This window comes from Erigeron canadensis, chromosome 9 (genome assembly GCF_010389155.1).
Source record: "Erigeron canadensis isolate Cc75 chromosome 9, C_canadensis_v1, whole genome shotgun sequence".
NCBI lineage: Eukaryota > Viridiplantae > Streptophyta > Magnoliopsida > Asterales > Asteraceae > Erigeron > Erigeron canadensis.
In genome coordinates, this window is record NC_057769.1 from 31339230 (window position 1) to 31483408 (window position 144179).

Sequence of the window (144179 nt, forward strand, 5' to 3'; positions counted from 1 at the left end):
GGAGAGGAAGGAATAAGAAGAGCAGGCGGCGGCATATTTGAGCAGGAGAGAGATGGTGGTTCTGGTGAGGTGTGGCGGTAGTGGGTGATATGAACAGGGGGTGGTTGTGGTTATGGTATGTGTTCAGGCAGTGGTTGTGGTCGTGGTATGTCAGGCGGAGGTGGTGGGTGAGCAGGAGAGAGATTGAGAGGAACGAAAAAGAGCCAAGAAGATGGAGGGTGATATGAACTAATATGCGGTGAGGGATGGTTGTGGTATATATATAATTTTATTTATTTTTTGATATATTTAATGATTTAAAAAAATAAATTAAAGGGCAACCCCAAAGAGGAACCTTATTCCAAAAAAAAAGAGGGACATATCTTTGAGAAAGCCCCCGCCACATGACGGAAGTCGCCCCCATGTGAAAAGTCCCAAAGCCCCCCACTCCTTATAGTCTTAGAGCATCCACAAACATCAAGTCTTTCAATGACTTTTTTTATTTTTCACCTCATATTTTCACTTCTTTTTTTCTTTAATTTAATAAAAATAGTCTTTAAGATGTATTTTTTTAATTAAAAAAAGTGATAAAAAACTATCATTTTAGGCTCATTAGATTCGTATTGACGAGATGTTTTCAATTATAAATTTTGTTTTTTAAAAATATTAATTTTAAGTGTAATTATCTACAAATTTGATTAAATATGTCATTTTAATTATGGTAGAAAATAAAAAATTAAAAAAACAAGGGGTATAAATGAAAGTTGCAAGGGGGTAAAATGAAACTTCGGTCCTTTAATTTGCTATCAAACAGCTCGAATATTTTCAGGTTTTCTCCAAAAAAGTCTTTTCTTCCAACTAGAGTGAAGGCCCATGCGTTGCATGACCGGGCTTCACGGGTTGTTTTGTACGTTTGTAAGATTGTCGTATTTTGAGGTTTTTTATTGTTCAGTTTGAAGTTTATGTTGGTGTGCATTTTGATGAGCTGAGGTTGTTAGATGAGTATGAAGGTAATGGAATGTACATATCGAAAGACATGAGTGATGATGATTTGTGAGATATGATGGTTTGAAATTGGGTAATTAGATGTATTCTTGTTTCTTGCTTTTAGTTAATGTTTGTGAATGATCCAACAATTAATGTGTCATTTACACATGAATGATTTTTAGTTCTAATAGAGTGAAGGTCCGTGCGATGCACGCCTTGAATTGTTTCTTTGTCAAACCTATAGGTACGAACGTGGACAACACTATTATATTTTAACTTACAAACACAAATATTAAACATAAATTAACAACACTATTAAATCAAAACTCAAAAGAAACTTTTGACCCATTGAATCCACAAATTCTAATTAAAGATATCCCAAATTAAAGGAAAAATCCTAAACAAATAATAAACATATGCTTAGAATCACAGGTCACATGTTTAAAACAATTGGTTAACATTACACAATATATTTTCCAATTATGGGTTGCTGCTAACATTCTTGATGTAATAATCATCCACGTGTTTTGTGTGAATTAGTGCTTCAATAGCAGGAGGTAAAACGGGTGCATCAGGCGAAGTATTCTGTGTACAACAAAGAAATACATTACAATAAACCAATAAACATGTCAGCCATGTAACCTATGTGAAATTGTAACTATACCTCAAGCTGCTCATCTACAGAGACTTGGAGTACTTAAGCAGTTTTTCAGCAAACAAAATGGTGTGCACTACAAAACAAAAGGGCATAATGCTCATTACTTCTCCTCCACAATAACTCCTCTCAATACACCGTACTCACAACTGATTGGGGTATCCGACCGAGCCTGCCAAAGATCGTCACAACAAAGGGAAACACTTGTGTTTGCAGCATCCAATAGCTAAGCTGAAAACATAAAAAATAGAAAACGATTGTTACATAACATTCTATGATATAGAATGTAGTGCTACGTACTATATTTATTACACCAACACCATCATTGTCTCCTTCTCCTAGGATGCGTAAGGCTATATGATTCATCGCATATCCTCTTTTCGCCATAAATATATAAAATCTCGTCTTCATTCTGCGTATTAAGGGATAACCATTTCAAATATCAACTGCTGCTTTCTAAACATTGATGTCCTAACTCACCCATTTCCATTGATGTCCCAACTCACCCATTTCCATCTCTAAGTAGCAAACTAACTAGATTGATGGCTCGAATCCAAAAATCAATCAGTGTTATCGGATCCATAACACACGGTATCCGGGCTTACTTGATTATCCTTTGAGTAGCCAACTGCACAGCTACTTGGCACAACAACACGATTGTATTCTATAAAACCCAATGGTGCAGGTTGCTGAGATAAAGAGAGAAACAAAGACGAAGAACAATGAGTGCCAGTTTTTATTAGTAACGACAGTTCGCCCTAAAACTTAAAAATGGGTCAGTAATGGTTATGTATAATCAATAACATACCAAACTGATCAAAATAATTAGAAAGTTGTCTAAAAATGAAACATGTCAAATGGATCCAACATGTTCTGCGTAGAGTGCAAATGCAAATGTTTTCTTAAAACTGAAATTATATAGTTTTTGTCGGACATACTATTATTTATCATGTCAACCATGGACATGTATTGACCTATACCAAAAAACCCACTTTGACTCATTATCCAATCCACCTAACCCGTCAATTTGCCACCTGTAGTCATTATGAAAAACACCCGAGGTGCATGTTAACACACAAACTTCAACTACAAATAAACTTTCTTAGCAGCTACACCGGATTAATAGAAAGCATACTAACGTAAATACTCCATGTGTTACCTTAGAGAAAAATGATCCACCCAATTCAGTAGCCCTGTATGGTTGTACCATCTCCATGCAACATAATGCTGTAAACAAATCCATGAAAAATCATTGAGCTCGGTTTTGAATCAAAAAGTGCTTCGTATTTAGCTATTAACTCTCCATGTAGTTCCTTTTGGTCTTGAAATACCATATATGTTCCTTTAGTAATGTATTCTGCTCCCTAAAAAGAAACTTAAGAGCCCATCGTACTATAATAACATACATACCAAATGCTCATTTCTTCGACCACTTATCGAAGAGCTGCATCCAGAACTGCATCAGGGTTGCTACTGATCTTAGCAATAGCTCGTACTCATCCTTGAATTGGGTGCTTGCAGCAGGGCTTGCATTAGAGGTGTACCTATAAATGGGCATGTAGTACTTGATCACATCGTACTTTGTTGCTTTTATACAGGCCCTTTAAGAAAGAATTTTTTGGATTTATAACAACATATCATTTGTTTGATATAATTATCTTAAACACCATCATAGTTAGACGCTTGTTACACATAAACTTTTTGGTTTTGAGATATGTACTCTTACTTGGCTGACTAATTAACTGGGCTACTAAGGCCAGCTGGTATGATAGCCAACCTGTCTATTCTCATTACCCAACCCACCCGTTATGTCAACACAAACTATCCAAAAAGCCTCACTGTTCGTAAGTATACATACCACAAAATGAGATGATAAAATAAGTTAAAAAAGACAAATTACCTTAGAAAGTTGCATAGTTGTGACCTTCATCAAAGCAACAAAAAGAAAACGAACCTATAAATAAATAAAATTCAAACATTAACTCCGAATTTAAGCTCATTCTACAACACTCATCCTTTTAAAAACCTCCGCAAGATCATATAAACAAATAAAACTCAGAACCGTTTAGATGATAAATTCCGAGTTAACCAAAATAAAAACACAAAAATCCGGTTCATCTAACAATGTATAACAAAATCAACAAAATTCGAAATAATTATGAAAAAGATCAAAAGAAACTAATCGCGGATGATATAGCCGAAGTCACTCTTTTATTAGGTATATAGCATTATAGCCGCAACAATCATAAGAAATGGTTCTTAAGTTTTAGTTTTCATCCCAGTATAAAAAGCTACACAACCATTGTTTTGGAAATTAAAATAGGTAGAGTGAAAAATCCCAGTAAAAAATGCAAGTAACCTCTTAGATATATATTGAACAGGCACATAGTAAATAAGCTAATAGCCAAAGAATCAACAGAAACTATACAATCAATAATAATTAATTTCAAACCTAATGCTTACTTTCTTTTACTTAATAAAAAAAAGCCAACGAGACACTGATTATATGAGGACGCCATCTTAGTGATGAATAATCGGATAAAACACCTTTTTTTAATGGTTTACTGCAAATTGTTTCACCAAAATTAGAAAATCACAACAATTTCGGTGAATAACAGACTTGGATTTTGCATAATATGGTTCCAGATCTATAATCAATTAGACGTAATATTAAAATCTAAGCCCACGAAAAAGATCTCTATTGAATTATGAATCAAATCCATTTAAACTTTACCCACACCAAACTACAAAAAGCTACAAAAAAATCTCATCTTTAAGTAAAACCAACAAATTGATTACAATCTTAATTAAGATTGATTACCTTTACCTGAAGATTTGCGATTCTTGTAGACTAATTCACCCGATACAAATGTTGTTCCCACCAAGTATCTTTATAAACTAAAGAAGATAAAGAATGTGAGGTAAATTCTAAAATAACAGCTTGATTCTTTGTTAATCATGTATACCCTACTATTGAGAGAGAAAAAAATATTCAAGGATATAAATAGATTCTGCAATAATCAAGGTAAAATATAAATTCATCAAGAACTGGAATGAACCTATGAATGAAGCTACGAATAATGAGTGAATCGTCCAAAAGAAAGAAGGGAGGGGAAGATTTTCGGTTGGGTTGGTGCAATAAAATTAATAGGAAAAAGTTGATAAAAGCTCTAACCTTTGCTATTCCCAAGAGACTCTTTATGGGCGCAAATGAAGAGTTAATTAATTCCCAAGCTTAGGAAAAGATATGGTTAGTACTAAATAAACCATGCATTAGTGCTAAATCAACATATTCATATTAATGCATTAACATATACATATCATTTTCGATATAGATTAACACAAATGAGAGAATGCATTAAACATATCGAATACACATTAATTATCCTAAAGAAAACTAATTAAACCTAGTAAGTATACATCGATAAAGCGTTAAAAATGCGTTAATTTTTTCACCACCATTATAGAACTCTTATATATATATATATATACTAGACATCAAGCTATTTTAATGTCTTTTTTTTTTCAAAAAAAGTCTTTCATCAAACCCATTGGAGATGCTCTTACAATAAGATACTTCGTCAACCTTTCATTTTCAGGTTCTACTAATTGTCCAATAAACCATGAATTGATCAATTACAAACAACATATATATGATGTTAGTTTTTAAGATTGGTTTTACCGCAATAAAATGTTAAAGTTATAAACATTGGTACCAATGTCAAAGTTATAAAGATTGGTTTTACCAACCTCGTGATTGATCCTTCGAGTGTAGGATCAACACTCACAAGACACAACAATTAACATTAACCATTATTCAAAAAAAATATATATATATGTTAGTTACTTTTTTTCTTTCTTGACAAATAATTTGTTAATTTAAACTGAACAGAGTGAAAGGTGAAAATGGGCGAACCCATCCATTTTTCGCCCCAATACCACCCCACGGGCAAACCCTTTACCCGACGAACCTACAAATTCACTCAAATTGGTTTGACCAGCCCAAAATTCAAAACAAAAAACCACTCTCCCAATTAAAACAAAGAACCCACCACTCCCCCATGCCACATGACGCAAGTCGCCTCACTCACTAAAATCCACCCATGTTTATTTTTTTTGAATGACAACTCTTTCTACCTCACATACCACATTGTGCAAGTCATTCTACTCTCCCCGTCACCACTCTTCTTAGCCTTAGTATATGAGCGAATTCTACTTTGTTTAAACTTTTTGTTTTTTAGAATGTTGTTTCAAGTTACTTGTGGGTAAAGTTTTGGGATTTTTTTTAACTTTATCATATTATTCTCTAATCATACTATATTTTGATTTATTTCACCGTTGTTAAGCAACAATCTTGATAGTACATATGAGAATAAATTAATAAAGTTAAAAAAGTATATGATATATTCAAAAAAAAAAAAGGAAAAAGAAAAAGATTGTTATCAAATCATTTCGCTTTTCTTTTTTTTTTTTTTACCATAAACGAGGCATAGACCAGTTATACAAACAACATAAATGATATCTCAGATTTCTAAAGGTTGGTTTTGACTCCTTAATCTGTATGGCACGGAAAGCATCGGGGGTGTTTGGTAGAAAGGAATCATAGAGAATGGAAATGTAATAGAGAATGGAAATAGTGAGAAAGAGAATGGGTATTTAGAAATAAAATGAATTTCGTTGTTTAGTACCCACAGAGAATGAATATATATAAAGAAAAAATAAAATTTTAAATAATAATACATTTATTACATATAACATCTTTATAAATTTTTTTTTTTTTCATTCTCACCCATTTGTAGAGAATGAAGATAATGGAATCGATTCTCCTTTCTCTTTTCTCATTCCCTTTTTCCATTGCAAACAAACAAAAGAAGTACTCTTTCCCATTTCCTTTCTCCCTTTCCATTCTATCATACCAAACAACCTCTTAGTTCCTTTCAATTTCTCGATCAATATAATACAAACTTTATTGTCTTAAATCTAAGCATATGATTATAACATAAAATGTACAGTAAATTGCCATAACAAATATTCTATTATTATGTGATTATAACGTATTCATCACATGGAATAGCTAAACATGGTTTAGGCAATTTTCTTTCAACATATGATTTTTTTTTTTTCCAAAACATTTCAATTACTTAAGCTAATACATTTTTTAAACATAATAATTTTATTTATTATTATTTTTTTTCGAAAGGTAGTTATTTTTGATCAAAAAAAGAAAATTTTGGGAACAAGCAAACAGAACAGTAGTAGCAGAATTAATCGTACAAGCAAGGGAACACACGAATTTTTTCTGATAAAATGCATGCTAAAGGCAAAGCCATTACACTGTCATTGTTAAGGTACTATTTTCTGTCTGAATATGGGCTAGCTAGCCAGGCCTTACGTGGTTCACTTTTGCAAAAATACAAAAACCAACTCCATTTTCTGAAGTACAATTCACAACTTACATATATTTGGATGGAGAATCAAGATACCAAAATTGTTTTTTTTGTTGTAAGGCCTTTGCAACCATGAACCTCTTCCTTCCTCTTTCTCATTGTCACATCAGCTTTTCTCTTTTCTAAAACACCTCTTCCTCATTCACTACCAACCTCACCTCTTCCTCAAAACAAATACAATACAAAACAAAATAAAAAAATAAAAACCTGGCCCACCTCCTTCCTTTTCCCTCCGTTGTGCTAGTTCCACCCATCGAAGGAATGCCATCGACGAAGCCAAGGAAGAGATGCTGCCAATGGAGGAAATGAGGAAGAGTCCAACGAAGAGCCACGAACAACCCCGTTGGCACCGGCCTAAATGCATAGACTGAAATGGAAGCACATGAAAAGATGTTTATTTTGCATTAAAAGAATACATTGACCAAAAATCTATAATGAACCACCACCAAGTCACCAACTTAGACATCTTATCGATTCAAACCCTCCTAAATAATGTATACATTTTGAGGGTGTCAAAAAAGGATTCGTAAAAAATCACAATATTATAACGGTTAGGCCATTGGGAACGAAACGTTTTGTCTATGAGGCAAGCCCAAAAAGCGTCATGAACGCCCCCCCCCCCCCCCCCCCCCAGGGCTATCTAGACCAAAAAGAGGGGTTCCAAAAACCCCTCACTCCCCATGACCTTATATCACGTATCTTTTTCAATTAACCTGAATAGGACAAAATCTTGTCATATGTTTGGTTACAAATGAGGAATTGATTAAAGTAATTGTGATGGCCATAAAACTACTATAAATTTGACAAATGCATAAATAAAACGTAATGATCTTGTTACATTTTACTATTGTATATCAAACTTTCAAAACCTCAATTATATGTTTCATACTCTCAATTTGTACCTATTGTATGTCTTGCTGCTTATCTTTTCATTCAATAACAAGTTTGTTCGATGACATAACAATCGTATAAGTTATCATGTCAGTATAACTAATGTCATATAAATGATTTACAAGGTATATCAACTTACACATACAATAGCAAAAACTGAAACTTTGATAATGGAACATAGATTTTAAAAATTGGATGCATACGATATATAAGAAATTAGTGAATGGATATTGGATATGATCAAGTTTGTTATACATTTTCAGAAAATAGCAACACACCAATAAAAGGTAAAGTTCGAAATTTGTAAAGAATCATCATTTTTGAATTACGGATAAACGACTCATTAACCGTCCTACCAATTGGTCTCACGATAAACATGAAGAAAAGTAAATTTCGTAGAATTATGATTAAAAAGATTTGAACTCATGACTATCGTTTTTATGTTGCGTGTCACAAAACATGAGTTAACACCTCTTGGTTTCTAATACTTGTTGAAATCGGTGACAAGAAAACCAAACATTTAACATTGATCTAACACTTATTTTTTTTTTATTATCATATTTGACACTGCCCTTTAGTTGCTCTGATGATGTGAGATTGTGAGAACAATAGTAACTTTGGTGTCAACATGTGTATAACGAACGGTCAAACGGACAAATGATAAAAAGAGGATATATAAATCGACTTACAAACTAATAGCCTAATTGGTTGTTTCTCCGATTTTAAATTTAGAAGTTATAAAACCGTTTTCTAAAACTGGTTATTGAATAAGGTCTCATTGTTGTTCACTTGTTCCTCCAAAGAGTCAAGCTAGCTTGTGCAATTGCCAAGTATCGGATGTGATTAGAGCATGAACATTTTGTAATATTGGAACCGAGTTGGATATCTATTTAGAATTGGTTCGATGCCAAATGACCACACAAATTAACCAAATTATACAAAGTATATATAGTGTCTGCGTGAATAATGTTGTTCTAATTTATGACCTAAGAAACTAAGCTATATATAAATGGCTAGCTGGTCCGTTATTCAACGACTTGATCCGATAACAAACCTCTAAGCTAGGCCTCGCTTTCTTAAATCTTTTCCTCACCTCTTCTTCGCTGTCACGTCAGCTTTTCTCAATCCAAGAACTATCCCGAGGATTAACACATCTTCCTCATCTCTTTCCAAACTTTTTTTTTTGGACGTCCAAAACGCCCCCAGGTTACACATATATAAGTCACCATATAGGGATGTAAGCGACGCGAGAGCGACACAATTTGTGAGTTATTCAAGATCGATTCCCAAGAAATCAATTCGATTTAGGAATATTATACTTGGGTATACATGTATGTGAGTCGAGCTTGAGTAACAATCTACCCGGCTCGTAAAATTCCCTCCTTAGCTTTGTATCAACTCCCCTTGTCCCATTATTATTGTGTTTTTACTATTTTTGGTTTACAACAAAATAAGTGTCTACAACTTTAAAAATATATATATAAATAAAGGGCTAACGAGTAACAATCATGACTGGAAAAGCCACCGGTAATAATTATGACAATGATTGACGATTTGTGAGTAGCAACAAAAAGTAAACTGATTTTGTCATTAGTTTTTTTGGTTCTCATGGATTTTAGATGTAGTTGAGGTTATTTTAAATCGATTCAAATGTCCGAGTTTTCATATTAAAAAATAGAGTTTTCTAGCAAAAGTACAAGCAGGGAAACAGGGACGCAGGGTTTAAGCTTCTTATTAAATAATTAAGAAGTAAAAACGTTTATAATTACTAGCCTTGTAATTATATATATTTACATATATTTGGAGTCAGGGAAAGGGAGGAGAAACAAATTGGGCGTAAGGTTTTTTTAAAGGTATTTTCTATATTTCAGGATTAAAGTGTTTGATGGTAGTGTAAATTAAAAGAGTAAAATAGGGAATTTAAAAGTAGAGTGTTTAATTTGGAGAGGGGTAGTTTGTTTATATATAGAGTATAGATATAGATTAATTTCATGGACCTCAAACAATTATATCCAACAACATTTATTTATTAGTTTTAATACTCGTACGATGTACGGTAGTTATATAAACTGTATCATAAAGAAATTCGAATATGTTACATGTACATGATTCATGATTATGAAAAAAATTGTGGCTAAAGTAAACCAATGATCGAAACTAAATTCTAATATACAGTGATGATAAATATAATATATGTTTAGTTAGAGTTTAGATATACCTTAAATTTTTACAATCACATCAAATTCGGACATGTAAAACATAGTGGATGACGGAAAATAACTTGTGATTTCAGATCGTAAACTCAAAATTTTGAAATGTTCACGTTAATAATTTATTATAATAATACAAATAATAGGAGTTAAAGAGTTGAAAAAGTAAAAAGACAATTTTATTAATGAGAAAAAGATTAATCAAATAAGATTTTAATGTGTTTTGTATTTATAAGCCAAGAGTGAGAGTTTAATTTTAAATCTAATTAGGAAATTGAATTTATATACAATTAAAAAACTAACTTAATTAAATAAATAAATTAAGAGGATACGTGTCGATCAAAAATTACACCACATGTCATTTAAAGAACATCTTAATCTTGTTTTAGTTTATTGATAGATATTCGTAAAATCCTGAAATGTTCGCTCCCCACATGGTCAATTTAGATGACTTGACTTTCTTTTCTAGTCAACATCTTACTTTTCTCATTTACCAAAGTCTACGAAAAATATGAAAAACATCATCTGTATAATGGTGTTTCTGTCTTAAATATTTTTGCCATTTTCATTCTCTGAAAGTTATTATCGTCATGTTAGTCCATGATTGGTCACTTTCATCAAAATCTTGTCTTTTATATTTGGAATGATCAGCAATAGTATAAAAATGTCATCTTAATACCTTTACATGTCATGATTATTAGTTTACATAACTAAAACTGTTTTCATTCACGTACACAACAATCTTATTACTATATATATTTTTTTTAAATGATAATTTTATCATTGTATTCTATTAATCTATTACAAAGTATACATTTTTCACCATAACAATACAATTTGGTGTTGCTTATGTGTGATAGGTTTATAACTCGTGGTGGTACAATTGTCATTTCTCTTTTTAAAAACTCAATATTGATTGGTTTAAAAAAAATTAAAATTTAAAAGGTTAAAAGAGAAATTTATATGAAAAAACGATAAAAAGGTTAAAAGTGGCGGCTTCCAACATCTGTAATAGTTGTACGAAAGAGACATTTATAAGGTTAGTATGCTACAAATTTAAGTTTTCATTTGAAACATTTTTTTCCCATCTAATATTTATTGTTATGCTTTTTTTTTTTTTTTTAACATTAAAATTTAAAACTTTTATTGATATGTAATCTAGCAAGATGCTAGAAGGTACATACAATGTTCATGGAGAATCACAAACTAACAAAGATGGGATTACAAAGCTTAAAATTGAAAGTAATTCCATTGCGGCCATGTGATATCAATCGCGGTTTTGGATTTATTAACAAGCCATTGGAAGCTGATCCCTTCATCTCTTTGATAGCGAAGTAGATTTGTCCAGGAAAACAGTCATTTCGGATCTTCCAAATCACCCAGCAGTATGCAAGTACAATGAGCTGAATTAACTTTCTCTTATCAGGATTGATAGTGCAGCTGGTATGAAACTCCATTAATTCTCTCAAGGTTTGGGGCTTCTAAACGGGTAGTCTACACCATTGTTGAAAAAGATTTCACCGGGAGTCGACAAAAGGACATTGCAAGAAGAGATGCATTGCGGTTTCTTCTCTTAAAAAAATATTTAATGTTATGCTAGAAAAGGACGTCTTTATCACAACATCAAGGTGTCCAGTTGTTTTTATCAGTCTGCTTAATATAGATTTATATTTTCGGGTTTGGTTTTATCGTTTAATTAAATACTTCCCGGTTTAGTCCGACCGGTTGGAGCATAAACCCTTATAAATACGAGTAGTTTGATGTACAATCCGGTTTCAAAAACATTTATTCAAGTCAAACCATTTGTTTAATCTAATGGATAAAAAAAATACATTATCCACGAATCCATTAAATAAGCCCATTAATCTTTCCATTCAAAGAAAACAATCCTTGTATCAGCCCATTATTATATATCCGGAATTCCGAATCAATCTGTTTAATACTTTCCCAATCTAATTCTTTAATTTATAAATTTGAAATCAAATTAGTAAATTTTCTATATAAATACTCTTCTGTTTGAATTGCGCCTCTTCCTCTTACAGGTATTATAAATAGCTCGATTTCTTATTTTATTTTTCTTTCATATTATATGATGCACACCAAGTGTTTGTGAAAATGCCAATTGAATTTTTCTTTGTTAAATTTCACAATATATGTATGTGTGTGTATATTTTGTTTCCTGTTTTGCTTGGTTAAATTGTAGTTATTATATTGGTGTTCTAGACTTTAGAACTATAGCATTAACATGGCAGGAGGGATTGCCTGTTTTGAGGTCTATAAACATAATTGCAGTGAAAATATTTGTATTTGTATTAGGAAAGTTTATAAAAAAGGGTATATGGAGAGCGGCATGGGGAAAGTGGAGCATTTCACTTTGATTTTTGTAGCTAAACTGCTATGTGAAAGTATATGATCGTGTTATTAAGTAGAGCACGGGAGGGTTCTTTAACCACCTCGCCGTTTTTATGCCATAGTAGAATAGCGCCACATCATTTCCGTTCCCCGTTTTTCTCTCCTTGGGAATTGATCATCTTTACACTGAATATTATATAGATTTATAAAAGATGGCAGCTTTAGATATCATTAGAGAAGAACATATGCTTTCCTTTAAACATGACTAGCTTATATTTTCATCTTTTCAGCAATTGGAAATGGATGAAGAACGTAGGATGTCGACTAGAGCTCGTAAAGTTGCACCAAAAATGGCAGCTGCACTTGCCAGCAGTGATAATCGAACGCAGGTTCCTTTTGATTTTTTCTTTAATGGTCTTAATTGGTGTTTTTACTGAAGTGAAATGATTATCGATTGTTTTTGCATTTTGCTCATAAAACGTTGCGGGGTTACAAAATTAGGCAATTCTTGCTCGTCTAGAAGCGCTGGAGAATGATAATCCTGGAGCCGAAGTTGTAGCACCTAATGATGATGATGACGATGAAGCCTCTCTTGATGAGGACGATGATGATCAAGGTGACTTATCGACTATACTCTCCTTCACATTTACTTTGATTTCTCGGTTCTATTATGAATTGTCACCATCATTTTTTAAGTTATACTAAAAGAACTAGCTTATTGACCCGGGTGTTATCCGGGTAGCCTAATTAAATTCTTGTTAATTGAGATTATAAACAACAGTACCCAATCTGTCATAAGCGGGGTCTGGGGGATACCCCTATTCCCATCCCTAGTCTCCTACTTAAATATCTTTATTCTATCTACACTTTCTATAGGGAACTTTGGATTTGCATGTGAATCTTTCCTTAACGATTCTTGGTGGTCTCATCAGATTTCTGAGTGTTCATAGATGGCTTTTTTTTTTGGTTTCTTTAACTTCTTTTCTTTTCTATTCTCGTTTTTGCAGTGTTCCATAAAAAGCAAGCCAAAGGTACTAAACGTAAAACACGTCAGGCCAAAGCACTGGAGACTGCAAAGAGAGCCCCACGGACATTTCTTGAGCTCTTGCATGATGTGAGACGATTCACTTTTTTTTTTTCTGATTATATATGTTTGTTTTAGAAATACCAGGAGTTTGTAACTAGTAATGTTTCACTGATCTCATAGCACTACATATGAAACAGGCAAATATGGAATCCCTGCCTCCTCATGTTCCATCCTATCTAAGAGCAGCAGTTGGTCCGCCGAGCTCCACCTGTCGCCGCCATTTTTGCACCGTCTGTGGTTTCTCTGCTAAATATACCTGCGTAAGATGTGGGATGCGTTTCTGTGCAGTCCGTTGCCAGAATATTCATAACGATACACGCTGTCAGAAATTTGTTGCCTAGATAATATCAAGCGATAGCAAAGTAGACATGTAATGATATTTATACCTCTCTAAGTTAACTGCGACTTAGATTTTCGATGTATTTCTGAAACCAAACTTTGCAATGTAATCATTCAATCTTGACATTGTAAGGAACACTATCAAGACCAGCTTGAGGATAGGCCAATGGCCATGTGTGTTTTTTGTCAACATTGATGACCGGTGTTTCTTGAACTGTATTTGTCGGTAAATAAGAATACATGAACAAAGTCACGGAAGATGAGTATATGAATTTTCATTTGCAAAGAGAAAAGCAGTGTGATAAGGTCATTTTTTAATGGATCTATTAGATTACAAACTTGATGTTAAGCCAATAAGACTTCATAAGTAGTTTTCTTACCATTCAAGCCTTACTGCATAGTTGCACTGTACATAATCTTTGTTGTATATGTCACATATAAAAATAGATATAGATATACAGTATATTATAGCATTCTCAGACATATTTGATGCATTATGTCCATCTGCTTAGCTTATCATTGATCTTTTCCCTTCTTTAATCATGTCCTTAAATGTCACTAGAGGTCAACTTGGTGGGTAGATAGGTCGGGTTGGATAACGGGTCACATTAGTTCACAGGTCCTGTAGGTTTCATCCAAAAGTTCGATTCATTATTACATCTCATGTGCCCATTTTATTTGTATTTTCAAACAAGTACAACAAACTAATCGCACATCTTGTGAAACTCAACTGTAGAAATAAGGCATTGCTCATCTCATTGTACTATACTACTATTTTGTGTGTTCAAACTACATACATATACGCAGCATTCTTTCAGAAAATATACTCCATGGTTCATTCATCAAGGAGACATTAATTAAAAAATATAGCTCTTGCGTTGACCTTTTTGATCGATAACTTTACCTACAAGTTCTTATTTTACATTAACATCAACTTTACTCTACCAAAAACCCTAAAATCGAAGATTGGAATTCAAAAGGAAGTCGATCATATAAAATTGAGAACACCCCAAAGAACCCCCATTAAATATATAAAAAGCCAGAAAAAGCACAGATAAAATTTAAATGTGATCTAAATCTTCTTGATGCTCGAGAACAATGCTTGCAAGGGCAAGTCTATAGGCCGCTGATCTTAAATTTCTTGTTAGAACGTATATCTCCTTTTTCCTCCGCTTCAAAGGTACGGAACTCCACTGTTCGTGTCTAAGATGAGCAAGCAACACTGCATCACATACAGCCCCAGCAGCTGGTTTCTTGCTGCAAGTCACCAAAACTCAACTTCAGTAGAGTAATATTAAAAGCCATTGAAATCATTGAAGACAAAAACCATACTCTGATTGCAAGTTATTTTTGTTAGCATATACATAGAGAATGTTTGAGCTAAAAGCATATTTGTATTTGGTACAAAAGTCATGGCACAATATACTAACCTTCCACGGACAAATCCATTTGTGACAAAACCAATTGGCCACCTATTCGACTCCACGGCTGCAGGATCTTCTGGCACTAGAAACTCCCATTTACCAGAATCTTGCTTCACAAAGTATGTTGACATCGATGACTGGGGTACCTGAAGTGCAGCCTTGTTGATTGACCTGCATTTGCTCCTGAAAAACCCATCTAGTTAGGGGAAAAAGGAAGATTATAATTATGGATGGAATGTTGTGTGAATATGGCGCCTAATACATTTTCTGCTACCTAACCCACTTATCTGAAAATGATATTTAATAAGGATATTTCATCTTTCGTAATTTACTCATTTTCCGTTTGGCTTATAAATATGTTACGATAGTTCATCTTTCTACTATAGGTTCATATAAGAAAACTAGGAAGGACCACACATATGTGTCCTCTTTTTGGTTGTCGATGACCAATCTTGACCATAACAGGTGGCAATTTGGACCTATTCATAGTAGATAGGTCAACTTGGTTTAATGTTTCCCTAACTGGTCAAATGGGAAAACTTAGCTATAAAGGAAAAGCAAGCTGTACTTAAAATGTATAATACGCCATTGATCATTTTATCTAAAATAAATTATTATTCTAATGATATTCAACACATTAGTCAAAGACGGAACTTCAATGGGGCGAAGGGGGGATTTAGCCCCCTCAAAATTTGTATCATAATACAGATGGTACATAATAACACTAGTAAATATTGATGATAATTAATAGAGACAACTATGTATGTTTAGATGTAATCATGTAGAGACAAAACTCTATTCTACCATATACCGAATCTCAAAACGGAAAGACCATTTACTCTGAATAGAAAAACATATAGATAATTATATACGTATTTAAAAATGTATATTTTTGCAACATTGGAATTTAGCCCCCTGAAAAAATAAAAAAATTCAAGTTCCGTCACTGACATTAGTTATATATGAAACCTTTTTGATCTAATACCCAACCCATCCAATTTCAAGCAATTCTCATGATACCCAAGGACCCTTCAACATTTAATGACACACAACATTCCATACTAAGGGTAGACATGGCAACTAAGGAGGCAGGTGACTAACAGTTTGGAGAATTACCCTGAAGTCCAAAGGTTTATATCAGCCAAGCGAGGTGCACAAACAACAGCTCCGTCCTCGATGACACCTTCCTTAACAGTATGAAGGATAACTCTAACAAAACACAACTTTCTATGTCGATTCTCCAGAAAACTAGCCATATTTGGGCCTTGATCAAGTATATTCTCATCCCTTATGATCTTAGAAATGCTACTGTTTTTATCAAGAAACTCTGAGAAAAGAGGCAAACGATCACCATATATATTACTCAAGAAACCAGCCAATATTCCTGATGACCTAGCAACAACCATATGATTGTCTACCAATGCCAGTTCAGCAGCCGAATCTAATTCACTAGAACAAACTTGCTTGCTTTCTCGTTCACTAGCATTCATTCCAAAGGCAAGACGAACACAATTCCATGGAGGTGGAATGGGAATACTAGAAGATCTCACAGAAATAGGACGGAGAGCAGCTTCTTTATCGACATCAACAGCTTCTGCTTGCATTAAAGAAGCGTAAGAACTACATTCAGGAAATTCAGATGGAAAACTCGGTATACCGGCCTGCAAAGGTTATTAGAGTAGACTTTAGTATGGTATCATGTCCAGTCGTGTATATCTGTATAAGCAAATGCATGTACTTACTTCACAAGCAACCCAAGACCTCTCCCTCAAACCAATAGCCTGTGCACCCATTGACACTAGAGGGACCCAAAATGCTTTGATCCAGCTTAAAGGAAGTATAATAGACCACCTAGAAAGTCATCACACAATTATTTGAAAGCAACACATTAACAAAGAAATATCATGAATGCAGATTGTGAACCTTGTAATTGAATCCTTCAGGTTGTTCCTTCTCAAAAGAATAACCGGGCAAATTCGGGAAGAATGTATCTTGATTGCAAGATTAGTGCTATCTGAACTTTTATCAGCAAGACAAAATGACGAGAGGCGCTCATGATGTTTTTCCATACAAAGAACACTTTCTTCAACTGGACAGCACAACCCTTTTCCAACATCCCACAAATCAGTGTAGCTTGAGTCAAACTCGGTGCTTTCCTTGGTCAAAGCACGAGGATCACTAACTACAAGTGAAAGTATTCCAGAACAAGGTGTATGCTCTTCATTCTCTAAGATAGATGTATTTGTTGGTGGAGTGATACCATCAGCTTTCATTAGTGAACCTTTTTCCAAAACCGGAGATTTCTCAGACATACTGCATGTTCACCAACAATATTAATAGCATATTAAAAAATGGTTTAAGCAATAAATTAACAATTTGATGAGTAACCTGCTAACTGGGTGTAGTATCTTTTGAATAAGGTGAAATGCTTTTGAACCCATCACTTCCAATGTTCCGAATTGTCCCTCAAGTAAAGTACATCTAACTGAGGGAACACCTTCAACCATCTGAAATATAAGAACACATACATGACTATGCAATCAATTTTTAAACATAAAAAATTCATACAATCACAAACATTAGAATAACTTAAAAATCATGAAAACATAAAATCTTAGGACACCTTCTGACACAGTTTGACAGTGCTGTGTATGAGAATAATATTTTTATGTTTCTAATTTTCTGTGATGAAAAAGGAAAAAAAAAACATATTCGAATAACTTGAGGGTGTAAGAGTTAGCAAGTTGAATCTATTTAGTTATGAATAAGATGTTTTATTTCGACCAGGTCAAATGTTTAGAATTTAAAAACTTAACAAAAAAGAAAATGAGTCAAATGTGTTGAAGAAGTTGGCCAGTGTTTATTAATGTATACAATATACTAAATTGCTTAAGTGAACACATTATATTAGTACTATAACAATATAGCTTTTTGTAATATTTTCTATTAAAAGTGAAGAAAATAATATTAACTGACTCAACTGACATATCATATATATAAAAAAATGAACAAAATTGCCTAAGGCCATAAAAACTACTTGTACTCACCAGTTATAAAACCTGACCATCTTATCATCTCCAGTGTAAACATTTGACAAAAGCACTATTGCTAAGTTGTGAATGGGTATAAATTATGTAAGACATATATGGAGCAAATTCTACCTTACCCTGACTTTCACAGGCAGTCATCAGAGCATTGTAGCCTTCTGTTAAAGATGCAGCATGGATCCATATCCATAACTGCCTAAACCCATTGGTTTGACCACTTTCTTCATCAGCATCAGCTGACTGATGATGAGGTCGCCACATATAAGTAACTGGTGCAATTGTATTTGAATTGGGTGCTCCACTATGATGAAGCTGCAAAAGAGAACATAGATTAACAAATACTGAAATACTGGAGGTGGCAACTTTGAGTTTTTGACCAACTTGCTTATGAGTGGGTTTATTAGAGATGTGCGTTTTAGAAAGAGTAAAATAAAACAGAAATGTTAGGCTAAACGGGGAAAGCGTCAAACAGGTTTAAAGTCACACAAAGTCAACATCTTATTCTTTCATCTACACATACTTTATTTGTTCCATTCAAGGTTATTATTGTGAACATTTCTTTTCGTAATTATACCTAATGCATTTGATATTAATAATAAATGGACATATAACTGTATAAGTGTTTATACTTTACAGGCTAACTCAATTCAGCTTGATCTGACATGCACTAGACTTTAACCGCCCATCTTGCCACATCTACCAAAATCTCAACATGGATTATTTTATATTTTCATACAGGCAGCCACTCACCATTGAACTAGCATAAGTACAGCCAGAAAGTACATCTTCTGCCTCTGGTGAACGGAAAGGTACCATTATGTTGCTTAGAACCGACAATACTGAATCCTGCAAACAGACAATAAAAACCATCAACACTGTTGAGATGGAAAATAAACATATATACAAATGAACTTTCACACCCAAGAAAGAGGGATAAGCAAGAATTTATGACCTGCGAACCTTCCAGCTGAATAGCACTATGATAGCTTGCATCGTGAACAATGGTTCCGTTTTTCAACCACTTCAAGAGTGCTCTTGACCCTCTTCCGCTGTATAAAACAAACCACAGAAATATGAAATGATTATAACCACAAGACTTTATATAATATCCAAAACACAGAAGCAACCCCAGTGTTATTTTTTTTTTTTAACAGAAATTAAGCAACCCCAGTGTTTAGTAAATTCGTCCTATAATTTTCTGAAATTTGGATAAAAAAGCTATTGTTCTTCCCCAAAACTACTAGTGAGAAACTTGTTTCAACCTGCACCCAGATTACTTTTCATATTTAGTTATATCTTAATCACCTTTTACCTGCATTCTAACAACAAACTTAAGACCGAAACATTTGGATGGATTTGCATTTAATATGCACTAATATGATATTGGCCAAATGGATATGTCACTTTGTTTGCACAAAAATTGAACCGCATAGAGCAAATAAAGGTTGCAGCTAATGGCAAACTACTTGATTTTAATAGTATGATTCCTGGGTACTACTAGTACTAAATAAAGAATGCGATGTATAAAGACAGGTTATACTCCGCATACCTACACATACAGTCACAGCTATCAAAAATCTCTTCCAAGTCCACCTCTTAAAACAACATACAACAGTTCATATTATGTTTATCTTTATACTAAATATTGTATATCAAACATTTTATTTAAAATGGAAACGGGTCAAAATTTACTCATAGTGCATTTGAAATGCATAAGAGTATAAGACCAGTAGGTGTTTTATTAAGAAAATATGGATTTAGATTATTATATTACTGATGTGGTTTTATGATATATATTCGTTATTCATAATTCAAATATAACTAAATAAGGAAATTCAAAAAGTGCAGGCAATTTGGCCCAACACAGCTCAACCCTTACAAAAACTGCACTTTGTCCAGTTAGCCCAATCAAATTGATCCATCCTTTTTGCCACCTCTATTATTTTACCATGCTTCACTGTAACTAAAAAGATTATACAAGAGATCACTTACGGATATTTGCAAAATAGATAAGCCATTACCTGCCATGCAAACCAAGAGGAAGGTGGAAACCCCAACGCTTAGTCATTGTAAAACGCTTTGCATGCCACACATGGGTTCTCAACCTCTTAGTACCATCGCCTGAAGTGCAAAACCCACTTTCAGGATTCATGGTTAACTCCTTCCTACGACGAACGTGACGAGGAGGCTTTTTTATATTTTTCTCTGGGTTTCCATTATTATTCTGGCTAAAAACTCCCACTTTTTGCTTCTTTCTAGACCTACTCCTGGAAGCTTGGTTGTCAAAACTAGTAGTTCTTCTCCTCTTATTTCTCTGTGACTTAAAATCGCTGTTCAAACGACTGGCAATAGTCGAGTAGAGAGACTCGAGTTCAGGAGCTCGAGATTCTGTAAATTTCCGCACAGAAAGCTCACTTGGAGGTATCACAGGGCCCTTGTGTTGCTTGCTTCCATCAGTACCCATTTTCAGCAGAGAATCACCTGTTTACATTGCAATAATGAATATCCTTACGACAAATAATGTATGTTGAGGCCACCCGAGTATTCAAGTATGTATCTTTAGTCCATATCAGTTTCTACCAGAAACATATACAACAAAAAATGAACATGATTCATTGTTAAACGCGAGTGTATCTTTAATGAGGTGGAGACACGTTAAAACTGTATGTTTTTTTCATCATTTGGCATATTTTGCGTCGAACACCGTTGTAAAAATCTTGTTTCAAGGCTGAAAACACGTTACAAGGTCAATGAGCAAGGGGAGTCATATAATACCCGAGTAATCATAGATGGTTCACCATTTGATAAAAAATCTGTATGTTTTTTTCATCATTTGGCATATTTTGCGTCGAACACCGTTGTAAAAATCTTGTTTCAAGGCTGAAAACACGTTACAAGGTCAATGAGCGAGGGGAGTCATATAATACCCGAGTAATCATAGATGGTTCACCGTTTGATAAAAAATCAACCAAATAGGTCAAAACTTGATGACTTGTTAACTCAGTCAAAAAAACGTCAAAAATCAGTTTGAAGTATTTAAAGTAAACAATTGTGCTAATGTTTATAAACATACTTCTATCGTATTATGAACATGTCATACATATAATTTCACAATAGATATAGGAAAATTCCAATCCAAGTAATCTCCCCCTAGGCCGACTACTCGCTCCAATCTCCCCCTAGCGAGTTTTACAACCTTTCCGTTGAAACTGGTGTAAACCTAATGAGTTACATAGTAAACTTAAATCGTAAACCGCCCTCTATTCATATAACTTTCGAAACCAAATTAAAGGGACTTTTCTGTTGGACTACTAAAAGGCAATCAATCTGACCCATTATTGATTTCAATTGTAATCTGCATATCTTTATTTAAAGTTTTCACCTTTATTATAGTATTGTAAAAAAACCAACTGGGTTGGATCAGTGGTTGGAGCTCATGCCTCTGGAAATAGAGGTCATGGGTTCGATCCTCATGCCCAGCAAGGCTGGAGGTCCTTTTCTACCTATGGTAGAACCTGGAAGCAGCCTCTCTACCTTTGGTAGGGGTAAGGCTGTCTACATATCAACCTCCCTCATACACCGTCGAAGACGGTATTGGGACCCAAAACCTTTGGTAGGGGTAAGGCTGTCTACATATCAACCTCCCTCATACACCGTCGAAGACGGTATTGGGACCCAAAACCCGTGGAAGACGGCATTGGGAGTTACTTTACTTTACTTTTTACCTTTATTATAGTATTGTATTAAACATTTCATGATAATAACAAACTTCAGGATTCTGGGTATATAATATTAAGCACCAAGACCAAATCTTTTTAACTATTAACAAGAAAAGAAGGGCTTAAATTATATAGCAAGTACTGTATTTACAAGTGATGAAAGTGGTGAAATAAAATAAAGCAGTCATTGTTGGAGAAAAAAAAAACTTACTGGAGGTTAGGAAGCTGCAAAGAGATGATGATCATATAATAATGAGATGGAAGTTGTGTGAAACAGTGAGAGATGTTTAAAGGTGTCGTAAAATCCTAACTTTAGGGTTTATGTTCCATGTTCGGGAATTTTATTTTAATTTACCAGTAGTATAATAATAAGAAAGAAGGTAAAATCAGATAATTTACGGTATTTATTTTATTAATTAACTTCACTACATCAATATGTTATGTATCTATATGGTAATTTTATAGATTGTATCATACAATATATATTTAGTTAGATTTTTTGATTTACTTTAAATTTCTAAAATTATGGCAAAATCGAAACTTATAAGCAGAATGCATGACGGTAAATAACCTTGTGATTTCGGATCGTAAACTCAAATTTTAAAGTATTCATGTCAAAAACTTATTATAAGTAATAGGAGTTGAAAATTTGAGGAAAAAAAAAAAAGACAGTTTACTATTGGCAACAATCAAGCAAATAAGATTATAATGTGTTTGTATTAATAAACCAAAAGTTAATAAGGAAATTGAATTTATATACAATTACAAAAATTAATTTAATAAAATTTAATTAAAAGGACACGTGTCGATCAAAAATTACGTCACGTGTCGTTTAAAAAACATTTCAATTCTGTTTTACTTTTTGGTAATAATTATTATTATTTAATTAGTAGACATATATATGAAATATTTATTTAATATATAACAATTATCTACAAATTTACCAACACCCTCGGATTCATGGAAGATATCAACAATTAGACGTAATTGAGTTGGAGTAAAACTTTTAAAAAAGAATTTACATACATCGAAAATTTATATATAAGGTAGTTTATTCAATATAATTTATTAGGGTTATCAAATTAAAGATAACTAAAGATGACACATGTCGCTTAAACAATATACCATATGACGTTTTTAGAATACCTCAATCCTGTTTTATTATATTGGTAGATGGTAGATCGATCGAAAAAAGTGGTACTAGTACTATTTTTTCTTTTCAAAAGTTGATTTTCACAATGAAAATTGTATTCTTTCAGGCCAAAAATGTATTGCCAAAAATTGTCAAAATTACAAGTCTGTCAACCAATAGGAACATGTCGTGTGGCTATCAGAAATTTTATCAAAAATCCCCAATTTTTGCCAAATTTAAAGGGCATAGTTGTTGATCGGTTTTATGGTTTTATGGGTTCTTTAATAATAATAAAAGGGTTGGGGCTTAGATGCTTCCTACCAATTTCTTGTAAATCCTCCAAATTTTTAATGAAAGTAATTTTTATAATTAAATAATAATAATATTTTTTCTCTTTTATTTATAAAGAAGCCTTCTAGAAGGATATTTTAAAAATTTTCCGACGTGGCGAGGCTTCACTATTCTCTGCACAAACTTTGTAGATACAATGACGTTTATTTCCTAATTGTCGTTCAAAATTTTTCAAAAACAAAAAACCTGTTTTTAAGCTTGCGTATCTTCTCCCTAATTATTCATTAAAATTTGTTTATCCCCAACTCATTTTCTTCAACCCTGTTTATCAAGCATAGGAATCCCATCTCTTAATATGAATTCCAATCAAAATTTTGTGCCCTAAATCTTCACAATCGATCAACGAACAGCAATAATAACAGAATTGAATTCGACTTCTGTTCCACCATCATTTGACTCCGGTAAATTTTCGCTTCTTTTCAATTACCGTATGTTTACCAACCCATGTATTGGAATTACGTCGGGACTATGGAAATAATCACCGTAATATTTTCACAATGTAATTTGGAATAATGTCTTTATTTGGCTAATAATATAAGTGTTATTATTTGGGGATCCACTATACTTCAATTTTCATCTTTAATATGTATATATGTTCTTCTTTTTAGGTGGATTGTGATTCAAAATTGGTTCATCACAATTGGCATACAAGGTGTTCGATGAAACGCCATAAATGGGATCATGACTGCTAGAGTGTCAGGTAATTTTATTTGAAACTTTTGAAACTAATCCTAATACCCCTAAAATAGGAAACAAATAGGAAATAAATCAACTCATAATTATCCTAATAAATAAGAAGATAACTTATAAAAATAAAAGATTATTTAATAAACCATAAAAATAGAAGATCACGTTATTGCATCACAGTGGTTTTGGATTAATGGTAAATACTCTAAGGGGGTGTTTGATAGGAGGGAATCATAGAGAATGAAAATGTAATAGAGAATGAAAATAGTGATAAAGAGAATAAGTATTTGAAAAGAGAATGAATTCCGCTGTTTGGTACCCACAGAGAATGAATATATAAAAAAAATAAAATTCTAAATAATACTCCGTAATAAATTTAATACATATAACATCTTGAAAACAAAACAAAATTTTTTTTTTCCATTCTCACCCATTATAAAGAATGGAATTGATTCTCCTTTCTCTATTCTCATCCCCTTTCTTCATTATAAACAAACAAAGGAAGTCTTTCTCATTCCCTTTCTCCCGTTCTATTCTATCGTACCAAAGGTCAGAGAGTTTGATTCTCATCTCATGCAAAGGCCGGAGGTCCTTTTCCACCAATTTACGTAGATACTAGAAACAATCTCTCTACCTAGGTAGTGGAAAAGTTTGTCTACATCTTAACCTCCCCCATACAATGTCGAGGTATTGGGGCCCAAAATCCATGGAAGACGGCAATGGGCAGTTCCTTTCCTTTCCTTTCTAATTCATATATCTAAAAATCTAGCTAGCCATAAGATGATGGTTTTGGAATCGAATGACAAGATTAGAAATAGGCTTAGTAGAATCCACATATCAAATTATTAAAACTTTACTAGAGGGGCAACCGCGCAACGCGACGACTAGTGGTGACGGTGGTGCTGGCCGTAGGAGTGTGGTTACTAGTGTAAACGTAATTAGTGTAATAAAGGGTTTGTAGTTATTTTAACGGTTGAGAATGCATGTTGTAAATAATTTCATTGATGATATTATAAATGGAGAATTATCTTAGTAGGCAAATTTAAGGCTCCATGTTTAATTATGGACATACACACAATTATATACATACATACATACATTAATTATAATTTATCTCACACAAATACACTTATATATACCCCACACATATATAAAAAAATAAGATAAAAGGACCCACCTGGAGCGTCCGGCCGTGAGTGTTTCACAGGAAGACGAAAGGGAAGGACGCAGACAAAGGGACGATCACGGTCAATAAGGCGTCCGCGTCCGCATCTTGGGCCATTTGGACGCTCATGGGGACAACCTATAAGCACCAGCCTTATAAGCGTAGACCTAAGATCTTAAAAAGCTAATAAACATAAGCTTATTTGGGTTAGCTTATTGTTTTTTATCATCTACGAAACTAAATAAGGTAGTAGGTTATCCTTATAGCAAACATATATGCATGTTACGTATATATGCATATATATATATACTCAAACTCATGCATGTTACGTTTTACACACATGAAACGTGCAACTCGTGTGAATATACACATGAAACTCATGGAGATATTGATATTGATTAATTAAAACATTGTTATATAACAATTCGAAGTTACACAACATACCAAATCAACTTAACCAATTAACATGGCGGAATTCTGCCATGTTGCTTTCTTGCCTAGCTATTCCGGTCACATGATTCCAATGGTAGACATGGCGGTACTCCTAGCCTCTCGTGGCGTGATAACCACCATCATCACCGATCAATGATCCGCATCATTTCTGATGTGTTTTTTGCATGGACTACTAAAGTGGCGGCAAAATTCAACATCCCTCCTAGAATCATTTTCCACCCGGCTGCTGGGTTCTTTCCGAAATGTGTAGCTGAGATGATATCACTCTATGAGCCCGAGAAAAGCGTTTCATCTGATTCAGAACCGTTTATTGTCCCATCACGCTTACTGAAAAGGAGTTGCCTCCTAAATTTGATCAAGTTTCTGGATTGGCCCGGAAGTTGCAGAGTACGTGAAGCAGAGGAAGCCGAGTATGTTCGCCATTAACGTGAAGTAGTAAAGAGAAAAAGCATGGCATATTGGGATGGTTTCATTATGTTGCAAAAACACCCAAAGGGGAGGGAAGTCAGACTTCGATGAAGACGAAATTACTAAATGGTTGGATTCGAAATCACCTAATTCCGTTGTTTACATAAGTTTTGGAACATTGGTAAAAGTTGCGAGTCCCCAAACTTATGAGATTGCAACCGGCCTCGAAGCAAGCGAGCACGACTTCATTTGGGCAATCAAAGAAATTATATCACTTCCCCAAGGGTTCAAGAAAAGGATGAAAGAAAATCGAAAAGGGTTGATAATAAAGGGTTGGGTGCCACAACTGTTGATTCATGACCATGTTTCGGTTGGGGGATTCATAACTGATCATATCGGTTGTAATTCCATGTTTGAAGGTATTTGGAGTTAACTGCATGCGCGCTTTCATTGAAGAAATGAAAGCAATCAAATTAATCCGATGCTTTATTTCCTAAATGTATTCAGGAGTGTCACATTTTTCCTATTTAAGCTTAGTTCTCTAGTTGTAATAATTCTGTTCTATCAGAAAACTTTTCCAAGTAATAAAAAAGTGCATTGCTTCATTCAATTTATTTCTTACTTTGAATAATGCGAAATTAGTGTCAGTTTTTTTTAATTGGGGTTGGAGCGTATAGGAGAGATCCAATTGTTGAAGATGTGAAAAGCGACACGATCAAGAAAGCATTGGGAAGAATATTGAGTGCGGAAGAAAAGGGGAGAAATGAGAAAGCAAGCTCGGATACTGAAGTAAAATGCAAATGCAGCGGTTGAAGAGGGTGGGTCATCCTAGTTGGAGTCAACTACTTTCATACAAGATACGTAAAAAAGCAATCAGAAAATAAGGCAGGCTTTTAAATGATCCAACGGCATATATGCAGGGCACACGTACGTGAAGAATAATTCAGCTCTTGTTAGAATTATTTGTTAGATATCTATGTCAGGAAAACGGACCTATTACCAATATACTAAAACAAGATTGGGACATTCTTTATTCGACACATGGTACAATATTTAAGCGACATGTGTCCTTTTAGTCTATTATAATTATAAAAAAAATGTTACTTTTTAAAATTCATATATAATTAGAATTAGTATAAAATTAATTAATTAATCTTATCGTACTAGAATTAGAATAAGAATAAGAGTCATGAATCAACTATATTTTATTTTCAGTGTATTAATATTAATTCAGGTAATGCGGTACATATATCTTAATTTTACTATTACTATTATTATATTATATTATATTATATATTATATTATATTATAATATTATTATAATATTAATTTATTTCATAATCATGAATCGTATAAGAACGTATATTCGAATTTCTTTATGATACGATTTATATAGCTACCGTACATCGTACGGGTACTAGGACTAGTATATACATATAAACATATACATATATTCATGCATCATTACTATGTTATAAAGTGATCCTATTCAGGCTTGGTTCTAGTTGCAGAGTTCTGATCAATTTCTTTCTTACTGTTTGTGTACGAGTGGCTGGATACCAACAAATTTGGGTGGTAAATTTTCTTAATTTCTGAAGAAAGTACTTGTTTGACTTGGGGATTTGAAAGGAAAAACGACATAATATCAACACCTTTTTCAAAATATACTCAATTTTTACAGAGGCACTAAAAGTTGTGAAGTGGGGCCATGCGGCTCAACCACTACGTGGACCTCTCGAAATTTATCAAATTGCCTGCTTGTTCTTAGTTTATATTAGAGCATCAGTTTCGAAATTTAAAGTAACTGAGGCTCACCAAAGCCACATCAGACATCACATATGAAGGGAAATATATATCAAGGGCAACTATTCAAAGCCCCGAAAAGGATGAATTATAACTTGAAGAAAATATGGCTTTGACAGAATAAGGCTTGATGATCCCATTACTATTTACTAGTGTTAAGAAGTTCCAGGCACAATAACTGGTCTAAAAGTCTGATTGGACAATAAATAAACCAGAGGATAGTTTCACTAACATAAGCTCCAGCGCTATAATAAGCAACTAGCAAACAACAACAAAAAAAAAAACAACTTAGATGAAATATTCCCAAACAACATTTCACCTAGATGGCTAGATGTATATTCCAAATATTACCAAAAGTAAACCTGACAATGCTCTTCCAGCAACGATCGATAAGAACGAATTACATGATGGCCATCAGTACCCATGACCTCATAAGCGATGTTAAATGCCATCCTGTTGGGAGGTGGAGTTATATCACTAAGTGCAACTACCTAAATGAAAAAGAAAATAGGCTTTAGTCACAGAATTCACATTTCCCACCAACACTTGAATTAGAGCTGCTTAAATATTTTACAAAAGTAGGCTAACAAAAAACAACGCAAGTAGGTGTATCATCTGGCAAAATTTTATTATTTATTTTAATAATTTTAGTATAGATTGAAATATACATATGATTGCATATCAACTGGCAAAAAGATTAGAAGACTGAGACAATAGTGGAAGTACAAATTCAGTCCAAAACTCATCCACCTACGCTCGAAACTTCACAGCCGATCTAAAACTCCACTGGCAATCTCATAGAATGAACAAAGATCTGATTTTTATGTTAAAATATTTACATCGTTAGCACTTAGCTACCGTAAATGCCTGGCCAATTTTCACTTCTGGATTTAGAAACTGAAAAGCGGCCACAATAAGTCAAACATAAATAGCCAATTTCTGAGGCTTTCCTTCCCATAATAGGTTCCAGTGAATTCAAATCCCCTAACTTAAAACTTGCAACGAACATAGTAAATCATATTTCTAAAGAGTAAATTGTGCATATATTTGTTGTTATATTTACTTTTGGTTTTAAAAGGGGATAGGAGCACAAAAGTGATAGGGTCAATTTCGGAAGCACAAAGCGCAAAAGCAACAAGCTTTTCGTACACGAGGCGCACACTTATGAGAAAAATTATTAAATAACTTATATAGTATTTATAACACATAAAAATACCAAAACACCATCAGTAAAATACTCGTTTAAGTCTGCCTTTGATCAAATTTGGTGTTTGAAAAGAAACTCCCAAATGATTGTTGGTCTCATTGAAAAAAAAGAAAGAAGAGATCAATCTTGTTGAGAAAGACGAAGTAAGAAAAAAAAATTACTTATTTATAAAAAAAATCTCTTGTGTACAAAAAGCTCACGTTTTTTAGCGCCAGGGCTTACAAAAAAAACCCAAAAAGCAAGCGCTTTTTGTACACCCTGCGCCTTCAGTACCAAAAAACTCCAAGGCTTGCGCCTAACCAAGTATTTGCTAACGCCACATTGTTTGACAACATCTTACCAAACTAGCCGGGCAAAAGTGGCCATTCAAGGATAAAACAATGGCTATGAATATTCAATTGGAGGCTGATAGAAGAGTTTGTAAGCCTCTATAACTTCCAGATACCACATCGCCTCTCGATGGTGATAAGCAGAGAGATCAACAATTTTGTGAATCTGAAAATTTGAAACATAACTGTCATCAGTAAAACAAGTATTTTTCATGATAATAGCACAAGTAGATATTTAAAAACAGCCACATCAAAGCCAGCTAGCATGAGAAACTTTAGGTGGTTGATGCATATGAATATTAAGAAAATCATTACATAACTATAAGTATTAAATAAGGAAAACAAAATTTAACCATTTACTAAAGAATGGGCAAATTTGGTTGCATTTTATCTCAATTCTTAAGTGGGTCAAATCAAATTATCAGCTAAACGACAAACAGGTTAAGGTAGCTTACAGTCAATCTTTAATGCAAACAAGCTCTTACATGCGTTTATTCAAATACGTTGATTAATGGACAAAAAGTATCAGAGAGTCAACTAGACCTGACTGGTTTCACCTGTACATAAAAAACTACAATGTTTCACCAAAAAATGTTATTGAACCATTGCCAAACCGGCCCAACCCACCCTCTATGCGACCACTAGACTCTTCACTCAGCATTGTATAATACATAACTACGGAGAAATGATTGGCGGGAGTCAGGACTAACAGGTATACCTGAAAATCAACCAAACTCCATGATGATGAGGTATGGCAAAACAAAAATAAAAAAGCAATCCGCTTGGCTTATGACAGGATCCTAATTCGGTTATACAAAAGTGGACTTTACACCCAAAATTTCACTAGATTAGTACAAATCACATAAACTGATTCTAGATTATGACAGCCTCCTAATTTTGTTATGTGAAAGATGACTTCATATCAGTTTTTTTTTTATTTTATTTCAGTTGAATAATATAAAACAAATATTTGCATATGACAGTCTCCTAATTCCGTTAGGTGGAAGATAACTTCACATCCACATTTTCTGTAAATTATAAAGCATCACATACATGTATAGCATAAAGCATAAGATACTACAAGCCAATTTACAACATGTTGAAGTTCATGAATTGGTGGTTACAGAATTTCAAGACTGCTATATAATTACTTTGAAACATATGACTCTTTAGTCTCACCACAACAAATACATGTATATTTAAATTCTTGATATTAAAAGAATTTCCTATCACGATATGATACAGATTTTGTTGCTAATTTACCAACACACACTTAAGTTAATTATTAGATTTTAGCACGTCACAAATCATAATCATAAGTAAGTTTAATTAGACTATATATACATCACAATGTTTTCCATAGAATACGAGTTACTTTACTTTTTACCACAGTTATGAAATACACTTACAATTTCCTACGATTGTGTGTATAATAGTGGCACCAACATGTAACATACTTTCACTGTTTTAATCATTTGAGGCAACATGTTACATATAATTGCAAAAACATGTTAGTATGGTAGATACTTAGATACAATGGAAAAACTGAAACTATTTTGGTGCAATTAATGCCACAATTAAAATCAATCAAGCAGAATTTTGTGGTTGATCACTAGTATGACTATTGATTTTTGCAATTAGAATCTGGTATTAAAAATAAAAAAACCAAGGAACATATAGTTTTTTCACCAAAGGTGTAATTTTTTTCGGATAACACAGCCTCCGACAATCATTACATATGGTTATGACAGGCTTCAACATAAACAGTTAATCACTTATGAAAGGCTCCTAAGTCTGTTATGTTAAGGATGGCTTCATATCCATATTTTCTTTGGACTATCATGAACCACATAAACATGTGACAGAAAGTTTATGATACCACAAACCAAAAATACAAGCTATCGATATCTGACTGAGACAGGAACTACAATAACCAATTAACTATAATCCAAAAATGAAAACTCACCTAAGAACCAAAAATTCCTGATCTAGTTGTCCACAAAGTTCTCATCTATGTGGAAACATACAGGACTCTCATATCTTATACCTAGTTCATATAATCCAAATCATATTCTTTGCAACTGAACTAATTAGTACTTAACTTCATTCTCAACAGAAGACTCGCTACCACATTAATCTTTAGAACATATATATTTGAGTTGTGATATCAGAACCATGTCCAAGATTAATAAATATAAAAATTTTAGTTTCCGAACGAACACCTCAACATTAATACTTTTTCGTAACCATCAAAAAATAAAAAGCATACAATCCATGGCAAGTTTAACTTCCAGAAACCACATACAATATGTTACACCAAAAAGTTACACACTTGCACGGTTTTACTTCCAATAATATACAGCTTACTTCACTTTTCATGACTATGCAAAACACACTTTCAAAATTTATTTATTTTTTATCATTTATCATGACTAACCATCCACCAGCAATTGCACGAAAATATTCAAAACGTTACATATTCACACACAATAGAAAAGCAGAAAGCATCTTATATATCGATGCAGCAAAAATACCATAGTATAATGTAAGTGCTAATTGCATCGAGATATATCCAACTTAATAACTTATCATGTATCATACTTTCAAAACCTTCTCTCATATAATACAAAACTTTAAATAACCATTATAATATGTACCCAATTCATCAACGTACCCACACTTTCCAATTTTCACGATACATTTTTCGATAATCTGGCAGCCGCACTAGCTGCCAAATCATTCCTCAAATCAACAGTCACATGTTATAAGAGGTCAGATACATACAACAACTACAGCAAAAATCTCAAATTTCTGTATATGCGAAAGATGGTTTGAAAATATGATACACACAACTAACAATACGTTAGATACATCTCCGGGCACTAAAATGTAATTTATGTTGTTTTTACCTGAATTAAGGGAATATTATCTGTACGGATGGTGCAACGTCCAACAGCCATTACATATGCACCTATATCAATCAACATTTTCAAATAATATATATATAGTGAAGGGATCAAGTAAGAACCAACATATATGGTGAGAACCGTGAGAAAAAACCATCTCTAAGGGCTTAGCCTTTAGAGTTAAGGGCTACGCCCATACCGTATCCAACCGCCAACATCTCTTAGATCGCGACCCATCAAATCCATACCATTCCCATATGTGTCCGGTGACAACCCCTTAAGAACGGATGAGGGCAACGGCCATACTGTGTCCATACGTTTTCAACACGTAAACCATATGATTTTTTCAAATTTTTTTTTTTTTTTTATCTTTTTCGGAATGGGTTTTTATTAAAAAATATATATCTATAATAAAAAAAAATCAAAAACTAAAAATTAAAAATTTAAAAACCACACCAAAAAGGGCATAAAGGGAGGGAAACTAGGGGTTCTCACGGTTTGGTTCTCACATTAACCCTAACCTATATATATATATAGGATAGAGATCAAATGAGAAGGTACTAGTTTTCTATTTTTTTTAACTTGTTTTTTTAAACTTTTTTTTCTTTTTTCACTTTTTTCATTCTCTCTTTAATTAACCAATTTCATATAAAAATTTTAAGAATTTTTAAAAAAAAAAATTTTTCAAAGGGTGTAGCCCGTAAGCTATAGGCGAAGCCTCTCAGACTATGTCGAAGCCATGATAGCTAAGGGCGAAGCCCGTTAGGTAGATTACCCCATCACCAATCACCCCTATGACCTATCACTCCCACCAGCTACCCCTTATTTATATCCTTAAGGGCGAAGCCCGTACCGTACCCTTACATGTATAACTCACGAACTCGTGTTAGAATTTTTTTTTTATTTTTTTTTATGGATTGAATTAGTTAAAACAAGAATGAAAAAATGAAAAATATCAAAAAAAAACAAGCTAAAAAAAATAAAAAACGGACCTTCTCTCCCTTCTCTCTGGATCTCTACCCTATATATATATATATATATGATAAAATAATAATAATATACACAGAATTATAGCTGCTAGGGTTTAATAAAATTACCTAATTTCCAATCCTGAGCTACGAAATTTGCAAGCGGAAGTAACTCAATGACACCGGTTCCGTCGTCAATAAGAAAACGGCCATCACCGGCGGCGGAGGAAGACGGTAGCGAGATTATTACGCCCTGGATGTAAATAAAATGATTAAATGATAGAGAGATATTAGAAGGAAAGGGGAATTGGGTGAAGAATGATGGCGCGTGAGGGCATACCTGTATCCACGCGCGTTGGAAGAGGATAGAACCGAGAGAAATTGATGATGGGGAGGAGTCTTGAGAGGCACGCGCCGCCTTTAATTGGATACATAGTAGCTTTAGAGCGGCTAGGCTGTAGTCCATTTTCCCCAGTGTAACCTGTTTGAAAAAAATAAAAGTCGGAAGTGTAAAATTTGGAGTTTTTAACCGACTGATGAAGCGGGTAAAAAAAAAAAAACTCAAATACAAAGTCAAAAGTCGTAAAAGTCCTCAAGTTTGAATCCAATAAGAGAAAGACATAGTTCCATGACACGATGACCCCGGGGGCTATTCCTGTCACACTAATTTTAACCGGTCATTAAGGCTATCCGAAGTGAGGCGGAATTGCTAGACGCTCCACCGGTTTTCGCCGGCGATTAGCCGGGCACACCACCCCGCCACGGTGATACACGAAGTGAGCAACCTCTACGGGTTGCAAGGAAAGAGTTTGACCAGGTGTGTATTTCAAAATTTGGAGTCGTTACAGACGGCTATGTTGACTAAAATAAAAAAGAAAAATTCTATTTTATTCTATATATATACATATATCACTCTATCTTATTTTCACAATACACGCACACACATACACTTTCATATATATCTTTATCACTTTTCACAACACTACAAATAATGTTACATTTGTTCACACTTTTAGTTAGCGTGAACAAACTAAAAATTTTGTCACGCTTTTATGTGTGTAAAAATATATAGAAATAAAATTGTATAGAAATTCCTCTACACTAAAAAGTGTGTAGAACTAAAAGTTCACACTTTTTAGTGTGGGCTTTCACAATTATTTTATAAGTTACCATAGACAAATATGTAGTTCCGATCATAGTTCGAAGGTTCTACGGATCTAGAAGGCAATCGATAGTGCGGTTGCTTTGACCATTAGTACTATGATACAAGTCGCACAAGAGGAGGGAGAGGAGGATGACGATGAAAGAGAGGCGATTATTTTTATGAAGAGAGCGGTCCTACATCGTAGGCGACTACTATGGAAGATTATTTTAGTGATGACGATTATAGTTTATTTGTTTTTTTAATGTTTTTCTTTTTAATGTGTGCTTCATTTTAATATTTTTTATTTGTATGTTTAATGTTTTTTATATTTTTAATGTTTTTTATATTTTTAATTTTTTTTCGTAATTTTAAAATTTTGTTATGTAATGTATTTTATTTTTAAGTTTTACATAAATAAAAAAGTCTTTTAATTAAAAAGAAAGTCAAACACAAAAAAATAAAAAATAAAAAAAAAATCAATCATTTGCCTACCTCACCTTCCAGACACTTCCACTCCTTTTTTTTTCTCAGATAACCCCCAATAACCCAGAATGCTACATAGCATAACGTGGTTAAAATAACCTAATTCTCAACAATAGCACTTCGAATAGCCTAAACAGTTTAGATACATATAGTAGCAAAAAGAAAAAATTAAAAATGACATATCATGGAGACTTTTTAACCACACGTTATTTTCACGTGATAAAATCACACTTCCTAGTTTACTCAGTTTTCTTCATTACTTAAATGATGTTTCATTTTGGGCTTGTTTGTTTCCCTCTATAAAACACGACTTTTTACTATTTGATCTGACCTTGCTAGGTGTAATGTGTTGTAATAAGTGATTTGCATACAAAAGACTAATCTTTCATTTAAGGCCATTCAAAACCTCATCCCAGTGTGCACGTCGACCAACGCATCAGCTACGAATGTGTTTGTATTTGAGGCTTGGCGTATCTACCAGTGTGTTGAGTTAATTTGTTACCGAGCACATCGGTTGTGCGGTGTGGTGAGAACCAAAAAAATATTTTGTATGATGTGTATATATATAATTAATGTTTTATTATTTTAATGTAGACGATGATGCGGTATAAATAAATTGAGTTCTAGTGCTAATGTATTATTATTTTAATGTAGACGATGATGCGGTATGAATAAATTGAATTTTAGTGCGTTAGGTTGTAAGCAAAATAAGTTTAATAAATAATATGCTTGAACAATTTGTTGACGTATTCTGAGATGACCGATGTGCTTGAGTAAATTAAAAATGCCATTAGAGATCGATGGTCTATAGATGTCCAAACTACAAAATAATTGGACACTCATGGATTATACACTTTAAGATCTAAAAACATTAATCGATGGACCGTATTCTAAGAAACCACGGGGCATCTTCAACTAATGGGATCGTCGAGTCGGTGTGCATGTGGGCTACTCAACATGCCCACCAACGTGTTGGGTCTATTTGTTGTTGAGCACATTGGTTGCGCGGTGTGGGTGTGTTCTAAAATTTTTGTGTATATATGTTGTGTGTATATATATCTAAAATGTATGTTTAATTTCATGTGGATGATAACATGGCATGAACAAATCGAGTTTCAGAGAGCTGATTGGAAGTAAAATGCGTTTAATGTGTTGGTTCGTTTGTGTTGAAACAATATGCTAACGTGTTTGTTGAGATGGCCAATACGTTTAAGCAAATTAACAGTGCCATTAATTAGAGATTGTCTCGTGGTCATTCTCAGAGCAACCACACTTGTGCAAATTTATAGCAAACACATATGAAATGCAACATGGTTTGGAGACTCTCGCCTCTGGAGACAGAGGTCATGGGTTTGATCCTCATCCCATGCAAAGGTTGGAGGGTCTTTTCTACCATTTAGATAATGGAAGCATAGGAAAAAACCGAATATTTCACATAGTGCTTTTAATCAATCTGATTTATTTCGTACCCTTCGCGACACTAATCAGTTTCTTCCTTTTTTTTTTCTTTAACATATGTAAATAAGCAAACTTAAACTTTGAATTCCCACAATCGACAGACAAAATAATGAGAAACATCATTTGTTTCTATGTGCAGCAATGAAATACGAGTAACAAGAAATCAGCTCCTTGAACCAACCTAAGAATGTATGTAAGACCTCATTGTAGTTGCATTTCCCGAGCAAATCACACAACAAACACATTTCGTTTAACTTGTAAATCAGCTATACACATCTTAACTACAACTCATACTTATTGTTCAGTATATTAATTATTATGGCACATCATCATCATATGGCCTTGTTTCTTTGTTACTTAATGAACTTAATAGTTAAAAATTTAATTATTTAATCAAATTTTATGTTTCTTTTTTGACTTAATAAACAAAAATAACCGTCAATTACATTTACTTTACTTAATATATACAGACATTCTTTATACATTCAACCACTTAATACACTCAGCACTTAACGACTAAAACAAGAAACAAGCCATAGTCTTGATGCTTTTCTTATACACCCAAACCACTTTTTTTGGTAGCAGGTTGAATACCCAAAAGTTTTTTGTTTACATTATGCTACTTATAAATAAAATGTTAAAATGATTACACCTTGCTTATGATTACAATAATAGTTGTAGTTGTTTATACTGGAATAAATTAAAGAGATTCAAACAATCTCTTATTAATGATAATAAAAAAAAATAAAAAATAGTTGTATTTGCTTATTATTTAGATACAAGAGAAAGTATCCGCGCGTTGCGGCAGTGAGATGGTGGGGGTGATAAGTCATAGAATATGATAGCCAAATGTTTTAGTCGTACGGGCTCCGTCCTCGTATTTAAAAATTTGTCGAAAGTATATCGAATGACATTTTCTAATGAAAGAACATGAAATTTTAAGATCACCCTTAAAATTTTTATAATTTATCGATAACGGTTTTTGAGATAAAATATTTTGAATGAATTAAATGAATAAAATGATTTATAGAGAAAAGAGAAAAAAAATGAGTGGTTGGGATTTGAAGAGAAAGAAGAAAATGGGTGGTTGAGATTTAAGGGTATTGTAGGTATATTAGATAGAGATGTTTAAATTAGTGAATAAAGAAGAAGGGTATATTAGGTACTTCAAATCATCTTTTGAAAATTTAAAAAAAGGTGCTCCTCCCTTATAATGTACTCCGTATTATAGATTATAGATATAGATTATAGGTTCTGTTATGAAATTGTTTAAAAGCACAAAAGTAGTTTATGAAAATTAATTAAATTGAGATTGTAAATATATATTAAAAAAGATTCGTTTAAGTTTGAATCACTCCAACCCAATAATACTAAAATCAGGTTAGATGATACTTATATTCATATTGATTCACGCGTTCATAGTTGTCAACCAATTTAGAAAAGAAAAAAAAACACTAATTACAAATTCATTATGTTCATGATTGTAAAATTGTGTATTTGTTGTGGGGAAGTGTATCAAGAAAAGTTTATTATAATTAGCCAAAGATTGATTTACTTGTTAACCTTGTGTCAAATGTGCGTTTGTTTGTCAATTTCATGATATGAATAAATAATTTGAATGAAAATGATGCATGGATAGGTGAATAGGTTACATGATATTTATATTCATGATTGATTTATGCTTTCATGGTTGTAGACCAATTTAGAAAGAAAGAAAAAAACTAACTACAAATTCATTATGTTCATGATTGTAAATTGTGATAATTTTTTATTTATGCTTCATGTTTGTAGACCGATTTAGAAAAGAAAAAAAAAAACTAACTACAAATTCATTATGTTCATGATTGTAAATTGTGATAGTATTTTATTTTTTTATTTTTTTTCATGCAATTTCTTGGTTTTACACACCAAATTTGTTGTGGGGAAGTATATCAAGAAGGGAAATGATATTTGTACAATATATTTTAGCCATTTACAATAATACTTGCATCATGCAGTTGTATTCCGTGCATAAAAATCTATACATTCGTTATAGATGATAAAATTATGTTGTAAAAAAATCATTTCCCTATCAAAGAAAAGTTTATTATAATTAACCCAAGATGGCTTTACTCGTTAACCTTATGTTAAATGTGTTTTTGTCGTCAATTTCATGTTGTGAATAAATAATGAAAATGATACATGGATAGGTGGATGGCTCACTTCATTATTTGAAGACAATTATCTATATTATGATATAAAATTTATCCACCCATATTAAAATGTTTCAATTGAAGTTGACCATTTTGCTATTAACAAATTAAATTTACCACACTAAACCGTTGTCTTATTAGTTTATAACTTAAACATCTATCTTTTAAAATATTTTCATCACCACCTTCACATAAATTACATGTACATCAACCTAAATTATCTAACCCCGCCACCATCACCAATTGTTACTGACATCACCACTCTTCGCCGCCACTAACAGACTGCCGTTACCGCCACTGTCACATTGCGCATGTACAGTGGTATTAAATGTAATTAATGTTTTGTAACATTCGAAATGGTAGTTGTAGTGGCGGAACTTGAATTTTTTGTTGGAGGGGCGAAAATAATTTGATTTTTGTGTGTTACGCATAGCATATTTTAAACATTTGATATATTTAATTTATGGATATGTTTATTATTGCTTTTAGCTTTATATTTATATACACGAGCATAATATCCGCGCGTTGCGGCGGAATTTTGTTTTAAGAATGAGATAGATTCGGGAGTAGTTTAGTCCAATTGTAGAGGTGGGTATAGAAAGATGTATTAAGGTGAGGGACATGTTAGACTTATTAGGTTCTTAATGACTTAAAACTAGTTTGCTTTATAAGGGAATATAGATAATAAAATTATATAACTAGTCAGTATACTTTTTATCTCTATATATATACTCAGTTCTGTGATCCATCATCATATGTATAGTGGTTAGTATAATTTTTATTTTTATTTTTAATGAACGAGTTAAAAAGGTAAAACAACAGTATTAGGAAAACTATTACTAGTACTTATTATTACTATTACTTAAATATATATAAAAAAAAAATAAAAGAGGAGGTAAAGATGTATGCACATGATTTGAACCTCCGCCAAATTGAGTGAGAATACACTATCACATGCCTTTGACCAACCGAACAACCAGCATACTTGTTTGCAATGTTTCTACATGTTGTATATAAATCGCTAGTTTCTGGACATTTTGGGAGGGCAAGCGCCCCTCCCTGCCCCAACTAAGTTCCGCCCTTGGGTGGTTGTTGTGAAGTCCAATTATTTCTCCAAACGCTAGTTATAAGAAATCCATAATTAGTTAAACTAAAGTATATATTTATTGGAAAATATATATATTTAAAAAGATAATAGGTAATCATAGGGATCCTGCATATATCAAAACTGATAGGTCACTCACAGAATGCAGCTAGACGATCAAAACTTACAGTACATGGTTAGGCAACAACAAGATGTGGATAATATTTATGTTATATATTCATATAAAGATAAAGAAGGGTAGTGTGAATATTCTATAAGACGTATGATAAATTGTGTAATATATAAGAAGGGTATTTTAGACTTTTCAAAGATTTATCTTTAAAATATATCAAAGATAGAAAACTCCAAGAAAACCGACGACTCTGACTCTTTTAGTTTTTTATTTTAAAAAGTTAGGGTTTAAATTTTTATAGATGTAAAACTTTTGTAGAAATCCTATTAATTGGTTGAATATGCGACTATTTGTTCTTTTTAATTGTATAATTTTATAATTATAAATAAAGTTGTGTGTATATTGAGTTTAGTCAACTCCATTATTCTTAATGATATACGTATATTACACAAAGAAAGAGTAATTTATTAATAACCATAAGTCCATCTTCAATATACATATTGAAATAATTTGCATTATCTCTCTCTTATTGTTTTACTTCGTTATATTTAGATTCATTATTTACGATTATATTTGTCCTTTTCATTCCATGTTTAGTCGACATAAATCTTTAGCAAATCTTTAGTTTAATACGCATCTTTGAAACTCATTATTTACAAATCCTCACGAACGAAAGTTTGGTTACATTATTGATCGAATTCTTCAAGGTTGATTATCTTGGATAACTTTTGACCAAAACAGATGTGGCGGCTTTATTGAAAAAATCTAAAAGTTCTCAATAACTCAAGACATTAAGATGCATGATTCTACTTATATTTTCCATATGATCAAATTTTTTATATATAGAAATGGAGCTTCAGACAGTATCACGCCCCTTAATTTCTATAAAATTTTAAAAAAAGTAATATTTATCATAATAATAACAATATAATACTTACACGTAGATCTTTATAAAGATAAAAAGGAGGGAATATAAGGCTGTCGGGTATCTAATCTTATGTGTGGAATACTCACATATTGTTTTTTTAATCCATAAAAATCATGGGGACCCATGCATTTATTCATTAAACAAGAAATAATAAAATATTAGTATGTGAGAGGTTCCACACCTAAGCTTAGGTGTCAGACAATCTTATATTCCTTTTTCCCTTATGTTATATGTATAATTTTATTTATTTCCTCTAATAATCAAGCACCCACCTACTATCTGATATTAAATAGTGATTGCCCTTTGATTTTATCCTCATGTCTTACAATGGTAGATGTCTTTTTCTATCTTTTGATAGAACCTGATAGCAACATCTCTATACCGTCTTAGATTAGAGTCTCACTTCTTATATAAAAATTAATGAGTTAATTGCAAAATTGGTCCCTGTGGTTTAGACACTTTAGCAATGGGGGTCCCTTTTTAAGTATCGTTGCAATGGGGGTCCTTATTTTGAGAATTTTTTGCAAGATTAGTCCCTTTATAACAGGACCGTTAGTAGGCATCGTCAAGTCTTAACAGAATGGAAAACAGGACCGTTTGCAAGAATTTTGGACCATCATTGCTAGTAAACTCAAGAAGGACCCCCATTACTAAAATGGAAAAACCATAGGGACCAATCTTGCAATTAACAACTTGATATCTTTTTTGATTTAATTCAAGAGATTGCAACTTACAACTGTCAGTGCGTCAGATCTAGGGATGTACACGGGTCAAAACCTGGCCTGACCCGCAACCCGCGAAAGCATGAAAAATGGAACCGTGACCCGGCCCGTGAAGGTCCGTGTTGGGTCGGGTTTGGGCGGGTCATGGGCTGGTCACGGGTTTCCTTTACAATTTTTCAGTTTTAGGCTTCGATCGACCCGACCCGTCCAACCCCGTGACCCGCGAATGTACTAAAAACGTGACCCACGACCCGACCCGTTAGTGTTTCGGACGGGTCGGTTCGAGCCGGTTCCATATCGGGTCACGGGTTTCGGTCCAAATGCTCATCCGTATTCAGATCCCTAAGTATAGAGAAAATGTCACAGATGGTCCATGTGGTTGTTCATAATAGCATTTTGCCCCCTGTGTTTTTTTTCATTGCAAATCGTCCCTTGGTTTTCCGTTTTTCGTTGCTAATAGTCCCTGACACTAACTTCTGTTAGTTTTAACCGTTAAATCCTCTCACATGCGTATCACGTGAGGACATTATGGTCCATTTCGTGATTACAAGGACTATTTATGATAAAATCATTTTTTTAGTTAATGATAAAATCATTTTTTTAGTTAATGATAAATTAAATTAAATGAAATATATTATATATTATCCACATAACCTATCTATATCTATATATGTATTATCTATGTATATACTTTCAGATCCAGAATCATAACCATAAATTTATATAATCATCACTAATTCACTATCACTACTTTCTACCTCTAATACAAAGACACGGACAATCACTCCCACACATCCCCCTTCATATGTATCCATCTCTTTTTCCAGATTTTAATTTTTCATCAACAACAACAATGGCAACAACAATGCCTGAACAAGAAACAAATTTTAGTACTCCAGTAGATTTATATATTATATCATTACTCTTCATTTCCAAATAAATTTATATCTTATATCATAATTATGATGGTGGTATTCGTGACATTCAAATCAAAACAAACAAAATTAGGAGTAATGATATTAATGGTCCTTGATTTACTTCCTGAAATCTCATCTCTTAGACCATTATCATCACCGAGACTTTGGTATTCATTTTCTCACTTTCTCGATATCTCCAACCAACAAAACCTTCATATGCCCGAACACGATCCGATAACTATTTACTCACTGTTCCGTGGCCGCTGCTGCTACTACTTCAGACCACGTAATTTATGTTGCAATCTTTTAGTTTTGGGGTTATTAAAAAAGATTTGATCTTTAGACTAAATTTTGGTTTCTTGTTTGTGGGTTCTTATTTGAATGATTTGAGATGGAATTTATTGAAAGAAAGTTATAATCTTGATGATGAATCTTTGTTTTTGAGTGTTTCTTGATGGTTAATTCGCTGTGATTTGATAGTCAAATATTTTTAGCATCTTTAATGTTTCTTGATTGTTTATGAAGATGATGATGATCGTTATTGTATAGATACAGATACACATAATTTGATTGATGCTTGTTATTGGATCGTTTTTGATTGATGTAATAAAAAGGCTACGGGGGTTTTTTACTAGGAAAGCAAATGGAGATTTGATTTGTTTTTTATGTTTAATTAGTATTTTTAGTAATTGATATGATACGAAGATATTTAGGTTGTTTAGTATTATGATAATGATGATGAGGATGAGGAGGATGAGTTTAGATCTGGAAAAGAAGAAGGTAAAGAAAGGATGTGTGTTTTGGAGATGAAAGGATCAAAATGTCCTCGTGTGCAATGCACATGTTGGATTTAACAGTTAAAATTAACAGAAGTTAGTGTCAGGGGCTTCTGGTAAGGAAAACGAAAAAGTCAAGGACTATTAGCAACGAAAAAAAAGTACATGGGGCAAAACGCTAAAATGACAAACCATATGGACCATTTGTGACATTTTCTCCTAAGTATACTTTTTAACTTTTCTATAAAAAGAATGAAAATTAATAAATACTTAATTTAAATATAACTATTAACATACTTTAGCTTTTCATGATTATTGATAACTAAAACTATTAAAAACATATGTTTCGATTGTGATGATAATCAAATCCACATAATAATTTATATTCACGTCATAAAATAACAAACTGTATTACTCAATATGAAAAACATATTTAAAAATTTGTTATGATCTATATTAAAATAAACTATATATTTATTAATTAATACGAGTATCTATTTATCCACCAACTACATAAATGTTTAACATGTAACACATGGAACTAAAATACTATATAAAGTAATTATATTTTTTGAACAAGTTTACTTTTGGTAATATTAAATTTCAAACATACAACCTCTAATTTCGTAACTATAAATAATAACAAAAGTTTATATATCAATTATTTTTCGAAGTAAAAAAGATTATACAAGGTATATCTCCATTATTATAATTTTTGAGTATACATAAGTTTTGCAATCTCTTGAGTTAAATCAAAAAAAGATATCAAGTTGTTAATTGCAAGATTGGTCCCTATGGTTTTTCCATTTAAGTAATGGGGTCCTTTCTGAGTTTACTAGCAATGATGGTCCCTTCTGTTAAGATTTGACGACATTCGCTAACGGTTTTGTTAGAAAGGGACCAATCTTACAAAAAGTTCTCAAAACAGGAACCCCATTGCAACGATACTTAAAAAGGGACCCTCATTGCTAAACTGTATAAATCACAGGGTCCAATTTTGCAATTAACTCAAAATTAATTGAACTGATGGTTTATTGGTAAGATTTTTGACTTTAAAATCCATTTAGATTTCTATATTTTTATATTTATGAGAATTAGAGCTGACAATTTCTGACACGGACCTGTTAGCACGACACGACACGACCTGGTTTTTTCGTGTTTCGTGTTTGGCCTTAACGTGTTTAGTGTCTTAACAGGTCCGGACCTGTTAAGACACGATAAGACAAGTAGTATATATGGACATGTTAAAGATACATTAAAGACACGTTAAGAACCTGTTAAAGACACGTTAAAGACACACTAAGACACGATAAGACACGATAACATACGTTATTAGGTCCCTTAACAGGCCCCTTATCGTGTAACTTTTAACAAGTCTCTTAACAGGTCCCTTCTCGTGTAACCTGTTGAAAATCGTGTCGTGTTCGTGTTTGGAAAAACTGACACAGTTAGCTATCGTGTTGTGTTTGTATTTAACCCTATCATGTTCGTGTCTTATCGTGTTTGTGTCTTATCGTGTCGTGTCAGACACGATATGCCAACTCTAATGAGAATGGATTAATAAATGGGTTTTCCATCAAATTTTCTAATAAACGAGATATGTCATCCGTGCGTTGCCTCGGGAGACATTACATTTGTTAACGATTTAATAAAAAAAATATTATTTAAGAGATAATATGCCATAAACTTTTTGAAAAAAACATGTATTATTCAAAGTATTAAAAAACTGACATTTGTCAGTTAAAAAATGAACTTTAAAAGTTTTGTGTGTGAAAGTGAAAGTCGTTTGCATAAAAGGTTAGTGCTAAAAGTGTAAGATACTTAAATGTTGTGGTGAAAATAAAAGAAAATCAAAAAGTATAAAAATGTAGTGTTAAAAGTATATGGGGTTAAAATGTTGTGGTGAAAATAAAATGAATAGAAAGTTTATTATTCTTTACAAGTTTTCCCGTACATTTCTTTTTAATATATGTGTTAAAAAGTTTGTTGCTAAAGTGTAAGAGGTTAAAATGTTGTAGTTAAAATAAAAGATTATCAAATAGTAAAAAAATTTAGTGTTAAAAGTGTAAGGAGTTAAGATATTGTGGTGAAAATAAAAAAATTAAAAAGTTTACTAAGAATTATAAAAGTTTTGTTTTAAAAGTGTAAAAAGTGAAACCATTGTGGTGAATATTAAAAAATAAAATAAAAAGTATATTATTCTATACACGCTTTCTCGTACCTTAAAATAAAAGAAAATTAAAAACTATAAAAGTTTAGTGCTAAAAGTGTAAAGAGTTAAAATATTGTGGTGAAAAATAAAAAAAATACAAAGTTTACTAAAAAATATTATAGTTTAGTGCTAAAAGTGTAAAGATCGAAAGTTGTGTTTAAAATAAAAAGAATAAAAAGTTTACTAAAAAGTATTATAGTTTAGTGCTAAAAGTGTAAAGATTGAAACTTCTGTGCTGAAAGTAAAAAGAATAAAAAGTATATTATTACTAAAAAATATTATAGTTTAGTGTTAAAAGTGTAAAGATGGAAAGTTTTATGGTGAAAATAAATAAAACAAAAAGTTTACTAAAAAGTATTATAGTTTAATGCTAAAAATGTAAAGATTGAAACTTATGTGGTGAAAATAAAAAATTAAAAATATACTATTCTTTACATGCTAAAAAGTTTACTAAAAAGTATTATAATTTAGTGCTAAAAGTGTAAAGATTGAAACTTTCATACTGAAAGTAAAAAGAATAAAAAGTATACTATTACTAAAAAATATTATAATTTAGTGCTAAAAGTGTAAAGATTAAAAGTTTTGTGGTGAAAATAAATAGAACAAAAAGTTTTCTAAAAAGTATTATAGTTTAGTGTTAAAAATGTAAAGATTGAAACTTATATGATGAAAATAAAAAAAATAAAAAATATATTATTTTTTACACGCTTTTTGATAATTTGTTTTTAGTATATATATTATAATATGATGGTAGTAAAAATAGTAAAATACAATATGCTCCCCGCATTACCACCAAAATACACTATGTAAATGCGCAACTTGATAATATAGGAAATGCGGCACATCCCCACATCAACCCAAACATGTGCATCGAATAATAGGACCTTCAGAGTTCAAACTCCACATGAACCCACTTGTATTGTTTATTCTTGTACTAGCGGAACTCAAACCTTTTAAAATTTGCATATTTCATTGTGTAAGTTATTCAAGCTTTCAAGTTAGTAAATTATTCAGTTTAGGGATGGTAAAACTTTTCTTATTTATTTGACTTTTCTTTTTCCTTTCCAAGCACATTATAAGGGGAAGAGATGTAGTTGGCAAAAAACATCGGCTAGTTTCGACAGTTTGGCAAGGTTATAGCACATGCAATGGCTAGTTTTGGCAAGTTTAATCGGCAAATTTTGACAAGCTACATCGGTTAGTTTTGGCCAATGCTAGTGAACGTTGTGAACATATTTCATGACTTTTGTCTTTTTGTTTTTTTTGTGCAAATTGGCAAAGAAAGAAAGACGCTGGGGGTGGGGTATTGGGGTTGGATTGCTATATTTATATTTTGTCAAAGTGTCAATTAGTAACACCTATACCCTCAGATTTGGCTTGTTTTGGCAAATTTTTGACAAATTTTTCCCTAGGCACATGTCATCCTTCTATTGTTTTTTTTTTTTGCCAAAATTTGTCAAATTGACAAAGGTTTGACACTAAACTCTTGTCCCTAATAAACAACGAATAAACTAAATTTTTTACTTGTTATAACGTATTAAATAACCCAATATTTTTTAAAAGATAACATGTTTATATTGGTTGTAATTTTACCATAAAATTTAGAGATGAACTTTTAATATGAAAGAATACAATATCTTTAAGGTTGTAATTAATATTTTAGTTAATTACAGTTTATATTTTTTCATCAATGATTTTTCAATTTGTCTTGTTTAGGTGATCTAAATTTAAATGAAAAATTGTGGCACCTAATCAGTTAACGTGTGTGAGGAAGTGTGAAACTCAGAAAGCTCATTTGTGTCTTGCTCGACTATTTCCAGAACACTACCCCGGCCTTTTCTACATCATGCAATTTAATTACTCGAAGTTTTTAAGTTCATCTATATCCACAACAACTAATTAATAATCTTGTTAAAATAAAAGAAAAATAAATAAATCGATAAAGATTCTATCATTCTATACGTGAGTGTTTGGTTCGCGAAATTCCAAGGAATTCGATTGAATTGGAATCTGAATTCCATTCCATATCCTGTTTGGTTGGCAGAATGAAATTCAGATTCCATTCCATTAGTTGTTTGGTTCGTATTGAATTGGAATTGGATTCTTTCGAATTCCATCCTATGATGAAATTCAAGATTCCTTCACATTTTTGATGGAAAGTTTAAAATTCCATTGGAATTCATGTATTGATAAAGCTAAAATTTTTATAGTTATTCTTTAATTATTAAATGTATTATAGTATATTTCAAAACTATGTTTATTAACATTATTTTTAGTTTTTTACTGTTAAAATTGTTATATTTGTAAAACTATAATTATTATTACTATTACATTATTATTGTTAATAAATACTTCGTATTAGTTAAAAGTTGTTTAAAATTTTATAAAAAATATATTAATACTTATAAAGTTTATTACTACTTACTAAAGTCATTTTTTATATAAACACCTAATTTTAGCTTGTAAAGTTAATATTATTCAATAAAAAAAATACTATTTTATAAAAAAATAATAATATATATAAATATTTAAAAATATTCTTTTACTAAAATATAAATAATATTTTTATAAGTATTTATAAATTATAATATTGTTGTATAAAAATATTTATCATTTTATAAAATTTGTTAATATAAAAAAATTTCTTATTAAAAAACTATTTAGTTTATAAAATTTAATATTATTCTACAAAAATTATTATTTTATAAAAAATTAATAATATTTTATATAAATTTTTATATTTTGTAAATATTATTAATATTACAAATTAAAAACATATATATTTCCAATTTTTATTTATATAATTAATATTATGAATTACATTCAATTACACTGAACCAATTACAAAAGATTATAATTTAATCAAATTCCAATCCTTTGAATTTCAATCCATCAAATTCTAATTCCATCAAATTTTAATTTCTTTAATAGATTTTAGTTCCTTAAAAAAAAATTTCTGCCAACTAAACGTCCCACCGGGTTCATCATAAAACTATAGCGCACATGTCACAATTACCTAATCCGAATGAGTAAATGCAGTGTGATTGTATGGACATATTGTGAAATAAAATATTTTATGAGGTTAAATTTGACTTTTTATACATAATATTGAGAAGTCAAATGTGGCAACACGTAAGTAAAAGTAAAGTGCAAAAATCGTCCATATTTTTGCAGTTTTCATTGAACCATTAATGATCCCTAAAAACAACAAACTACAGGAACGAGTTTTGCACTTCACCATAAAAATAATACATGCGGTAAAAAATTAATTTTCATATCATGAATTGAATGCGTAAATAAGAACAACATTTTAAGTAAATACAACTACTGAATTTTGATAATGTTATCTAATTCTGTTTGTTGAATTTTTTCAATTTTTCAACCAAGTTTTGTATATTAAAGAATCCAATTCAAAAGCTTAGTTTTAATCCGACAATAACTAAATCTCATACGAAAAATGCTATACTTTTAATCATACAATAACAAAATCAACACAAAAATTAACAAAAAAAAAACTCTTTAAAAGACAAATAGTGATTCAACGTACCAAACTAACACATGCGACATGATCGACATGATCCGTTGTGTCCATTCTTTTCGTACTTCCTCACGCTTACACAAACGTTCCGACACAATTAGATTGCACATAACAGTCATATTGAAATGCGCCACAATGATGGGGACGAGTCTCAACTACAACGTTCACTAGCCGTTATCACAACAGAGTCACTAGTAGGGGCGGGTGGCAAATGGGTCAGCCGGGTTCCGGGATGGCAGTGAACCGAACCAATTATTCAACAAGTAGCAGTCATATTTGCAGCCCATTTCAAAGCAACAGACCATGTTGGCACCCAGTTTAAAGCCCATTGGCAACGTATTGTTTTAGTATTTTTAATTTTATTTTCATGCAATTTCATGTAAACTTTGTTATGCATTTTCTTTTATTGTACCTGGTCAAAAGTCTTTCCTAAAGATTAGGATGATGACTTAGTGGGGTAGTGGCGGTTAGTTTCTTTCTCTGTATAAAACAAACTCAATATCGATGAATAAATCAGAGAAGTTATGTTTTTAATTTATTTTTAGTTTTCTCCACTGGAAGGCTAATACTACCATTGCTATCTCAAGATTAGCACCTTGAGAAGTGATCTTTGGATCCCTACATTCAACAGGTGGTGAAACTGTATCCTGTTTCGAGTAGGGTTTGCTCTTCGGGTTTTTATTCCGGTGGTGTGACTGTATCCCGGGTTATCCGTTGTAATTTTCTGTTTTAAATTTGAATAATAATAATAGCAATAAACAGCCGTTAGAGTTCGGGTTCCATCATCTGCTATCAGAGACAAGGCTCATGTTTCAATTGAAATTCAGCAAGTATGGCACCCGAAATCATGATATGGAACAACAAATGAGAGAACTTCAAGAACAAGTGAGATAGTTGACTCTTTCAATGCAACAACGTTACAGGCCTGAAGATTAAGATGTGTATTCTTATGCCGGGGAGCACAATCCATATGGAAGACGGAACGCGGGTCACAATTTCAGTAACGATATTAAAGTGGATATCCCCGAGTATAATGGCCAGTTAGACCCAGATGAATTTGTGGAATGGCTCCGCACAGTTGAACGGGTTTTCGATTATAAACAAACACCAGATGAGAAGAAGGTCAAGATTGTAGCCTTGAAACTCCGCAAGTATGCCTCCACGTGGTAGGCCAATGTCTGTTCAAAATGTGAAAGTCTGGGAAATGACAGAGTCAGATAATAGAGCAAGATGAAAAAACTTCTCAAGGCCAATTTTTTACCTGTTTATTACCTTCAAGAAAGTTTTTCCAGGTTACACTCCCTTAAACAATCTGGTAAAACTGTAAAAGAATATTCCTAAGAGTTTAAATATTTATTGATGAAATGTGGTCTTAATGAGGATGATCCTCAAACCCTAGTTCGATACCTTGGAGGACTAGAGCCTCGCATAGTTAATATAATTGAATTACAACCCTATTCTACCTTAGCTCATTTGGTTCTAATGGGTCACAAAGTAGAAGCCCAACAAAAAGAAAAAGGAAAGCTTGAGACCAATAAACCCATAACAAAATCAAACACTTTCTATAAGTCTAACAATCCATCTATACTGAATAAACCTTTTACCCCAGCTACTGATAGAGCAGCTTCTTCTAGTCCCAATCCAAAAGCTCCTCGTCGATGCTTCAAATGTCAAGGATTAGGACATTTCGCTTCAGAATGCCCTAATAGCAAAATTGTCACACTTGCCGAGTATGAAATTGCTGGAGAACCTTGTTTTGAGACCATCGATTCGTACTATCTCCTGCCCGATTTGATGAAGAAGGGGAAGTTTTGGGTCCTGATGTTGGCGAGCTCTTAGTAGTTCGTCGACTTCTGAATGGTAGTGTACATGAAGACCAACTCCAGCAAGAATCTATTTTTCACACCCGTTGTACAATCAGTAACAAAGTTTGTGATGTAATTATTGATGGAGGGAGTTGTACCAATGTCGCCTCTCATGTTCTTATCTCTAAACTTGGTTTGAATACTGTATCACACCCTTCTTTTTATGTAATCCAGTGGCTAAACCATGGAAAGGGGATTCGAGTTTCACATCGTGTCCTACTTAACTTGAGTATTGGTAAGGCATATTATGACAAGATCTGGTGTGACATAATCCCTATGGATGCATGTCATGTACTTCTTGGCAGACCATGGCTGTTTGATCGTTGGGTTATTCATGACGGGTACAAAAACACATATTCTTTCTTGTTTAATAATCGACGGATCACACTCACCCCCATGGTTCCTATACCATCGAGTGCCACACCAAATCAGCCGCTAACTACTCTGTTGAAATCTGAGTTACATGAATTCTTCACATATAAAGACTTTATTTTAATGGGGCCTGAAGAATACAATGACTCCATAGCTAGTGAGGTACATACTTTAGCCAAACCTTTATTGAATGCAATTCAACATGTTTTTCCAGCACATATTCCTCCTTGATTACCTCCATTACGTGACATTCAGCACAAGATTGACCTTGTCCCAGGGTCAGTCCTCCCCAACAAACCAACATACGATACCAATCCTGTTGAAACGGCTGAGATTCACAAACAAGTAGATGAATTGTTAGCCAAGGGTCTCGTTAGGGAATCATTAAGTCCTTGTGCAGTACCAACTTTATTAGTACCAAAGAAAAATGGAGAATGGAGAATGTGCATTGACAGTCGGGCTATTAACAAGATCACAATCAAGTATCGGTTCTCGATTCCCCGACTTAATGATCTTCTTGATGAATTATATGGTGCAACAATTTTCTCAAAGATTGATTTGCGAAGTGGGTATCACCAAATCAGAAATTTTGAAGGGGATGAATGGAAAACGACATTTAAGACTAAGGAAGGACTATACGAGTGACTCGTTATGCCTTTCGGGTTCTCCAATGCCCCGAGTACTTTTATGAGACTCATGAACCAAACATTGAAACCCTTTCTTGGTAGGTTTGTTGTCGTTTATTTTGACGACATTCTCATTTATAGCCGCTCCACAAAAGATCACAAAATCCATTTACAGCAGGTATTTGAAGTCTTAGCCCGTGAGAAATTGTATGAAAATCAAAAGAAATGTCATTTTTTTACTCCACAGGTTGTTTTCTTGGGTTATGTGGTTTTAGCCTAAGGAATTGAAGTTGATGATCGCAAGGTACAAGCTATACGAGACTGGTCCGAACCCAATTCTATTCAACAGGTCAGAAGTTTCCATGGCCTTGCTTCGTTTTATAGACGATTTGTGAAGGATTTTAGCACTGTTGTTGCACCCTTGACTGAACTGATAAAGCTGAGACAATTTGAGTGGACTCCTCAGGCTCAACTAGCTTTTGATGAGCTAAAACGATGTCTCACATCCACCCCGATTTTAGCCCTACTTTGTTTTGATGAAATGTTTGAAGTTGAATGTGATGCATCAGGGGTTGGTATTGGGGCTGTGTTGTCTCAGTTGGGCAGGCCCATTGCCTACTTTAGTGAAAGTTCAACGAGGCCCAAAGGTGTTACTCAACTTATGATAAAGAATTTTACGCCCTGGTTCGTGCTTTGGATCATTGGAAACACTATTTATTACCTAAAGAGTTTGTTCTTCATTCTGATCACGAGGCCCTAAAATACATCCAAGGTCAACATAAACTGCAGCCTCGTCATGCTAAATGGGTAGAGTTTCTCCAATACTTCACATTTACTATTCGTTATAAATCAGGTCAGTTAAACAAGGGGGCCGGCCCCCTTTCCCGTAAAAATTTATTCACTACCACTTTGGAATCAAAAATTGTGGCCTTGTGGGACTAGAGCTAATCAAACAAGAGTATGCTACTGATCCCAACTTCAGTGAGGTATTTTTAAAATGTACTCAGCATCCCACTAAGGATTTTCACCTTGTTGATGGTTTTCTTTTTTAAAGGAAATCGCCTTTGCATTCCCCAAAGTAGTTTTCGGCTTTCTTTATTTCAGGAGCTGCATGAAGGGAGTCTATCAGGGCATTTTGGGACTGATAAAACTTGTCTTCTACTCAAATAGTACTTCTACTGGCCTCGGATATGTCGTGACGTTGAGCACTACATACAAAGATATCTTGTTTGTCACCTTGCAAAAGGTAAAACACAAAATCAGGGCCTGTACATGCCATTACCAGTTCCCTTGGCCCAGTGAGAAGATCTCAACATTGATTTTATCACCAGGCTCCCAAAAACATAAAGGCAAAAAGATTCCGTCATGGTGGTTGTTGACCGGTTTTCAAAAATGGCCCATTTTATTCCATGTCACACAACTTTTGATGTTGTTCAAGTTGCTGATTTGTATTTTAAAGAAGTCGTGCGCTTACATGGTATTCCTAAGTCCATTGTAAGTGATCGAGATCCAAAATTCCTTAGCCACTTTTGGCTGACCTTATGGCGAAAATTGGGAACTAAGCTCAAGTTCAACACTTCATGCCACCCACAAACTGACGGTCAAACAGAAGTCACCAACCGCACTTTGGGTACTCTTTTATGAGTCCTTGCTAGAAAGAAGTTGTCTTGCTGGGATCTAGCTTTACCACATGCTGAATTTGCTTATAACAGGGTCCCTCACAAAGCTACTGGCCACAGCCCCTTCGAGACTGTCTATGGTATAAACCCTCTTACTCCTGTTGACTTAACCGGGTTTGATACATCAGCCCAATACAAGCCTGATGCCGAAGCTCGAGTTCGTGACATTCATACCATTCATGCCTAGGTTCGTGATCGTGTAACTAAGTTAAATCAACAGGAAAATGTACGTCGGGACCGTCACCGAAAGCTTTTTGCTTTTCAACCAGGTGACCTTGTTTGGATTCATCTTCGCAAAGACCATTTTCCCACAAAACGTCGTTCCAAGCTCAACCCTCGTTCTGATGGCCCTTTTAAGATTGTTTCTAAAGTTAACGACAATGCATACAAGGTTGAGCTTCCTGGTGAATATGGTGTATCCGCTACCTTTAATGTATCTGACCTGCAACCTTATGCCGACCCCGATGAACCCTTACCAAGTTTGAGGGAAAACTTTTACGAAGCTGAGGGGAATGATGGGGACGAGTCTCAACTACAACGTTCACTAGCCGTTATCACAACAGAGTCACCAACAGGGGCGGGTGTCAAATGGGTCAGTCGGGTTCCGGGTTGGCAGTGAATCAAACCCATTATTCAACAAGTAGCAGTCATATTTGCAGCCCAGTTCAAAGCAACATACCATGTTGGCAGCCCAGTTCAAAGCCCATTGGCAACGTATTGTTTCAGTATTTTTAATTTTATTTTCATGCAATTTCAAGTAAACTTTGTTATGCATTTTCTTTTATTGTACCTGGTCAAAAGTCTTTCCTAGAGATTAGGATGATGACTTAGTGGGGTAATGGCAGTTAGTTTCTTTCTCTGTATTAAACAAACTCAATATCAATGAATGAACCAGAGAAATTATGTTTTTAATTTATTTTTAGTTTTCCCCACTGGAAGGCTAATACTACCATTGCTATCTCAAGATTAGCACCTTGAGAGGTGATCTTTGGATCCCTACATTCAACAGGTGGTGAGACTGTATCCTGTTTCGGGTAAGGTTTGCTCTTCGGGTTTTTATTCGGGTGGTGTGACTTTATCCTGGGTTATCCGTTGTAATTTTCTGTTTTAAATTTGAATAATAATAGCAGTAAACAACCTTTAGAGTTCGGGTTCCATCACCACAATTATTAATTCTTATTTTATTAATTTGCCAATGAGATACATATCAACTTACAGTTGCTTGAAGACTGTGAGAAGACATCCTGGTTTTTACCTATAGGTCTTAAGTTTTTCCTTAAATTTTCTGCCATCACATCTTGTCTTAAATTGTTCGAGGTATAATATACATTGAAGACTGTGAGAAGACATCTTGGTTTTTACCTATAGGTCTTAAGTTTTTCCTTAAATTTTCTGCGATCACATCTTGTCTTAAATTGTTCGAGGTATAATATACAGTAAAAAAAAAAGTAAAATGCTAAAAGCAGCCCTAAGGCTGCATTTAACGTGCATAAAAAATCTCTACTTTTCGTATCAAAAACCCACCCTCTAAATTTTATGGTAAGTATACAACTATTTAATGCACCTTAACTGCAGTCTTAAGAACTGCGTTTAGCAAAACTTAGAAAATAATTTAATTCATTTATTTCCTTAAATAAATTAAGAAGAATGATATTGCTACAACAATATTTAGCTATTTACAATAATCTTAATATATACTATAAGAAAGTTGAACTAATGACTTATTAACCAATCACATCATTCGATTTCTTCAAATTGACTTTTGATGATGTCATCATTTAGATAAACTACAAATTAAAAATCTTAATAATCATTATCTAAATATATTATTATATTAATATTTATAATAATTTGTAAAAAAAGTCTCATTAATTTATACTTTTTTGTTTTTCATTAATAATTTACACTATTTAACCCTGATTACTTAATTTATATTTATTTTTAGCCATCAACTTGAGAGAATTTTTAAAATTTACAATAATTTAATTAAATAAAAATTTTTTTAACATATGAACTATTTTATAGAAAAATTTATTTAAAAACCTAATGACTTATTAACAAATATTAGATTGGATTTTTATAATTATAAATAATAATATTTAGTTTAATATTAGATATAAATATAATGTGAACTCTAGATACATATCCAAAACATAATAACAGATAATGATATACAACATCATTATCCTAAACACAATAGGAATCACATGAGATGAAACGATCATAAAACGAAACATAATTTACAACAGAAGGTTACTTGAATCTTAAATCCAAATCAATATAAACTTCATTCAAGATTCATTTTATCTCTCAATAAAAAAGGTACATAATTTTCTCCTTTTTTTATATATTAGTTTTGCATTTTAAATGTTTAAAGTTACAGTTGTCATTCAAATCAAGAGTCCTAATTTATATCAAAGAAAATATAAAAACAATCCTAATTGTTATCATATTATCATAGAACAAATGATTGAAAATAAACATATGCGTGTTATGGATGCGCATCATGATTAAATACATATATTTGAATATCAAGTACAGGATCAAAAATATGTTTATATTTTAATTCTTAATTATCTTTCATAATAATATCACATTATGAGTACACCTGGTTTCAAAATATTATATAATGAGAAATTATTATATATAGCTTGTGCCTTGTGGAATGACTACGACAAACAATTCCATTGATATGTCTAGGCTAATAATGACAATGATGAACCTATTATTATTGTACTACAACTTGCAAAATATAACACTTAAAACCGTATTTTTTAAAATTATAAGCCTTTATGACTTAAATGTATGAAGATCTAATATTGATGATATCATAAATCCCGTGTCCAGTGTTGGACATGGGTCTAAAATCTAGTACCTACATTATACAACAAACAATAAAATTTATACACATGTTGTAGATTATTAATTAATTAATATTGTAACAATATTACTCTCAATCAATTACGAGTAAAACATTAAAAAATGGTAAAATTAGAATATTAAATATCAACGGGCCCACGCTCACCCTTAACCATTTCTCCCTCTTTATTCTCAATCTCACTCACACTTCACTCCTATAAATATAACCTTCTCAAATCCTTCATCAGAAGTAAATCTACACATACACACATACAACCGAAGATATAGATATATAACAGATAGATACAGATGACGTCATCATCGTCAGCGAGAGTAGATCTGGACGGAAACGCAATAAAGCCGTTAACGATATGCATGATCGGTGCCGGTGGATTCATCGGTTCACATTTATGTGAGAAATTGATGAATGAAACACAACACACAGTGTTAGCTGTTGATGTATATAATGATAAGATCAAGCATTTACTTGAACCGGATTCTCTTCCTTGGACCGGCCGGATTCAGTTTCACCGGCTCAACATCAAAAACGATTCGCGCCTTGAAGGTCTTATCAAATGCTCCGATCTGGTATATAACATTATTTCTCCGATCCGCAATTTTATATTAAAGCTTAATTTAGTTTATTTTAAGTTCATTCACATTGTTTTTACTTGATTTGATTAATTAATTTTCAACTTTTGAATTTTATTACATTTTGTGTATGTATCTGTTAAGTGACCAGTTAGTTAATTTATATTATAGATTTTAATTTAACTAAATGATATACATTTTGTATATGTATATTTTATTAAAATATTGTTATTGTGGATCCACATTTTTTAAATTTAATGTATCTTTAGTGAGAATTTGATATATATTTAGTAGATTTCTGTTAACTGAATGTTAGTTAGTTTTGCATTATTTTGCTAGATTTAACGTAAATATAATATAATTTAGTTATATACAGTTTGTACATGTATATTGTGTTTTAAGTTGTTGTGAATCTGAAATTTATTTGTTCTATAACTTAAAATATTACACTCTGGAGTGAGAATTTGATATATATCAAGTGTTACGTTCTTGGAGCGTAAAATTCTGAAGTAATATGTCAATTTAAGTTATTTAGTCAAATTTTTTATATGAGTTGTATTGGATCTGTATTTTCATTGTTAGTAGCTTGTAAATGCTATAAGAATAGGTTAGAATCTGTTACTGAAAGTTAGTTAAATTGGAAGCTCTTAAATCCGCTGTCGTGAAAACTGATATTTTTGTGCCATTTTGTTGTTTAGACGGTGAACTTAGCTGCGATCTGTACTCCTGCGGATTACAATACGCGTCCTCTTGACACAATTTACAGCAATTTCATCGATGCGCTCCCTGTGGTATGGCTTATGTTTTTTATAGCGTTGGTTAGATGTTTTTGTATATATTAGAAACCATTCTGCTGCTTTGGTTTAATTATTGCAAAAAGTTCTATGAAATTCAATCGCTGATGTGATCTTTATTTATCAGGTTAAGTACTGTTCAGAGAATAACAAGCGTCTCATTCACTTCTCTACTTGCGAAGTATATGGAAAAACTATTGGCAGCTATCTTCCCCAAGATAGTCCCCTGCGACAGGTAAGAATTCTCATTTGTAGTTAGTAAATGCATTAGTTACTGCAACTCTTGAATAATGCTTTTTTTTTTCTTGTTGGTGTAATTGGTGTTCTTCTTGCTATATTGGGTTTATCTTCTTTGCGTTCTTCATGCAATTTTGGCCTATTTCTGTCTGCTACCTGCTCTTTTACGTAATTCGTGAGATTTTTAGTTAATCAAATCTGATAGGATTTTCTTGCTGACGGGATTGTATCTTGTTTAAATTTAATTTTTCTTTAGTCAAGTTTAAGATAACTTTTCTCAGTTTCCTGCTCTTCAATGGATAACCTTGATCAAGATATAATTGTTACAAAGTGGTCTTTGGAAGTCATGTTGCAATGTCGTCGATCTCTGTACTATTTTCATTTGTTTATGAGGTTCTAAAGTGTGGTTTCTCATTGTGCGATTCTTAAGTTTGCATTCATGGTGGCTGAATTGCATCTATTTTAGGATATGCCATCGTATTTTGTGACAATTAAGTTGTGATTTTAAGTATGCACGTGTTATTGTTGGCTACTGAGATAATCCAATGTACCTTGCCGATTTGGGGGTGTTATCCTTATTTTCAACCATGGTTACTGTTGGTGCATTTCCGGGTGACAACATCATTATAGAAGTTTGTCTTGAGTCTATTGAATATGTACTTGTAATAAACGTTAAATTATTACGTATAATAAAGTCAACCTTGTCAAGCTCGACCGTTGACCAAGTCAAGCTCGACCTTTGACCAGGTCGAGCTCGTGTGATGTCCAAGATGGGCTTCGGTCCATGAAATTCTAGGTCCGTTTAAGTCCATTAGTTTTAGTATAAATAGAATATTAATCCTTATGTTTAAGGAGAATCTTCCAGTCGTTTTGTTTTTCATATTTTCGTATTCTGAACCTGGTATTTTACTTGTAATTGCATTTACTGAAGTAATATACGGTTCAAGTTTATTTTCACATTCGTGTTCTTGTTGTTGATTGCTAGTGTATAAGATTTTCCGCACTTATACATTAGATACTTAATCTCGTTAGATCCGGTGGCAAAGGGACTTACAGTTACTCATTTACTCATTAACTGTTGCTTGTGTTTCAACCATTTACAGGACCCTGCTTACTATATTCTCAAGGAAGATACTTCCCCTTGCATTTTTGGCTCAATTGAGAAGCAGAGATGGTCTTATGCATGTGCAAAACAGTTGATTGAGAGGTTGATCTATGGTGAGCATACTTGCTTATGGTCAAAAAAGTAATATAAGACAATCTATGGAATTCTCTCCTCACCTTTGTTATTTTTCAGCCGAGGGTGCGGAGAATGGTCTTGAGTTCACCATTGTAAGGCCTTTTAACTGGATTGGCCCTAGGATGGATTTCATTCCCGGGATTGATGGTCCCAGCGAGGGAGTTCCAAGGGTTCTTGCATGCTTTAGTAATGTATATTCACTTCTTTGAGTTTTAGAACTTCATGAATTTGAGCTATTCAATCCTATCTGTTCCTGATAATGTCATTCTTTTCTTGCTCAGAATCTTCTCAGGCGTGAGCCTCTTAAGCTTGTGGATGGTGGTGAATCACAGAGAACCTTTGTTTATATCAAAGACGCTATTGAAGCTGTTCATTTGATGATTGTATGTTACACGCCTACACCTTTTATTTCTTTTTAATTTGTTTAGATAAGATAATTCTGTTTTCTAACAGTTACATGTGTTAATTCTCAGGAAAATCCTGCTAGAGCTAATGGTCATATCTTCAATGTTGGTAACCCTAACAATGAAGTTACAGTAAGACAACTTGCTGAAATGATGACCAAGGTAACAATTGTATTTTAGTTGACCAAGTCCCATTGGTTGAAATGGTGTGCAGCGAATGGAGATCTGTCAAGAAAGTGGTTTTCTACTTTCTAGTATGCTTTATATCTTATGGCCCAATGAACCGTCTCATATGGCAGGTATATGCAAAAGTAAGTGGAGAAGATTCAATAGAGACTCCGACCGTTGATGTCAGTTCCAAAGAGTTTTATGGTGAAGGTTATGATGACAGCGACAAAAGAATTCCAGATATGACCATTATAAACAAACAATTAGGTGTGATGCTCTTCTTAATGCCCTTCTTATCCAAGTATCTTATTGCCTTTCCAGAAAATTGGTACTCCATATTATATGTACTCTGATGATTTTACTAGAGATGACACGGTTAGGGGGTTGGGATAATAGAATGACGTTAGATCGGGTTGAAGTATGGTGGTTTTTACTATGCGTTGAAACATGCCATTTTATGGTATGGATTGAAACAGCAGGGTGGCGGTTAAGTTGACCAAACACTTTTGTCCATTTTTGGATTTCCTAACTAATTGACATGTTTGTTATGATTACAAAACAATACTATTAGAATTATGTGGAGGTTTTACGAATTGCAAATAGACTATTGGATGACTTTTTACACGTTTGACCCTTTCCTTACTGTCCAGTTAAGTTTTTTGTTTGACCCATTTAAGATAAGGGCAGAAGCAAATTTACCCATTCATAAGTTAAGTATTGAAACTGCCACTGTCAATTTCTTAATTGCAACTTTGCAAGCAAGCAATTTGAACAATGCCGACATCATTATCTTTATACAAAATCAACATGCCATGCGATACAAAATTTAACACTGGACATCTCTTTATCTTTATACATTTCGTTGTTTCTATATTGACATATATATTTTTGGATGGCAGGTTGGGACCCAAAGACATCGCTATGGGACTTGCTTGAATCAACACTTACCTACCAACACAGGACATATGCCGCAGCAGTTAGGCAATCAATTGCAAAACCAGTAGCCAATTAAAAATTGTGTTTGGAAAAAAAGTGTCCTGGTTCACATCCATGTTTGCTGTAATACTTTTGAAGAAACCTCGAGTATCATTGGTTCATTTCTTTGTCCAACGTTTTGTTATATCATGTCCAAGATAGTTAAAAAGTTGTTAGGAGACTCTCGCGCCTGTAATTTGTAGTAAGGGAACTCTGCCTGTATAATTCTCCTCTGCTGTGTACACAACCAAATAATTGGGCTTTTCTTTCATACCTAGTCGTCCTCCTGGCAGTTTGTGCTATGGAGACCGTCGTTTCGGTTTTACATTTGTTATATTTCTTTTGCTCATGAGCCGATGAGCGCTAAGTGTCGTGTTCTTTAATTAGGTCTTGTTCGGACCCCTCTTCATAAATTAAATAAATTATTGTTATGTGTTTTTGTGGAAGCCTCAGTTCATATATATTTTTCAGATTTTTTATTATATGACAAACTAAAAGTTACTATATATTTATGGCGACAAAATTAGCTTGTTGCTTAAACATTGTTAAACGGTCAATATATACCCCAAGATCGACCCATATTGTCATTTGTAGTATTAATTAATTTAAAAATAAAAATATTTTTCTAACACATGTTATTCATCCTTCATCATCATCATCCACCCACAATGTGGCTTTGCCACGTATTCTACACCCGTGGTGGTGCAACAGTTTTTCTTGGCGGTGTACGTAAGGTACATCCATCACTTGTCTGCTTTCCTTTCCTTTTCATTACGAGTATTATTGTTATTTTCTAAAAAATACCTATAACACAGAGGCCAAAGGGATTTGCATATAATACTTGTACTCACACATTGCAGTAACAAGAAAGCCACAGAAAATCGCTGGTGCGTATCTTATGATTTTATTGCATTTTTAGTTTTAATTATAAATCTCTGCAGTAGTCATGCCTAATATACCTTCTGATTGTTAGCTATATCTATGTATCATTGACACAAATAGTATGTAATATCCCATGCTTTAGTAGACAACATATTATAAAGCAAATAACTTATTTTTTTTTTAAATTTTAAGTTTCTAACATTTCATCAAAACCTCGTTACATCAATAACCTACCCTACTTGCTGTCGCCGTCGCCGCCGCCACCACCACCACCAATCCACGCCGCCTAACACTGCCACAGCTACCGCAGCACGCCGTCACCAATCGTCACCCCCACCACCACCGCCATTACACCGCTACATCGCACGGGTACCTTTCGAGTACATTCCTAATTGCTGGAGCTTTTCTTCCTTTATTTTCATGTCATCAATTAGCTAGTTTATAGTTCTGTCTGAAACGTGTATTAAGATAGTATTAGTTTCCATATTAGTTAGTTTACAAATTATTAGTTTCCATGCATTAGGTTAATAGACTCTATAAATACAACCTCTTGTAATCCTCATTAATCACAAATCAAATACGATAACCTATAAGGATTTTCATGGTATCAGAGCCAGGTTCGATCCTGGGACCTGTGGGTTATGGGCCCACACCAGATATTGAAAAAGATTGAGAACCGGCAACCCAATTCGGATCACAATTGGCTGCTTGTCCATAATGGGTGCATCCCCGACTAACCCAATGGTTTTAACTTCATCACTTTTTATTGTTCAGCTTGAGAGTTGAGTTGTTATTAGACTGGTTAATAAACTGTAAATTTGTTACTAGTATTAACAAAAATATGATACTCAAGTAGTTGCATGTAAATATAGACTGTTAATAAACTACAATAAATATTCATAAATTGCTAAGTTCATGATGAAATGATAAACGTTTAAGTTATGCGTACATAGATAGATACTTGTAAGACATGTTAATAAACTGTTGATTACATAATGTATTATAAAGAGACATATTATTAAACAGCTACATTCATGATGCATTATGAAACTCTGAAGTGAATCTGAGTTTCTACCTTCTAGCATAACTATTAACCATTTAAAAATTGTTGATATGGTTCTCATAAATTCTTCTTCATGGTTAGAGTTTAAAATTTTATTAACAGTTTTCCTAAATTAGATATAATGTTGTTGGCAATTGATAAAAAGATGATCTACTTATGACTTTATGAAATCTTTCCCTTTCAACTTTGCCTTTAAATATTTTTGTTTGTGTTATATAATACTTGACGAAAAAAATATGAATTGATTAGGGTTTAAATGTATTTTCATTGGTATAATCTTCATCAAGTATTATATAACACAAAAAATACGAGTATATTATTAAAGTAAAAGTCGAAATAGAATGACTTTAAAAAGTCAAAAGTGGACATCTTTATGGCATGAAGGAAGTATATGAAATGTATCGATTTGTATTTTGTAACAGTTGATTTCTATGTGTCGTTCATATATTCGTGATTTGATGCCACATAAGACATGTCATCTTATTTATATAAATACTACATAGATATAGATTACACGACCCCATCTTGCCTTCTCTTTTGGCTGTCATACTTTCATTTACACAAGTTAATTTAATTTACAGGCTTCTGCTCACTTTGGATGTCTTTGTTCTGCGCAACTTCATAAATATTAGTACTTGTGAAGGTAGTTTTGGTGGTTTCATAGTACTATTTAAAAAAATGCAACGCAAAAGAAAGGAACATGAGTCATGGGGAAACATTGTTGAGCTTGGTTATACAACTGCCAGACAAAATATGAAAAGGAGACAGTTATATAATGCTAATGTGAACGCTGTTACAACTTACCAGTCGTCGATTGTTGCTCATGTAGAAGACGACCGATCTCCCATAAAGACCAACTCTTTATGTTCTCTCAGTCATTTGGAACAACCATGGCAACCTACTACACCTGATAAGAAGGAATGTTGTAGTATGGTTCAGCTAAAATATCAGTTCAAAGCAATAAATAGAGGTGTGTTCTTCCCTTTAGCTTTGTTTTGTAGGAGTGAGTTTTGGTCCGGTCCGAGCCCTTTCGGTCTAGTCCCCAGGTGTCAAATTTTAGATTTTTACAATCCATTTTTACCCATTCTCACCCCCATGGTGAAAGTCTATCAACAAGACACCTAATTTCTCGACAGAAAAATAAAAAAGACAAAGTGAATTTATATCTATATTGTTGTACTTAACAGGTTAGAAGAAAATTCAGTTATTGTTACTGAGGATCATGTTTCATTATTAGCTTTGCAGGTTCTTCTTGTATACCAAACAAAATAGTTGAACATGTGTCAATAATCTCTGCATACTTTTTCTGGCTTAGTACATTGAATGTAGATGAACTATACACAAATTGTCATTGTAAGTAATGAACTTCAATCTTACTGTTTATAATAGTAAACTCTCAGTTCTTTATAGTCTGCATAAATTAGTTTAGTATGGTTTCTAACTAAAATAATTCATTTGTTTGTAAATGATTCTAAACATCAACTAAGAAGGCAAATAAGAAATAATAATCATGTTGATGCTAGATCTACTACTGCATTACTGTAGCCCTAGAGATCATAGTATATGGTAAAAGTAACTATTCGATTATACCACATTTAATTTCAAGTTAATGTTGCATTAAACTGTATTGATTGAAAGTTTCTTGCATGAAATGGTAAATTTTAATCCCTATATATCCGTCGTATCAAAGTGTTTGTTTCCCACATCTTTTGTTTGTTTACTGCACTTTTTTGACTTTGTTGTTTAATCAACTGTTGTGTACGTATAGATGTATCGCCCCTTTATATTGATCTTGGAGATTGCAATCAAATATGCGAACATTGTAAAGCAACTTTCTGGTATGAGGAACGCCGAATGTGTTCCAATGATCAACAGGTTCAATACTATCGTTGCTGTCGAGGAGGAAGAGTTGTATTACCAATGGAACCAGAACCTCCTGATTACATCAAAGATTTGTTTAGAAATAAGCACTTCTTAGACAATATACGGGCTTATAACCAGATGTTTAGCATGACTTCTTTTGGTGCCCGTGTTGATGAATCAGTAAACGCTGCTGGAACAGGTCCTTATGTGTTTATGATTTCTGGTCAGATTTTTCATTGGATTGGAACATTATGTCCAACAGAAGGAGAACCACCCCGGTTCTTACAATTGTATATATATGATACGGAAAATGAGGTAAGTAATAGAATGTATCATTTTGGTGGACAAGATAATTCTGGTAATTTGAGGTCTGAAGTTGTTGAAGGACTGATTAGTTTTTTGAATGAACATAATGGTTTAGTTAGGCTGTTTAGAATGGCCAGAGATAAGTGTAATGAAAATTATGTGCCGGAATTTAGGATTAGATTATATAGCGACTGACAAGATGAGCTACTGACTTCTCAGAGAGTTGGAGCTATAGTGTTTGAAAGTGGCCCAAAAACTCAAACAGATTATGACGTGATTATCGAGATGAAGGATGGAAGGCCCAAAAGAATTAACAAGCTACATCCATCGTATATGTCACTTCAATTTCCTCTAATTTTTATTTACGGTCAGTCTGGTTATCAATATTCGATGAAACTAATCAACTCTCATGGTAGTGAATCTGAAAAGATTAGGAGTTTAACAATGAACATGTATTATGCTCATCAGTTGCATGACCGGTTCAACCTTTATGGATTGTTGGCACGGGGAGGCAGGTTATTCCAACAATATGTGGTTGGTGCTTATTGTAGCATAGAACTAAGTAGAATGGACTATATTAGATGCAAGCAAGGGGATATCAGAAATGAATACTTATCCGGATTACATGATGCAATTACCAGGGGTGATCATGATGGGTCTGATGTGGGGACAAGAATAATTCTGCCTGCCTCTTTCACTGGGGGTCCTCGATATATGTACAGCCATTACTTGGATGCTCTAGCTATCTGTCGTGTTCATGGAAATCCTAAATTTTTTATTACGTTCACGTGCAATGTCAAATGGCCAGAGATCAAGAGGTATATGAGTAAATTTCCAGAATTATCGCCAGCAGATAGGGCTGATATAGTGGACCGGATTTTTCAGATGAAAGTTCGAGCTTTTATCAGCCTCCTCAAAAATGACAAACCATTTGGGCACGTAACAGCAGGTACACGCACTTCATGATTAAGTTTATATTCAAAACTATTAGGTAGGTAGGTACATTTGATAGGCAACTACATGAAGTTTTAAAATATCATGAGCCAACATTAAGGAAAATAGCTTATACGGTAGCATATTTTATATGTCATTTATTAGCATACATTTCATTAGAGGTGGAAACCGCTCGTTTTATCATAACAAAATGCCATTATGTAGCATTAATTATTAAAGCTTTATAGACAGAAGTGTACTTGGTGGTTGGATTTCGTTTTTAAAAATATTTTTGCTTGAATGTTTATCATATACCAATCGTTGATAGATGGATTGGTACATGGGGCAACCTGACATTTAGAGGTCTTGGATTCAAATCCTGGTGTGAGCGAAATGCTCCCAGAAATGGTGACAGGGTTTTTTTTCAAAATGGATTTCCCCTGGAATTGGAGTTGGGTGTGGCATGTCGCTAAGCCCAAATTTTCCATTCAAAAAAAGAATGTTAATAATATGATCAGTTATATAACTAATATTTCTCATGTATGTTTATATTTTTTTGGACAGTTTTATACACAATTGAATTCCAAAATCGAGGGTTTCCACATTGCCATACACTACTGTGGGTTACACCAAACACAAAAATACAAGCTGGTGAAGATGTTGATCAATATATTACAGCGGAGTTACCAGACCCGAAACTTGATCCACATGGATACAAAGTTGTTTCAGAAATGATGATGCATGGCCCTTGTGGGCCAACTAATTCAGGCGCAGCCTGCATGCAAGAGGGATTTTGCAGCAAGAGTTTTCCAAAGAAGTATAATGAAAAAACATTTTTTGACAAAGATGGATACGTGCATTATCAAAGAAGAAACACAGGCATCTATTGTATAAGACGAGAGGTAAAGTCAGATAACAGCTACGTTGTTCCATATAATCGGTTCTTGTGTCTTTCCTTTGGTGCTCATATTAATGTTGAGTATTGCGGTTGGAACATGCTGATCAAGTATCTGTTTTAGTTCATTTCAAAGGGTACAGATCGGGTTGTTTCGTGTATTACCAGGCCAGTTGGTGATCCCTCCCCGTCAACCGGTCAAAGAAAGATAGAAGCTGTTGACGAAATCCAAAAGTTTGTCAATGCACGTTACATTGGCCCCTATGAAGCCTGTTGGAGAATCTTCAATTTTCGTATACACCATAGAGAACCAGCTGTGGTGATAATGGCAGTTCATATAGAAAACATGCAGCAGATTAATTTTAGATCGGGACAGAGACTCGAAGCAATTGTTGGCGACTGTGAAAGAAAAAAAACTACATTAACTGAGTGGTTAAACTTCAATACTAGCTCCGAGGAAGGTCGCCACTTGACATATCTGAATTTTCCTTCAGAATTTGTTTGGTGTCTAGCACAAAAGAGCTGGAAAAAGAGAGCTAACAAGAATAAACCGTCGATTGGTAGGTTAACATACGTACATCCTAGTTCTGGGGAGTTATTCTATCTTAGAATGCTACTATGTCATCAAAAAGGTTGCAAGTCCTTTCAAGACATACAAAAAGTGGATGATAAAGTTTACCCAACATACCGGGCTGCATGTAAAACTTTAGGTTTACTCGGTGATGATAAAGAGTGGAGTGCTGCATTAGAAGAAGCTGCTGCTCATTCAGGTACATCAGCAGAATTACGCTCACTATTTGCTCATATCCTTATTTTTTCTGAAGTGACGGACCCAATTACTTTGTGGAAAAAGCATTGGACTCAAATGGCTGAAGATATTCCGAGAAGGATCTCTACATCACCTTATATCGACATATCTCATGTGGAGTTAGAAGGTTATGTGCTATATCAAATGGAAGCGCTTTTAAGTTCTTGTGCTAAATCTTTGAAAGATTTTGGTTTACCATCGCCTCCACGACATCTGCTAGATAAATTAGCAAATGAGTTATTGGTGGAGGAGAGAAACTATGACCGAGATATTCTAACTGGAGAACGATATGCACTCGTGTCAAAGTTAAATAAGGAGCAAAAGGAAATCTATGATTTGATTATAAATGCTTCAACAAACAATCTACAAGAGCTGATATTTGTAAATGGGCATGGAGGCACGGGAAAAACTTTCCTTTGGAAATCAATTATCAGCTCTTTGCGTTCTCAAGGAAAGATTGTATTAGCTGTGGCATCTTCCGGTATTGCTTCTTTACTTCTTCCATCAGGCCAGACAGCACACTCTCGATTCAAGATACCTCTTAATTTGACAGATGAATCAATGTGTGGAATTAAAAAAGGAAGTCATAATGCAGAGTTATTGGCTCAGACTGATGTTATAATCTGGGATGAAGCCCCCATGAATGACCGTAGATGCTTTGATACGTTAGACAGAAGTCTCAGAGATATTCTTGATGCTCCAAATATTTTCTTTGGCGGGAAGTCAGTTATGTTGGGTGGAGATTTTAGGCAGACGTTACCTGTAAAGAAAGGAGCATCTAAAATGCGGATAATAGACGCATCTATTGCTCGGTCGGAGTTTTGGTCACATTTCAGAATTTGCACACTGAAGAAAAACATGAGACTCTTGCAAACAGAGTTAAAGGAAGAGGACGAGAAAAGCGATACATTCTCTTCTTGGCTTCTGGATGTCGGAAACGGGAAGATTGGTGAGCCGGACCAATTAGATCCACATAATACATCATGGATCAAAATCCCGGATGAATATTGCATTGGAGATGACGATGATAATGGAATATCAGAACTCATCAAATTCATATATGACGAGAAAACGCTACAACAACCAACTGCTCAACAGCTACAACAGAAAGTAATACTCTGCCCAAAAAATGCGACCGCCGACCTCATAAATCTGAAGGTTTTATCAATGGTGAAGGGTTCGTCCATAACTTATGTAAGCTCAGATGAAGCAACTCCCTTTGGAAATGATGGAGGTGAAACAGAAATGTTATATCCCGTTGAATATCTAAACACACTCAACTTTCCAGGTTTGCCACCTCATCAACTTGAGCTCAAAATCGGAGCACCGATCATGCTTTTGAGAAATCTCAACTTGGTTAGTTGATTGTGCAATGGCACGAGGATGATAATCACACAATTATTGTCGAAAGTCATTGAGGCACAAATTATTACAGGAATGAGAGTGGGAGAAAAGGTATTCATCCCAAGAATCAATGTGATCAACAATGATAGGAACCTGCCATTCGTCTTCAAGAGGAAGCAATTTCCAGTCAAAGTTTGTTATGCTATGACTATAAACAAGAGCCAAGGACAATCTCTGAATAAAGTAGGGATATACTTGGGCACGGGCAGTTATATGTGGCGTTATCTAGAGCAACCTCACCTTCTGGCTTAAAAGTACTGATCAAACAACAAGAAGGCCAGCTACAAAATGTAACCAAAAATATAGTCTACAAAGATTTCTTAATGAATATAGACACATCCAGGTTTGACTCGTTTTTCATTTTTCATAGGGGCATACCATACCTTTTTCATATTTCATATTATCTGATAATTGTGTTACCAGGATGGCAATAGTGAGCGTTGTTATCTGAAGGACACTCTGCTGCCTACTATTTTGGACTGAACGGTAGGAATTTCTATTTTCTAAAAGGATGTTTGAACCAAACGACTTATCGTTTTTGTTAGCTTACATTCACATTTTGATGATAACTGGTCAACTGCGCACATCCCTTTTTTGCTAACACAGACACAGTTCATGTAGGCTGATATGGGTTCTAGCGACATACATCACTTTGACCAACACATGGAGTCTGGTGTATCTGAAATTCTGACCTTGGACAAAACAAGACTCAATAACAAACGCTACCTTATCTGACAAGTCTTAAAGCATATGGTCGAAGCTTTTAAGGGGCCACCCCCTCCTTTTTTTCGTTCAATAATGTAGTTTTATCCGTAATTTGTTCGCTTTTTTTTCTTAGTGTTATTTCCGAGTCCTGTAATTTTGGGTTCCCCCCTTGATTATTTTTCATAGTGCTATTCCTACCCCCACTCTTCATCTCAATTTCCGGCCACTACCATATTCAGGTGATTACAATGCACAAACATGTAGTAGGAAGTCAAACAAATGTACTTTGGAGGAGCTAAGGGGACTCTGATTAAGAAATCCAAAGGGGGGTGCACAAACAAGAGCTTCAGTTGCAACAAGACGATGATCAACTGTGAGAAAGATGACCCCAAACAAACATATTTCCATATGGAATGTCATTGTTGTGTTGCATTATGTGACTCCTCTAATTCTTCAAACAGCCTATATATATATATATACATACATATGACCATGTCAAGAGCTACCATAAGCTTTACTACTTCATTAGCCTAAGATATCCCCTCTTTCTTCCATAAAAGAATGAAGAGTCATCGATCTTCATCCTTAACGATAACGCACATCCAAGAACCTTGAAGAGCTTTCAGTGTATAGGACCTTTATAAAAAAATGTTGTTGTCTACAAAGTTACCAAGAGATCGAAGCAGCAGCATGCATTTATCCGTTAAGGCTACACCGGAGCTCTACACGAAGTTGGAAGAACATCCGGACCCTTGATTATCTAACCATCCCATTTCATCTGGAGGTCAACTGTGTTGTGGCAGCTTATATCAACTTTGACACGACTTTGTCAAGTTTGGTCAAACCTGGTTTTGACCAGATTCGTTTTTCGACTTTTCGGATATTTTCGATCCAGTTAGCACGAATACCTGCATAGTCCTAAACCGTCGATCATTATCTGAAAATTGAACGAATTTTGATTACTTTGTACTTTTGTAGTCTCGGTTTTATGTTGTTTCTACTCTTTGTAACCATTTTGTTACGTATATAATTTTTTTAATTTTTTTGCTTCCTTTAAATCTTCATAAGTGGTCTACTTAAAATTTGTCATGTGATAGTAATTTTATTTTATGTTTATCTGTGCTTTGTTATTTTTATTTTTAATTTTTTTTTGACTTTTTGAAAAGGTTTTGAATTCAATTTGATATCCAATAAATTAGAACTTCTTTCTTAAAAAATGAAACAAACTTATTATTGTAACAATGATACTCGTTTATTTCTAAATTAGATTAAACCAGCACGTTGTGCAAGGTTAACTGAGAACATAAATAAAAAATTCAATAACTGATAGTTACATTATCGTTCATAATTTATGATAATATAAAAAACTGTCATATTACGACTGATTCAGACAATAAAATTATAGTATATGAATTAATGAAATACGTCAAATATGTAAAAGCATGAACAATAAGTAGAAAAGTGAATATGGGGTTGCTTAGAATTCATCACATTCAAATATTTTAATATTTGTTTGTATTATAAATAAAACCATGGCCCCTCATGAATTTTATCATTAAAAAAACAAAATGTGAGGTGTTCCCCATCTAAGCTTAGATGGGGACAACCCCATATTCACTTCCCCTGAACAATAAACATTAATATCTATAAATCATAAAAATCTTTTTATAATATATATTCATTAAATATAATATATAAAATATTTTCAAAAAAATAAACGTAATATAATAAATAATCTCATTTAAAAAAAAATATTTATCGTTGAATTAATAAAAAAAAACATGTAGATAAACATCTTTGTGCTCATATAAAAGATAGAAAAATAAATATTAATATTAGGAATATGATCAAAATGGGTGATAAAGATCATACATGAAAACATAAATATACCAATTTAAATAAAAAAACGACAACTAATTAAAAATTGTATGTGATACGAAAACTAAAAATGACACCTAGAAAAAAACATATTCTATCTTATATATATATAGAGAAGAGATTTATATGGTTTAAGAAAAATTAACTAAAACATTAATAAAAAGAAAATTTTGACATGTATACATATCCATAAATCTAAAATTATATATTATATTATAGATATAATATAATGATAGGATAGTTTGATTCAAGTCTTCAAATGCACCCGACTTCTTTGATATGAATATTTTCCTACTTTTTATTTTTTATATTATTTTTATAATTATTTAATAATGATTAGGATTAATGAATAGGAATAACTTAAATGACATAAGGATACTTAAAATTAGGAAATTAATGCAAAAATGATACATCATTAAAAATCCTATATGGTATGCACTCATAATTGTCAACTAAGCAAAAACTTATCCTTTCTTAGTTATATAGAGAGACACAACTTTTTGACTTGCTATATATGGTTGTTTTTCTATTCATATTTTTCTTTCTTGTGTATCTTATTACATTTTTTTTTTACGGCAAAAATATGATTTTATTAAACAAAAAAGCATGCTACCAAGGTGCTAGTTGCCAAAGATACAAATACAATTACAGTATAATGTAGAATTAAAACCAAACAACCATCTCTAAACTCGTCTCGAGATATTAACTGAGAGGATTCCAAAAAAAGTGAAAAAAACTCTTATCAATTAAGACCTGAGAAAAACTCTCAACCAACAAGGACCGAGTTACCGGTTTTCACCTTGTAGTGTTTAAGGAAATATAGATATTAACATGCCACCTATATTTACATCATTGTAAGGTTACCATTTAATGGTTTTTGTTATTTGATATCACCAACCTTAAAATGGAAGCAAACACCGTACCATAACTTTAGCTTTTTCGACATTTCTTTCTCCATATGCTTTGTTTGTTCCACTACAAGAGATAAATGCCACTTATTAATGGAAGCAACTTTAAAGCACACGTTGAAGTGGGTCCTAACATGAAATCGACTTGTTCATAGCTTCAGTTAATATTTTAAGTTACTGATACATCTACAATAACTTTTTGTCATTCACAACAATTCATGTTTTATATAATTATACATTGTACAGTATAACGTGTACATTTGTTGTGGATGATAAAAAAATGTTGTAGATATATCATTCCTCAATATTTTAACCTGTTTTAAATTATTAATTTATAAACATAAATGAAAGAAATCTGTTTTTTCGTATTTAGGGTATTCGAGAAATACAACTCTTTAAATCAAAATTATGTCGTTTAGTTGAGATGTTCTTTTAACTCTTAATGTACATAACTTATGAGATTCGAGTTCGAAATTTGCTGCATGGACATCAAGACGCTTACAACTAAAGCATTATATTAAAGATACTTATACAATATACTAATATGGATTAAGAAATGTGACAAAATCAAATATATATGTCGTTTAAATCACTGGCTTAAACCTCAGAGGGTATCTTCTAAATCCATTATGTAAGCCCCATGGGTGAGTTAACCAAGCTCTCAGGTTCGAGTCTTGAGTTTTCATCTCAAAGAAATTTTCCATGAGGGGGTGGAGGTCCAGAAAATTTCTGGTTAAAATTGTCTCCAATACGTCTGAATCGAAACTCACTTTAAAAAAAAAAAAAAAATTGAGAAAGAAGAAATATGTTACTGTGTGATAAACCTTATATGAATGGTGATGTGTTGTAAGTTTTTTTCTTTTTTTCTTTACTTGACAGAATATCAAATAGTAGCTTCAAGTTTATTATATTCAACAATAATAATTCTACAATATTCATTGCATTATTTTTACCCAATAAGACTTTTGTAAAAGATTATTTCAACTTCAAAATCCGTCCGTAGTCTAATATAAAGTAGTTTATTAGCATGTACTTTTCTGTTCCTTGGATCTAATGGCTTTTGGTAACTACAATGCACATGTAATATCTTTCCCCTATATATATATACTAGCTAATAATTCCGGATTTAACCCGGGTATTAACTAAAATTTTAAAATAAAAAAGGTTAAAATAATATATGTAGTTTTTGTAATTGATATATCATAACTTGGTTTGGAGATATTATTAAGTTAGCATGTATGAATATTTATTAAATTAACAAAACATAAAAAAGAAATTTACAATCAAAAAGTAAGAATTTAATATAAACATTTAATAAGATAGCTATTTATTTTTAAAAATATTACAATATTAAATATGACATATGACATCATAAATAAATCAAACCTTTTTGAAAAAAAATATAGACTTGCCACATAATACTTTTTCTAAAAATAGTTTTAGAAGACAATTCTCCTTTATTATATATAAGATATATATATATATATATATATATTTATATAAAAGAAATAATATATTTTCTTAAAAAACTAGCCTAATTATCCTCTTAATACACTTGTATAAATTATTGAATAAAATAAAACGAGACTGCGAGAGAATAAGTAGATTTGTTTTAATGTTATTAGGAAGATTATTAAGATATTTTTAAAAGGGAAATGATATATTTTTTTTTAAAAAAACTAGTCTAATTATCTATACTATCTATATAAACAAACTACCCCCTCCAAAATTTAACACTCTACCTTTAAAATCTCCAATTTACCCTTTTAATCTATACTCCTATCAAACACTTTATCCCTAAAATATCAAAAATACCCTTAAAAGAAAAACCTTGGGCATATCCCTTCCTTTCCTTGAAACAACAACGGCGGTTTACACTTTCAGCCGGACTAAAAAACACTTGAGTTGAATCATACATTCATATAATAACACGGTACCGCTACTTAACCAACGTTTTTTTCCTATGTCCCGCCGCATCGCACGGATACAAAGCTAGTCCTTTTAATAATACATATAATCATGACCCTTAAATAAATTAATGGATAAAATTAAAAAGAATAAATTGATTCTACATATCATATTTTAAAATTATTAAAAGGGTTATTAGGCTATTTATTAAGAAGATATATCGTTTTTATTCTTATAAAAAAGATACGAGTATATCATTTCTATATATAAAACAAATAAAAACACTACGCGCTAATCTCCATTTTTCACTATTCTCTCTCTTATCATTAGTTCATTACCAAGTGTCACTCCTCATGTCTACAAATACATTCCAAAGACAGCACAAATACACACATACAAACACTAAAAACCATACACATAAAGTACAAGAATATATGTTTAACTTGTAGTGGTGGTTGTGTTTTATACTCAATGCAGTTGTTGACTCAAATGTATATCTTGGAATCTTGAAATTATTCTCATAGTTTCTTATTTATATTAGGCAGATAATATTTGTATTCACATAAAAATATAATTTCCATCCAGGGTAACACTCCGGTGAGAACACTTTTAAAATAAGAACGGTGAGAACACTTAAAAACATCATTTTGATGCATTAAATGTCTATAAAATTAACATAGTGCATAACTAATTATCATTATTTAAGTGTTTAACAACACATTAATCCTTCAAAATCGAAAAAATTACGTTTTTTGTTTTGTGCATCCATCTTGGATGCATATTATCAAAATGATGCATCAAAAAAAAAACGAGATTTTTTTCGATTTTGACGGATTTATGTGTTGTTAAACACTTAAATAATAATAATTAGTTATGTACTATGTCAGTTTTATGGACTTTTAATGCATCAAAATGTAGTTTTTAAGTAGTCTCATTTGTTCTCATTTTAAGTTGGTTCTCATTTGATTGTCACCCTATACAAAATATATATATATATATATGTTATCTACTTGTACACATATGTACCTTTTGCGGATATAGAATAATTTTTGTTTATATACCACATCGCTTTACTTTATTTTAAATGAAATATTTTTAAGTAGACATATATATAACTTTTTTGAATTAGAAATATTAATGGGACCATATATTGGTTGCTGGGGTGGTTGTGATTAAATGATGTTGGGTTTGTCCCATGGCACTATTCCACCTTTTTTTTCTTTTTATATATATATATTTTCTTCAAGGAAAATAAACCACACAAATAGAAAATACGAAAAGAAGAAAAGCTTAATTCCTAGCTGTATTAATTGTATACAACAAGCAAGACATCATTATTAATTAGTATTGCTTTTTTGTCATCTAAAAAAGGAAAGAAACATGACCCGACCCATTTCAGTCTTTTGATACTTTTAATGTATTGTTTGTTACTTACATGTTTTTATAAGTCTTGTATTTGAAGTTTATTACTCGTATAAGTTTGTTTTAATTTGATGTTTTTTTATTGGGAAAGTGAAGATCATCATCAACCATGGCTCCTGCTGGGAAAGCTTTGGTGTTTTATCATGAAGCCAATGACTGGTAAATTCCTACTTTCTTACTATATCTATATATATATGCATGTATATGTATATCAGTATATGTATATGTATGTGTATATGCATATGTATATCAGTATATGTATAGTTGGTGATCACTAAATTTAAAGGTGAAAAAGTGAAAAACTAATGGTATGATTATATATGTACTTGATGAATGGATTATCTTGATCCTAAAGCCATGTGTTCAATGTGACAATTGTGAGTTCAAAAACCAAAATAGGATAATGGGGGTTGCTTATTAAGTAGTTTCAAATAACAAAACTGCATTTGATAATATGGTGTATCATGTATGTATTCAAAATGGTTAATGTAACTTTTAGAATCAGGGTAAGGTAATATGAGAGTGTTTACTAAGACTAATGATTCATGTTGACCATAAATAATGACACTCATACTTGGTTTGCTTAAACACTCTAATCGCAATAACTTTTTTGTTTGTTTATGGCCAGGTTCTGTAATGCAAGTTTGCCAAGTGATATAAATGTTGTCATAGACAAAATAAACTTCCATCTACACAAGGTAATGTTTCTTTGCAATATGTTATTGCTTTAATTTTGGTTATATATGCAAAGAATATATCTTGCTAACTGAATCATTAAAGGCCATATGTGTATTATGTTTCATATGGTGTCTTATGTGAGAATTTAGATCTACTGCTTTATCATCATCTGATTATCCAAACAAAATTTCTCATTCCAGTTTTAAATTTCAAGATTTTTTTGACCATATTTGTAGTCCTTCCTAGAGGTAATAGTTTTGGCATTCGGGATATGAAAGGGTTAACTAACACAGGTGAAATAGGCCGAACATGTATATAGTCAACCAAAGATGCATTAAACCTACTTAATTGTGTTATCCGAAGTCATTTTACTACTGAAAAGGTATATATTTTCTAATCAGATCATAAGTTATTTAACAAAATTTATGTGTTTTGACCCATTACCCAACCTGCCAGACTCCTCCATGTCCCCCATTTTGCCACCTTTAACCGTGCCATGCAGGGACGGCTCCACAATGGGGGCAGTGTGGGCAACTGTCCCCATTCCAATTTTGGTACAATGTAATTTTTTAGAAGTATATTTATAGTTTTATTCCTAAATAATACTCGTAACAATAAACAGAAAATACATTATACATACAAATGTCACCATCGTTGTCATAAGCCTCTTCTTTGGAAGTATGTTACTTATGTTGGGCGCATTAGTTTTGAGATAAAATCTTCTATTGGTAAAGTAAAAATCTTCGGTTATTTTGATTTTTAACGAAGTTGAAAAAAGTGTTTTATTTGTTTGGGTAATTGTATCAAAATTTATCACATGCTCTAATATTGCAAAGAACAATGTTCAAGTTAAAGATAGATTTTCTTATAACTGGCACCTAGACGAAATTATTTTAAGGCTCCATTTTTTCTAAATTCTCCGTTGAGAGTTAATTTTTGTTTAAAAAGTTTTTTCCCCTCAAAGATGACTCTAATAAATATAATAAGAGACTTTTAAATTTACCCCTTCACAAAAAAAGTTCTGGCTCCGTCCCTGGTGCCATGGCCCATATGTATCAATGTATCATATTCTGCTTTTATATGTGTATTATGTTTCATATGGTGTCTTAAGTGAAGATTTTAGATCATAAAAATTACTGCTTTTATCATCATTAGATAATCCAAACAAAATCTCTCATTCCATTTTTAAATTTCAAAATTTGTTTGACCCTTTTATAGTCCTTCCTAGAGGTTATAGTTTTGGCATTCAGGCTATGAAAGGGTTAGCTAACACAGATGAAATAGGTTGAACATGTATAAAGTCAACCAAAGATGCATAAAACCTACTAAGTCGTGTTACTCGAAGTCAATTTACTACTGAAATAGTATACATTCTCTAATCAGATCATAAGTTATCAAACAAAGCTGCGTGTTTTGACCCATTACCCAACCTACCAGACCCCTTTATGTCCCCTATTTGCCACCTTTAACTGTGCCATAGCCCAAATGAATTATACTTAGCTTCCTTTGCATTTAGTTTTTCACCCCTATAACAGTTACGGATACCAAATTTATTTCGGGTTTTTCCAGTTTCCCCTATCATCAAGGTGCAGAAAAATAGACAGATTAATCGAAGAAACTCAAAAGACTGATGGAGGAGATTCTTGCACCGTCACCCTAGATGATATCCCTGGTGGTACCGATGCGTTTTTGGTTGCTGCTAAATTCTGTTATGGTGTCCGGATGGAGCTTACACCGAGAAATATAGTTATTGTATATTGCATGGCAGATTATCTTGAAATGTTTGATGAGTATGGAGATGACAACTTATTAGCCAGGGCAGAGAATTACTTCCACAAAAATGTACTAAAAAACTGGAAAGATTGCATGGTTGCTCTTCAAAGTTGTGAGAATGTGATGACAAAAGCAGATAACTTGCAGATTATTAGTAAATGTTTAAATGCTATATCAATGATGGCGTGTACAGATCCTAGTTTGTTTGGGTGGCCGATGATGATGTATGGTCGATTACAGAGCCCAGGTGGCAGCATTTTGTGGAATGGAATCAATACAGGTGCAAGAATCCGAAGTTCAGAATCTGATTGGTGGTTTGAAGATGTTTCTTATCTTAGTGTGAATTTGTTTGAGAGGCTTATTAAGACTATGAAAGCTAGGGGACTTCGGCCCGAAAACTTAACAGGTGACATAAGCCTTTTTTTTACATTGTTTCCTATAGGTTGCAATACAGGTGCATAGGGTGGGTTGGTAGCATGTTTTAGGACTGGGTTCAGGGATGTAATTGGTAGTTTTACGTGTTGATCAAAGTTGAAGAGGTTGGGAATAAACCGTCAACTTTCCTACCCATTTCAACCTATACCCGTTTTTAAACTTTACCAAACCCATCCATTTTGCTTCAATTAGTGTAAGTTGCACATCAAAGATGGTCATAGCTCTCTGAAAATATGTATTGTTCTTATATTTGGTAGGAGCTATAATGCACTATTGTAGGAAGTATCTCCATGGGCTAGGCAGATGGCAAAGTGGGCAGAACTCTAAGGTTAAATCCATTGCTAGTTTTAGCATGAAACCCGCCATTGTTAATCAACGAGTTCTACTGGAAAGTATTGTGGAACTGCTTCCGGAAAGAAAAGGAAAATCGTTTTGTCGTTTCTTATTAGGACTTTTACGGGTTGCTTTGATTTTGGGTGTAAACGGTAAGTGTCAAGACTCTCTTGAAAAAAAGATAGGAATGCAATTGGAGCTTGCAACACTTGATGGGCTATTGATTCCAACATATTCAGATTCTGATACTTTGTATAACAGTGACTGTGTTGAAAGGATAATCAATCATTTTTTAACTTCAGAAGAAACAGTTGATACTTTTTCTCCATCGTCAATTATCTCAGAAGTGTCGCCATCCTCTTTACCCTTAAGGAAAGTTTCAAAGCTTGTCGACAATTATATGGCAGAAGTTGCATCTGATGTGAACTTGAAACCTCAACAGATACGATCACTCGCAGCAGCTCTTCCAGAATCGGCAAGATCTTTGAATGATGGTCTATATAGAGCTTTGGATATATATTTCAAGGTCTCTGTCTTTTAATTCAGCTCGTTTTATATAACAATCTACAGATGTGACCAAATTGGCTGGTTGGGTAGTGATCAAAGTAGGCAAGTTTGAGTGTGGGTCGAAATGGGTTGGGTTATTTGAAACACTTTTTTCCCACTTATTACAATATTAATCTTATTTTTGTCACCAAGGATTTCAGGAGATTGTATGCATTAGAATTACACTTTGGTCAAATTTTGGACCTGTTCGACCCAATTCTTTCCTAACTGGATTTCTGATTCAACCAAATTAAACCATTTCATAAGTAAACAGTCAACTTTGCCACCTCTGACATTTCAAGATGATGTTTTGAAAACCAATATCTTCATTGAATTCTGATCTGTTTATTCATGTAGGCCCACCCTTGGCTACCGGAGGAAGAAAAAGAACAACTTTGCAACATAATTGAATATCAGAAGCTTTCTATTGATGCTTGTGCTCACGCTTCTCAAAATGAGCGCCTTCCACTTAGAGTTGTTCTTCAAGTATTGTTTTTTGAGCAAATGCAGCTGAGAACATCGCTAAGTAATGTATTGCATGACGAAAACGTTCCTACAGGTCCACTGAGTATTGTACCAAGTGGTGGCCAAATTGTACAGAGAGACGGGTGGGTGACAATCGTGCGTGAGAATAATGTTATGAAAGTGAACATGGAAAGATTGAGGTCTAGAGTTGGCGAACTTGAACAAGAGTTTAACAGAATGAAGGAAGAGATGAAAAGGGTTACTAGAACGCATAGTTCTCTTGATTCTCATTGGTTTCTTTCAAGAACATTTGGAAAATGCAACCTTCTTCCAGAGTCGTCAAGTGTGAAGGAGGATGTTGTGCAAAGCACGACACCCTCTACCCCACGAGGGTCAACTGACCTGCCTCGACCCTCCCATCATTCCAAGCATCGTTAATGTTTATACATTGTAAAGTGGACAGAAATTTCAACAACCCGAGAAGGGGGGAAAAATTTTAAGTTGATTGGGAATTTACAAGCTTTGTAAGTAGTTTCAACGGTTCATGACACCAGAAAATCCATCCCAGATGTTTTCGATATCATGGATGGGGACATCTGTTATGGATTTTCTCTGCTTTTGTAAATCCTTGGGGAGTTAAAAAGCTTGTGGATCAAAAGCCCGTCTGGCACATTCTTTTTCAGTTCAAGTATATAATACAGGTATGCGATGAAAGTATGATACCATAGTTGCTAGTTTAATATTTTTATTTCTTACAATAGAAATTAATGTCATACTTTGATTATTAAAAATAAATTTAACTTTCGATTGCTATAGTAAGTAAAGATAACACATAATGCCGTTTTCCATGAGATCCGAGGTCTCTTAAAAATAAATTTAACTTTTGATTGCTATAGTAAGTAAAGATAACACATAATGCCGTTTTCCATGAGATCTGAGGTCTCGATATCATCTTGAGAGTGTGTTGAGATGTACACAACCTTAACCTACCTAACATAAAAAGATTGCTTACAGGTTCAACTAAATGATAGAAAAGGCCCTCCAAACTTGTTGGACATGAGGATCGAAAGTGATCCAAACCATGAATAAATGGTCCTGAAACATGACTATATATACCAATTCAAATAGAGACCAAGTTCTGTAAATAGATGGCAGACAATCGTGACCCACGAACACAAGAAAAAATCATACACAATTTTTGTCACGCCCTTGAATCGAATCATCATAAAACTGGAGTTGACCTAGTTGATGCCATCATTTCTTGCGAGATAGGGAAGACACAAACCAACCAGCGTATAATGCGAAACAAAAGCCAATGATAAATGCGTCACCTACTTACCAGACAACAAACAATTTCCCCAAAAAGTACAAGTCAGATAGAGAAGTACGTGGATGATCAGACTTAATTATGAAGAATTAGTTACAGCAGTAGTTGACATACCTTTAGTTAGTTCCTTAAAAAATGCTCTCGGCGTCCATTTGGAATCAAGATTTTTCTTCAGATCTATAGCACGCTCACATTCAGGGGCAATCTGTTTAATTGACGTTATATATATGTACTAAAATACTTTTCAAATTTTTCTTATAATAAATGTACAAAATAAAGAAACTAGCATATAGATGCATCTAATATACAAGAAACTGAGGTACCACACAAATTAAATAATACTAAGTACAGAATATATGGTCATACCGAGTGAAATAAACTCAAAAAGACTAATCTAGAAAAGGTTATATCAATGAAGAGTAATATAAATTGAACTATATACTATACCACACTAAACCTTTACAAATTCAACATACACTGTAACAAAATGAAAAAGTAACAATTTGAATGACATTTTGTCTCGTTTCCTGCTCATAATAAGAGAACATTTTCCTTCTATGAATGTACTATTGAAGGTCACATTAGGATAATAAATCCTAGCAACTATATCGATGTAGTTGAAGTTGCTCACTCATGTAAATCCACAAATTTCAATTTCTACAACTACCATAACAAAGTGTCAAAAGCGCTGCACTCGTTTTAAATAAAAAAGGCCACAAAGAGTTTCCTTATGTACTGCAAATACAAATGGCTAATGTAACTCAGATCTGTGTCCTCCAGGTCATAAATGATTACTAATAGTTCAAATGAGCTAAACAAATAAGAGTACTATGAGGTCTTTTAAGGATAAAAAAAACCATACCTCCAAGCAACAATCAAGAATGAGTCTACTCCTCGAGTAGTTCCCATTATTAGAATACCGAATAGCATGTATACACATCTCTTGTTCTGCGGATGTCTTCAAACGATAATAAAATAGTGCAGCGCCCATATCTGCTTACATAATCATCATAAAAAAGTTAAATTAGTCAGTTAAGCACCACACCAGTTGAAGAAAGAAGATTGCTATCTTGAACCATTTTACCATCTCTGATTTTGATTTTACATTTAGCAATACAAATTACTGACACTGACATCCCATTAACTCTTTTTGTCAAAGTAACAATACTTTACATTACCTTTCTTAAAACGGTCTTCGACTGCAATCTTGAATGTCATTGCCTGTAAAGTCCATAGTTTACAAAGATAATAACACTTGAAACAAAATATGATCAAACCAACTGAAACAAACTAATGAAATTTATCTAAAAATGATGACCTCAACGGCTCGTGTAGGATACAATGTGTTGGTAGTAAATTTAGGTAAGCCAGCGGCAACACCAACCATCTTGGCAGCAGAGATGAGCATATCTTTACTCCCTCTGCAATATCATATAACAGAACACTTTCAAACCCTCAGACTTCATTTTTAAAAGAGTTAAATGTAAAAGTAAATCTCTTTTTCTTTAAAGTGAATATGAGTTTGTCTGTAACCCCTCACAAATTTTTGTATAAAAGAGATGACATGTGTCTTATTTTTGAATATTTTACAAAAAATTTATATATGAAACTTACTAATCTAACTATTTTTTTTTACAACTTATTTATATTACATCACCAATCACCAATCACCAATCACCAATGATCATGGTCTTATATCGGCGACTTATTAATCTAACAACTTATTTATACAACAAATAATAAATAAACTATTATTTTAACATAAACAATAACTCTTTATATTACAATCACCAATGATCATGGTCTTATGCCGCCATCCTTAACCGATAATTTTTTTTTATAAATATATTGATCTTTAAAACTAAAATATTTGACTTAATTGAACTTAAATATTCTAAAAACTAGTTTTTAAGCCCGTCCGTTAGACGGGTAGTTTCAAAATATAAAAAAAAAATAGTTGTAATTTCCCTAGTTGGTTTGTAACTGATATATTCATAACATAGACTAATTGACAGGATATAATAAGTTTCTAGACATAAACCAAACTTTATAGAACACAAAAACTATATAGTGAAATGATGATAAAATAGATTGCATAAAATCCAAACATAAAAAGACCTAAAATAGAAAACAAATAATATTTCTAACAAATAAAGTTGTCAAAGACCCTGAAGAACTTCTTTGTAGACAACGTTTGTGGTATGGTTCATAGGATGACCTTCTTCATCACATATAAGCACCTTCAAACCTTGTCTACTCTTGACCCTAGACAGTGCGACGTAAAGCTTCCCATGCGTGAAAACCGGTTTGGGCAAATAGAGGCCAACCATCCCCAACGATTGTTCTTGACTTTTGTTAATAGTCATTGCAAAACAAACTCAAAGAGGAAACTATCGTCGTTGAAATTGAAAAGGCATTTTCTTATCAGAACTTGTCAATTTCATACGGGGAATATAGGTGATAAGGCCAACATGACTTCCAGAAATAACAGTCGCCTCAATAACATGTTCACAGAGCCGTTTAACCTGCAATCGAGTACCATTACCAAGACCTTGTTGTTGATCCACATTTCTAAGTAGCATGACAGGTGCGCCCTCTCTCAAAGTTAATTTATGATTTGGAAGACCAGAAATTTTTATTCGGTTTAAAAAGTCTGGAGAGTATAAGTCTGGGCTCATATTGGGATTTAAATCAGATTGACAAATAGTATCAGAACTTAGGTAAACCCTTTCGGCACCAGGAAGAGTATTCAACATCCTATCATTAATGAGGTTGACGGTATCATGTGTCGGCGCAAGTATTGCTCTGTCTTCAAAGTAGTTCTTCTCATATAATCGAGCAATGTAATCTGGATACACGCACTTGATAATGTCACTTACCGGGTCTTGCTCAGATTTAATAAAAAGGTTCTCTGGTATGGGTATATCAACCTCACCGTCATTCGGTTCGCAAAGACGACCATTACCAACTTTAATTATCCAATCGGCAAACTCTTTGATCTCTTCTTGCTGTGTTCGGTTTGACCCCTGCTGTAGTCTCATGATAACAGTAAGCTTGAGTACTATAGAATACTGCCATATATATGAAGATATGAGTGACGCATTTACAATCTCACTCCTCGAACCACCAGGCACAACGGGAAGAATCTGACGAAAATCACCACCGAAAACAATCACCTTTCCACCAAATGGCATGTTGTTTTTAAGTATGTCTCTAAAGGTTCTATCAAGAGACTCGAAAGAATGCCTATGGATCATAGGAGCTTCGTCCCAAATAATTAGGCTTGTTTGCGTTACCAAATCAGCCAACCAACTACCGGGCAAAATGTGACAAACCGAATCTTCATTGATATTAATTGGAATTGCAAACCTTGAATGAGGAGTCCTACCACCATTGAGCAAGAGAGAAGCGATACCACTGGAAGCAACATTGAGGACAATTTTTCCTTTAGACCGTAATGCGGCTGATAAAGTTTTCCAAAGAAAGGTCTTCCCGGTTCCTCCATATCCATAAAGAAAAAATACACCACCCTTTTTTGCATGGACAGCATTCAGGATGGTATCATACACTTCTTTCTGTTCGGCTGTTAAAGATTTACAAAGCCGGTCATGCTCTGCCGTCATTACAGATCTACTATACATCAATTCATCTTGGATAAGTCTGTTTGTAGAACCGTCAAACAACTCAGCGTCAATGGGGAAAGGCATGTGTTCGTAGTTCTTAGTGTCGTCCCATTGCTTTGCAATATATTTTCAATCTCCTTGAGAGCTAAGTTAAGCAGCTGATCAGCATCAAGCACCAAGTCTACATATATTTAAAGTAAAAAGTATCAATAAATAAGTAAATTTTGAGAAGTCAATTAAACAAAACGTCATACATACTTGCTTAAGTTAAAGGTAAGAAGTAAAAAATTCTTCGTATTTAATATGAGGTACTATATAAAAGAAAAGTAACTAACAACATCGAGTTATTTAGTAAACGTATAAGAAACAAATAGAAATTGAGGTTAACAATTAAGTATAAGATGATACCAGGCCAATTATGGATTAAATGTGCCTTGTGAAGAATTCCTTCTGTAAGCGGTTCTTTAGTTTCATTCCAAACATTATGAGGCTCGGCGAGACTATCAGTGATAAGTGATAATCATTGTGGCAAACAAAGTTCTAAAATAACCCCCTGAAGCATACTCCTTTGCTTCTTTGATTGCTTCAATGTACTCTCTGTCGTCATTTAGTAAACCAAGAGCAAAGCAAGCATCTTTGTAGGTTTCGTGCACCCTGCCATTGACCCTTTTAATATCCTCATAAGATTTTGGTCCCTTTACCTTGTTCAAAAGAATGCGAAGATAATAAAGAGGACCTGCAGCTGGAGAACAATGATGAAGTCGGCCAACACTTGGAGGCCCTTTCCCCGGTGTCCATTTATTTAACTCACCATTCCACACAAAGGATTCTGGCATCTCAACATAGGACTTTTCACGTGCCTCCGAGTAATTTTTATTGCATTCAAACCAACCGAGGAAGATAGATGCATTAACAGATGGTTTGTTTGGCACATCTTCAAGGCAAACATCTTCATCCCATGTAACACTCTGTTCTCCCTCACAATGATAGGGAAGTCTCATTACAGCCGGCTTTCGATAATGAATATCAAAGGCAAAAATCCTCCATACAGCCTCACATGATGAAATGTAGCGACAATCATAGAAAAGGCTTATTTCATCAACATCACCTTTACTAATACCAAGTGTAGCTCTATCATTACCCTTATTGATGTACTTAAATAGATACTTTATAGAACCTACATGGTTACACCACTCGACGTTGATATGGGCCTCATATCTTTTCAAGAGGAAAGAATTGTAACCCACAACAAATCTATTGTCCAAGGGAATCTTACCTTTGTAATATACTCTTCCATCCTTGCGCCTTTTATATATGGGATAACCATCATCATCGATTCTGGTTTGATCATTGTAATCCTTTGGGAAGTGTTTCGTACAAATGCCTTTTACAGTGCATGGGGCATCTATGTTCGCTTTACCACATGGACCATGCATCATGAACTCCGTCACAAGCTTGTACAACTTAGGATCAGCCTTCTCGTCCGGAAGCTCTGCAGATATAACCCTATCAATATGTTCTAGAGTTGACAATTTGTATTGTTGGTCCAAGAAAACACAAATATGACTATGTGGAAGACCTCTCTTTTGAAATTCATCAGTGTAAACAACTGCACATTAAGAAAATTTTTCATTTGGCATTATATATATATATAGCAACAGATAAACCTAATAAGAAATCCAAAAGATAGTACATCAAAATAATTGTAGTATCTTACTTGCTACAGTTTCCCCAAAAATCTTTTCTTTTGTGATGTCTTTAATGAACTGTTCAAGTTTAATTTTGAACATCCTTGATATAGTTGTTGGCTTGTCTTCAGGTTTTAAACTAACAGACCTTTTGAGCTGCCTACGGATTCCAGGCCATTTTGGGCTACACGTGAATGTTAAGAAAAGATCTGGATATCCAAATGCCTTGACCAATGCCATTGCATCAAGGTAATTTTGAACCATGTATCTCTGCCCCCCTTACAAATTATACGTAAAAGAAATAAAAAACAATGGAGACATATTAGTTAATAATTAAGCAGAATAAATAATAAAGGTCAGTTATCTGATATAGGATATAAAACCTGTAAAAGACGAAGGTAAGACCGTGCGTTTTCCAACAGAGGAGCTATCTGTAGTTCCAGCATTAACCACCTGTTTTACAGCAGACAAAGGAGCACTTCTAAATTTCTTTTGATGACTTCGAAAGTATGACATTCTCTCTGCCTCAATCATTGTATAAGTATCGACTAAATACTGCTGATACAGTTTTCCTGAATTGAGTAACAGTGAAAATCCTTCGTCTCTTTCCTGAATCTTGTATGCAACAAATTGACGCATAGTCACTCGTGATCTGGTAGTGATGGATGTACCATCCTCCTGAACCTCTCTGTGTGGTATATCTATTCTGTAACCGTCTTCAGCATATGGTAGCAATAACGGGTACTGCAGAGCAAGATAAGAAGGATGTAACTCGCTAATTCTTCTGAGCTGGCCGCATTGTTTTTGAATAATGATATCCCTTTTATCAAATGTTGTGCCGATGTCACCTACAATTAAAGCAGCAACCTCGTCGGCTGTAGGTAGATCATACTGTCGGCCATCTTTATTCCTGCGACCAATTAAGCGTAAAGTGAAGTTCTCTTGATTGTCTTGTTGAAACCTGTCACGGGCCATTCTATACTGCTTCACCAATGGATTATGTTCATCAAGCATAACTTGAATTTGTTTTGCAAGTGAGTCATCCAACTTAGAGTTCTTTGTTGTTAGTGTGGAAGAACCATGTTTGGAACTTGAAAGAAGAAAAAGATACATTAATAACATATTTTATAAGAAATAATGTATCTGATCAGATTATACAAAGCTTGAGAAAGTTAAAGATTTGTGTAAATAATGATACCTCAAAGCTGTTTTGCGATGGGCTAACTCGTTAGCTGTATCAAAAATATACAACTGACCAAATTTGGGGATACAACCTTCTTCAGGAACTAACCCTCCTATTCTGTGGGAATTCTGACCACTGATTCGAAAACAATACGGACCACTTCCTCTATTAACACTGTGGTCGACTTTACCACCCATTGATGTAAAAGAAAACATCATGTTATAAGCACGTATATTTTCTATGAAGTTTTTGCTCAAAGGGTGGTTATGACTAAGGAGGTCAACTAACCGTTGAGGAGGTTGTTTCGACATGGTTGGAAGCTGCACTTTACCATGACGACAACATAAGGAATAGCCTTGTCGTTTTTTATGAGTGCCACCTATAAGTGTCATTGTACCACATATAAGCTCCACACATCGAGCACTTATAAATAGGATCACCATGGTCGAGATATTCTACAGATATAACAATAGAAGATGGATAACTTATTAGTAGTTGGTATATATTAAAAAAAATGTTTCAAAATAGAAGAGGTACGCTCGTTATAAAGGAAAAGTATCAACGTCAAGTATAATAATACCTTCTGATCGAAATTCCTTCTATAACGTCATCATCATCATTATCAGTATCTTCATAATCGAGTCGAACAGGATCAGTGCTTCTTGAGGTGATATTACCCCCTTTAAGCTTGTATGCACCAGCGGATAGGCGAGTTGAAGATCTGAACGTACTACCATTGCTTGGCGGGGATTGTATATATGGATTGTATATGACTGGTACGGGGGTAGCTGACACTATACGATATGTAAAATAACTCTTTATTAATTTTAGTTAATATACATATATATATATATATCATGGTCGTTATATAAAGAAAGATAAATATACCTTCCTGATCGCAATCATCATTTCTTGAACTGGTTGATGAAGATCCTTTATAAAATTTAGTTTTCATTCTACTTATTCTAGTAGATGGAGTAGTAATGGCTAATAAAATCAAAGATGAGAAATGAATGGATTTCAGTACTACAGATGATAAAGATACTAATGCATGATATCGTATTTTCAAATCGTACAGTGAGGTCGACGGAGTGTACCATTATGTAGAGGCTGATTAGTGTGGTTTTCGTTGGACAGGTCTTCATTGTTTGGAAGGGATTGATTAATGGCAGCTGCTAATGAAAAGTAAAATAGTAGTTAATCGTTAATCTAAATTATAATGAAAAGGATGATATGAATCAGGCAACATACCATTAGATAGAATCCTTGCACGAACATTACGCAAAGGAGGATCCGTAAGGATATGAGGGAGTTGTGGAGTCATCACTGACCTCTTTGTCTTTTGAGACAATATGTTTTTTCTTATCTTCCTCGCATTAGCAGCTCTAAGTCTATCAGCAGAATATGCTGGCAACATCATATATGAAAGTATTCAAGAGCACATAAATGGTAAATAATTATGAAAGAGGTATAAATAAAAATAAACATTACTGTTTGTAACATCAGACAAAGGGATTCTTGTAGTTGCGGTTTGGAAGTTTGTGTTAACTCGAACATGGCTGTTGAAAGTGGTGACGTTTTCAGCATCATTGGACGATTTGGTTGCTCGTGTAGCAGCCTGCTTTTTCTTCCTTGGCATTGCGAAAGCTGTGAAGGCTGATTCAATATTAATGAGTATGAACAAAATTTAGAGTTGAATGTGTAAAGTAAACCGAGATATACATATGTGTGTGTATATATATATCAACTACAATATATATGCATTGAGTTTTGTAAACCGAGATATACATATGTGTGGGAAATTTAGAATATTTTATTAAAAAAAGTGTTTAAAATGATAATCAAAACTGGATGAATGATATATGTGCTATATTTTAGCTATTAGAAACAAACATTAGCTAAATATATGGGATTTTGTTACGTAACTAATAGGTGTGCTTTTGACTTGCCTTCCTGAACCTTTAAAAATGAATTTTTTTAAATGTAAAACAGAGATTGTAGGCAGGAATATAAATTGGGCGAAATAAATCATGTGTCATAATAGGTATTATAGTGAAGGAAATTCAATGTCTAAGCGGCCATTTTCATGGAGTTCTCATTTAGGGAAAACTTGTCCATTGAAAAGTCAACACATTCCAGCCAGTCACACCAACACACTGTTATATACATGGTAATGATACAATTAAACTCATTCAAATAATACATACTTCATAACAATATACCCAGCTCGAATACATACATCATTTAGTTGAAGTAAACCAATAAACCCAGCTCGAATAACCCACAATCTGGTTTTACAGAGACACTTCATACATGATGATGATACAGATACACTCATTCAAATAATACATAGTTAATAACAACAATCAGATTCAAAGCACTTATTTGATTACTGAAATAAATAATGAAAGTAACAATAGATGTTCAACCAAAATAAAAGTAAACATGGATTATACCGAACACGTAATAACGTGCAGGGATGAGTAACCGCCCACATGAAAATAGAGTAATCAAAAAGAAAAAAAAAAGTCCAAATTGAAATTTTATGGAAAACATGGCGATCATTATTGGTCAAACTGAATTGGTCCTCATCACAGCTTTTAATCCTTCGCTGGAAGCTTTCGCTTAACACGGGTAGAGGACCCATCAACAGAGTCATCATCTTCAAGATCAACACACAAACGCTTCACGGGCGGACTGTCTGCAATACTTTTTAGATTCATGTTGCTGCCACCGTCACCGGTAACTGATCCAGCATCCTATAAAGGTAAACAAATAAATATACGGTCTCAAAACATTTACATACAATGGTATGGTATAAAAACAGACATGTATAAGGATTAAAAAGATGCAACATTTATACGTATGCACTACAACGGATACCTTGGTTGCTGGCCCAATTGAATTATCACCAATAACCGTGTAACTTGCGGGTGTGACCGGCTGTTGTTCAATATCCTTTTCCTATTAAAGTTGTCGAAAAAAGGTAGGCGTAGATAGTTAATCATCATGTAGAGTTTGCAGAGCCTGTTTCATCGACCACACGTACATATATCTTGTACCTAAGTGGAATGTAACATATATACTTCAGATTAACATGTTTATTCATAATAAAACATCAAAAAGTATACTAATGGACTATTAGCTGTCATGGTTGTTTGTTTATACCTTGGATATACTTTTTTCACAGCAGTTTTGCACTTGCGACAATCCCATAGGTTGTTTAGGTTGGTCCCATCACCTCTTGAGGACCCAGAGCCTTCCTTTGGTTTAACTCCATAGTGGCATGTAGAACACGCAATGAAATACCATGGTCTATCTTTGAAGACACAGTGTATGGTAGCAATGGTTGCACATCTCGTTTCCTTTATAGTAAGAGTTAATATAATATGGATCCGTGTACGCAGGGCATATTAATTTCAAGTTAAAAAAGGATATATATATTTAGACCATTTAAAGTTCAGTAGCAAAGATGGATCAATAAAGTACCTTGGTAATTCGAGGAAGCTCGTCCAAAGTTACCCTAACACAAGGATCAAAGAAAGATGCTGGAGAACTGACAACAGTTTGAGTGGAGACAGAAGCCATCTTCAGTTTTGCTTCGTCATTACCAACCTTTTCTTTTAAACTAATGTCGTGTACATAAGTGTTAACAGTTTACCGATCAGTGTGGAAAACTACATTTTATTATGTTACCATTTTTCTAAATGCTCTGATTACCTTTCCTTGAATTCATGAACAGCTGGAATGGCCTCATTGATATACACCTTTGTTGCGTACAGAGCTGTACCAAATGATATCGTGTTTGAGTGGAACCCTTTGATTTTCCCAAATTTGATGATGATAATAACAGGGGTATCATTGGCCATTCTTTCAAGGAAGAGATCAAACGCATCAACATAAGCATCCCATAATGTGCAATCAATTTGCAAACCACTGTACAAATTTAAAGAAAGTCAATTGTACCATCGAAAATGTTAGGATTTGTAACAGGTGATTACAATTTGATAAAAAAAAAATATTAAATATGTACTCAGCATCTTCGAGACGAAGGATTCGTCTTTTGTTAGCCTTATTCATTGCAAATCCTGGAATGACAGTCCCTACATGTATAACCAAACCGATGATATCTGCAAATAACGACAAATTAGAGTTGCACAAAGCTTATACTGACAATGCAAATGTGACAAAAAGTTTGATTGGCTTACCAACAATCTGATTGGGCTTAAGCTTGTTCTCGATAATATCACTGAAAGGGCTAAAATTAAAATGATGTTCCGGTCCAACAAAATTATCAATGACTTTGATTTTGGTGTCAGGTTGGAGGCTAATTTTGAAAGTATGTGGAGAGTAGTGAAAAGTTTCGTTGTTTTTTCCAACTTGAAAGTTTGACAACATAATCGGTACGTTTCGAAATTGCTCTATCCATTCTTTCTTCACATACCCTTCTATGGTGTCTCCCTATAGGTATATATATATATATATTTATATATATATATATATATAAGATATAGAACCAAAAGTAAATATAATAAAAAAAAAAGCCAAGACATGTATGAACGATATGTACAGAAACTATGTTATGAAGCACAAAAATATATCGTATCATGGATTATTGAATACACTACACAAACATACCAGTTCATCAACAAACACCATTTCAAATGATTTATATTGTGAGGGGTTGTAAAATGAGAGAGCAAGCCATGAACGAACAACACGAAGCCGCATATGATGGTTACAATGAGTGGGGTTCAAATCAGCAACATGCACCAATGTTGTTTGTTTTGCTGCAGTCACGAAAGAATCCAAAAAACATTATATGACAAAGTTAAACATTTAATAATTTGTTAAGTCAAAACATTAGAAATAAACCATATAAACCTTCAACAGAAGTGGAATCCATAGAGAACCTGCAAAACGTGAAGAAAAGCATAAGTGTAGACTTTACATGGGAAATCAAAAAAGAAAAATGGTTAACTAATCATCATTAAAATTAGAATTTGATATGGAGAAAGACATACCTATAAAAAATGACTTCTTTTTTTTTGTGTGCGCAGACTGTTGTGGTGAATGAATTAGATTAGTAGGAATGAAATATATATAGATTGAGATGAGATGAGTTATTATCTTATTTTAAATAAACAAAAATTTGAAATGTCGCCAAGAATTGGGGATATATGTTAGCTTTGGATAAGAAAGTTGTAGAATTTAAAAGTTTTACTGGCTGAATTTTAGGAGTTTTTAAACTTAAAAAGGTTCTGTTATATAGTTTAGGAATTTTACATTTTTTAAAATCTTATAACATATGGGTTTTTCAGATGGGAGAGTTTTTTTTTAGTTGGAATTTGAAAAAGGTATTTTGGAATAATTATGAAAAAGATAAGGAAATTATCATTATTAGGATTAGAAAAGGAAAAAAGAAAAAAAGAAAATATAGAATGGAACAATGGGCGGGAATTGGTACTCTCAAGGTGGGCTCTGGTAGCTCCAAAACCTTTTTCAATATCCTGTTTTTAGTTAGTATTGAGATTGAGATTATCTACCCGTCCAGGTCAATTTCTAGTATACATAGATCTGTGTGAGTAAACTTAAAAATCAAGTACCCTTTAATTTACCTAATAATTTAGAAAAAAAATTGAAATAATTCAAAGGTAGAAGTTACAACTTCTACGTTCACTTACCTTCTTTAAAACGATTTTCAATTACTAATGTGAGAGCAAATGCCTTCCAACATTGAGGAGAAATCTGTAAATCCACATGCCCCAAAATGAGTAAAATATGTAGCAAATAGATAACCCAAAGACAACTTAGTAATTGAAGGTTATATCATCTATATTTATAAGTCACATTCTAACATCATAGGAGACTAGATTCAAGGTTATATCATCTATATTTATAAGTCCCAAAAGTCTCATTTTCTATTTATTCTCATAATTACAAAGACTAAAAGACTCAATATTGTAACTTAATAATGAGATTATGAAGTTAATTAGCTACTTGAAATCATTTGCATAGTCATCTTAATCCATTTCATGAGCTTTCTCTATCTTCAATTGTACCCAAAATCATCATCTCTAAAACGCATCTTTTAATTTCTTACTCACCCTTTTGATTTGAGATAAAAAAGAGGATCTGTTGTGGTTTAACATGGATTATTATCACTTTAATGGAAGAATCACTGAATTGTTATTTGCATAAAACTTGAGCTTTTCTTCCTTTTGTCTCCTTCATAGTCGTGCGCACTCACACACTTCCTTTTCCAGAACTGTTTAGAAGATGGGTTTTGGTGGGGGAAACGGTTTTGGGTAGATGGCAAAGTGGACAAAACACTAAGGTTAAATCTATTGCAAGTTTTAGCATGAAACCGGCCTTTGTTGATCAACAAGTTCTACTGGAAAATATTGTGAAAATGCTTCCGGAAAGAAAAGGAAAATCGTTTTGTCGTTTCTTATTAGGACTTTTACGGGTTGCTTTGATTTTGGGTGTAAACTGTACGTGCCAAGACTCTCTTGAAAAAAAGATAGTAATGCAATTGGAGCTTGCAACACTTGATGGGCTATTGATTCCTAAATATTCAGATTCTGATACTTTGATTTTTGGACCTATTCGGCCCGTTTCTTCCCTAACTGGTACATAAATAAACAGTCAGACTTTGCCAACTATGGTAATTTCAAGTAGATGTTTTGGAAAACGAAATTCTTCATCAACTGCACTTCTGTTTACTCATATAAGCTCACCCTTGGCTACCGGAGGAAGAAAAAGAACAACTTTGCAACATAATCGAATATCAGAAGCTTTCTATTATTGTTTGTGATCATGCCTCTCAAAATGAGTGCCTCCCACTTAGAGTTGTTCTTCAAGTATTGTTTTTTGAGCAAATGCAGCTGAGAACATCGCTAAGTAATGTATTGCATGACGGAAACGTTCCTACAGGTCCACTGAGTATTGTACCAAGTGGTGGCCAAATTGTACAGAGAGACAGGTGGGTGACAATCGTGCGTGAGAATAATGTTATGAAAGTGAACATGGAAAGATTGAGGTCAAGAGTAGGCGAACTTGAACAAGAGTTTAACAGAATCAAGGAAGAGATGAAAAGGGTTACTAGAACGCATAGTCTCTTGATTCTCATTGGTTTCTTTCTAGAACGTTTGGAAAATGCAACCTTCTTCCAGAGTCATCAAATGTGAAAGAAGATGTTGTGGAAAGCACGACACCCTCTACCCCACGAGGGTCAACTGACCTGCCTCGACCCTCCCATCATTCCAAGCATCGTTAATGTTGATACATTGTAAAGTGGACAGATATTTCAACAACCCGAGAAGGGGAGAAAATATGTAAATTGAATGGGAATTTACAAGCTTTGTAAGTAGTTTCAACGGTTCATGACACCAGAAAATCCATCCCAGATGTTTTTGATATCCTGGATGGGGACATCTGTTATGGACTTTCTCTGCTTTTGTAAATCCTTGGGGAGTAAAAAAAATGTCCTGTACAAAAGCCTGTCTGGCGCATAAATTGTCAGTTCAAGTATATAACACAGGTATGCGATGAAAGTATAATACCATAGTTTATTGCTTTATACATGTTCAGTTTCCACAAAACATGTAAGTTTGGAGTAACGCATAGAAATTACCTTTTGTAAGTTGAACAATTGCTTTGAGCCATTATGATGTTATCTTTTCTATTTGCTCTGCAGCGGAAGACTACGCTAACATCACAAATATACTAACTCATTATTTGCTGACCCTTGTGCAACTAGCCATTTCATCTCAAAGATATGCATGAGAAACATACGGTTGACTTTTATCAACATGCAACTTGTTTATTGTTAATGGGTAGCTTATCAACCTATTTGATTAGTGACTTGGATTTCTGACAAGCATTACGGTGAACGTAACTGTTTGTCGTTAGTGGATTCTAAAACTAGCATAGACACGGGGACTATATTGACTGATAAAGCTGAATCATCTGATGAAATTAGAGCAGGATTCATCTTCTATCTCTGAAGACTAAAGCCTCTAGTTTAATATCATCAAGTAGTATGCCATATACGTAACTGTTACTTTACAAATATTTTTTAACTATATTTCCATAGAAGAAACGTTACATGTTTTGACAAGTTACCCACCGACGGTGCAGATTTAGTTTCATATGAAAGTTGGGCTATGTATATCTCGGAGTTAATTTCACAAATCGTCTTTGTGGTTTTATCAAAAAATCATGTTTCATCCTTTAAACTTCAAAATGACACTGGTAGTCCTTTATACGCGGATAATGATCACGTTTCGTCCTTTAATCTAACGAATGATGGTCACATTTCGTCCTTTAATCTAACGGATGGTGGTCACGTTTCGTCCTTTATACGATCGACTAAAGGACGAAACGTGATCATTATCCGCGTATAAAGGACTACCAGTGTCATTTTGAAGTTTAAAGGATGAAACGCGATTTTTTGGTAAAACCACAAGGACGATTTTTGAAATTAACTCTATATCTCGTATATGTATATGGATGAAAACGGATTTTATTTTGATAACAAGAGATGAGGGTTTCATCATACATGTGTAAGTTAACTTACACATGATTTTCTGGTGGGCCCGTCGCCGGAAAATCTTAGTGTTTTTGCAAAAAAGTCTTGTATATCATAGTAGATGATGATGGTGTACAAAAATCAATGGTCCTAGTTGGTCCTAAAATAAGAGGTAGGTCTCAAAATATCTCACCCCTATATATATATATATATATATATATTATAAATACAACAGTAATGAAACAAACATCAAGTTAAACACAGTTTGTTCGAAACACATTCTTTCAAAGAATAGATATAGTTATTTTAGAACACCAGAATTGGAATTAATAAAAGAAAATTAGCAAGATGCTAGACGCTAGTAGCTAAGAGTACAGAAAAAATAGATACGCAACTTAACTTTCTTAAAAGGCCAACAGTATTGCAGGTCGTCACGGTTTGTATAGAAAGATGTCTCAGAACACTAGTTTGCAACATAAATTTACTGATTCCGGTTACTGATAAAAGAGAACCTTTAAGTTACAGAGCGAACCAACCAACAAATCAATACATATAAGCAATAAAAAAAAATGCCGCTTATCTATCATGCCTCAGCTACACCATCACATAGCTATGAAAATGGTATAAATTTCCCCACAAAACCACAGGGAATACTAGTATATAAAAATAAAAGTTTTGCAACTCCAAGTAATGCCAGATCTAAATAACCATACACATTTGGGAACTTCAAGATGACAAGATCAAGAATGATACACCAGATTCCCAGAACCCCGGAACTTTACCACCACATACACTCAAAACCACCACCTTTTTCCGTGACCAGCTATGTACAAAAAGGTGATATTGTCCTGATGGATATGAAAAACTACTAGTTCCACTCTCGACAGTTGCCACATTTCCAACCAGTCTCGGGCTCCCAAGATGAGTCCTCGTCCCATGGTGAGCAAACCTGGTGGATCCATAGACCACAGTTCTGGCAGAACAAGTCTGGGCATGGGTCCGCCATTGAACAGATCTTACAAGGTACCATATCAAGTCCAGATTCTACAGAAAACATAGGTTCTTGTTGACCATAGGTTATGCCCATTTGGTACTGCTCAACATTGAAATCCTCTGTTGATGGAGCAGATAGGTGAACAAGATTCTCCGGCATAGCTCCATGCTGGTCCCCTTTATCTACTGGGACACCTTCATCAGTACTGGCAAGCAGCTCATTAAAAGAGAAATAAGTCTGTGGTTCAAATTCCATATCTTCATAATTAAGATCCCCATAGTCAAACATCATATCATCTTCGACCACGTTTGTAGAAACGTCCCATTCCACAATAGGAGTTGAAGAGTCCCCTTCCAGTTTCAGATTGTTTCCCAGATAAGTCTGTGGAATTTCAAAAGCAGGATTAATGGCTGAAAGTTCCTCTGATCCCTTTTCAGATTTTATATGCCTCCTGACAGGTAACTTCTTAGACACGAGGCCAGGTCCAGAAACTGGACCTGCATCAGTACTAGGTTCAAATTTCACATCAGCTTTGTAATCGTTAACTTGGTCAACTGTTGGAAAAGAATAATAGGGATATTCTTCTTGAACATTTGCGGCCTCCTCCGAGTCAAAGAGTGGAGTAGTAACATCAAGATCCCAATCGTTCAATTGTTCATCATTAAATTCAGAGTCAGAATAGGAATCTGATTCCAAATTCTTCTGCTTTGGAAACTTTGCCAGGGCCGCCTTCCTTGCCTCCAATTTCACTCGTTCTTCTGGATCTGTATAAGGACAGATAGGTATCCGTATCCTGCGACACCGACAACATTTAAAACCGTACAATTCCCCGATCTTTGACTCCTGCAGCTCAACGGATTCAGCATGAAACCAGTCTGCGAGGTACATAAGCTCAATCCATTAAATTAACACTTATCAGATGATTAAATCTATTAAAAAATTAGGCAACTGTAATAATTGATATAATTAGAATACTTACTATTGCATTTCTCACACCGAATATACAGCAAATCAGAGTTATACGGTCTTGCGCAAAGGTGACACTTAGGTGCTACTAAATACCCATCCGGACTGTTCTTCAAAATCAAGTTGTTTTTTCTGAAGTCCTCTCCTGTTTCCTCTACGGTCCTCCTCTTCCAAATCAAGCCCAAACATAACTTGTTGCTAAGGCTCCTACTCTTACTGCTCTTCTTTTTTGAACTCGTACTAAAATTCTTAGTTGATTGCTTCCTCACAGATGATTGGTCAAAAGATTCTAACGGACGCCTATAACCATTTTGCTTTCCACTTTTACTGATTTTGGATTGATTGGATTTAAGATTCTTCTTAAGCGATTGATTTGAATATTCTAGCGGCTTCTCAAAACCAATTTGTGTCCCTGCATTAATTACTGTTGTCGTATGTTGACTTTCTTGTCCTTGCAAGAGTAAAGGACTAGTCGGAGAATCGCCAACAATTTCATTTTTAGGAGTGACATCTTTTTCAACGTAACAACGTTTGCAGGTGATTGAGAACTCAAGACGTCCTGATATTTGGATATTTGAACCAATGGCACACTGCTCATGACAGTAACCTGTAAAAACACAAAGGCAAAAAAAAAACCATTTATCGCAACGAGGAACATTATATATCGATATGTAGCTTTTAGTAGTGCATAAGATTTAATTTACCATCCCAAAAAATATCATCAAACGACTAAACCATAAACCATACTTTCTTAAAAAATATGTATGAAACACGACTTGGAAGACACTGAAACCTTCGTGGATTCCAGTAAATGTGTCTTAAAATAAATTTAAGTTTTCTTTACAGTTTCAAATCAGAGAATAAGTGAAATAAATGGTATATAAGCAGTCTATACAAAAAAAGGGTTAAAATTTAAAGGAATATAAGCAGCTCAATAATAAATTATCACAAAAAGGGTTACAATCCTGGATAGTTTAAAGTAAAATAAGTTATCACATTATCTTTGATAAGTATACCCTTTGTGCATATTTAATAGAATAAAAATTAATAGTGGTTCAGTGAGACCAGACCCATTTCTCATGTTTCCAAACTGCCCAACTTGCCTATTCTTTCACAATAAGTTGTAACAGTTTGAGAATTTCATCAAGATATCTAAAGAAATTTTTGAACAAACACTTTATAAAGTGGTAGAGCAGGTTGCTAAACAAATGTATAGCATGCTCATTAACGTACCTTGGCATGCAACGCATCTTGCAGCAATCCTAAAAAAACAATAATAGAAAACTATATTAGTTGGTAGCGATATTACAAATACCAAAAAGAATGACTGATGAAAACAATATATATTACCTGAATGGAACTTCAAGTTGACAGAAATTACAAAAACATATCCCTGAAGTATCCCTCTTCTGTGACAGAAAAGAAAATATATCTTTCCCAGAAGCCATTAGCTGCTTCTTACGCAATCTGGATAACGAGCTCACATGCTTATCGGCCGTCGGCATAATTGTTTTCATCACTCTCATCTCATAATCTTTGATTTGATATAATGGAATGTGCATTTCAACAAACCAGTTTTTCTCAGTTTTATCCATAGTTTCCTCTATTTCCAGTACTTTCTTTAGTACACGAGAAGGAAGATGCTTCTGATTCTCGAAAACAACACCATATGTGATTTTGTTTCCCAAAGTTCTCTTATCAACAATACAAGCATTCCTAAAAGCAGAAGCCTCTGCCTCTGGTCCTTTTCCGTCCTGAAGAGGCTGTTCAGGACAAACAAGATCATTCCATCTCAAATGGAGGTCCAGGTATCTAACCTGTTGCAAACGTAAACATGGTAGTTATGTAACAACTAGAGGTGACAACTATAATCCATTTATATATATACAGATCGACTACAATTATGTTTTACATCGCGTAGATCTTGAATCATTTTAGTTAGAAATACTATAGTATTAGTTCAAATGTATGGCTTATGCAATCATGTTTGATACACTCGTTATAAGAGTTCAAGACACTAAAGGGTGTTTGGTAGGAGGGAATCATAAAGAATGGAAATGCAATAGAGAACAAAATGATAGGAAAGAGGATGAGTCTTTGAAAGAGAATAGGTTCAGTTATTTGGTACAAACAGAGAATGAAGAGAACACAACTTAAAAACTTTGTCCTCTTATAAATGATTATAACTGATACATAAAACCTCATTAGTACTACACAAAATAAAAATTCCATTTTCACCCATTCTCTCCATATTATATAGAGAATGGAGAGAAAAAAATCATTAACCTCTCTTCTTTCCTATTCTCGTTCTCATTCTTAAATGCAACCAAATAATAGAAGTAATTCACATTCCCTTTCTCCCCTTTCCATTCCATCATACCAAACACCCTCTTGATCAGGAAAGTGTTCAGTATACATTGACTGGCTTGGCGCACAAAAGAGAGAGGCAACAGAAATTGGATTAGAAAGGAAACTCATACTTGCTGTTAACCCAATTCACACCTTACAAACTTTACCAGATAATGCTTTGAGTTTTAAGGGTTTATCATATGTTCGTTCGCTAAACAAAAACACTTTTAAGGAGACTGTAAATTATGGGGCCTTATTGTTGTACAAAGACAGTTTTACCCTTCTTATTTTCAATGCAACTTTTTTAAATGCTTTTGTAGTAGTAATTATGATTAAGGATAGTGTGAACACTTACCCATATTAGCTAGCCAAATTCAAGAACAATATAAGACAAATTAAAATAAAAAGGTGGACCAAAATTTGGAGATAAGGGGAGCTAAAATGCTTACCTGAAGAGCAAGCTGTGATGCAGTCTTGCTCATGTCCACCGCAGCTCGCCAGAGAAACTGTCTGCTTCTTTTTGGTACCTCAAGGCCATCAAGGTATTGCACCCCACTTATTTTTCCACAACCACCTGTGTAGAAATCATTTCATCATTGACCATCAACAATATTGATAAAGTTATACAAATGGCAACAAACTGCAAAATTACCCTTTCGAGCAGCATGCTTAACCAGCATCTGTGGTAATATCCCTTTCTGAAATATGTGTTTTGAAAGCATACCACCTCGCCACCAAGCAAAGTCAGTAGATACATCTTCCGCTTCAGCATCATTCATTTCGGTTACTATAATAGATGATTTTCGGCCACGCCTACCCGGTCCGCGTTTTTGAGTTGATCCTACCACACTTTTAACACTTTGAGTAGCTTGATTTTCGATTCCCATATCATCTACAAGCCTAACCCAATCCGCTAAAAAGGCAATGTCACGGATGTTTCTCTCAAACTACATACAAACATTAAGATAAACAATGAGCACCAAAATATTTACAGTTATAAAAACGAAACTATGTATAATCCGTTATCATTTTAAAAAATTAAGATATTGGAAATCGACAAAACGTGTTTTTCAAACGAACTGACTGTTAGCATTGCATACTTTCCTTAAAAAACACATTTTTTGTCAAATTTTGGGGATAAAGTACCTAGATCTTCATGTTATTTAAATAAAATAAAACAAAAATCATTCTAAGCACCATCAACAATCTTAACTTGGAAAGTAAGAAGGTGCCATCAACCAATTTCCATTTTCATAAAATCTCAAGATATATTCTAAATTAAATAATACGGAGTATCGTAAGAGGAACACCTCTACTTGGAACAATGTTGCGTACAATATGAAACATGTAGAAAAGATTAACCCTTACCTCGTAACTTCTAGGAAACAGATAATGTAAATGATTGTCTAATAAAACAATACATCTACCTTACCTAATATAACTAACAAAAAGATGACAAAAATGACACGTTGAGATGATATGAGAAACTAGAAAATGTCTAAGCATTACATCTTTCACTACCATCTATTAGTATGATTTTGCCATAATGCATCATGTGTCATGATCTCCTTGTTAGGCATGTGAGTCGGGTATATGTATCATTATGCTTTATCTAGTACAACTTTAGAAAACAAAACCTTTGACAGACTAATTTTTAAATCATTTCTCATAAAAGGCTTCCTTAATTTGATGCAACTAATAGGATTTAGCAGAAAGAGTGACGGAAAGGAGTGTTCATTTCGGCATGAAAAGGTTTTGCACAAATATGATGAACTTGCAGCTTTCATACCCTTCATATTAAGTAACTTACACTATGAATACAGGTTGTAAGAAAAAATTAAAATATTTTGTTTATTTATTGAAACGGAAAAATATAAAAACCAGCAATGGGTAAGTAATACTCACTTCAAGCAAGTAGGCCTTTATTTCACCCAAAGTTGAAGCTTCCTCCACTTGTTTACGCCATTGAATTCTATATCTTGCATTTAGGAATGGCCCGACTGTTAGACCACAAAAACTCTCTTCCATGTACATGAGATAAGTTGCTATAGAAGCAAGACTGCCTTCAACAATTTTTGACTGGCTCAGCGAGGAAAGTATCTTAGCAGCACCTTTAATGGCATTTGCGGCAGCTGCATTCAGCAAGCACCCTTTTTTGCTACTGACAGTAGCTCTGCAAGCAAGACACCAACCACATCTTTCCCTTGAAAATTCAACAAGTTTCTTTTCATAATTTGGCCAATAAAAACGTTTGGCGGCAAGCGAAAATGCTTTTGCTTGAAGTGAGAAATTAGCAGACATAAATTTCCTATGGTTGCTTGAAGGTTGAGCTTGAGAACCTAGCTTTTCTTCAGATGATAAAATAGCAAGACTAGCACCAGCTGATGCAGCAAAATCCCCATGGATGTACACATTTAAGTATGTCTGTGGTTTAAAAGATGAACCCATGTACAACTTTGAATCCATGTACAACTTTTCTTCAGATGACAGAATAGCCAGATTTGCTTCATTCTTGTGAGAGGACATATTTGATAAATTACAAGCGCTGCTCATGTTGCTATTAATATTGCAATTGCCATTTTCAGAAACACATGTAGCAGGTCCAGTCAAAGATGGATTGCCAAACCCTAACTCCCCTTTAGGGATTTCTTCTGGACAAGAAGCAACTGCAACGGTTGTGTAATATTCAGCAACACCATTGGCATTTCCAGTATCGATCACATTTGGAGTATCACTGCTTTCCTTAGACAGCGAAGCAGAGGAAGTTGAATTCTCACCATCCTTGATCAAGTGATTTTTATCTGTACTAACTGAGTCATTAATATATAAAATTTGTTCAGGAACTTCCCAATATTGCAAAATACCCTTGCATATCTTCAAGTATAAAGTCCTGTGCTCAGCAGAAAAGGTAAGCGCATGCACGACTTTTTGAATATCGGCTGGAGAATAGTATCGGATATGTAGTTCTGAACTTCTCGAGGTTCTCATCCTGCATTCATTATTACAAGGCATCATAAAAATATAATTCCACAGAATAAGAAACAAATATGAAAGTCATTAAAAGAAAAGAGGTAGAACATAGAAAATTTTAGGTAAATAATTAGGAAATCTTATTTACAGCGCATTCAGTTTTGACCCAGTATTCTAATTAAATAAATTACCTTGTATATACAAAAATCATGGTCAATAGGTAACTGAGATGTGGAAACTTACACGAGTAAATGATCACAGGAGCCCAAAAACACTTGCTCATAAGGATCAACGCCAAAAAATTCAGCTCCTTTCAAAGACGTTGTCTTGGTAACCTTTGGGCCGCCTCTGTTAATGATACACTCAGGACAATACCATTCCCCTTCAGGAATAAACATTTTCATTACCCCAATACATCTGGAATGGTATGAAGATGGACATCCATCGCAGCACAGTAAAGTCCCATCCATGCCACATAGCCTGCATTCATCCCCATTACCATCCTCATCGACATCAACGCTAGCATGTGATCCAGTAGCTTTGGAAACAACAGCATTAGCTGTAGAAGACATTGCTCTCGCATGTATTTCAGGATTATCTTTTACAGCTTCCTGATCCTTAAAGAAAGGGTTCTTAGGGGGGCGGCCTCTTCTAGTGATTGGGATACTTATATCAGGGACTACAAGAACTTCATCAGTATTAAGGCCAACTTCAGATTCTTCACGCATATCTATTTCTGCCCGTAGTTCTGCAGAATTTGATGCATCATCGCACAAAATCTGAAGAACTCTTAACTTTCTACCCGCAGATAGAGTATAATAATCTTTTCCCAACACGTTAACATAGAAATCTTTCCATTCCTCCCCTTCTGCGTATCTCATAGTCATAAGATACTGGACTACAAACATTGGCCATGTTAATGAATCAAGCAAGCTCCAATCCATGCTTCTGAGAAATAAAAAAAATGTGTCGATCTCAGTGCTAATGGAAGAGTTTACATATAAAGAATGAATAATGTGAGATATTTGAAACAAATTCACGTGAAACGTTTCATACTGCCAATAAGTAATTAATGCTATATCATTCATAAAGACGTAAAGGTAAAATCCTTCATACATAAGTGAGATATTTTGACTTGTTAATTCAATACCTTGTATTAACTTTATTGCATTACAATTTCCTACTATTAAAATGGACGCCACAAATATAACAAATGGTTCTTGCCTTCTTGGTAATTGGTATGACCACAAAAGCATCTAAATAAATTAACGAAGAAAGAATTTACTTTCTGAGATTCACAAATTGAACTTTCAAAACATAAACTAAAAGTTTTGCATGTAAATCACATGTTACATGCTGCACTAGTTAAAGGAGAAAAAAAAACAAAGGGGAGAGTAAACAAGACCTGACACATTTTGATGCAACCTCCGAACCTTCCGAAGACAAGGCTTCCACGTGACTCTTCAAAGCACGCATAAGAGAAACATGAATGGCATCCAGAAGTGTATTATTGACAGTACTATTGAGAGCGCCAACAAGCTCATCAAGTCCAAAAGGGCTTAGAAACAAACACACACTAAATGAGCGCAAGAAGCTATATACAGAAAGCAAATACGACACATATTCCTCTGGAATCCCAAAGTTGCCCGAAGAAGGTGGCAACTGTGGTGGCGGTGGAAGTGGAGGACTTTCAACCTCAACCACATTACCAGACGGCTCATCATCACTTGAGTCGCTAGATGATTCACTATCAACTTCATCTTGAGCTCCACTAACTTCAAACGCACCACCACGAATAGAACTCTCAATCTTTTCAACATTAGCTAATTCAACACCATTATCAACTGCACAGCTGTCACTTCTCACCGTTTCAACCTTACTAACATTCCCTACTTCAACACCATCATTTCCCATGATTTCAACCTTAGGACCCACTACAACATCTTTTCCCACAGTCTCAACCTTATTACCAGCTACAGCATCTTTACCTGAGGTTTCAACCTTATTACCAGCTACAGCATCGTTGCCTGTGGTTTCAGCCTTATCACCAACACCTTCCAATTCAACCGTCCCGTACTTCTTCCTTACACGTTCATCTAACCCCTTCTTTCTCCTATGAAAAGCACTATCCATATCCTTCTCCTCAACAAGATACTTCTTCAATTCTTTGCTCTCCAAATCCTCACAATCTCCATCTTCGTAATCAACCCTATATAATCCACTATCATATGAAACAATCTTCCCAAGAAACTCACCACTCTCATCAAACTCCTTCTTCACATACTTCCCAATAAACACCTTCGACCTCGGCGGAACCACCCCTGCTTTCTTCACATTCTTATTCCCCTTCGCCGCTTTATTCACCGTCTTATCCCCCTCATCCCCATCCTTCCTTTTCCTCTTCCTTCCTCTACGCTTAACCACCTCCGGTTCCATCCCACCTTTTCGTTCCAACACCGATTTAAATCCGAATCACACTTCCACTTAAATTTATATCAAAATCATCAAATCAGAATCCTGATCAAACCTAATTCAAACAGCAATGACACAAAGTTTAGGTCTTTTTTCATAGATCTAAATATCTAATCATCAACATACAATTATATCATACAATATAGCCATGAAAACACAAAAATTAACAAACTTTATACAAATTCATTTCGTATATACAACTTTAAACTATCAATTCAAAAAAAAAAATTACACACAAAAAAAGATACATATAGATACATTAAATCGATATATAAATAACTAAATAAAAAAATTAATCAATAGATCGTACCTTATCAAGGAAATTGGCCGCCAATAAAATATCAGTTAGGGTTAGGGTTTCGTCTGATAAAAACAGATACAGATGTATGTATATGTAGATACAATAACTATAACTATATTATATATATATGTATGTATCTATATGTGTGGAGATTAGCCCTAGATAAAAAGCGAGAGAGAAAGAGGCAAAGAGGGAATATTTGGGGTTTTCTTCAGTACATATAGATATGATGATGGATGATACACACACAGATATACATACATGACACTTTGTATATGTATAGGATGACTATATTTTGTTTTTACTTTTTTAATTAAAAAATCAGAATTAAATCGTCCGAGTTAGTAAAGCCCGACTCGGGACTCGTGTGATTTTGGTTATGAGGTTTAAATAAAGATTAAATTTTTTATTTATTTATTTTTGTTTCATCTTTTTTGTAATTAATTATAGATCCAAAAAATATATTATTATTGTTACTATTAGACGATAATGGTACTCGCGCAATGCGGCGATGAGTCGATGATGACGGTGGTGGCGACATCTATTGGTGTAGGTAAAAGTATTTTATTTAAAGGGGTTAGTAAAGATATTTTTCGTTTATGTAAACTTTCAACATAAGGGTTATAATTTTTGTATATTAAACTATTAGATAATTAAAAAATTAAATTAATTGATTTTTGACCAAATTTAATGTCATGGATGTCATGTGACGATGTAAATTTATTTGTATTACATGGTTTTAATCAAAAGGTTGTGTACAATGTTTAACTTATATTATAAAAAAATGATAAATTCTCCTAACCAAATACCCTAATAATCCTCATAATACATTAAGAATGTGACATGTGGTATCCACTAATTCTCTTTCCTAACCTTGCCCCCTGGTTTTTTCACATGTCATCATCTCATAGTTAGGAGGATTAATTATTTCTCTTATATTATTACTTAAATACTTAACGGATAAGTAGTTATTCTATGCATACATGTTTTTTAAGAACGAGATACTAGTTAATTATTATCATTCAAGGCACGACAATGACATCCAGTTCGGTAGTATGCAGAGCTAAAACCAGACATGTTTAGTATGAAACTCAGGATTTTTGAAACACCACCCCCCCCCTTGGTAACCCACTACTACAAATGTAAAAGTAGAATTTAAACACTGATAAATTTTCTCAAAATCTAAGACTTTACCAATGAGCTAAATTACAAAATTTGAATATATATACAAATGTACTATACACTATGTAATTATATCAACTTTGAATGTTTCAAATTAATAAGAGTAATCTCCATAATATACCCTTCAATATTACTATATTCCTAACACATTATTAGTGATTTCTTCGTATGATCCTTTCGCAATTTAATTTTTTTCGATATTATATCCTCATTTAAACCCCCCCCCCTTCCCACCATTCCCCAAACTCCCTGGTCGCTTACCACCAATCAACCATTTATGACGGCGTAACCACCATTCCGCTACTCCACCGCCAGGGATGGCTCTACAATGAGGGGCAGTATGGGCAACTGTCCCTATTCCAATTTTGGTACAATGTAATTTTTTAAAGTTATATTTGTAATTTTGTTCTTAAATAATAATAATAATAAACAGAAAATACATTATACATACAAATGTCACCATCGTTGTCATAAGTCTCTTCTTTGAAAATGTGTTATTTATGTTGAAAGCATTAGTTTTGAGATAAAATCTTCTATTGACTAAAGTAAAAATCTTCAGTTATTTTGATTTTTAATGAAGTTAAAAAAGAAAAGTTGAAGAAAGTGCTTTATATGTTTGGGTAATTGTATCATACATTGATAAATAGTATAGTTGTATGTGACAATGTTATTTTATTTTCAAGTTATTATATAATAGTAATAATAGTCAGACCAAAATTTATGTAGAGGCTAAATTGTAAATCATTAATTTCGATGTACTTATTTATGTTGTTTAATATAACGTAACTCCTCCGTGATCATATGCTCTAAAATTGCAAAAACCAATGTTCAAGTTAAAGATAGATGTTCTCATAACTGGCACCCAGACGAAATTATTTTAAGGGTCCATTTTTTCTAATTCTCCGGTGAAAGTTAATTTTTATTTATTTATTTTTTCCTCTCAAAGATGACTCTAATAAATATAATAAGAGACTTTTAAATTTGCCCCATCACAAAAAAAGTTTTGACTCCGTCCCTGTCCACCGCTTGTGTCACCACCTCCAACCCCTTATCGCCGCTACCACTCCATCAGCTATGACCATTGCCACTATCATATCGACGCTTCACCGCGCCTCATCTTTAAAATATAAATAAATATAAAAATTAAAAATATTAATTATTTATTAATTTACCTTGTCATGTAACTTTTATCGGGTATTTTAATATAAGCTAGTCAACTTTTTGTCTACAAATATAATAAAATAAGTTCATGTAATGACAATTAAGAATATGGTTATCAATGTCTTAACCATGTCACAGGGCACGTACAAGAAACTGGCAATCGGTTGTCACATATTGTCATACTAACCATGTCGCAAGGCACTTACAAGAAATTGGCAAACACATAGTGGATTTTTAAAAGGATAAGTGATACGAAGCAACTGGTGTAACACCCCAATAATTTTAAGATAAATAAATTAACCATTTTTTATAGTTTTGACTTTAAATTAATTTCTTAATATTTTATTTTTGGTTATGGGGTTAATTTAGTTGGAACTTTAACGGATAGCGGGTAAAAATACCCACAAAAGTTAGTAAAGGGCGTGGCACTCATAGGAAGTGCCAGCCATTTCCTTTTTTTCCACTTCTTACAATTTCACTCTTGTTTACCATCACTCCTCCATGCAACTTCATCTCAATTCTTCCAAAATCAAAGACAAATTCTTTCAATCCAAGTATAAAAATCATAATAATAATAAGAGAAAATTACGTTTTTGGTACCTCAACTTGACAACTTTTGCACTTTTAGTCTCCAATTCAAAAAATTGCAGTTTTCATACCTAAAGTTTTGTGTTTTTTTTCAGTTTTGGTACCACGTTCATACGACGTTAAATTTTGGGGTTAACACTCTCACGTGACAAACACGTGAGGGGTATTTTAGTCTTTGACCCCCTTTTTTCTGATAAAATTACAGTTTTGATACCTCAAGTTGTCAATTTTTTCACTTTTGATACCTTAAGTTGACAACATATTTTTATTACACTTTCCAATTTTCATCTCACACATTAGCATCTATCAAAGAACACACACTCAAAAATCAACACACATGATTTATTCTTATTTTTTAACGGCTCCTAAAAAAACACCCAATGGTGTGTATCTATTCTTGAAATATTATATGTTGTTGGTGTAATTACGGGTGATGGTGGAGGAATTGAATGCATTGGTGAATCGATGGCCGAAAAAAACTCATGTCGCCGGAAAATCCTCTCTGGTGGTGTATAATTCAAATAAGAAATCTGAATCCTCTCACCCCTAAATCACCCTCTTCTTCTATTAGAATATGCTACAAAGTACAAACGAAACTTGATCGTAATCGATCTGCTACAAACGAGATCTTTACGGAATCTGTTACAGATGGATATAATTTCTACAAACGAGATTAGATCGGAATCTGGTGCATGGTGGGGAAGGAGATAGTCGGCAACCCTTTCTAGTGGTGTATGATTTATATAAGAAATCTGAATCTATTTATGCATGTTTATGTATTGGATTTAGTATGATATAGAAATATAGGTATACATGGATACATATGAATGTGTGTTGATTTTTAAGTGTGTGTTGTTTTATTGATGCTAATGTATGAGATGAAAATTATAGAGTGTAATAAAAAAATGTTGTCTACTTGAGGTACCAAAAATGAAAAAGTTGACAACTTGAGGTATCAAAACTGTAATTTTCTCAAAAAAAAAGGAGGGTCAAAAGACTAAAACACCCCTCACGTGTTTGTCACGTGAGGGCGTTAACGGCAAAATTTAACACCGTATGAACGTGGTACCAAAACTGAAAAAAACACAAAACTTTAGGTATGAAAGCTGCAATTTTTTGAGTTGGAGACTAAAAGTGCAAAAGTTGCCAAGTTGAGGTACCAAAAATGTAATTTTCTCTAATAATAATCATCACCATCAAATAATCTCCATTCAAGAATTGAAAAGCTAGGGCTTGTGGGTTTTGTGGGGTGGCCGAAATTGCTAGAGAAAAGAAAGGAAGAAGAATTTTCCAACTTAAGTCTAAGCATTAACCTATTGGTTGTTAAGGTATTGAATTCCCCTAATTTAGTTTTTATATTTCTTTTTGAATTTAGGGTTCATGGATGAACTAAATTGGGGGTTTTTTGCTAGAAAATGAATTATGGTTAATTTCTCCCAATTCCTTAGTTAACCTAGTTGTCATTGAATTATATGATGTGTTTGATTATGAAATTGATAAGTTCAAAGTAATAATTTGAGTTTGTAAGAAAAGATAAAATTTTGCTAGTTATTGTAATGTGGTTGAAAAGATAAGATGAACTACTTAATATAGTTGTTAAAGGTGAAAGTAACTCAATGACAAATAGGTTGAGTTTTGGGTTTGGAAAAGGCTAGTGAATGAGAATTTGGTAATTTTGAGCAACTATATGAAATGGCCACATAATGGTGGTAAAATGAGATTTTTTTAGCAAAATGATAGATAATTGAGATTGATGAGTTAGAAAGATTGAGCTTTGTTAAGTGAAACTTGATTTTAAGTCAACTCAAGGAAATTGAGTTTGGGTGAATAGGAATGCTAGTGAATCGTTAGTTTGGGTAAGTGAGTTAGCCAAGATTGTGAATAAAGTCTTATGTGCATATTGTATTGAATTGATAGGTTGAAAGCTTTGCACTCGTTGTTGCATTGTTGATTGTTGTTAGTCGCGGAGGAGGTGAGTACTCTTGCATACTCTTATATGTGCGTTGGGTCGATTACCATATGATGGTGGATACCGTGTGTGGTAATCTATTTGGCGTTAGGGCCTAATTAAGGTCGGGGCCTAAGAACCCCATAGTTGATATGAGATAAAGGCCTAAGAACCTCTTGAGATTATTGTTTAGCGTATATGGATCCATGTATGTTTTGTTAGCGCAAAAGTGAGTATGCAAGTGATGATATGACGGTATCATTGGCTACATGCGATAGTCTTTTGTGTTTTTGCCCTCCTTCGTGTATATATTTGTATGCAAGTTTATTCACTAAGCATTCGCTTACTTTTTAGTTGTTTACCATTTTTATAGGTAGTTCCGGAAGAAGGAACTAGTTGTTGATTAAAGCTTGAAGTATTAGAAGTAAAGATTTTGCAAGACTTGAAGGTATTTAGGTCATTCATGGATGAATGACAACCTTGTGGTTTAGAGGTTTAGACATCCCTCCCCCTTTGGCTCTTGGTACATTTGGAGTTGTAGGTCAAACCTTTGTTGAAATTGTTTAAATGATCAAGTGTTAAACTTTACGTTGGTAAAATGGGTAAGACGACCCGTCATGATGAAGAATTTTTGTTTTTGAGAAATGGTCATTGTTGAAATGTTGGATTGTGTATTTATAACTTCTTTGGGTGTTTAAGTATGAGATATGTCTTTTTGGTCATAAAAAAATTGTTGTCAAGAAAGATTGTCAAATTGTGGTGGGATTGCAGGAAACTGCGGATGCTGCTTATCATCCTTCAGAGCATCTGCAGGAGAAGGCGGATCATCCGCCATACCATCCTCCGTCCGCTGTCCTCGACATCATTTTTACCGAGCCCTCGTTTGAACTCTCCAAGTCATGAAACTTGTAAATTAGTCTTATTATACCATTATAAGAATATTCCATTTGTCATTTCTTGATTTATAGCATTTCGATTTTTGACGAAAATTTGCATTATTTTTCTAAGTACCAAAATTTTTCCAACTTGTGTAATATTTTATTAAATGATATTTAAAAGAGTTTGGGGCGTTATAACTGGATAGCCTATCAAACTAGTACGACAATCAAGCTCAACTTCGTTTAAAAAACCAAAATCTAAAAATTCTGAAACGGATCCAAGACATGGTTTATCGGGTATAGGGAGGATTTTGCAATGCCAAACGGAGATTCTTATAAGGTATAAGGAGGGCACTTGGAATGCCATCCCGAGACCCCCATCCACGAAATACTTTATATAGTTACATATATTTATTTACTTATACTTTACAGTAATACTAATATTAACAGTTATTTGTATGTAGCGATATGATACGTTGATATATGTAATTGTCTATTTTTCTTAAGTATCGCCGTCAATTTTGATAAGTGAATTTTTGGAGTTTTTTTTTAATAATATTTTATGGTACATTTATTATTTGTGACATATAAAAGTTTATTGTTAAGATATCGTTACTGCACTTATTAAAAGATTTTAGTATGCTTTGTTTACTTCACATACTATTGCAAGTTTTATTTTTTTAATTTGATGATTTAAAGCTGAAAGACATTTGGAATATCGTACTTCATGAAAAGTAAAAAATTATAATTAAGAAAAGACACTTGAAAAAAGTTACGTTCATGCATACTAATTACTAAAGTTCTTGGGTTTGGTAATTGAGTACTACCAACACAAACCTGTCTTATTGACAATCCGGCCAATATCATACTAATAGCCCTTGCTAGAACTTGTATATTAAACGAGCTTCAAGTTAGATATGATGTATATTTGAGCTTCTTTAGGCTCGACTCTTGTAGAACTTCTAATTAGTTAAGCTCAAATACACTCATAATCTTTGTCGCATACATACTTATATAGTTAGATATGACCTTAATTAAACAATAATATTGCAATTTGAGATTTATAATTACTCATACCAAGTATAAAATGATTTATCTTCACCGTTAAAAATAGATATGATTTATCTCATAATAGAACATCTAAGAGGTTAAGGAATTAGTAAAATAAAACCACCATCATTAAAAAAATTTAAAAAGACAATTATATAACTATAACTTTACAATTATATAAAAAGTTAGAAAAAGGATATGTATTGAGGGGGAAAAAAACTATTTTGGTACATGTTTTGCAAGCATGAGAACTAATGAACAATAGATAAAATGAAATTCGAGTACAATTGTGAAGTTAACATCAACAAACTGACAAAGTAACAAAAAAAAATTCCCGGCAATTTCATTGACCGAGTCAACTCGGTTATAGCGTTACTCAAAATGGTGGGTTTATATGTTGTAAAATTCATTTTTGTGTTGGTTACAGAAAGAAACACGTACGCATTTTGAGCTACGAAAGAAACCGATTAAGATTTTGGCGGGAATGATTTACGTGTGACGTTAATTTATCGACCTATTTATATATATATTAAAAACTTATGTAAATGTACAAGTATTTTATGCGTGAAATGTACAAACATTTAAAACACATACTAATTTTAATCAAATTTCGTTCTAACCCCTTAAATTTAAACCAAATTTTGTTTTAACCCTCTAAATTTTCTATTTTTTTAATATTTACCCCACATTAAAGTTTCGCTTTCATTTTCGTGACACTAAATTTTTAAATTCTCATGTTTTCATCAAACAACTTTCACACAGTTACGGTTTTACTTTTGAACATTTGGTCTTTGATTATTTTCACTTGTCTTTTTATACATATAGCGTTTTCATTAGACAATAACTTTTATCAGCATTAAGTCTTACGTTCATGTTACATTTAAAACATTAATATAGTTATTGTTTATGTTTTTATACATCTTAAAGTTATTTATATTATTTTTATTGTATTACTACATGTTTAGTTGTTTTTTTAATGAAAGTTTTCATCTATTAACTTGTATCCCACATCAAAATTTTCATTTTCAATTTTATTGAAATTGGGTTCTCAGGTTTTCATCATACAATTTGTACATAATTATGGTTTTAATTGTAAATATTTGATTTTTGATTATTTTTTTTCGTTTTTATACATATATATAACGTTTTTAATATATAATAATTTTCATCATGCTTACTTCTTGAAACATTTAAAGCATTAATATAGTTATTATTTGTGCTTTTATACGACTTATTATTCCTTTACAATATTTTTAATGTTATTGCTAGATAGTTAGCTGTAATTTTTAAAGTTTGGGTTCGAATATTTGACATAAATTTGTCAAAACTTTATTGTATACTCTCTGCTTCCTCAGGGCCCTCACTTTCTCACTCAACTCACTCAGACGCTTGCCAAAAACTACTCTAGTTTTATTACTATATTTATTTATTTATTTATTTGTGTTAACTTTTTTTTTAATTGTAGTGTACATTGTTTCCTTTTTGTTTGACTTTAAATTTGAATATTTATTAATTTGTTTTGAAGATGGATATAATGATGTTGACATGTTGTTTTAAGGTTGTTACACAGACATTTTTATCTGCGTTTATCAATTATTTTGAACAAGAAAAATAGTAAGTATCTTCCAATGCCGTCTTTTATGGGTTTTGGGTCCCAATACCGTTTTAGACGGTATATGGGGGAGATTGAGATGTAGACAGCCTTACCCCTACCAAAGGTAGAGAGACTGCTTCCACGTTCTACCATAGATAGAAAAGGCCCTCCAGTCTTGCTGGGCATGAGGATCGAACCCCTGACCTCTGTCTTTAGAGACAATGGCTCCAACCACTGATCCAACCCAGCTGGTTTAATTTGAACAAGGAAAATAATTAATCTTTTATCAAAATAGACTAAAATTTGTGCAAAAATAAATGGATAAAATTAAGAAAGAGATGTCATATGTCCATACATTATGATTAGTTAAGAAAGAGACGAGATAGACGGACCGCGCAATGCGGCGGCGGGTGGTGCTAGTGGCAGTGGTGGTAATGATGTGGTTATTAATCTAAAAGTAATTGACGTAAATGGTAGTGTAGTTATTTTATGGTTAAGAGATGTATTTTTTCTAAATAACTTTATTAAGAATATTATAGAGATATTAAGTGGAAATATTAAATTATATAATAAAAGAGATAGATAGTTTGGATAAACATGAGTGTAAAATATTTGAGGGATATATTGGGTAGATTTAGTGTGGGAGTTAGAAATGTATTGAAAATTAAAGGTATTTTGGGCATTTTAAAGGTAAAGAGTTGAAAAGGAAAAAAGTAGTTTGTTTATTAATATAATATAGATATAAATATAGATAAAAGTATAGATGTATGTGTACAAACACGTGGGCTTAGAACAAAACTTTGATAATACCTTTTTATATCTAGATAAATAAATATTTAATTAGTTACCATATTTAGTTGAGAAATAAAATTTTAATTGAGAAAAATTTGGTTAATTATCTTTCGAAATATACTAAATAAAATTCTTAGGGCTTCACTTAATGTGCATAAAAAATTTAATTGAGAAAATTTAGAGAGAGAGTATCCAATATATATATAAACAATTATCGATAGTGAATGCTGAAGTTTGGTTAATTATCTTTTTCAACCAATTTTTAATTTACTTAATCATCATTATTATTATTATTATATATAATACATATATTAATTTACACAACTTATCTACTTGTGTTTTACATAAGGGTGAGTACGGTTCGGTTTGGTTTGGTTTTTGACTAAAACCGAAACCGAACCGTTATAATTCGGTTTTTAAAAACTAAAACCATTGGTTTTCGGTTTGATTTTATTTCGGTTCGGTGTTTCCGTTTTAGTCGGTTTTTAACCACTTTTGTTTTGGGTCAAATTGAGTTTGAAAAGTTTACTTTATACCCTTTAATTACACCATAATTTATTTCAACAAGTTTTCAAAACAATATTAGCAACACTAACACTACAGCAATGACAACAAATCCATAAAAGTAAGTTGTACAAACTTCAAACGAATTTTATATATAACTATTTATATCTTTTACGCATTGTTTAATTATACATTTATTAAAGCAAATCAATCTTGTTGTGTATTTTCACTTAAACATGTAAATGATATTATTTTATACACCTAAAAATGCAAATATATTAACATATTTACCAAAAATTAATAATAAAATGATATAAATATAAAATAATGTAAACAATATATTTTTGATTCGGTTCGGTTTTTATGGTTCGGTTTTTCATTAGAAACCAAAACTGAACCATAACTTTCGGCTTTTAAAAAACCAAAACCAATGGCTTTCGGTTTTTTCGGTTTGGTTTTTGCTCACCTTTAGTTTTACACATTTCAAAGTCGGAGTCAATTGTTTGCAGAGCTGTCCATAGTCATTTGAAGTAGGGACGGAGCCAGAACTTTTTTTGTGAGGGGACAAATTTAAAAGTCTCTTGTTATATTTATTAGAGTCATCTTTGAGGGGAACAATTTTTTTAAACAAAAATTAACTCTCATCGGAGAAGCAGAAAAAATGAACCCTTAAAATAATTTCGTCTGGGTGCCAGTTATGAGAACATTATCTTTAACTTGAACATTGGTCTTTGCAATTTTAGAGCATGTGATAATGGAAGAGTTACGTTATATTAAACAACATAAATAAGTACATCGAAATCAATGATTTACAATTTAGCCTCTACATAAATTTTGACCCGATTATTATGATTACTATTATATAATAACTTGAAAATAAAATACGAATAACATTTTCACATACAACTATACTATTTATCAATGTATGATATAATTACCCAAACAAATAAAACACTTTCTTCAACTTCTCTTTTTCAACTTCGTATCAAAATATCTAGAGATTTTTACTTTACCAATAGAAGATTTTATCTCAAAACTAATGCTTCCAACATAAGTAACATATTTTCAAAGAAGAAGCTTATGACAACGATGGTGACATTTGTATGTATAATGTATTTTCTGTTTATTATTATTGTTTAGGAACAAAACTATAAATATACCTCTAAAAAATTACATTATATCAAAATTGGAATAGGAGCAGTTGCCCACACTGCCCCCATTGTAAAGCCGTCCCTGATTTGAAGATAAATTAAAACTAAGAACTCATATATACATTATGCGGTACAATTTCTAATAAAGTGGTATATAGGGGTGTCGTGTTTTTAGGAATTGAACGAATTTTAAAATCTAAATTAGTATCATGCGTTACATATAAACTCACTAAGTTTAATTTTAAAAAACTAATTTAAATGTCGATAAGATATAGCATGAAGTAAATAATAATTGTATAGATAATAAAAAAATTGATTTTATTCGTAAAAGTTATGAAAGAATATTCAATTTCAAGGAACCGAGTCAACTCGGATTTCATGCCACGCTTCCCAACCAAATGGGGTTTTGTATGTTTCTTGTTTTTTCATTTGTCTTGCTACAAAGTAAAAACAAAATGGGTACGGCCGTACGGGGTACAGTACGAGGTAGCAAGCAACGGCACAAAGTAAACCGATTAAAAAGTTGGGCGGGAATAATATAAGCGCGATATTAGCTTTGAATATTTTTTAAAAATTGATAAACAATCAATCTACTCAATTTTTTTTTTTTATAATGAGTCAATATTTTATATGAGAAGTGGATTTGATCAAACTTTTATTTGGGTCTATATGCTAACGCAAAGTAAAAAACAACCCAAAATAAAACTGATATATCCAAATAAATAAAATTAAGTTACTTTGTTAGACATGAAAATCATTGAGTAATTTTTATTTAATTCTTTAAAGTTGAAATGGCTTGCTTGACAATTTTAATTATTGATAAGTCTAAAACATAACATAAAGTAAAGATGTGTTTATAAATGACAATAGTATACGAGTAATAAATATGACTCATATAGTCATATCTATTATATTTTTGGGATAAATATCTTGGAATGTAACAAACTTTGAATGAATGTCTATAATAGAAAATAACTAAAGTTATGTGTATTGTATGTAAACAACTTAAAAATAATGTATATTGTATGTAAGAAAATGTATTCAACCAATTAAAATCAGACAAGTGACACCTATATATGGTTGCCACGTATGTTTTCTTACATACGATAAACATTTTTTTAAAGTTGTTTACATACAATACACATAACTTTAGTTATTTCTTACTATAGACATTCATTCAAAGTTTGTTACATTCCAGGATACTTATCCCTATATTTTTGTATGTTTTATTAGAACTTTATTAGCTCTCTCATGTTATATGTATGCTAACGTTTTTGTTCAACACTTGACAATGTACTTATTATAAAATTGAATGATGATTTTGAATAATATTTAGGGGTTAATAATAACAACTACGAAGTTTATTTTCAAAACACCAACAATTGAAGAGATAAAACATTTTTTTGAAAGATATAATAATTTTTTGTAATGACCAACTAACATAATCAACTAAATACTCCGTACAGTGTGACCTTTTGACAAAATACCACCGAGTAGCTAGCCATTCCAGCCATATGGATCTTTTAGGCGCCCGAAGTTATTCCATATATATCATAGGAAAACCCAATAGCATGTCCACCTGTAGGTACAATAGAAATTATTGGTAAAAACTGCTTGTCATAAGAATTTCCATGCCAATTTTGCTAAGTTCGATTGACATAAATATATTGGCATGCATGCAACACCCTCTTCATTTTGGCATTAATCGGCATGCAACATGAACCCCATAAATCCAAATCATCGATCATGGCGATGAAAGTAAAAATTCGCAGTGTTGGGACTCGGGAGATATGAATTAATTTTAATTTTATCTTTTTAAAATGTTAGGGGGAGCGTGTTGTGAAACCATTAGCTAGATATACATCTTATATAGAAAAATAGTTACAAATCTAGCCATCCAAATTAAGCTAACATTACATTTCATGCTAATAATCCAAGGTTTGGAAGAGATGATATTATATCATTTTTATTTTTCCAAACCCAAATGGTGAAATCAAAATACTTTCTCGAGTTTGGAGGGACATGAACATGCAAATGGTCCGGTACTCAAACAAGTCTTCCGTCGAGTTGAAAGTAGGCAAGCTGAGTTAAATCCCCACCAATCGGAGATGAATCTCCAAAGATTTGTAGCAACCGGAAGTTGCATATAGTGGGAGAGATAAAAAAAAATAAGAGATAAAAAAACATGAATAGAATATAGTTTTCGGTTGTGATTGAATGTCATAATATATCTTTTATAGAGTATCAAGGTGAAACTTTTTCTTAGATGAATCAAAAATTCATATTACGGATATTAGTGTCACATTAAATCAGATTATGATAAAAATACTCAAATGTACATACGTAGTAATCATGGGAACCGTTCTTGGAATATTTGGGCCGGATCGATATAGACAAAGTGCAAGAAAACAATGTCTAGATTTGGTTGTGTTTTTATTTAAAACATGTCAAAATAAAAGCTTTAGTTAAAAGGGAACCAAATTAAACACGTTGAACGGTCTGTAAAGTCTACATTTAATTCATAACCTGTTAAATTGTTTATTCGAAAATTTAGATTATCATTGTATATGTAACTATAGTTTTTAATCTTGTACATATATATATGGTCAAAAAGTGGTCAACCCAAGAGTGATTGTGTTAACCTGAACGTTATCTGACCCGTCTTTCTTGCCATTATTTCAATGTGCAAGAATCATAAAAGCTGTTATGTAGCGAGTATTGAATGGAAGACTTCGAGCACATATTCGTGTCAATAATATGTTCAACATATAGCAAATCAAGGGTTTTCAAACTCCAAGTTCTATTTTATGACCACATTTGGCTATTAGGTGCCTATTTGGATCCCAATTTACTTAATTTCTCTCATTTTCAAGGAACATTGAGATATCATTTGGCTGTTATTGGTAATTTCAGGTTTTGTCTTGCTTCTAACAAGAATGGCAATTTTAGTTTAATCTTACCAACGGCAACTTTACAATAACTTTTTGTTTTGATGCTCGTGTAATTATCTAAAACTACACTTGGGCGAGCTAATTTAGTTGACACATGACATTGTGTTATATATCACCGAAAATTCATTAAAGCCTCTCGTTGTAAGGGTGTTTACTTATCCATAGATTGGTCTATGATCTCATTGAGCAACCTTTTTATGGAGCTCCATCCATGGGTTCCAAACTTCCAATAATATATTAATATCTATCAAAGATTAAAAACTCTGCTTGGGCTTTAGGTCCTTGTTTGGGCTTAGTGTAGGTCGAATGGGCTTTAATGACTATTTTAAGCCTCTTTGGACTATTAGGTCAGGCTAACTTGTTATCGGGCCTTTTGAGCATTTATAAGTCGTTCTTGAATTCTAACCCATTTATAAGCCTTTTGAACAATTTTTCCGAAGATACAACCAAAAATCCCAAATTGAAGATACAACCAAAAATCCCAAATTGACTGATAACTGATAACTTACTTTATAGTGATAAGTTTGTTGAAATCAAATCGCTATCTTTGGACTAAAAATAAATCTATGTTTTGGTTATGAAGAAATCTTGATTTAAGCTTGTAACTAGTACTAATACTAAGATTAGTATTTGATAAATATTAAGTAATTTTAAAATAACAATCTTTTTATAAGGATTAATTAAAAGTGACACGTGTTGTCTAAAGAATTCGGTAAAACTTCAATCTCGTTTTAATAAATTGGTATATATGTATTAGCTTTGCTAGCAGCTTGCTAGCTTTGTTGCTAATGACATTAGTCATTCTAGAAAAAACCAATATTGTGATAACTTATTTTTTTTTAAGAAAATAACTTACATAACCAAAAATCAATTTAAATATACTAAAATACCCAAATCATTTTATATTTAAAAAAAATACCCACAAAATTATAATGCCGGAAGTAGGTGTTGCGTTTCTAAGCAAAATTGTAACATCGCAACAAAATCGCAAGTACCCTTTGCGAATCGCAAATTTGGTCAATGTGCACCACTTCCTAACCAAAGAGCAACCACTCATTCTATACAAATCAATAGTTTCTATAAATAGGTTATCGTACGAGGTGTAAATAGACCAATTATAAACATTGAACTTGTTTATGTGGATCAAAGTTTCTCTTGTACTCTAAATTTGAAATTCATACATAGATTATTTCTCATCTCGTAAACCATATCTACATAAACAAACAAAATATCATTAATATTACTTTGGTAATCATATTAGTCTATCATTGAAGATGTGTTGACGGAAATATGTTTGCCCTAATTACTTCAATTGTGGAAATAAATAATACTTGTAGATAGCGGCAGACGTTGTGACACAAACTGTCTGGAGGATATGCTGTTGGGGAAATTCGTGAATAACAAACAAATAACCGGATATAATCAAACTCTGAAAGGCGTGTAATCACTTTCAGATTGAATCAATTTGGCGGTTCACTCAAACTATTCAATCGGATACAATTTAGAGAATTAAGAACGTTCTGTGTGTTTATTATTTGAGAGAAAAGAACCAGAAAGAAGAAAAGAGAATGATCAGAATTCTTGTTACGGGTTGTATAAATCCTCCAGAAGGCAGTTATTTGCAAGGTTTCGAAATTGCCATTTTTAGTCCCTCAAGTTCTGAAAATTTAATTTTCGGAAGGATTTTTACTATAGCAATTTAATGAAAATAAAAAATTTCCAAGCTGGACCGCCAGGGGCTGCCGCCCCTTGGACCCCGCTCCCAAGGGTGCTGCCCCCGGACTCTCGTACCTTAGGGGCTTCGCCCCTAAGGTCATAATAAATTCAAATAGGCGTGCATTCCGCACCATCAATCCTATATGATGTATTATTATGACAATACTGATCAAACAAGTTAACCCAATTACACTAGAATATCCAATATATGCATCACTTTATCCCTATCCAAATTCCAAAAAATGTATGTACTTTACGATATCATATAACTTTTGGCTTTTGTAATATATAGTATGTCATACATTCTTGTGCTTGGAATAAAAGTAGTTAGGTTATTTGTTATTTAAATATTATAAACTAGATAAGTGTACATGCTATACATTAATCTATATAATTACGAATCCATTTTGTGGGTCCCGAGGATGAGTTTATCCAACGTCTCAAGTTCGAGTCTTGGGGTTCTTATCTCAAAGGAATTTTTCATGAAGGGGTTAGAGGTCTAGAAAATCTCTGATTAAATTTGCATCCAACACATCTGAATCGAAACTCACTTTACAAAAAAAATAAATAATTACTTCGTGAGATTTGAAGAGTAAATTAAGGTGAATTAAGATCAAGAAAGAATTATACATAGAGATTTAAGCAGTCGTATAAATGAATCATGAGTTGTTCTTTTTTTATGGATGGGACAAAAAACAAACTCGTTATTGCATCTAGAAATATATATATTTTTAACAGCAGTGATGATTGGACTTAGCGACATTGTCTCAACATTGTTCGGTAGAAATTGATCACGTCACCAACACAGTCAATCCAAGGGTATGACTGGCGGTGGAAGTCCCACAACCGTTCTGGAGGAAACTAGCTAAATGCCAGAGAAAATCCCTATGCCCTACCTCATTGGCAAGGACTTTTCAATATGCATTTCATAGGTGTTCAACCCGTAACCAACAGTTGGCTAAAAGACATAAGGGACATTAAATATCCAGTTAGGCTAAATCCAAGGACCATCTAGAAATATTACCCACAAGTTTTGCAAAACAAGGAAGTCAGGTGTCTTAGATGCCGCACTTTTGCGGACTTCGCCACATCATTGAAGTCCGGTGTCATAGACGCCGCACTTTCCGTACGTGGTGACCTAGAAAAAAAGATCGGTACTCTAAAGTCCGGACTAGACTTTGAGTGATTGAAGACAAAAGTTAGAAGTTTCGCACCACGTAGGCCAAGTACGGTGTCTAAGATATTGAACTTCTATGATGTGGCTAAGTCCGGTGTTATCATCACCGGACTTCCTTGTTTTGCAAAATTTGTAAGTGAAATTCCTGGAAACACCAAAGTTTTTGTTTTTCGTCCCATCCGTACAAAATTTCCTAAAATCCATCGTCTAATACAACTAATATAATTATAATTAGAGGAATACCTACACAATGCAGTGTGGCGTCGACAACTAATAGTAGCCGTGATGAGTAGTGTAGGTAATTGATAAAAAGATAAATTATGTTTAAGAGATAGAGTGTAGATAATTAATATAAGTAGATAATTAATGTAAGTGTAATTAATGTTAAAGAGATAGAGTAAATATAACTAATTATTGGTGGCGCGGCGACCAGTGATAGTGGCCGTAACGAGTAGTGAAAACAATTGATGTAATGATATTTTATGTAATGAAAGAGATATAGTATAAGTAAATTAGGAGTAAAGTATATATAATTGATGTTAAAGATATTGAGTAAATCTAATTAACTAATAGACAAAAGCAGTATGGATATTTCCAGCTTTGAAAAAAAAATGAACTTTCAATAATGACATGGACTTTTTATAAGAGTAGCACGTAGTATAAATGTAAAACCCCCTTTAATTAGCTAGACACCAATATTGTGGGTGTCTAAAGGGTAACGTTATTAAATCTAGGGATTAAGTCCCTTTATCACCAAGTGATTAAAGTCCATTTAGATCTTTAAGGCCACTCGTAGTAAGCCATGGACGAGCTCGTCCATGCCCTCGATTTAGGACCTTAATGCCACTAAGTAGTTCGTGCTCGTCGAAAATGGGTTTGTTCGGTTTTAAGAAGGGGGTGGACGAGAGAAGTGGGGACAGAGGGATCAGAGCGTGGCTTGCTTATTCAAAGAAAAAAAAACCTTAAAAAAAAAACTAACGGTTACTTTTTATTTAAATTCTAGGGATAAGTATCCTAGAATGTAACAAACTTTGGACGAATGTCTATAGTAGAAAATAACTAAAGTTATGTGTATTGTATGTAAACAACTTTAAAAAATGTTTATTGTATGTAAGAAAACATATGTGACAACCATATAGAGGTGCCACTTGTCTGATTTTAATTGGTTGAATACATTTTCTTACATACAATAAACATTATTTTCGAGTTGTTTACATACAATACACACACCTTTAGTTATTTCCTACTATAAACATTCGTTTAAAGTTCGTTACATTCCAAGATACTTATCCCTAAATTCTATATAAACACCATCATTTTCAACAATCACTCAAAAACAACGTACCATTTCAAACACTTTTTTATCTTCATCAAACCATTCCATTTGTTTATTTTGGCTACTTCTATCAGTGTATAGATCATCTATATACTTTGAGATGTATAAATTAAAGGTAGGTATTATTTGTCTATTTTGTATCGGACATAAGTCTACTATTTGATAATAATAAATTTGGTAGGATTTAATTGTACAAAGAAGCTTTATTGTATGAACGACTCCCTTGTAATCGACCCTATATATATTCCCAACTTGCTTGCCAATTTTCCTCATCGATCTCCAGCCTTTTTTCAAATTTCACATTTTTTTTTTATAACTTTACTTCAACTTTTGTAACATTCTCAAATACATTAAGTCAATCTACAAAAACAAAAAAGAAGCTAGAAAACATGTTGAGTTTTTGTCATTCGCTATGTATGATCAGTCCTAGGATGCCTCCTCCGATATCTAACACCCGTACCATTCAATGCACCACAAACGGCCGCTATAACATCGCCACCAATGCTACTCATCATGACCCAGCCGCGGTGGCAGCATCGATTAACAACGTTTTGTTCACCGGAGCTAGCAAAAGCCGCACTGATTGGCAAAGTTCATGTGCTATTATTCTAGCAAGCAGCACAATTTTGGCAGAACAAAATGACTATGATGAGAAAACAAAGGATGTTATAAACCTTACCAATAAGGTGAATGGACAAAATGATTTAAATCTAGTAACAACTGGTCATAACCTACGGAAGCCACTTACTATCAATGAGATGAGTCCATTGGCTAGAGATGATATCCGTGTTGCGTATCAAGGTGTTCCCGGGGCTTATAGTGAAACTGCGGCTGCTAGAGCTTATCCAAACTGTGAAGCTATTCCTTGTGATCAGTTTGAAGTTGCATTTCAAGCTGTAGAGCTTTGGATTGCTGATCGTGCTGTATTACCTATTGAAAACTCACTTGGAGGAAGTATTCATCGGAATTACGATCTACTCCTCAGGCACCGACTTCATATCGTCGGTGAAGTCCAACTTCCTGTCCAACATTGCCTCCTAGCGTTACCTGTGTTAGAATAGAAAGGATTTTCAGGATCAGCCATACATCATTTCCCTCATTAGGAGATTGCAACTTTCTGACCAAGAAAAGATAATGGCTACCAATATCACAATATCATTTCTGTAATTAGGCCATATGTCTTAGTATAAATTCCGGCCTTGTTTCTCATTGTAATTATGAACTTATCAATAAAAATCTTTTTATCATTTTTTTTAATTCTCATGGTATCAGAGCCGAGTTCTTGGGGCATCATCATCTACCAAATAAACATCTAACCGTATCACCTAAATCGAAACTACAGCCACCATGGCAGATGAGGCCAGCGGCTCCAACTCCAATTTGGCATTACAATTAGCCACCTTCTTACAAAATAACACCAATCAACAATCCCAAAACCCTAAATTATCAGATAATCTTCAAATTAACTTGAAGTTAAACAGTACCAACTATGCCTTATGGACCCGAATGATTCGGGTTTCTATAGGCGGCCGATCAAAAACTCTCTTATCACATTTAACCAAAACACCATCAGAAAAATTAACAACAGAAAAACAAGAGTTATGGGAACAAGAAGACCTGATCGTGTTCTCATGGCTCATCCAAAATATTGAACCAACATTAGCCGGAAACCTTACCGAATTCGCCACAGCCAAAGAACTGTGGGATGCATTAGCAATCACCTACAGTAGTGGCAAAGATAAACTCCAAACCTTTAATCTGCATGTTAAATCCAATGAACTCAAACAAGCCAATAAAACCCTTGAAGAATTCTGGATTTCCTTGCAAGGGATATGGGGTGAAATCGATCGAATCGACCCAAATCCAATGAAGTGTCCAGAAGATATCAAAGTGTATGCCAAGATAAGATCCGATCAAAAACTGTTCCAGTTCTTGAATGGTTTGGATCGAAAGTTCGAGCCGATTGTTCGAGAGATTCTTCGGGTCGACCCACTTCCAACTGTCGAGGCCGCATATTCCATGGTTCGCAAAGAAGCCGCTCACCAATTGATTATGGGAGCAACTATCAATGAAACTCAAGGGGTTGCTTCCGGCTTAATTGCCGGAAACCATTCCAGCGGCGGTGGATCTTGTGATCAAAACAGCGGCGGTGGCTTTGTCACAAAAGGTTACCGCCGAATCGACAATAAAAAAAGGGGTATACCAGATGATAAATCTCATCTCAAGTGCGATGAGTGTGGTATGTCAAGACACACAAAAGAACAATGTTTCGAGGTTGTCGGGTACCCGGATTGGTGGATCGGTCCCAAGAAGAATACAAGATCTAGCAAAGAGAAGAACCCCATCTCTACCACCGCAACAAATCACAATAAAGAAAATAACAGTGGCCGGCGAATGGAGGGATTTGGTGGCGTAGCTGCAGCGACCGGAACTCAAAGGGGAGAGACTTCCTTTTCGGTGGTGGAAGGTAAAAGGAAAAAAGGAAAGTGTGATTATGTTTCCCAAAATAATACATATACTTTTAATAAATGTTTTGTCAATAAAAGTTCCAGACTAGTCGATGAAGGTAGTTTTAATGGGCAAAAATTAAAATGTGGGCCGAAACCCATTTATTTTAGTAATAATGGGCTTAAAGTAAATAATGGGCTGAAACCTAACTTAAATGGAGAGGCCCACAGTGTTGGTGGATACGGGAAAAATGGGCCTTGTATTTTTGATTGCGGGGCAACAGATACAATGACATACGATTTGTCAGATTTCTCAGAAACTTCAAAACCCCGAAAAACACATATAGAAGCAGCAAATAAAGGAAAAATGGATGTAGAAACCGGAGGGACAATAAAAATTTCTCCTGACATTAAGCTTTCTAATTGTCTTTTTGTTCCTTCCTTGTCACACAAACTTTTATCAATAAGTCATGTGACAAAAGAGCTAAATTGTTCAGTTCTTATGCATCCAAGTTTTTGTCTTTTACAGGATATCAGGACGGGACGGATTATTGGGCGTGGCACTGAGAGAGATGGACTGTACTATGTCGATGAAGTTAGTTCGAGTGGAAGTGTCATGCTTGCTCATGGAACAAAGGAAAGAGAATCATGGTTATGGCATAGGAGACTTGGACATCCTTCAGTTAGTTATTTACATACTTTGCTTCCTAAACTTTTTCCATTAAATAAACCAATTTCTTGTGAAACTTGCATTTTAGCCAAAAGCCATAGACAAACGTATAAACCAAGCAACACTAGAGTTCAAGTTCCTTTTTCATTGATTCATTCTGATGTGTGGGGCCCTGCCCCTGTTCTTGGGGGTCAAAATTTCCGATACTATGTAATTTTTGTTGATGACTGCACCCGAATGACTTGGATCTATTTCTTAAAAAATAAAGCCGAAGTATATGATCGGTTGACTGTTTTTTATACCATGATTCAAACACAATTTCGACAGTCTATCAAAATTGTGAGATCTGATAATGGTGGGGAATATATAAATTCACAAATGAACCTATTTTTTCAATCAAAAGGAATAGTCCATCAAACTACATGTCCTCATACCCCAGAACAAAATGGTGTTGCTGAACGGAAAAACAGACTTCTACTAGAAATGACTAGAGCTTTAATAATTGAATCGTGTACTCCAAAATCTTTTTGGCCAGAAGCTTTAGCAACTGCTACCTACCTAATTAACAGACTTCCAACAAAAATACTTAAAATGAAAACCCCACTTGAAACCCTCGCTGAATACCATACACCTCCCTTAACACTTACTCTTCCACCTAAAGTATTTGAATGTACTGTCTTCGTTCATATCCCCAAATCATATCGAGACAAACTAGATCCGTGTGCCGAAAAGTGTGTTTTCGTGGGGTATGGTGTAACCCAAAAAGGGTATAGGTGTTATAATCCGAAAACCCGTCATATGTTCACTACAATGAACTGTGACTTTCTTGAGACGAAGTACTACTATTCACAGCCACCTAGTGGTCAGGGGGAGGAACAGTATGACACACTAAGTTGGCTAGGGTATTCTCCGGTCGACAATTCTCCAGAAGAACAGTCCTCTCAAGAACAATCCTCTCAGGAACAACAAAACAGTGCCACCGAAAATTCAAGTCCTAACCTGATATCCGAGGTAAGTAATCCGTTACCAAACGTCACACTTGAAACTACTATTCCAGATTCTATGAATGAAAGTGTGCAGGAGGATGAAGAACAGATTACAGAAGTTTCTGAAGAGGTTCCAGGAAAGTATGTGCTGCCAGCAAGATCCACCAAGGGAATTCCTGCTAAACGGTTTTCTCCAGAGAAATTCTCGAGGAACTCTAAATACCCAATGGCTAACATAGCAGAGGGGCATCTATCTGAAGAAGCAAGAGCATTCATAGCAAAATTATATTCAGAAGAGGTTCCATCAAATACAGAGCAGGCTTTAAAAATAACTAAATGGAAGGATGCTATGGAGGTTGAAATGGAAGCACTGGAGAAGAATGAAACATGGGATAAATGCACACTACCTCAAGGAAAGAAACCAGTTGGTTGCAGGTGGATCTATACAGTTAAATACAGACCAGATGGGGAAGTAGAAAGATATAAAGCTCGATTGGTTGCCAAAGGGTACACTCAGACATATGGGATCGATTATTCTGAAACTTTCTCTCCGGTTGCGAAGCTAGATACAATAAGGGTTCTTTTTACAGTAGCAGCAAATCAAGGATGGCCTCTTCATCAGTTTGATGTTAAAAATGCTTTCTTACATGGAGAGTTAAAAGAGGAAGTATATATGGATCCACCGCCCGGGTTCTCTCAGAATTTCAAAAATGGAGATGTAAGTTGAAGAGATCTTTGTATGGACTCAAGCAGTCTCCCAAGGCATGGTTTGGCAGGTTCACACTTGCAATGAAGAAATATGGATATAAACAAAGTAACTCTGATCATACTTTGTTTCTCAATCATAAAGGAAATCATATAACATGTTTGATAATATATGTTGATGACATGATTATCACTGGAAATGATGAAAATGAAATCAAGAAACTAAAAGAAAGTTTGTGTGCAGAATTTGAAATGAAGGACTTGGGGAATCTGAGATATTTCCTTGGTATTGAAGTTTTAAGGTCACAGAAAGGAATATTCATCTGTCAGAAAAAGTATATATTGGACTTTCTGGCGGAAACAGGGATGATTGATTGTAAGCCTGCAGACACACCCATGGTTATCAATCAAAAATTATTTATGAAATTAGATGGAAAACTTACTGATAAAAACAGGTACCAACGAATGGTGGGGAAACTGATTTATCTTGCTCATACTCGTCCAGATATCGCGTATGCTGTTGGAGTAGTAAGTCAATTCATGCATCAACCTCAAGAAGAACACATGGATGCAGTTCTAAGAATTATCAGATATCTGAAAGGTACTACTGGTCATGGAGTTCTGTATAAAGCAAATGGTCATCTTAACGTTCAGATATACACGGATGCAGACTGGGCTGGAGACAAAGGAAACAGGCGATCAACCTCAGGATATTTTTCTCTCGTAGGAGGTAATCTTGTTACATGGAAGAGCAAAAAACAAAAGGTTGTCTCTTTATCAAGTGCTGAGGCTGAATTTCGAGGTATCGCTAAAGGTTTGGCAGAAGCATTGTGGCTGAAAAAACTTGTAACAGAACTCGGGTTTGCTCCAAAAGGAAGTATCCAGATTTTAAGTGACAACGAAGCAGCCATTCAAATCTCAGAAAACCCAGTGCAACATGACAGGACTAAACATGTGGAGGTTGACCGACATTTTATTAAAGAGAAACTAGAAGGCGGAATTATTAAATTACCTTTTGTCAAGTCAGAAGATCAACTTGCAGATATTCTAACAAAAGCAGTAGGAACAACCACGTTTCACAAATGTTTAAACAAGTTGAATTTTGGTGATCCCAATATTCAACTTGAGGGGGAGTGTTAGAATAGAAAGGATTTTCAGGATCAGCCATACATCATTTCCCTCATTAGGAGATTGCAACTTTCTGACCAAGAAAAGATAATGGCTACCAATATCACAATATCATTTCTGTAATTAGGCCATATGTCTTAGTATAAATTCCGGCCTTGTTTCTCATTGTAATTATGAACTTATCAATAAAAATCTTTTTATCATTTCTTTTAATTCTCAACCTGGTATCATATCTTGATTTACACATTTTTTTAGCTTATTGCTACTTTTATTTTTAATTTTATAATTTGGAGTAATTCAGAGCTGGTGTTGTAAAACAAGTACTCGTATTAATTAAGAAAAACAAATATAACAAGATCACGATAAAATTGATGTATGATAAAGTAGAACTATAAAACATTGATACAAGAAGATTGTCATGATTTTCAACGATTTTTAGTCAAGTGAAAATGATTGTTTTATTTGTTTTACTTTAATATAAAAACGGAACAATCTTCTGATCAATATTACTATTAATTTTATTTTCAATATCAGGCGTCCGTGAACAAGATCTAAATCGTGTGATTAGCCATCCGCAAGCCTTGGCTCAATGCGAGCTAACACTCACAAACCTTGGTCTAAAAGTCACTCGCGAAGCGGCTAACAATACTGCTGGAGCAGCTGAACATATTGCGAAAAATAATCTACGTGACACTGCTGCGATTTCATCTAAACGTGCAGCACAACTGTATGGCCTGGATATCTTAGCAGATGGGATTCAAGATGATTCTAATAACGTAACTCGTTTCGTGATGCTAGCACGTGAATCAATTATACCACGAATAGATGGTCCATTCAGAACAAGCATTGTCTTTGCTCACCATAATGGGACAACCGTGTTATTCAAAGTGTTGTCTGTTTTTGCCTTTTGGAACATTAACTTGACAAAAATCGAGAGCAGACCTCATGGACTCCGGCCCATGAACTTAATTGACGACGATAAGAACGTTGGGACGATGTGTAAACGGTTTGAGTACATGTTCTATGTAGATTTTGAAGCATCAATGGCAGAGACTAGAGCACAAAATGCATTAGCAGATGTTCAAGAATTCACATCATTCTTGAGGGTGTTGGGCAGTTATCCAATTGACATGACCCCATAGTACGGTGATCTTTTCTTTCTAAATATATATATGATGGAAGAACGTGACAACGATCCTTCAACACAAGTAAAATTGTTAGATATGATATGTTGTATCAATAAATCTTAATTATCGTACATTAATATATACTAAAAAGAAAGAGAAAAGAAATTCTACTGAGTCGGCCGGTTAGTCTTCATTTTTAGCCTATATAAGTTGCTTTGGATGTTTCATATACAAATAACTTTTTGGTGTAAATTATTTGACAAAGTTCAATGAAAGCATATAAAGAAAAAAGATAAAAGATGAAGCTTAAATTAAAGTTGAAAAACACTATAATATTTTGACCCCGTGAATGACCTCAAAATCTCGAATAGCAGAAAAATTATTATGATCGTTGGCCCATTGCCATCAATCCTTCAAATTTCGTTGGATATCCTAGATAGATATGTACAGTACTAGTCTTTAATACCCGTATAATGTATGGTAACTAGCTATATAGATTGTATCATAAAAAATTTTTAAATATGTCCCATACATGATTTGTGAGTATGAAATAAATTTAGGTTAATATAAAACAATGATCGAAGCTAAAATATACTCCCTCTGTCCCATATTAAATGTCCAATTTTGACTTGTCAAGTCTTCTGCTTTAAACTTTGACCGTAAAAATATTTGTCTACGTTATATAAAACTTCATATAAATTATATGGACGGATTGAGTTTTCAATGTACTTTTCATTGATATAACTTTCATCAACTATTATATAACACAAACAAAGATATTTATGGTCAAAGTCGCAAACTGAAGACTTGACAAGTCAAAATTGGACATTTAATATGGGACGGAGGGAGTAATAAACAGTAATGATATATATAATATATATTTAGTTAGAATTTTGGATTTACCTGAAATTTTTAAAATCACATCAAAATCAAAACTTGTAAGTATAGTGGATGACGGCAAATAGTCTTTTGATTTCGGATCGTAAACTTAAACTTTCAAAGTTTTCATGTTAATAACTTATTATAAGTGATATAAAATATGAGTTGAAAATTTGAGAAAGAAAAAGAGAAAATTTATTGATGAGAAAACGATCAATCAAATAAGGTTATAATGTTTTTATGTATTAATAAGTTAAAAGTTAGAGTTTAATTCTAAGTCTGATAAGGAATTGAATCTATATATAATTAAAAAAGCTAACTTAATAAAATAAATAAATTAAAAGGACACGTGTCGATCAAGGATTACTCTACGTATCATTTTAAGAACATTTTAACCCTATTTTAGTTTATTGGTAGATTGATTGATAATGTTATTAATTGTGGATTTTAATAACTTGTGTTTAAAACACTAGTTTGGTAATTTTAATGAATTTAAGATTTTTTTAATATTAAAAGTGATATATTTATAGTTCATATAAAATGATGATTATTAAATTAAATTAAATAAATATTTGACTGTTTAAATATAATTATAATAAAAATTAATTGTACTTTTGTTATTTAAAAAACACAAAATTTATTTTTTATTTAAGAAACACATTTTTAAAAATAAAATAAAATATTTGATTGATAATGTTATTAATTGTGGATTTCGCTAACTTGTGTTTAAAACACTAGTTTGGTAATTTTAATGAATTTAAGCTTTTTTTAATATTAAAAGTGATATATTTATAGTTCATATAAAATGATGATTATTAATTTAAATTAAATAAATATTTGACTGTTTAAATATAATTATAATAAAAATTAATTGTACTTTTTGTTATTTAAAAAACACAAAATTTATTTTTTATTTAAGAAACACATTTTGTTTTTTTTTTTCTTTTTTAAAAATATGAATTACTCATGATTAATGGGAGCTCGGTTTAATCGCCCCTTTTAGATTTTGAAAATCTTAAAATGCCAATTAGTTTTCTACATACTTAACAACTAAAACACATAGTCTATCAAAAATATTATTTAACAGATTGTTATTTATAACATTCATCTTTAACTTGAAAAATAAATACACTCGCTGCTGTCATTATTACTATTGCTGTCATTATTACTCCATGTTTACGTCTTCAGTGATTGATATTTATCGAGACCTAAGACTCTATGAGATACTAAAATGGATTTGTTGTTTGTTTCCTCGTATAGCTAGTTAGACACAAAAATTAGAGTTTTAACAAACTACTGACCAACATAACTAAATAGCAGGATATATCCATTAATCACAAAATATCTAGTCTAGACATTAAATCTGAATTTCAGGTTGTAAACGAATGTATAGGCGCGCATAGGCATCGATTTGTTATATCATATATGATACGTATGAAATTGTGAACCATATCTTTACAAAGTCGATATGGGCGTGTATTGGTGCCGTGGTGGAGACCCCAACTGACAGGCGACGGCTATGTCTACCTTTAGTTATGAAGTCAACATAATGTTATTAAGTCGAAGGGATATTAACATTTCAATAATCATTTTAATCACTTAATTTTATTTTTTTTTTTCTGAAACAATATAACCATACATAAAAACGATAATCCTCTTATCCATTTAACTTAAAATGATAAATGCTTTAACTTTAATCAATTTGTTTTTTTTTACAAAGTAACTTTTATTTGAATGATAAAAATCTTAAAGAACTAAAATATGAGCATGGTAAAATGTAAATTGGTCGTGACTTTTGACACGTCTTTCTTTAAAATGGTCCAAAGTCCAGCTAGAGCCCAAACTCATCACTTAATCTATCATTCTCTGAACTAAAGTCTCATGGGCCAAAATCTATCAGTCAAATTTTAACTTCTTACTCTATCACTAACTGGTACAAACTACAAATAGAAACAAATCATACTTACATGGATCGAGTAACTGAGAGTTGGCCAAAGTTCTTATAAAAACCCAAGAGCTAGCTAAACGATGAGTTTCCATGGGCGGAACTACATACACCTGAGAGAATGTAGTCGAACCCACTTAACATAAATTTTCCTTCATGTTTACCGTGTGACGAGTAGGTAGGGGGCTCATAACGTGATTAGGTGAGGTATGAATTTCACCCTAAGAGCGAAAGGGTTTTATATGGTTTTGTTAAAAGACAAAACACAAGCAATCCTAGCTAGATTCAAGTCAAGAATCAGAAGTTCCCAGCCGACCTCCCCAGCCGTTTCCTAGCCAAATGCCAGCCAATACCCCCAGCCAAATGCCAGCCGATACCCCCAGCCAAGTGCCAACCGATATCCCCAACCAATTCCTAATATATATATATATATATATATATATATAGGGTAACACTCCGGTGAGAACACTCTTAAAATAAGAACGGTGAGAACACCTTAAAAACATTATTTTGATGCATTAAAAGTCCATAAAACTAACATAGTGCATAACTAATTATCTTTATTTAAGTGTTTAACAACAAATTCATCCGCCAAAATCGAAATAATCATGTTTTTTGTTTTGTGCATCCATCTTGGATGCATATTCATCAAAATGATGCATCCAACAAAAACGTGATTTTTTCGATTTTGATGAATCAATGTGTTGTTAAACACTTAAATAATGATAATTAGTTATGCACTATGTCAATTTTATAGACTTTTAATGCATCAAAATGATGTTTTTAATGTGTTCTCACCGTTTTTATTTTAAAACTGTTCTTATTTGATTGTCTATATATATATATATATATATATGTTACGATAAAGAACAGACTTCTTAAAGAATTCCTCAAGGACTTCCTCAGCAAATTCCTTAAGAACTTACTCAAGGACTTCCTTAAGGATTTCCCCTTACTTTGCCTTTAGGAAAGACTCTCCTAACGAACAAGGATTGATTGATAGTAACAAGGATATGAACATAATATAAAAAGTATATTATAATTCGGGAATGTTCTAATTATTCCTCGTACTGACATTTTGGATTCAGGGGCCAGGCCCATATCGGGCCCAAAATACGATGTTGCCCTAATTCATGCCTATATATACATCCAATCATTATATGTCAGCACATTGAATTCAATACAATTTTACACACAATCATATTCATACAATACACATATATTCATTACAACATTCTCTACATATTTGCAGTATATTTTATCATCAGAATATACATATTCACCATCATTAATCAATCATCACATATAATCATATTACATTCTTATCCTCCATAGATCGATACATCTCTATGGGAGAATCATCATACGCCTTAGATTCGCCAAGAATTTAGTAGGTTTGCAGTACTTTGTAGGAGATCTTGATGATTTTCTTGGTTAAACTCACCTTGTGACTCCTCATTTTAATGCTCAAACATAACGGATCAGAAGTTATCCTTCTTTTTCTCACTACAAACTGAAATATTATCGATTAACTACAAAGTAAATGTGCAGAGTTGACCTTATCATATTTGGACAAGGATTCTTACAAGCATTTGAGACTAAAAGAATTTGATTAATTAATGGTCACAAACACTATTTAAATAGCAAACTATAACTATAAATCACACAAGCAGGCATTATAGTAGTAGCAAGATAAGCCATACAATAAACTCCCATAAATGTAGCACCCATAATATTGCCGAGAATTAATGTTCATTAATTAGGATGTATGATATTGCTAGGAGTACAAATTAGTAATCCAACATTGGCTTATTTGTAATGATTGAATACTGGATAATTTACTTAATCATTTAATTAGGAGACATTGGATAGTGATGAATCAAACTTGTATGCAAGAGTTTTCGCAATTGCTTGAAAAACATTAGTCTTTTAACTTGATATTTCAATTCATACTCTTTTCTAGCTTCATGTTTAGAGAATTAGGATCATATCTAGTAAGTGGGATAGATTCTCCCAAGGATATATGGTCATACATATAGTGGAAAGTTGGAAAGACCAAAAGGTAAGAAAGAACAAAAATTATGCGGCTCCATACTTCCATCGGCTATAAATAGGCGATATTACTAAAACAAGTAACACACACCAAAATTGATAACCTAATACGAAGAGGTGTTCTTACATGTATAGAAGAGTATTTGTTTGGTAGCCAAGGATGACTTGCCCACTCACTCTTCAAGGTGTTGGAAAGTCGCACCTTGTTTGGCTAGTAGGGCAGTCACGCCTTGGCTAACTTGACAGTCTCTTCGTATTCATGTTAGGTCATTTCTTCAAACTTTCAATAAGAAAAGATGTATATGGAAAGTTCATATGAAAAGAGAAGATAGGTCTAGCATGAAGAGAATAGCACTTTTGTTAGGTAGCCAAGGATGACTTGCCGCATCCCAATTCAAGGTGGTGGTAAACACCACCTTGTTTGGCTATGAGGCAGTCACGCCTTGGCTAACTTGACATGCTCTTCTTTCTCATGCTAAACCTTTTCTTCTTGCTTTCGAAGCTTTAAGGTATTCAAACATTATTTGTTTGTAATTTGATGCAATTTTGTATCGTGCATAACTACAAAAAATGTAAGCCATGAGGTTAGAGATTCTCACTTTCTCTTTTGAGATATATATATATATATATATATATATATATATCCAAACCAAAATAAGATAATGATATATTGTCACTTTTATATATTTCAACATTGGTTGTTATATGTTACACCATACATTGATATGATGATCATATACATTAAAAAAGGACCCAATTAAGGCTTATGCGACATCAGCAACCTGTTAGCATTATTGGTAAAGTACATAGACCCTTAATGTTCATAAGGAAAAAAAAAAGCGGATGTTGGCTTTGAGACATGAGATCGAATCTTGATCCGTGGTTTTAAGCATTTACCCCTTGAGCGTGTAAGTATATGTGTTATCACTCTTGTTCTGCAAGGGTGCGCGAGTTCAAACTTCCAGTATACTACCCACTTTGGATGAGACTACTTTGGTTTCAATAACATATAACTCTTGCTGGGTTTTTTTTTTTAAATATATAAAGATAAGAATTAATAAGCTAATCAGAATAGAGATTATTGCATACACTCTAGCTAGCTTGGTAGAAAATGATGACTCATCATTAATGCGTGGCTAATTTGACATATATAATGTACGTTTATCTCATGTTAGGCCTTCTCACCTAGAAGCCAGGTGCGGGTAATTATATTGCAGATGGTCGATAAGATGGTCAGCCGAACCCAGAAGTGACAATAGTGGTTGTAATTGAAGACAAAATTATAGATCTTGGGGTACATATGTTTGACAAAGACTTTATATCCAGAAAAGTTTCAAGTCCTTAATTTATTTTGACTTGTACATTGCAAAGCAATTGAATTCTATTCTTTTATGCCAAAGATTAAGTTGACTTTGGTTTCATAAAGCCAAGGTTCTTGCCTCATTATTGTCTAACTAATGCAAAATACACACGATATTAATATTGTAGTATGTATACGATATACTAGGACATATGACTTCAATTCTGATACTTAACCGAAATGATCATCATCAGGAAAAATAAAAATAAAAATAAAAATCAGATTGATCGAGTCTATTCCTTCTCTTGCATGTATATATGGCGTTTTGTTTGGTTGAGAAGGCAAACAATATTGAGGATCTTGAAGAGCATATATTCCATCCCATGTGCATGAGTCAGGCAGTTTGACTTTACTATAAAAGGAAATGCAATTATAAGGATCATCATATCCAATTATCGATATCACGCAATCATGCAAGTATATATATATAGTATCTCCGTATATTAGTTTCTAGTTTTTTATAAATGAAAACACGGATGCCATGCAAGTGGTTACTATATACTAGTACTATTCTTTTAAATTAAGGTGTCACAAAAAGCGAAGAATAATGTTATACTTGTACAAGTTGGTTGTTGACCGGTCCTAACATATATAATTGGCTATAAATAGATTGTTTTCATCAAATATAAGATTCAATAGCTGGTTAATTAGAGGATAATTAAGAAGAGGGAGAGAGAGACTTTCAGATAAGGACAGCACTATGGTTTTGTACAACAGTTTTGGATTAATTAAGCTTTTAAAATGATAGTCCTGTTTAGATACACATTTGAAATCAAAAACCCCAGCCTCAAAAAACTTCTAAAAACTCCTAAAGGTAAGGCTTGTGTAAGAAGGGTTAAAATAGAAGCCCAGCTAACGATAGACCCAACTTGAAGCTTTTATGCAAAACATACCCAATATATACAACTTTTATACGTAACAAACTTTACAGTACAAGTTTTTAACGCATACATACATGGGATAAATATGAAATATAGTAGTATGAATATCACTTCCCTCCACTACAAGAATTTTGGCTTTAGGAGACCAACAAGTTTTCGAGACGACATATTGTCGTCTCCAAAAGTCACTAAAAGACAAAAAAAGTTGCTTTTTGACTTTTTTGGTCAAAAAAGTTTTCGAGACGACATTGTCGTCCTAAAGTCGTCTCCAAAGAAAATATATAATTACATTTTCATTTACTTTTAATTCCAAAGAAGAATAAAAAAATATTAAACTTTTGGAGACGACAATGTCATCTCCAAATGTTTTTTCAGAATAATTTTGATTTTTTTTCGTTCCCTCCAAGCAAAAAAAATTTCCCTCCAAACTTTTGGAGACAACATTGTCGTCTCCAAATATTTTTCCCAAATTTTTTTTTTGCTTAGCTTCCCGCTGGATGGAATAAATGTCCCGCCAAACATTTCGAGACGACAATGTCGTCTTCAAAAAAAATTCCTTTCAAATTTTTTAATTTATCTTTTGCCTCCATACTTAAAAAAAATTCCCTCCGTGTCGTCTCCAAAATTTTTTTTCAAAAAAAAGGTCTTTTTAATTACTTTTAAATATGAAAAAGAATATCACAATTAATTAAAAATCCATGTGAAAATCATTTGGAGACGACAATGTCGTCGCCAAACGTTTTACACACATAGTATACATATTTTTTTATTCTATATATCCATAATACATCGTTAAACACTTAATAGTATTTATACATTATACATAGAATTTTAATTTTTATATATTGATTAACCTCTTTAAACAATATTATTAATATATTATATTATATTTAATTATATAAAATCTAACATGCTATATATGTTTATATATAGATATCTTTCTTGTTATATACACATGTATACATATAATTCATGCATATAAGTCATGTATACATTAACATATACTAAATGTGTGTACGTAAGTAGTGTATATGTAGCGGGCATGAGTTTTTTGCGATATATGTGAAAATGATGACTTATTGAGGATGAGTCCTATGTGATGTGAGCTATAAATACTAAGACGATTCATGAGCCATATATACAAATACCTATAAAGTACTAAATATATGTACGTAGTGTATGTTAAATATACACACTATCCATTTAGGGCAAGAGGCCAAATGACTTTGATCTAAACCGAATCTAAGTTGTGTGGGTCGGTAAGCCCATAAGAGACATTGAACGAGGCTTAAGACGCAATAGACTCACTCGACGGAAAGACGAACACATATGACCCATCGACACAATTGATGAACGTATTGGACCAAATAGACCCAAGTACACATACATTTAAATGTACTGGATATATGTACATATGTAGTTATATTATATCCATAAACATACGATTAAGGGGCAAGGGGTCTAATAGGCCCATCCAAGTGAAAGAAGAACACATATGGTCTGTTTGGCCATTGATACAATTGGCGAATGTATTGGACCAATAGAGCTCAATACACAAGTTATATACAAACTTGAACCGTTAGGTTTAAACAAACACATAATTGACCCAATATGACCATTCAAGTGAAAAGAACACATATGGCCCGTTTGGCCTGTTTATATAATTGATGAACGTATTGGGCCAATAGGCCCAAAAACAAAAGTTGTATACATATTTGACTCGTTAGGTGTAAATGATTACATAATTGGCCTAATAGGGCCATTTGAGTGAATGAGAACACATACGACTCATTTGACCTATCCATACACAACTTACACATAATAAACATTTTTGGTTAATAAGCCCAATTAATTTAATTGGGGTTTTGGATCCAGGAGACCTGGTTTCAAATCCGGAAAGAGCATAGTTTTACCCCAATTAATTTAATTGGGGGTTTCTCCCCCCATGTGGTGTATTGGAGATATCGGAGTGGGTAGCTTTCTGCCTGAAAAACTCTTAGCTAAGGCAACCCAACAATCGTTCAAAAAAAAAGGCCCAATAATTAAATGAACATTAGAAATAAAACCGTTGAAAGCTAAACGATATATATATATACACATTCATACTTATAGATGAATCATATTGTGCTGACATACTTAACTCGTTAGACCAAACATATGATTGAGAAATATTTTATAGATACACACCCTCGGCCTTTTAGTTTCCATTTTTCTTTTAAAATTAGTATTGTAATTATCAATGACACTAATAAATATAAATAACACTACTAACAATTTTTATATAAAAATAAAGATATTAATAAATATAACTTAAATATCTTAATATATATACTATAAGACAGTTGAACTAATGACTTATTAATCAATCAAATTGTTTAATTCTATCAACTAATGACTTATAAAAATAAAGATATTAATAAATATAACTTAAAAATCTTAATATATATACTATAAGACAGTTGAACTAAATAAAGATCCATTCTATCTCTCAATCAAAAAGGTATATAGTTTTATTCTTATATATATATATATATATATATATATATTAGTTTTGCCTATTAATGTTTAAAGCTACAATTGCCACTCATGAAAAACATTCCTAATTGTTAAATAGTTATCATAGGACAGGTGGTTGAAAATAAACTTATTCGTCTTATGGGTCTGCTTCATGATCAAATATATATATTTGAATGTCAAGTACAGTATCACAAGTATGTTTATAAAATAACTCTAAATTAGCTTTTGTAATAATACCATGAGTATAACTTGTTTAAAAAAATTCTAATATTCTATAATAGAGAAAATATAACATGTGTCTTGTGGAATGACTACGACAAATAATTCCACCAATATATCTCAGCTAATAATGACAGTGACGACGAACCTGTGATTATTATACTGCAATTTGTAAAATATACACTTGGAACCGTATATCGTAAAACTTATAAGCTTTTATGACTTAAATATATGAATATATAATATTGATAATATCGTAAACCCCATGTCCAGTATTGGACACAGGTCTAAAATCTAGTTATAAATCATAACAAAGATTTTTTATATAACTTAAATATTAATTATAATCTTAAGATAACATTAATAACTATAACTATTATTGATATCAAAATAAAAATATTAATAATAAACTTATTAATATAAAATATTAATAATAATTAGAAGTGGTGGGAAATAGAGGAAATAAAGTGGCGGCAGATCTAGATCTGCATCTTCATCACCATCAAAACTTTGTTTCACCCCAAATAAACCCTCTCTGGCGATTTCAATGCAATAAACGACCGTTCCACCACCTATCTTCGGTTACACCATCAAAACTTTCTCCTTCTTCCGTCGTTTGCCGCTGCAACCCACCACAATATCCACCACCTCCGCCGCCGTTTCTTTACTTTTTTCTTGTAAGGTTTTTATATTTAGTGGCATAAGTAAGAGATTTTTTTGTTACTGTTGTTATTACCTTTGTTATCCTTTTTCTTTATATAGTTTTCAGCCACCACCGCCGCTGCTCTCCTCCACCATTGCTTTCTTCCACTGGTGCTACCATCAACCACCACCGTCGGTATTCTTTCTTCCTTTCTTGTAACTCTTTTACACATATTTATATATATAATATTAAAAATAAAAATATATTTTTTGATATATTTAATAATTTCAGAATTATATTTATATTTTACTTGTCCATCTTTATGTATGTATCTTTTTTGATAAGTTGGTTTATATTTTGTATGATAGATTGTTGTTGACATTGTGGCTGTTTATTAGCGGCAGTTCTAAATTTCTTTTCTTCTTTCTTTCATTCCATCTTTCTCTCTAATACTCGTAAGCTTCCTTTATCTACCTCTTATGTGTATGAAGTATGTATATATCATTGTTCATATATAATGTATATATCATTGAATGCTAATTAATTTGTATGTACACACTACACAGTAATGTCAATTGATAAGAGTTGGACTACTTTAATTGTGTGATGATTTTTTTTAAATATTGAGGCTTGTTTTGGGTGTATGTCCATATACGTGTATTTTTTCTACAGATGGCAAGAGTGGCACATATGTCACATGGAGGGGATTGTGGTAAAAGAGGAGGAATGACAAAGCTCGGGGAGCTGAAGGTCACTCCACCGCCTAACATGCCGTCGACTGAATGGGAAAAGTAAAATTTCATACATACATACTTTCATACTTATACAATTTTACTTTTTCATGGCTAACTTATCTAAATGGCACAGGTTCATAAAGTTTAGGACATCAGATGCATTTCAGTCACGCTCACGTGCCAACAAAGGTTGTCGTGCTAAGCAAAAGATCATTGTACGCCATGGTCGAAATAATATGGCTCAGATAGGATTCAACAATGTAAGTTCTACCATTGAAGTATGGTTGTGACATAGACTTGTATGAAAAAATAAATATATTAAATTTAGATTAATTTCATGTGTTACAGCGGGCATCACCAATTGTCGAGTATCGTCGATTGCGAACCAAAAAAGGCGTGTTTACTGAGCGTGAGGCTGAGGAGTTTTACGTAAGTAATTAGTTATACTTGTATCAATGTTGAGCCCCTGTCAATCAAAGCCTTTTTTTTAATCAACAAAAATAGATATAAGGGGTTGTTCATAAAAGTAAAAAAACTAGATTCATGATTAAGCATCTAACAAAGCTTCACAAGTAGGAAGCACAATCTAACAAAGCTTCACCATCTTGTATGTTTTGTCTTTATAGTAATAATATATATGTTAGTATGTTAATCGGTTTTTATGTAGTACTAATTTGTATAATGTAAGCCCCCCTCAACTTCAAATCCTAGATCCGCCTTTGTTATATATATATATATATATATATAACACTCTTGTAATTACTATTGTGTTGTAACTATGCAGAACAAAATGACTGAAATGAGAAAAGATCCACAACATGCGAGTTTGAGTGATTTTGACATTGTGACGGAAGTTCTTGGAGATCTTCGTGGACGAGGACGAAGGAGACCAGTACTCGAAGGATGAGGATGACGATGAATTTTAGTAATGTTATTAGGTTATGAAATGTTTAACTTCTTAGAACTACTTGCTAACTTGCACATACGGTGCAATGTTTTTAGGCTTTTGTTGATGTTGTTAGATCCGATCAGGTTAGTCTTTTGTTAGCGGACTTCATGTTAGGCTTTTGTTGTTGGTAGACTTGATGACTTTAGTTTTGTTGGATGGTATTAAACTTATGTTTCATGTTCGGATTAATTAGGTAATTTGTATTGATTTTGGGTTTGTTCGTGATATTGTTGATAACAGAAGGCAGAATACAGGTGTAAGAAACAGGGTCAGTTAATGGCAAATTGCTCGAAAAAACCGGGTGAAAATCGGCAAAAACAGCAAAAAAACTTGGCTAAATATTTCACTTTTGGAG

At 33.3% G+C, this 144179-nt stretch overlaps 15 protein-coding genes, 2 long non-coding RNA genes and 1 other non-coding gene across 22 annotated transcripts; 9 read left to right on the top strand and 9 right to left on the bottom strand.

Annotated features, from left to right (window-relative positions):
• Positions 1-1286: 1286 nt before the first annotated feature.
• LOC122580842 lies at positions 1287-2416 on the bottom strand. The gene is made up of 2 exons (XR_006320895.1): positions 1631-2416; positions 1287-1551 (listed from the first exon to the last, which is right to left on the bottom strand). It is a non-coding gene; the product is annotated as an uncharacterized LOC122580842 (long non-coding RNA).
• Positions 2417-2703: 287 nt separating this feature from the next.
• LOC122580939 lies at positions 2704-3577 on the bottom strand. Its single transcript, XR_006320924.1, has 3 exons — positions 3522-3577; positions 3032-3165; positions 2704-2848 (listed from the first exon to the last, which is right to left on the bottom strand). It is a non-coding gene; the product is annotated as an uncharacterized LOC122580939 (long non-coding RNA).
• Positions 3578-11721: 8144 nt separating this feature from the next.
• LOC122582487 (SWR1 complex subunit 6) lies at positions 11722-14137 on the top strand. Of its 2 annotated transcripts, none has more exons than XM_043754885.1 (5): positions 11722-11797; positions 12812-12910; positions 13023-13137; positions 13529-13635; positions 13746-14137. In XM_043754885.1, exons 2-5 carry the CDS (start codon positions 12821-12823, stop codon positions 13947-13949), a joined length of 516 nt encoding a protein of 171 aa, XP_043610820.1. In that variant the 5' UTR covers positions 11722-11797; positions 12812-12820; the 3' UTR covers positions 13950-14137. The 2 variants fall into 2 exon arrangements, with proteins under 2 accessions (XP_043610820.1, XP_043610819.1); XM_043754884.1 differs by lacking the exon at positions 11722-11797 and adding an exon at positions 12003-12211.
• Positions 14138-14827: 690 nt separating this feature from the next.
• Positions 14828-22406, bottom strand: LOC122582435 (ribonucleases P/MRP protein subunit POP1). The gene is made up of 11 exons (XM_043754824.1): positions 22349-22406; positions 20440-20899; positions 19371-19467; positions 19169-19264; positions 18533-18730; positions 17760-17878; positions 17295-17684; positions 17114-17222; positions 16488-17032; positions 15378-15554; positions 14828-15204 (listed from the first exon to the last, which is right to left on the bottom strand). Exons 2-11 carry the CDS (start codon positions 20880-20882, stop codon positions 15009-15011), a joined length of 2370 nt encoding a protein of 789 aa, XP_043610759.1. The 5' UTR covers positions 20883-20899; positions 22349-22406; the 3' UTR covers positions 14828-15008.
• LOC122584071 lies at positions 17959-18050 on the top strand. The gene has a single exon (XR_006321423.1). It is a non-coding gene; the product is annotated as a small nucleolar RNA snoR31/Z110/Z27 (small nucleolar RNA).
• A 3651-nt stretch (positions 22407-26057) lies between the features above and the next one.
• LOC122583570 (scopoletin glucosyltransferase-like) lies at positions 26058-27146 on the top strand. The gene is given in 4 exon segments (XM_043755962.1): positions 26058-26369; positions 26371-26752; positions 26902-26914; positions 27011-27146. Coding segments are annotated over 4 exon segments (843 nt in total).
• Positions 27147-28247: 1101 nt separating this feature from the next.
• Positions 28248-34045, bottom strand: LOC122582671. Of its 2 annotated transcripts, none has more exons than XM_043755099.1 (5): positions 33887-34045; positions 33676-33799; positions 32582-32643; positions 29684-29838; positions 28248-28623 (listed from the first exon to the last, which is right to left on the bottom strand). In XM_043755099.1, the coding sequence occupies exons 1-4, from the start codon at positions 34010-34012 to the stop codon at positions 29728-29730; spliced, it is 423 nt and encodes a 140-aa protein (XP_043611034.1). In that variant the 5' UTR covers positions 34013-34045; the 3' UTR covers positions 28248-28623; positions 29684-29727. The 2 variants fall into 2 exon arrangements, with proteins under 2 accessions (XP_043611034.1, XP_043611033.1); XM_043755098.1 differs by having other exon boundaries at positions 28248-28627; positions 33887-34044.
• A 22717-nt stretch (positions 34046-56762) lies between these two features.
• LOC122581994 (UDP-D-apiose/UDP-D-xylose synthase 2-like) lies at positions 56763-61389 on the top strand. Its single transcript, XM_043754329.1, has 9 exons — positions 56763-57122; positions 57824-57916; positions 58047-58154; positions 59260-59374; positions 59454-59587; positions 59678-59779; positions 59870-59962; positions 60100-60235; positions 60868-61389. Exons 1-9 carry the CDS (start codon positions 56844-56846, stop codon positions 60978-60980), a joined length of 1173 nt encoding a protein of 390 aa, XP_043610264.1. The 5' UTR covers positions 56763-56843; the 3' UTR covers positions 60981-61389.
• A 3419-nt stretch (positions 61390-64808) lies between these two features.
• On the top strand, positions 64809-68243 carry LOC122583571. The gene is made up of 5 exons (XM_043755963.1): positions 64809-65066; positions 65277-66006; positions 66555-66892; positions 67010-68152; positions 68202-68243. Exons 1-5 carry the CDS (start codon positions 64809-64811, stop codon positions 68241-68243), a joined length of 2511 nt encoding a protein of 836 aa, XP_043611898.1.
• Positions 68244-68247: 4 nt separating this feature from the next.
• On the top strand, positions 68248-70454 carry LOC122583822. 2 transcript variants are annotated; one of them, XM_043756202.1, is made up of 3 exons: positions 68248-69440; positions 69521-69583; positions 69710-70454. In XM_043756202.1, exon 1 carries the CDS (start codon positions 68255-68257, stop codon positions 69056-69058), a length of 804 nt encoding a protein of 267 aa, XP_043612137.1. In that variant the 5' UTR covers positions 68248-68254; the 3' UTR covers positions 69059-69440; positions 69521-69583; positions 69710-70454. The 2 variants fall into 2 exon arrangements, with proteins under 2 accessions (XP_043612137.1, XP_043612138.1); XM_043756203.1 differs by having other exon boundaries at positions 69719-70454.
• Positions 70455-75775: 5321 nt separating this feature from the next.
• LOC122582495 (BTB/POZ domain-containing protein At3g44820) lies at positions 75776-80882 on the top strand. The gene is made up of 6 exons (XM_043754898.1): positions 75776-75913; positions 76015-76077; positions 76547-76616; positions 78166-78775; positions 79062-79663; positions 80041-80882. The coding sequence occupies exons 2-6, from the start codon at positions 76028-76030 to the stop codon at positions 80584-80586; spliced, it is 1878 nt and encodes a 625-aa protein (XP_043610833.1). The 5' UTR covers positions 75776-75913; positions 76015-76027; the 3' UTR covers positions 80587-80882.
• Positions 80883-83497: 2615 nt separating this feature from the next.
• On the bottom strand, positions 83498-87249 carry LOC122582745 (ATP-dependent DNA helicase PIF1-like). Its single transcript, XM_043755171.1, has 4 exons — positions 87170-87249; positions 86816-87064; positions 85507-86707; positions 83498-85279 (listed from the first exon to the last, which is right to left on the bottom strand). The coding sequence occupies exon 4, from the start codon at positions 85180-85182 to the stop codon at positions 83866-83868; it is 1317 nt and encodes a 438-aa protein (XP_043611106.1). The 5' UTR covers positions 85183-85279; positions 85507-86707; positions 86816-87064; positions 87170-87249; the 3' UTR covers positions 83498-83865.
• On the bottom strand, positions 85602-88420 carry LOC122583573. Its single transcript, XM_043755964.1, has 5 exons — positions 88258-88420; positions 87985-88153; positions 87170-87876; positions 86816-87064; positions 85602-86707 (listed from the first exon to the last, which is right to left on the bottom strand). Exons 1-5 carry the CDS (start codon positions 88301-88303, stop codon positions 85602-85604), a joined length of 2277 nt encoding a protein of 758 aa, XP_043611899.1. The 5' UTR covers positions 88304-88420.
• LOC122583574 lies at positions 88406-91867 on the bottom strand. The gene is made up of 8 exons (XM_043755965.1): positions 91690-91867; positions 91459-91597; positions 89461-89616; positions 89221-89376; positions 89067-89141; positions 88858-88956; positions 88550-88763; positions 88406-88424 (listed from the first exon to the last, which is right to left on the bottom strand). The coding sequence occupies exons 3-8, from the start codon at positions 89606-89608 to the stop codon at positions 88406-88408; spliced, it is 711 nt and encodes a 236-aa protein (XP_043611900.1). The 5' UTR covers positions 89609-89616; positions 91459-91597; positions 91690-91867.
• LOC122583575 lies at positions 90570-92367 on the bottom strand. Its single transcript, XM_043755966.1, has 6 exons — positions 92178-92367; positions 92003-92099; positions 91690-91905; positions 91459-91597; positions 90853-90933; positions 90570-90728 (listed from the first exon to the last, which is right to left on the bottom strand). Exons 1-6 carry the CDS (start codon positions 92365-92367, stop codon positions 90570-90572), a joined length of 882 nt encoding a protein of 293 aa, XP_043611901.1.
• Positions 92368-96955: 4588 nt separating this feature from the next.
• Positions 96956-106784, bottom strand: LOC122580872 (DDT domain-containing protein PTM-like). 2 transcript variants are annotated; one of them, XM_043753020.1, is made up of 10 exons: positions 106564-106784; positions 105187-106308; positions 104025-104729; positions 102717-103800; positions 101464-101758; positions 101261-101385; positions 99813-100279; positions 99696-99724; positions 98476-99069; positions 96956-98371 (listed from the first exon to the last, which is right to left on the bottom strand). In XM_043753020.1, the coding sequence occupies exons 2-10, from the start codon at positions 106215-106217 to the stop codon at positions 97371-97373; spliced, it is 5331 nt and encodes a 1776-aa protein (XP_043608955.1). In that variant the 5' UTR covers positions 106218-106308; positions 106564-106784; the 3' UTR covers positions 96956-97370. The 2 variants fall into 2 exon arrangements, with proteins under 2 accessions (XP_043608955.1, XP_043608956.1); XM_043753021.1 differs by lacking the exon at positions 106564-106784 and having other exon boundaries at positions 105187-106369.
• An 18229-nt stretch (positions 106785-125013) lies between these two features.
• Positions 125014-131660, top strand: LOC122583576 (arogenate dehydratase 3-like). Its single transcript, XM_043755968.1, has 3 exons — positions 125014-125624; positions 125925-125932; positions 131053-131660. Exons 1-3 carry the CDS (start codon positions 125014-125016, stop codon positions 131658-131660), a joined length of 1227 nt encoding a protein of 408 aa, XP_043611903.1.
• Positions 131661-142832: 11172 nt separating this feature from the next.
• On the top strand, positions 142833-143949 carry LOC122580918. The gene is made up of 4 exons (XM_043753062.1): positions 142833-142932; positions 143009-143135; positions 143224-143304; positions 143660-143949. The coding sequence occupies exons 1-4, from the start codon at positions 142868-142870 to the stop codon at positions 143780-143782; spliced, it is 396 nt and encodes a 131-aa protein (XP_043608997.1). The 5' UTR covers positions 142833-142867; the 3' UTR covers positions 143783-143949.
• The last annotated feature ends 230 nt before the right edge of the window (positions 143950-144179 follow it).

What these genes read in the sequence shown, in the direction of transcription:
- LOC122582487 (XM_043754885.1), top strand. Translation starts at nt 12,821, where the DNA reads ATGGATGAAGAACGTAGGATGTCGACTAGAGCTCGTAAAGTTGCACCA. An exon ending in TGAGGACGATGATGATCAAG is followed by an intron (nt 13,138 to 13,528) that starts GTGACTTATCGA and finishes TCGTTTTTGCAG; the next exon opens with TGTTCCATAAAAAGCAAGCC. An exon ending in TTCTTGAGCTCTTGCATGAT is followed by an intron (nt 13,636 to 13,745) that starts GTGAGACGATTC and finishes CATATGAAACAG; the next exon opens with GCAAATATGGAATCCCTGCC.
- LOC122582435 (XM_043754824.1), bottom strand. Translation starts at nt 20,882, where the DNA reads ATGGGTACTGATGGAAGCAAGCAACACAAGGGCCCTGTGATACCTCCA. An exon ending in GGTCTTGGGTTGCTTGTGAA is followed by an intron (nt 17,033 to 17,113) that starts GTAAGTACATGC and finishes TAACCTTTGCAG; the next exon opens with GCCGGTATACCGAGTTTTCC. An exon ending in AATGGATTTGTCCGTGGAAG is followed by an intron (nt 15,205 to 15,377) that starts GTTAGTATATTG and finishes GGTGACTTGCAG; the next exon opens with CAAGAAACCAGCTGCTGGGG.
- LOC122582671 (XM_043755099.1), bottom strand. Translation starts at nt 34,012, where the DNA reads ATGGACTACAGCCTAGCCGCTCTAAAGCTACTATGTATCCAATTAAAG. An exon ending in AGCTCAGGATTGGAAATTAG is followed by an intron (nt 32,644 to 33,675) that starts GTAATTTTATTA and finishes TGATTGATATAG; the next exon opens with GTGCATATGTAATGGCTGTT. An exon ending in ATAATATTCCCTTAATTCAG is followed by an intron (nt 29,839 to 32,581) that starts GTAAAAACAACA and finishes TCAAATTTTCAG; the next exon opens with ATTCACAAAATTGTTGATCT.
- LOC122581994 (XM_043754329.1), top strand. Translation starts at nt 56,844, where the DNA reads ATGACGTCATCATCGTCAGCGAGAGTAGATCTGGACGGAAACGCAATA. An exon ending in TTGCTGAAATGATGACCAAG is followed by an intron (nt 59,963 to 60,099) that starts GTAACAATTGTA and finishes CTCATATGGCAG; the next exon opens with GTATATGCAAAAGTAAGTGG. An exon ending in CATTATAAACAAACAATTAG is followed by an intron (nt 60,236 to 60,867) that starts GTGTGATGCTCT and finishes TTTGGATGGCAG; the next exon opens with GTTGGGACCCAAAGACATCG.
- LOC122583571 (XM_043755963.1), top strand. Translation starts at nt 64,809, where the DNA reads ATGGAACCAGAACCTCCTGATTACATCAAAGATTTGTTTAGAAATAAG. An exon ending in TCTATTGTATAAGACGAGAG is followed by an intron (nt 66,893 to 67,009) that starts GTAAAGTCAGAT and finishes TATCTGTTTTAG; the next exon opens with TTCATTTCAAAGGGTACAGA. An exon ending in TGCGTTCTCAAGGAAAGATT is followed by an intron (nt 68,153 to 68,201) that starts GTATTAGCTGTG and finishes TTCTTCCATCAG; the next exon opens with GCCAGACAGCACACTCTCGA.
- LOC122583822 (XM_043756202.1), top strand. Translation starts at nt 68,255, where the DNA reads ATGTGTGGAATTAAAAAAGGAAGTCATAATGCAGAGTTATTGGCTCAG.
- LOC122582495 (XM_043754898.1), top strand. Translation starts at nt 76,028, where the DNA reads ATGGCTCCTGCTGGGAAAGCTTTGGTGTTTTATCATGAAGCCAATGAC. An exon ending in TAAACTTCCATCTACACAAG is followed by an intron (nt 76,617 to 78,165) that starts GTAATGTTTCTT and finishes GGGTTTTTCCAG; the next exon opens with TTTCCCCTATCATCAAGGTG. An exon ending in CTTTGGATATATATTTCAAG is followed by an intron (nt 79,664 to 80,040) that starts GTCTCTGTCTTT and finishes TTATTCATGTAG; the next exon opens with GCCCACCCTTGGCTACCGGA.
- LOC122582745 (XM_043755171.1), bottom strand. Translation starts at nt 85,182, where the DNA reads ATGCCTTTCCCCATTGACGCTGAGTTGTTTGACGGTTCTACAAACAGA.
- LOC122583573 (XM_043755964.1), bottom strand. Translation starts at nt 88,303, where the DNA reads ATGGTAAAGTGCAGCTTCCAACCATGTCGAAACAACCTCCTCAACG. An exon ending in TCGAAACAACCTCCTCAACG is followed by an intron (nt 88,154 to 88,257) that starts GTTAGTTGACCT and finishes TGGGTGGTAAAG; the next exon opens with TCGACCACAGTGTTAATAGA. An exon ending in CATCGCAAAACAGCTTTGAG is followed by an intron (nt 87,877 to 87,984) that starts GTATCATTATTT and finishes TCTTCTTTCAAG; the next exon opens with TTCCAAACATGGTTCTTCCA.
- LOC122583574 (XM_043755965.1), bottom strand. Translation starts at nt 89,608, where the DNA reads ATGCCAAGGAAGAAAAAGCAGGCTGCTACACGAGCAACCAAATCGTCC. An exon ending in TGCAAGGATTCTATCTAATG is followed by an intron (nt 89,142 to 89,220) that starts GTATGTTGCCTG and finishes TTTCATTAGCAG; the next exon opens with CTGCCATTAATCAATCCCTT. An exon ending in TAATCAGCCTCTACATAATG is followed by an intron (nt 88,957 to 89,066) that starts GTACACTCCGTC and finishes TGATTTTATTAG; the next exon opens with CCATTACTACTCCATCTACT.
- LOC122583575 (XM_043755966.1), bottom strand. Translation starts at nt 92,367, where the DNA reads ATGTTGTCAAACTTTCAAGTTGGAAAAAACAACGAAACTTTTCACTAC. An exon ending in AGCTTCCTCGAATTACCAAG is followed by an intron (nt 90,934 to 91,458) that starts GTACTTTATTGA and finishes CAACTTTAATAG; the next exon opens with GAAAAGGATATTGAACAACA. An exon ending in CAATTGGGCCAGCAACCAAG is followed by an intron (nt 90,729 to 90,852) that starts GTATCCGTTGTA and finishes TTACCTTTATAG; the next exon opens with GATGCTGGATCAGTTACCGG.
- LOC122580872 (XM_043753020.1), bottom strand. Translation starts at nt 106,217, where the DNA reads ATGGAACCGGAGGTGGTTAAGCGTAGAGGAAGGAAGAGGAAAAGGAAG. An exon ending in TAAAGGCCTACTTGCTTGAA is followed by an intron (nt 101,759 to 102,716) that starts GTGAGTATTACT and finishes GTTTGTATGTAG; the next exon opens with TTTGAGAGAAACATCCGTGA. An exon ending in TAAGCATGCTGCTCGAAAGG is followed by an intron (nt 101,386 to 101,463) that starts GTAATTTTGCAG and finishes ATTTCTACACAG; the next exon opens with GTGGTTGTGGAAAAATAAGT.
- LOC122583576 (XM_043755968.1), top strand. Translation starts at nt 125,014, where the DNA reads ATGCCTCCTCCGATATCTAACACCCGTACCATTCAATGCACCACAAAC.
- LOC122580918 (XM_043753062.1), top strand. Translation starts at nt 142,868, where the DNA reads ATGACAAAGCTCGGGGAGCTGAAGGTCACTCCACCGCCTAACATGCCG. An exon ending in CTCAGATAGGATTCAACAAT is followed by an intron (nt 143,136 to 143,223) that starts GTAAGTTCTACC and finishes CATGTGTTACAG; the next exon opens with CGGGCATCACCAATTGTCGA. An exon ending in GTGAGGCTGAGGAGTTTTAC is followed by an intron (nt 143,305 to 143,659) that starts GTAAGTAATTAG and finishes GTAACTATGCAG; the next exon opens with AACAAAATGACTGAAATGAG.